Source organism: Cupressus sempervirens, chromosome 6, assembly GCF_028749045.1.
Source record: "Cupressus sempervirens isolate cs-2001-9-10 chromosome 6, ASM2874904v1, whole genome shotgun sequence".
In the NCBI taxonomy this organism is placed as follows: Eukaryota; Viridiplantae; Streptophyta; class Pinopsida; order Cupressales; family Cupressaceae; genus Cupressus; species Cupressus sempervirens.
In genome coordinates, this window is record NC_143123.1 from 1,207,484 (window position 1) to 1,330,000 (window position 122,517).

Sequence of the window (122,517 nt, forward strand, 5' to 3'; positions counted from 1 at the left end):
GCTAATGCATGCATGATAGCCAACATTTTCTTGTCATATGTGGAATATAGCCTCTCATTGTCCCACAACTTTCTACTCTCAGAGGCAATGGGGTGCCTGTTCTGCATTAAAACTGCTCCTATGCCCATGCCTGAAGCATCACACCCCAGCACAAATGGCTGTGAGAAATTGGGAAGTGCCAAAATTGGACAAGTACTCATAACCTCCTTGAGTTTGTCAAAGACCCCCTGTACCTATTCTGTCCATCTGAAAGCTCCTTTCTTTGTGAGGTCCGTTAGTGGTGCTGCCAACTAAGAGAAACCCCTCACAAATCTCCTATAATAAGCACACAGACCAAGGAATCCACACAACTCAGTAATGTTATGAGGGCAGGGCCAATCATGAATCGCTTGAATTTTCTCCTCATGCACCTTCACTTCATCAACACTGATCACATGTCCCAAATATAAAACCTCGCTAAGTCCAAACTCACATTTGGATAACTTAGCAAATAGAGACTGACTCTCCATGATGCTAAGTACCTCCTCCACATGTCTGAGATGGTCCTCCCAAGTACGGCTATAAATCAAGATATCATCAAAGAATACCAACATTGATTTCCTTAACTGCTTGTTGAAGATGTGGTTCATGCATGATTGGAAGGTGGCCGGTGCATTGGTAAGGCCAAAAGGCATCACCAAGAACTCATAATGTCCGTAGTGGCAGTGAAAAACAGTCTTTGTGTACATCCTCTGATTGTACACGAATCTAATGATAACTTGAATGAAGATCAATCTTAGAGAAATAGATAGCCCCATGAAGCTCATCTAACAACTCATCAGTGCGTGGGATTAGATATCTGTTCTTGATTGTCTTTTTGTTCAGTGCTCTGTAATCTATACACATCTGCAAGGTCCCATCCTTCTTCTTGACAAGTACCATAGAAGAAGCAAAGGGGCTAAAGCTAGGGCATATGAAGCCCATGTCCAGCAACTCATGAGCAGTCTTCTTAATCTCATCCTTGTATGCCCTAGGATGACGATATGGGGTGGTGATCACTAGTTTAGCTCCATCCTTCATTTCTATCCCATGCTCAAACCCTCTATCCGAAGGTACACCAGGAGGTATTTCATGAAAAACTCTACCATGTCGGTCCATTATTAACTGAATATCAACATGGAATGTTCTGCCATCCTGAGGAGTAGGTAATTTGGACTTCACAAAACAACGTGTAGCCCAAATTATATCATCATGTCTAATAATAGAGTCCATTCTGCGAGAAGTGACCTACTTAGGTCCACCGTCTAAAGCTACTCTTAAGATCACCTTCTTCTTACTAGATAAAAACTCTAACTGAATGCGGTGGTGATCAATAATATACCTTCCGATACCCTGTAGCCATTGCATACCTAAAATAACATCATAATCCTCCAAGGGTAGAATATAGAAGTCATCTGTCAAAGTAAAATCCCCATTTGAATACTAAGTTGTGAGATCCTCCTAGTGCAACCCAAAACTGCACCATTTGCAACCTTTACTCCAAAACCCTCAAATATCTTAGATTGCAACATACATTTCTCAACCAATTTTTGATCAATAAATTTATGTGTAGCTCTTGCATCGACCAAGCTCATGATTCGTTGGCCCTGTAATGTACCTTTCAACCGAAAGGCGTGGAATCTGGGATAACCAGATAAGGTATCCATAGTCACTTTGGCTACTGCCAATGACTCCGACATGTCCAACTCCAACTGTGATTGCTCTTGATGAGTCTCCTCGGGACTGTCCTCAGTGTCAGTGTCAGGTATCTCCTCATCACCATACTCAGATGTCACCTCAATCAAATGAACCTTGTCTTGCCCCATACAATGGTGCCCGGGCTCCCAAGGTTCTTTGCATGAGAAGCATAGTTTCTTCCTCAAATCATTTCGTGTCTCTGGGTCCATCCTAGGAGGTCAAGTTGATTGACCATCCCTTAGCTGTGAAGTGTTGGCCTTCTGTGGAGACCGTGAATCTCTGAATGGCCTTTTATTTGATGGATAAGTAGGAGTGTTGTCCAGCCTCAATGTCACATCAATAACATCCTTAAGAGTGGCCGCTTGGAAAGCGCAAACCAATCCCTTAAGCCTATCCTGCAATCCCTCAATGAATAGCATCACACTACGCTTCTGGGGCATATCAGGTACCATAACAGAAATGTGTTGGAACTCATTAACATATGCCTCTGCATGTCCAGTTTGTCTAAGATGCGCCAACTCCCTATAGTAGAGTTCGATGTCCTTCCGGTCAAACTGGGTAATTAGCCACTCAGTGAACTCAACATAGGAATGAATCAAGGCGTGATCCTGGGTAGCCAAACCATGGTGCCACCAGTCATAGGCAACCCCATCTAAAGGCAATATGACAAACTGTATAACCTCTCTCTCAAGCATGAGTTGTAACGATAAATAAATGTCCAACTTGTGTACCCAAGCTCATGCACTTGAATCACTAGTGCCATCATAAGTAGCCAATGAAATCTTCCTAGTAGCTCTACTAAGATCATTGTTTTACTATGGCCTATTGCCTCTGTCTCCTTTGAACTTGGTAGTATCCCTGCGATGTGAACAATACTGGGGAAGAAGGAAAACATCCCTAACTTCTGGGGGTAGAGCTCTCCACTCAACTGTGGCTGCTATGACGGATTCCTAGAATCCCATCTCGAGTGGATCAACTTGTGCTGGCCGCTCACCAAGTAAAAATTGTGGAAGCAAGGGTCTATCCGTAGCAGGTGTATGAGGTCATTCCTGTCTTTGGGAATGAAGGGAGCTCCCAACCGACACATGGGATCTATGACTTCCAACAACTGACACAAATCTGCTGCATCCCTGCCTATCTCTTCGCCTATTCAACTCCATCCGCTCCAAATTTCCCTATAACCTCTCAAGCATCTTTACTATTATAGGCTAAGTATTGATGAGAGTCCTCATTAATTCTCTTTCATCCTCATCAGTGGTGTTCTATTGTTTCCTCTTTGTTCATCTGCCATAATATTTCCCTGTTCAATTCGAAAACCTTGCTCAAGTTGAGCTCTCCTACGTGTGTAAAATTTGTTTATCTCAGCCCTTGGATGCATATATTTGTAATCAAATCCATAGGCTGGCAAGATCTAGCTCTGACACCACCGAAATATTCCAAATGGATATTTGCTTGTTGCTACTATAATGTTTAATTATATAAATTATATTTTCCTGTAGATTTTTCATTGATCTTATAGAGCTAGACAAAAGTTGTAGAAGAATGTTGTTTCTTTTTGTATTTTTTAGAATATAGGAACTACAATGAATAAATAACAGTAACTGATAAAGTAGAAGTGATAGAAATCATATGCAACAATACATACTAATATCGAAATGATTCTAAAATGATACCAACAGAATCTGATTTGTTTTAGAATCATACCAATATAGATGTGCTTCAAACAAAGTTGATGCCAGCTGAAAATGGGATCTAGGTGAGCTGCTATAAAGAACGCTAGGTTGAACCAAAGTGGTTGGCTTCCCTAAAAATCCACTGCCTGCAATACTAGAAATCGATCCCCTACCTTGATCAAACTATATGCATAAGAACCTTCGAATCTGATCTTGTTGAGGGCTACATCCCAACAAATCTACTCTCAACACTAGGGTTTGCGCCCTAGGTGAGGAATGCTCTTTTAGATCAATGACATCCAAAATAGGTTGACAAAATGATAAAAGATACTCACTTTAAGGTTACCATCTCCTTATATCCCCTCTGCAAGACAAATCAAACCCTAAAAGAACCCTAAAGTGGATTTCATTTGAACTTTATAATATAACATTATTTCTCAAATAAAGACGTCCAAATAGAGAGAAAACATTACTTTATTAATGACAAATAGGTCCAAGCATCAAATAAGTTCCGACAAACTTAGCCATTATTTAAATTATTAAAATGCTAACTTAGGAGAATATTTAAATATATTAAAATATTTTCCAAGTACCCAAGGAACAACCCAAACACCTCCAAAACATGAATACGAGTTTGTTACCCACTTGTGACTGATACTGGACAACCTGGGCCAACTAGCAGTCTCACCCTCAAATCTAGGGATACTCCTAAAAATTAGGGAACACACCCAAATCTCATGAAATTGAGATCAAGGGTAATCTCATAAAACCTCAACTTTGGAAAATGTCACAACCTCCTAAAAGGTAGGAATCTCCTCCAAAAATCAAGGAATTGCTCTCAACTGATCTACTACTACCTGAAATACCAAATCCAGACACTAAAAACCTTGACTGAGTCCCTGATCGCCACTGCTAGCCTACGAGACTCCATAATAGACTAACTCTCATGTCACTGCTATACAGAGCTAAAGAGGGGACATGACAAAACATGTTCTTTATTTCATGAAAGGAGCGCAATAATTTAGTGATATTCGAGACTTCAATTGCTTGGATTGGGCTGACTAGATGAGTATTAAATATTATTTTGGCATAAGATGGAATTCAAAAAGATTCTTTACTTTTTTTATGTCTTTTGTTTCTCGAAATCTTTTCATGAAATTATGTACTTTGGAATGCATTGTCTTCAAGGATTGGGTTTGGCTTGGTACTTTTTTTCCCAGCAAAGAAAAATTATTTGAAACTACTACCTGCCATGAAGTCAAATTGCAAACTTAAATATTGAATTGGGCTACAAGTTTAAAGAGACGAGGGCAAGGAGTTCAAACTCACAATTATGGAGGTCAAGAGTTGAGACTAATGCTTAGTTTTTGTCTTAGAATATATTGTTAGCATGAATGCTGATTATATTCGTATGGGGGAGTATCCTAGCACTGCTAGAGCACTTGAGAGATTGTTACAGTGGTTACATGTTGCATTCATGACTTTGTTTGTCATTGACGTCAACATACTAGTGATCCTGAGAAGACTGGTAGAGTAGTAGACAGAGATTGAGGCTACGTAGGTAGAAGGTAGCATATGAGGTTATGCGAGTTGAGGACGTGTTTTACAAAGTGTTATGATGATTTGGAAAAGAACACATACAATTATTCGTGATTTATTGAAGACTGTGTTATCACTGAGTTCTTAAGAAGCAATTTGTGATGTTTGGATTATATCTCCTAACAAAGATAGAATATGGATAAGTGCAGTTAGACAGAGGTAGAAGACATGTTGAAGATGGCGTGGTTGATCATGTTAAGTCAGATGTTGCACATGTGAAGAGATTGAGAAGATTGTGAGCCAACAATTTTGATAATTATGGAAATGTGATGTAACATGTATTAATGAGGTTCTATAATGTAATTATAACTTGAGAGAGGCTTAAGGTCGACTCAATAATGTAATCTAATACTTGGTATAAAAGAAGGTTTGTTTTGATTAAGTAAAAACAGGTTTTGAGAGGTCCCGAAATCTTGTACAATAAATCTAAAGATATTACAATATAAAGCCCAAATACAACAATGTGAGTCACCAAACAAAGATAGGGAGCAACCGACTAACTCCCACTACACTGGACAACCACAAAAAGGGAACTTAAGATTTAGGTTTAGATTTAGAACCTCCCTTGTGAGATCACAAATTCTTATCTAGGGGAGGGATGGGGAACTTAGATTTCTTTCCTTTTACCGTTGTACATCCATCCTCAAGCTTAGTCGCATCATTCTGCCAATCCCCAGAAGAAACAGAGGAAACCACATGGCAGACAGGAGAAGAAGAAACATCCAACAAAACACTCTCCCTAGGAGAGGCCAAAATGGGCAGACCCAAATCCAAAACATTCTAAGCAGCAGGTCTAGAGACAATAGCAGGTCCAGAAACAACAACCAAAAAAGGTTCAGCAATCGGGACATCAATACCCAATAGTCTAGGAAGCAAGAGCCTCCTCCAAAAAAGGTTGAACCAAAGCATTAGGAGTAGTGTCCCCAACACCATCAGAAGCAAGAGACCTTGTATCAACTTGCTCCAGGTCAAATGAAGATTTTGTAACTGTGTAATGCTTATCAAAGACACCCACCCACAAGGAAGGCTTACACTTTGATCTAGCTTTGTCAAAAGAACAACGAGCCGCCACATGGCTAGTCATGTGACATTTCCTGTATCGGAAGGGAAGACCTTCATAATCCAAAGTGAGTCCGGGTACCCCACGGAGAACCCAGACAAATTTGCTCAGGGAGACCCTTAGAGACATCCATCTCAACCAGGATGCGAGAAAACGTTGAATGAAGAACATCAGAAGTCGTCGTATCCACAATCTGAAAGTCCCCAAGAGCCGCCCCAATAGTCTCCAAAACAAAGTCCAACTAGAGATGCATGGGGAGATTTGGAAGCCTAACCCAAACATAGATCTTCAAGAAAGATTCTGTAAGTGGGTCAAAATCCTTATGCCAAGGTTTGGCCATCAAGGGGAAACAATCCTACCAAGAGAAGCTGTAATCGCACAAGATAGTCCTCCTATCTTTAGCATTATCAACGTTGACAATAAAAAAACCCTTAGCAACAGGAAAAATCTAAATATCTGTAGATAAAATGTACATCTAGAAATCGACAATCCAATCATGAAGGGTACGAAGAGAGGGCCAAAAGCCTCTAAATATGAAAATAGCAACATGAGAGGAAAAAGCCTCTACAATTTTGAAGATCTCATCAACTATATCAAAATGTAACAAAACCCATAAGGGTTTGATCACATTCACAGGAGTAGCCTCCCGAAGCTTTGAGGAACCTGAAAAGTGACCAATGGAAGGGACATATCGATGAAGGTCTGCCTCAAAAGCAGCAACATTTGCATAAGAGGCCGAACCAGTAGACCTTGGCCCCTTGGCCCCAGACACAACAGAGTCTGTAGAGACGAACCTAGCACCAACCTTCACCATAGGAGAAGCAACCAAAGACCCAACAAAGCCCTCCGAAGCAGAAACCCCCTCCGCAACCACCACAACCGGTGCAATAGCCACAGGAGAGGAGAGAGATAATCCAGGTTGAAAAAGCCCATGGGCGAGAACAAGAACGCAGGCAAGAACACGGGAATGAATGCGAGCGAGAGACATTTCTCAAATTTTTGTTTCCTAGAATGTAAGATGTGATTTTGTGTAATGATATGCGAAGTACAATTCGAGTAAGCAATCTAAGGGATTTGTTATGTGATGCGAGTAAGCGGATTTGGTATTGAGATCTAAGAAATATTTGGTGCAAAAGAGACAATAAGAGGACATAGAAAGAGTATAAGTTGTTGAAATCAATTGTATTTGGTATTATTCTGCAAGGGATAATACAAAGATCAGTTCGACAGTGGGTCCTTCAACCTTCTACAACTCCTAACAGGGTTGGAATCACCTCTCAGGGATTCAAAGTCTCATAATAGGGACTGATATGTACTAAATGTAACTCATTGACTTCTAACTAGGTCCATCATCTTACAAGGAACTTATATATTAGTACATCATTTTGTAGGTACCATCCCCATAGGGGTTTTCCATCTAATCAAGGGTTTCCCTAGTCAACATATCTAGTGTTATTGTGTATGGTTATCTTCTTATGGTTGTTGTTTATATTGATCACATGTTTGAGAATTAATAAGGTTAATAAAAGTTGTTTTGATTAGATAGCTGATTCACTCCCCCTCTCAGTCATTTTGGTGAACTTTACTTTCTAACAATTGGTATCAGAGCATCAGGTCCTTGAAGGAAAAGCTTAACAACTTAAGGAGATCGATGGTGGGTCATTTCAGAAAAGAATCTCCTAGGTTTGATGGAGTTAACCATCACAACTGGAAAGAGAAAATGAATACACATTTGTTATGCACGAGTCTAGGATATTGGATGATCACTAAGAATGAGAAGATCGTAGTTGAAGAAAACAAGCTCGAAGAATGTAGTGAAGTTGAAAGAGATTTGTTCATGTGCAACATACTTTCCATAGAAGCACTTTCGTTAGCTCTTTTTGAAAATAAGTACAATTAGGTAAAATCTTTGATGTTATCTTGTCAAATTTGGAAAGCTTTGAAATGTACTTTTGAAGGTGATAAACATGCTAAAAGGATTAGAATACAAAATTGGATATGTCTATTTCAAGAAGCTAAAATGATGGAAGATCAATTTGCAAGAAGTTATATCAGCAGGATCTTAGAAATTGTTGCAGGAATCAAGGCTTGTAAAGGAAGTAAAGAAGAAGTTGAGATCATATGGAAAATCTTGAAGACTTTGACACAATTCAAGCAGACAACATGAATGATTGAGCAAGTGATACCTTGTACTAAGAAGTTCACTAGAGAGACTCTTCTTGGAAGATTGGAAGTAAAAGAAATAAGTTTGGGATGGTCTGGAGATTTTCCTAGAGTGGAGATTGCCTTTAGTGCACTGAGTGTTCGACCTACCCTACCTAGGAGTGCAAGCACAAGTGGAGATTATGCTAGTAGCAGTAGATCAAGATTTGAAGAAGACGGAAAGATTGGAGAATAAATTGCCCCGTTTGTGAGAAGAGAACTAGATGGTAGGAAAATCTTTAAATGTTGGACTTATGATGAATTTTGTCATTATGCTTCTAAATGTCCTAAAAGAGTAAAGAAGTACAAAAAGAATTTCAAGTCTAGAAAGCCTAGAGAATGTTTGTATGCAAATGATGATGAACTAGATGAAAGAGTTACGAGTGAAAGTAATGATGAGTTAGGATTTGTTGTTATAAAAGAAGAAAGTCCTAAAAAAGAAGTTAGAGAAGAAATAGCCTTAGTGTCACAAGTTGAGAAGAAAGTTGATTGGATCATAGATGGTGGTTGTTCACATCACATAACTGGTGATATGAATAAATTTGTTGAGGTCAATAGTTATGATGGAGGAATTGTTAGAGTTGGAAACAGTGTAGCCTGTCACATAAAGGGAATATGATCCATTACTCTTGATTGAAAGACTAACACTAGTCATGTTTACTTTGTGGATGAATTGAAACATAATCTTTTGAGTGTTGGATAGCTTACAACCCCTAAAACACCTAAGCAAAATGGTATAGCCGAGAGAAGAAAGATGTTTGTAACAAAAGCAACAAGAGCTATGATGTTTGAAAATGATGTATCAAAGACATTATGGAGAGAAGCAGTAAATATAATAGTATATACAATGAACATAATATAGATAAGAAAAGATACAAACAAGACTCCTTATGAGTTATTGTTTGGACATCAACATCAGTGAAGTATTTTAGAATTTTGGGAAGCAAGTGTTACATTAAGAGAGATGATGATATTGGTAAGTATGATTCAAGAAGCAATGAAGGTATACTCCTTGGTTATTCATTGAAAAACAAAGTTTATAGATGTTTTAATTAGAGGACTAAGACTATTTTTGAGAGTGCAAATGTTAAGGTGGATGAGATGTTTGGAGTTTAAGAAAGAATACTTGATTACGATTCTTATGAAGAAGTTAATTGTAAGATTAACCAAGAAAATGTTGAATTATTTTATAAATTTGACAATTGTAGAATGAGATTCAAGTTGTGGAATAGAGAGAGGAGCCAAGCTCTGAACCTAGAGCATAAGCAAGAGTTGAAACAGTAACACTAAACAAGAATTTGACAAAGAATCACCTGGTTGAACAAATTATTGGAAGCAAAGAAAAGGAATTATGACAATAAACAAGGTACATGAAGAGTTGTATTTGATTTCTCAAGTTGAACCTAAAAGTACTAATGAAACTTGCAAGGATTATCATTGGACTCAAGCGGTGAAGGAAGAATTAGAGCAGATTGAGAAGAATAACACTTGGGAATTGGTTCCAAGTCCTAAAGACAAGAATATCATTGGAACTAAATGGGTTTTCAGGAATAAGATGAATGAACAAGGTGAAGTTGTGAGAAACAAAGCAAGACTGGTATGCAAAGGATATTCACAGCAAGAAGGTATAGATTATGAGGAGACATTTGCACCTATTGCCATAATTGGAGCAGTATGAATGCTTTTGGCTTATGTAGCTAATAAGAAATTCAAAGTGTATCGAATGGATGTGAAGTCAACATTTTTGAACAGTGAGTTAGAAGAAGTCTACATTGAGAAGCCTAAAAGTTTTCCTTTGACAGAAGGAGATATGGTATGTAAGTTTAAGAAAACATTGTATGGACTAAAACAAGCACCTAGAGCCTGGTATGCAAGATTAGACAAGCATCTTGTAAAGTTGGGATTTATTAAACATAATGCAGATAGTAACTTGTATTTGAGAAAAGATGATAATGGTTTATTCATTATTGTGGTATTTGTTGATGACATAATCTTTGGAGGTAATGATGAAGGAAGTGAAGCATTTGTAACAAATATGAATAAATAATTTGAGATGACCATGATTGGTGAGATGAAACATTTCTTGGGTTTACAAATTATGCAGAATGATGAAGGTATTTTCATTTCTCAGACTAAGTATTTGAAAGACTTGTTTAGAAGATTTGGTTTAGAGAGTTGTAAGCATGTTGGTACACCTATGGTAACTAGTCATGAGTTATCTAGCAAAAATGAGACACCTATAATTGAGCAAAATAAGTATAGATCTATGATTGAAGGTCTGCAATATTTGACACACACATAAGACTTGATATAGCTAATGCAGTTGGTATAGTAGCAAGATTTCAAGTTGATCCTAAGGAATCACATTGTGCAGTACTATAAAGAATTTTCAGATATTTGAAGCATAAACCTGATTTTAGACTGTGGTATGATAGGTTAAATGACTTTACTTTATGTGCATACACTGATGTGGATTGGGCAAGCAGCGTGGATGACATAAAGAGTACAAGCAGTGGAACATTTTTCCTTGGAGGAAGATTGGTTTCTTAGCTAAGAAAGAAACTGGATTTTATTTCACAGAGTACTGCAAAAGTAGAGTATGTTGCAGCAACAAACAATTACAATCAGATAATTTGGATGAAAAAAATGTTGAAGGATTTTGGGATAGAGTTTTCAAAACTTGTTATCATTCATTGTGATAACACAAGTATAGTGAGTATGTCAAAGAATCATGTGTTGCACTCGAAGACAAAACACATATCTATTAAGTATCACTTTTCAAAGAGAAAGTTGTAGAGAAGGAAATCATATTGGAGTATGTAAATCAAAAGAGCAGATTGTAGATATATTTACAAACCATTTACCTAAGGATACATTTGAGTATTTGAGAGGTAATCTTGGGGTTATGCCCTAGCCTACTTTTGAGTAATTGATGCAGAGAGTTGCATCATTCTAGTGATAATAGAGCACTACTTTATTATCTAGACTGACTTCTTGATGCTTCCTCTATGGGGTAGTATCTGTGTTTAAGCTGAGTCATGAAGGACTCTGGGAATTGGTATATCAACATTGTCTTTATCATTGACGTCAATGGGGGAGAGAATACATGAAAAACATCTCTTGTGAATGAGGGAGAGAATAAAGTCTTGAGTACGGGGGAGATGATGCATACATATTTGATGAGAAAGAGATATGTTAATGGGGAGATGCATTGATTGTAAGATTTGATTGATGAAGAGGATTTGAAAAGATGATAGAAGCAACAACAATGGAGTTGTATTTGGTATTCATGGAACTTAGATGTTTTTCATCTATGTTGTCATCAATACCAAAGGGGGAGATTGTTAGCATGAATGCTGATGATATTCTTATGGGGGAGTATCCTAGCATTGTTGGAGCACTTGAGAGATTGTTGCAATAGTTACATGTTTTTTATTAAGTAAAATAGGTTTTAATGGGTGCCTAAAATCCCACAGTAAACAAAATAATACCGAATTAAAGTTTAGAATATAAAGCATAACAACAAAAAACAAGAAGCCAAGAAAGGCTGCAAACTAGTCCTAAGACAAAACAACCTCTAAAAGAGTAGGCAAATCCAACTAAACTACAAAAAGAAGGGGAAAAATCACAAAAGCCAAGAGAACAAATCAGGGCACTGTATCTTTGACTAGCTCAGTTGTCTTGAGCTCCAACTTTTCCATGGTCTCTGTTGCTTTAGTCATCAGCTGTTTTTCATCGGGAGTATCCTCCCTGTCCCTCTTCCTCTTGTTTGAGCTCGCTTTATAGCTTGGGCTATCACCCAGGGGGTTGGCATCCAGTTTAGGAGCCCTGTTTTCCTCATTTACTATGTCAACTTTCCCGTCTGTAACAACCTTTATCATCTCTTGCATTTTTTTTATACTGTCATTTAATCCTTTGATAATATTAAGGCTCTGGTTAACCAAACTATGAAGAGTGCACTCCATCCTGTCCAATCTCTTATCCATCTCAGTAACCCTAGTTTCTAGAATGCTAATTCTATTAGACCCATCATCTCCTTCCTTCTCTTCCAACCTCGTAACCTTATTCTTTAGCTCTTTAGTTTCATGGAAAATCCATTTGATTGATCAAAAGTTATCCACCATGTTGTTGTTGGCATTTTTGAGGAGATTCATCCCCACCTCCCTAGCATTGTCCCTGAGAACCACCATTGTCGGATCAATCAGTTCCTCCAAATGGATTTTACCATCATCTCCCTCTACCTTAGGTTGTTTAGTCTCTCTAACAATGTCCATCTTCGCTGGTTTGAGACTTGAAGTTCCTCCAGACCATTTTCCTACCCTTGGAGCCAAAAGATACAGTGGTTTTCTCCTTGCCATAATCCTCATTCCTGACCTCCTAGGCACTGGGAGTTGTCTCCTGACCCTTGCCAGAATCTTGATCAGCTTCACTTTCAATTCCCCTTCTCCTCTTTGTCTGGCTTTCCACCTTCCTATGAGCTTGAACCTTGCTAGTACCCTCCTCTTTCACAATAGTCTCCTCTTCCGTATCCATCCCCTCATCCTCTTCACTATAATCCTCAACTGAATTAACCTCAGACTTGAAACTTTTACCCATCGAGCCTTTCCTAGTCTTTTTCTTCTTGTGTTTGCCCAAATCCTTAATTATCTTGGCCACCTCCTCATCATCGTTCAAGTGGAGCCCCGCACTATCCTCAGTCTCAGAAGGGAGATACAAGCTTTTCGTGTTATCTGAGGACTCCACTTTGTGGGCAATAGATCTACCACGGCTTTGAGCCTTGAAGTGCTCATAGATTAGTAACAATAGTCCCTCATGGAGATCCTGGTTAACACATGACTTCTTCTTGTAACCTATTATATTCTTATTAACTAAGGAGAAGATGTAGTAAGGTATGGAGATTTTCGTGCCATACCTGAAGTGGTTAAGGATGACAAAATGATGGGTATAGATTCTGTCATACCTTGTATCCAGTGTAATGTAAGAAATAATCACCCTCAGGACGAACCTCCAGAGTTTTTAATTGAATCTAGTTCATGGTACGCTCCTGTCTTCACCAGATCTTTCATCTCCTTGGCATCTTTAGAAAAATATTTCACTGCATTAAGGGAAACTTTCTTGTCCCTAAGGAATTTGATCCCCTTAGCAGGGGAACCAATGACCTCCGCTATGACACCTTCATTAACCTAGAAATCAACCCCGTCAATTTTAACTTTCCCATCTTTCCAGGACATAACCATAAGATCAATAACCTTAGGGTTCCAACCATGCAATTTCTCAAAGAAATTGGAAATACCACTATCCCTCAACTTCTCCCATACCTTCAATTGCCTTTTCCATTTTGCTGCCTCATCCTGTGACTCTCTGTGATGCCTTTTGCCCATCGTCTTGTTGCTTAGAGTATAAATTTTTTGCAACCTCTGATAACGAAGAACTAATTGCATATAAAACTCACCGAAACAAAGGTTGCCTTTGTTCTTAGGAATGCAATAGTAATTAAGCTTATCAATCACACATAAAGCATGCCAAAAAGCCTCCTATTTAAGATAACTCGTGTTTGGCCCATGCTTAGCTCTCAATAAAATTAATGTGATTCTAACAACATTACCTTTCATTATTACTCTTAATATTTCCTGTCCTCCTTTGGATTCTCTTAATCTCTAGCATGCTTTTTGCTACTGTCAAAATCTCATCACCATTAATACCCCTGTATGACATTTCCCTTTTGACCGCCTCATTGGCCATCCAGTTAGCAATCAATTTTGCCTCTCTATAATCATGTGACATGTGGACCCTGTCAAAAGTGAATAGGATTTGTTTGGTTTCTTCCACCAAATTCTTGATTGACCAGGACGGAGGATGCTCACCTTTTAGGCATTTTATGATGTTGTTCGAGTCCCCCTCAAGCCAAAGGCATTTAACACCGATATCCTTAGCTAGCATAGTAGTTTGAAGGGCAACACACGCCTGAACGAAGTGGTTGGTTTAGTGCCCCAGAGGGAAGGTAACCACAACTATGTCATAACTGTAGCAATTACAAATTACTCCACCACTGCCTACTTGCCTCGAGTTTCCTTTAGCTGCCCCATCAAAATTCGCTTTGTGCCAACCCATAGGGGGCAGTGTCCAGTGACATTTTTTTTCTTTTCTATGTGGCATTATTGCACTTGGTGTCTCCTACAAACGGGTTAGACCTTTGTAGAAAATGTAGTTTTCCAAAAGGGCATTAAGAATTTTACTCGACACAATCTTGGCGGGGAGGCTAGCTTCCCTAAATATTTGATTATTGCATTCTTTCCATATTCCTCAACCAAAGTGAGGCAGAGCCCATTTGCTGATGGCTTAAGGACCATAGCCCTTCCACAAGTTGTCCCATTGCCTAAGGAATTCAGTTTTTGTAGTAGGGGCACACTAGTCCAACCCAAAAACATGGCTAAAAAAAGACCAAACCTCTCTTGTGAAAGAGAAATGAATAAACAAGTGATCCCCAGTCTTGGCCTGATTTTTACAAAGGATGCATCTATTAGGAATGTAAAGACCCCTTTTGATGAGATTGTCAATAGTAAGGACCCTATTCTGGAGAAAAAACCAAAATGAAATATTGATTTTAGGAATAAGGCCAAGGTACCAAACTTTAACCCATATTGGTTTGGAATCCTATTTCAACTGAGCTTGGTACCCCAAGGCCATTGAGTAAATGCAAGAAGAAGTGTTCTCCCACACTAATGGGTCCTGATCCTCATTCAAAATCACAATGTGAAGGATAATCATCAAAGGTTTGAGCTCCTCAGAGATTAAGGAAAGGTCTCTCCATTCTTTGCCTAATCTGTAGTCACTAACTTTGCTGCGAAACCTCTAAATGCAAGTATTATCCCATCTGTCAAAAGCAGGAAGATTGAGGAGAGGCCCCTGGATTAGCTAGTTGTCCTACCAGAACATTATCTCTATACTCTTGTTCACTCTCCATTTCGCCTTGCTTTTGGTCATTTCTCTAGCTTTGAGCATACCATTCCAGATGTAAGAGAGCTTAGGATTGGTGTCTTCATTGAGCAGTTGTCTAATGGAAGATCTCCCAAGGTATTTATCTTCCATGATATCATGCCAATCCCCCTTGCTAGAAAAGATTCTCCAAATCTGTTTGGCTTGAAGAGCTTTATTGAAAGGTGTTAGTCTTCTGATTCCCAAGCCCCCTAAGTGTTTGGGGAGGCACACATTGTCCCAAGCAATGAGAGGAAATCTCGTGTTCCTTCAAACCAAACTAGAGAAAATTCCTCTGGATCTTCTCCAATAAGTCAACATGTTTATAGGGAATCCCAAATAGACTCGTCGCATAAGTAGGATGATTCTGAAGGGTGGGTTTAACCAACTAAATTTTGCCAGCTTGGCTAAGGGTTATACCCTCCCAACCAACCAATTTCTTATTAAACCATCAATAAGATTGGTCCAAAAAGAATCAAGGGTTTGAGGTCCATAGGGAGACCCAGATAGGTGAAGGGAAGGCTACCTATGCCACATCCCAGAATATCAACTATCTTCCTCTGTCTCACAACCAGAGTATTGATGAAGAAGACAAAGCTCTTATTCTAATTGATAAGCTATCCCAAACCCCTGGTGTATGAGCTCAAAATATTTTTGACCACCCTTGCTTCCCCAACCGAGGCTCCTCCCCCCCCCCAAGATTGTGCCATCCACAAATTGCTGGTGAGAGAACATTATGGGCCTAGAAGAAGGTCTAATACCTTTCAAAGCCCAAGATATCCCGTTGGTAGAAATCATCCTTCCCAAGCACTCAACTAGAATGATGAAGAGAATGAGCGAAAAGGGGTCACCTTGTCTTAACCCCCTTGAGGATTTGAATAACATAGAAGGAGAACCATTAACCAAAACAACCAAAGAGGAAGTCAAGATCAGCTGGTTGATAAGCTTGCAAACCTTTGAATCAAACCCAAAGGCTTTGAGGACCTTAAAGAGAAAAGACTAGTCTACCCGATCATAAGCCTTGGACAGGTCAAGCTTTAGGAGAAAGCCTTCTCTCTTGCCTTCTTCCAAAGAGTGGATGACTTAATGGATAGTCACAATAAAATCCAGGATTTGTCTCCCCGGAACAAAACCAAACTGTTGAGGAGCAATAATCAAAGGGAGGATCTTGATTATCCTATTAGCCAACACTTTAGAAATGATCTTATAGAAAGAATTGCAGACGCTGACGGGTCTAAAATGATCCATAGAGTCTGTCCTCGACATTTTAGGGACAAGCACTAAAAAGTTGGCATTCACCTTCTTGAGCAAACTTATAGATCTAAAAAACTCTTGAACCACTTTAATAACATCCTGATGGACCACTTCACAGAACAAGTGAAAGAAGAAAGTAGGGAAATGATCTGGACTTGGAGACTTGTTTGCAGGGAGAGAGAAAATAACCTGCTCAATTTCCAAAGGGGAAGGAATAACCTCTATCATGGAGTTATGATCTGGCTGGATCAATACTGGAATGTTGGTTATAATATCCTGCTAGTCCCCATCCTCAAGATTAAGGTCTTTGGTCGGAAGATTGGAGAAGAAAGAGATGGCCTCAGCCGCAATATCTTTTTCATCCTCCAAAACAACATGCCCCTTCTTGATGCTATTGATTTTGTTATGAACTATGTGCTGCAGAGTGGAGATATGGAAGAATCTAGTGTTTTGGTCCCCCTCTCTTAGCCAAACAACTCTTGATCTTTGTCTCCAACAAGCCTCCTCTTGTTGAATAATATTGTGAAGATCACTAAAGAATGATTTTTTCCTCCTCATGCCTCTCCTCATTATATCCCTCCTTCTAAATAGCACCCTAGATAATATTGAGGTCCTCTAAAATCTTGGCTTTGGATTGGAATATGTTACCAAAATCTAACTTATTCCACTTCTTGATATTGCATTTGACATTTTTCAACTTCTTGGCTACCCTAAACATGGTGGTGCCCTTTATGTGATGTTCCACCACTCTAAAATACAAAGCGAGATATCTGGGTGGGAAGTCCACATTCTTTTCAATCTGAAGGGGAAGTTACATTTAATAGCAATGTGATCCAAAGTGAGAGAATAAGAGAGTGATTTGAACTAGTTCAAGCCATTAGAGATAAATTTCAATAGTAGGAATTCATCCAGTCTAAAGATATGAGAGCCTTGTCTAGTTGCACTTGGATGCAATCCCTGCCCATTTTTCTATTAGACTAGGTAAAGGAGCCTCCCTAAAGCTCCACATCCATCAATGCCAGATCATTGATGAAGTCAGAAAGGTCTTGCCTACTCTCCAGATCCGGAGCCAGGCGCCCTATTTCTCATCATCCTTTAAGGGGGTGTTAAAGTCCCCCATAATGATACAATTGCCCACCTAGAATCTAGATAAAATATTTCTAATCTTAACACAATAGTTCCTACTACCATTCTTAGAATTACGAGCATAGGCATTCAAAAGATACCAGTACTCATTGTTTTTGATATTAAGAACTTGAATGAGTAGAATATTACCTTCACCATATAGGACTTGAGACTTGGAAATGTTGGAGTTATAGAGGGTAAGCAGACCCCCTGAAGTCCCACAAGAGTTTGTAGCAAACCTCTCCATACTACTGCTGAAAGAGTTTCTCTCCACACTCCTTTTTCATGTTGGTTTCTTGAATGAGCATAAAATAAGGTCTATGATCCCTAATCATATTTTTGAGAACCACTTGTTTGTGGGCTCCATTTAGCCCATGTATATTCTGGGATATGACCTTCATCTCTTCTTAGCGAGGCAGGCCTCATGGATGACCTTTTGACTCCCATCCGCTAAATTCCTTCTAGTTTCCTCTTGCCTGTTATGACTAAGATTGTTCCTTTTAGGGGTTCTAGGTTTTTCTCCAACATTAGCTTTCGTTCTACTCTTGGTAGCAGCTAGGGAAACTGGGGAAGGGTCTGTACTCTTCTTTTTCTTTCTCACCATCGTCCATTCCCCTATCGTTCATTTGCACAACTCACAAATAGAGCCTCCATTCTAGTTAATTGGCTTGGCGATGAAGCTCTAACCAGATCCAACAATCTTGAAACCTTCCCTGGAGAAGCTACCCCCAGGCCGAGGCTAATACTTGATTCCCTACGAGAGGGACCACACCATTGATCAGTATCCTCCCCTTCAACAAGAGCTTGGGAATCCAGGAACTGAGATATAACAAAAATCTCTTGCTCCCTAGATAAAAGATCCCTCATACAAGTAACCTCCATCGCATTCAGAGGGATAGCAGGATCCTCAGAATCTCTTCCCAAGGAACTTCCTTGGTGCTAACCTCATAAGTAGCCCGTTGCTCAGCTGCCAAAGGTTGCAATGTTTCAACTTCCTTAATGGAGATTCCTCTAGAATCTACCCTACAGACCACAACAATAACCGAAGGCAAGGCACCCACCTAGTCCTCCTGCTGTTGCTTGGGCCCTCCTTCCTGATTCACATTTCCTTATGTCACCATAACTTTTCTTCCTCACTAGAGTGCTTAATTTTATCTTTGGAAGTTGTCTTTGCTTTCTTCCTATTCTGCGCCTATTTCCTAGCTTTCTCCTCCATAAATCTGTGGCATAACTTAGCCACATGGCCTGCTTTATTACAATGAAAGCACGCAAAAGGGACTCTTTTGAAATCCAATTTATAAATGTGCATACCTAGTTTGGAGTGAAGATACACAACCTCCGACATATCTCTACAATAACTGACCCCAATGCAAATCCTTGCATAAGTTAACCGGCTTCTTGACACCATAATGGGATCAATGGATAACAGCTCCCCAAAAGATTTTGCTATGCCGTAAAAAACATCCTCATACAAAAACTCCATTGGAAGTTCAAGGAGGCAAACCCACACAGGAGCTTGAACAAAGAAAGAATCATTAAGATCCAATTGGGATTTCCATTTCTGTAAAACAAGCGTGGATCGATCGAAAGACCAAGACCTTACGCAAAGGATCCTTGTGAGATCTTCCAAGTAAGAGAACTCGAAGGAAAGGAATCCCTTGGCCATTGTCGCAATCTCAACATGACCTTTTAGGTCTCGTTTGTTTCTAGCATAGGCCCGCACAATATCTATATTCGGCCTTGGACCAATGAACTTCCCAACTAGAGAAGAGGCCATAGTAGCAATATTATGGTCTACTAGTTCGTCACGAATCTGTATAGCATATTGCCCCTTTTCCTTATCTGAAACATCCTTTATCTCCGAGAAGGAAGACTTACCTATGGGTTTGATACCAAAAAGAGAGGACCATCGACCAATCATAAACACATTGAGGACTTTCTTAGTAGAGTGTGGGCCCTGCGTAGTTTGTCTTGATCTCAAAGCATCCTTCTCGGGCTCCTGCCTTGAATTAGTGGGCCCTCATTCCCAGAGGTAGGTTTATCCCCCTATTCCTCCTCCCCTTGGCAGGCCCCAAAACGCTTCCTTGCTCCATCTTGTACAAAACTGCCTAATGCAAAATTCAAATTTCAGATCTCGCCAATTCTTGCTCCAACTCTTGCTTCCTCTCTAGTTGCCATAACATGATTTTTTTCTACAATGGTTACTTGTGGCATTCATGACTGTGTTTGTCATTGATGTCAACATACTGGGGATCCTAAGAAGACTAATAGAGTAGTAGACATAGATTGAGGCCACACAGTTAGAAGGTGACAAATGAGGTTATGCAGAGTTGTGGTAGTGTTAGTGTCATGATGATTTGGTTAAGAGTGCATGTGGAAAGTCGAAGATTGGTGACTTTTATTCATGATTTGTGGAAGATTGTGTTATTATAGTTCCTAACAAGCAGTTTGTGATGTTTGGATTATATCTCCTAACAGAGATATAATTTGGATAAGCGTAGTTAGAAAAAGTTAGAAGACATGCTGAGGATGACATGGTTGATTGCGCTAAGTTAGAAGTTGCACGTGTGAAGAGATTGAGAAGACTGTAAGCCGACAGTTTTGATAATCATGGAAATGTGATGTAACGTGTATTAATGAGGTCCTATATTGTAATTATAAATTGAGAGAGGCTCAAGGTCGACTCAATAATGTAATCTAGGATTTGGTATAAAGGACAACTTGTTTCCTTGATTGTAAGATGTGATTTTGTGTAATGATATGCAAAGTATAATTTGAGTAAGCGATCTAGGGGATTTGTAATGTGATGTGAGTAAGCAGATTTGGTGTTAAGATTTGAGAAGTATTTGGTGCAGAAGAGGCATAGTAAGAGGATAGAGAAAGAGTATGAGTTGCTAAGATCAATTGTATTTGGTATTATTTTGCAAGGGGTAATACAAAGATCAATTGGACAGTGAGTTCGGTGGTCTTGCCCTTGAAGCTATTTGGATAGTGGGTCCTTTTGCCTTCTACAACTCCTAACAATGTTGGTATCTCCTCTCAGGGATTCAAAGTCTCCTAACAGGGACTGGTATGTACTGAATGCAATTCATTGGCTCCCAACCGGGTCCATCCTCTTACAAGGAACATATATATTAGCACATCATTTTGTGGGTACCATCTCAATTATCCTGGTGGACTTTACTTTCTAACATATATTACATTTAAACTTTTTGGGATAGCCTAAATTTTTTAAAGATTGATTCAATCAAGTTTCATTTTGCCATCATGTTGAAAACATATGGCATATCTTTTGGGCGTGTTTTTGGGCAAAAGTGAAATGGAACATAGTAGTTGACCATATTGGTGTTATTTTTTTCAACATACTTTTAGATGGAAAGAGACTGCTTTAGGTTTTGATCTACACAAGAATGTAGTCGTTGATTTTTTGAGCCATACTATTTTGCTGCATATTTGGAAAATAGTTGCTTAGTTGTATTTTCTAATCATGTTTTGTATCAAGAAGTTGAAATGTTGCGATATTAATGTGAAATTATGCTATAATTGGCTTCTTCATTTTTTTAGTTGAAAGTGGATGCTACTTACACCAAGAATTTTGAAGAACTTAAGTACTTTTACATTTAATATGAGAAGGATCTCAATTCTTCCAAGGAGCCACAAAAGTGTTTTAAACTTCAGGCAAAACTTTGTTCAGGGGCATTGTATATGTTTTAGAGTATACTATTTGTTTGGTACGTGTATAGAAGTTTTGATTTTGCAATTCTTTTCTATTTCTTCTTGTGGTCCTTTATTGGTTGCTATTTATTATTCTAATTCCACATTTATCAATGCAAAAAAATTGAATAAAAATAAATAACAATTTGTATTGCATTACAATTATACATTCATGGTCTTCTAATGTTTTGAATTATTAGATTCATATATTTGGACTAATGAGATGTGGATTTGAATGTAGTTGGGAGAGAACTAAATAGGGCATTCATAAGTAGTTGTAGCGATAATATGTTTAAAACAAATAAACTCAAAAGGATTGGAGTCAAAAGAGTTTTCAATAAACAATATGTGGCATATATGGGTAAAAAGAAAATTACTATTATTATATGATCAAGTTGACCACTTTAGTAATGTATCTTAACAAATCATAGTAAATGTTAAATTTCATTTGATATTTGATAGGAATTGAATAATTTCGTGTTAGTTTCACTCCTAACATATGTTATAAAATTCTATAAGTCATATTTAAGATCTATTTGTAATAATTAATTATAACCACAATGCGATACATGTAATTTTTTATATATTAGATTTGATTCATAATATTCAAGGACTTATAGGCAAGAGCCTACAACACAACGGTAACTTGTGAGCCTCTTATGTGGGAGGTCTTGGGTTTGAATTCGCTTGAGTGTAACACATAAAAATAATTAATTATAACAAAAAATAATAACTAATTTAGGCTCAGTCGTTTATCGATGAAAAAAAATATTTGAGGACTTATGAATTGTGTGACTAATAGTATTTATAAAGTTAATTCACAAATGACTTATTATAATAAGCATACATCAAAATAATCAATTTTTTTATAAAGTAACATCTATTCTTATTAAAGGTAAAACAATTTGCAACTATCCCAAGTAAAATTCTACCAAAGGCCTCAAAGCATATCTAAAGTTATAAATGAATATTTTAATGTTTGCATTATGATGAGATAGAACATTTGAAGGAAGTAAGCCACATTGTTGTGTTTGCCTATGTAAATTGTATTTAGGTCTTACGAAAACCTATATTTACCCTTTATTAAACTAGAAAATGCATGTTTATGTACGTGCAACGATCAACCAATAGGAGTGAAAACCTTTTAAAGTTTTATAAACTTATTCTCTTATTCATGGAAATTTTAATATTTTTCTTTTTCAAATTTATATTCATATCAAATATTCTAATATCCATATATTCCAATATAAAGTAAAAACAAAGGCAAAACTACATCACAATAGCATGTAAAGATGGGAAAAATTAGCTATCTACAACCATGCATGTGTATCAAAGAAAATTGATAACTAAGAAGAAACATGGTGGCATTTTTTTGTTTGTTTAATGAGATCCGTTCAATTACAAGGCAATAAATTAACAATGTCATCTATAAAACCATTTATCTATTTAGTAAAACAACTTAATTGGTTCCTACTTTTAAGGCATGGTGATCGCACATAATCGTCTTAAAATAGCTACACATAGAGGCATCAAACAAGACTAATTACTTTGTAATTCAAGACTGTTATATATAATAAATATGCATGATGCAACATTCAAAAATATAGTTGAGCAAATAAGTTGGATGAATAATACTAACCTAACAAATAATAATTGTATCATACTGATTATATTTTATATATAGGAGAGAAATATTTCCCGTGTCAATGAAGCTCCTTATTTCTAGCTTAGGAGTAGTTGAAGATAATAGACTTGAGAATTACAAGACATTGCATCATAGATTGATGAATTGTCACATGATCAACATTAAATAAAGGAAGTGGCTATGTAATTGACTATTTGAACCAATTTTGACCATTTTTTAATGTTTGATAATTAAATAAAAAATGAAAAAAGTGTTTATATTATTTTTAATTTATTTAATAATCACCATTAAATAGTGAAATTGCCAGTTGTATAGTTGCTTCCTTAAATAAAAATCATGAGCAAAGCTTCCACAATAAGCCTATTGGCCTAATTAATTCTTTTAAACTTACAAAATTTGTTACAAAATGAATCACCGCATTTTGAAAATAATTGAGATTTGTAAATTGTTGTGTGATTTGGATTTGGCCGTGAAAAAATAAATGTGATTTTGGTAAGAAAGTAAGATTATCTTATTTTCAAAACTTCTTTAGTTTAGTATTCAATCTTTAGAAAACTTCTTCAAATTTATCATTTAATATTTAGCCAACATCTTTAAATTTATCATTAAATCTTTAGCCATCATTAAAATAGTTATTAATTTTGTAATCAACCAATACCAAATCTACCAATCACAAAAATTGCAACAAGAATAATCAGTTTAAACCATAATGTTAAAGGAAACATAAATTAATTTTTTCATTTTTCTGATTAATTTTTCATATAACTCTAAGATAATACTTTTTACACATCAATCAGATTGTCTAAAAAATTATTATTTAAATTATAGTGTAATTATAATAATTTAACAAACACAAAATGAATAGATTCGAGGACAATCTTTAAATCATATAGACTCAAAATTAATAAAATATTAAAACAATCATTTGATAAATTATTGTATTGTTTTGATAATAGTAATAAAATAAGATACAAGAAAAATAACCACAACAACATATTAACATATAAAGCAATATGATAATATGATAGTAATATTAATTTGATTAGACGAAAAGCCAACCAGATATAAACTTAAATGAACAAGATATGAAAATCAATATCTAGGCATATTTATTATTATTTCCTCTTTTTAGTTTTTTAATTTACTTTTCGTTTTTATTATTTTTACTTTCCAATTTCTAAATCTAAAACTCTAAATAAATATGTTTGAACATCTATCAATTATAATATAGAAACAATATCCAAAAACATAAATGCAAAAAATTGTAAATGATTTACATACACTTTATAATTAATTTATTAAAATTTAAATTGTATTAAGTCAGAAACTTTTTAAAAATAATATACTATCTTTAATTCTTAAAAACTTGCTAAATTATATAACTTTTAAACTTGAAATTCAATTGCTTAACATTAAAAAAAAAAAAAAACAAATATAATTAAATAATTTTTAAAAAGTCATGAAATGTTGACGTAATTTTATATAGGTATAAAAAAAAAATTTAATTTAAAACTATTTGATAATTGTATTGAAGATAAAATAAAAATTTAAAAAAGTTCTAAATAATCTAAAAGTATAAAAAAAATTCTAAAATAATATAAATCTCTATTGCAAAATAATAAATATTTTGAAATCATATGTAAAAAATGAAATTTGTATATGAGTAATGGAAAGATTAAAATCAAAATAGATGTATAAATGACACGATTTAATTTTTTATTATAAAAATAATATATATATGTATATATCTTATTGAACAACTAAAATGAAAAATTACAATCAAAGCACATACTTGCAAAAAATTCAATTTAAAAAGTATTCAATCCATAGCATAAGATATGAAAGCGAATTTTACTTCTTTGACAACAACTTTTAGTTCATATCTTAAAATGGTGATTCTATTTTTAAGTCCACATTTGAAAAATCAGCCATCGTGTCTAAAATTGAAATTGGAAACTTTCAATTCAAATTTAGTACGAACTAAATCAATGAAATTCAAGAATATTCATCTCTTTGATGATTGTCATTAAACCTCAAAATATATTAGGATCATAAAATAAAATCACATTTTTTTTACAATCATAAGATCAAATGACCAAAATCTAATAAAACTTTCAAATTAGCAATCAAATGCATACATGTGTATAATATACTATAGGAAAAAATTGTGAACAGGGTAATGATTAATGACCAAAATCTAATAAAAAAATTTAAATGAGCAATCAAATGCATATAGATACATAACATATTGAAGGAATAATTGTCCACAATAGCAACAAGAATTAAAATAGAGCAATCATTGAATAGTGCACACAATCTGACCAAGCACTAGCCATCAATACTTTCATAGCCTGCATAGATTTCCAAACAACACTACTACACTTCATTCCCTTCTAAAAAAGATCTACCAAATATGATTTCCTTTATGCAATCTATTTTTCATTCAGCCTTTGGCTTTGATATATGCAAGTGTGTATGAGATACAAGAAGAAAAACAATGAAAAACAAAGGGAAACATGACTTACAAGAATTCTTATATATCTCTATTGCTTGATGATTAATCTAACTCCCAAAAAACTCTTAGAAATTATAGAGAGTTTGCCAAAATGATAAGATAATTGATATGATATCCATATGGTTGTATTTATATTTTTTATTTACTTAAAATTGTGATATTTGATTAAAAAGTTTCAATTTTTTCTAATTATCAACAAGATGAAAACCATAAAATAAAATAAATATTAAAAAAGAAAGGTAACTTATATTTCAAAATAGTTTTTTTCCTAATTTTCATTCAAAAAATGGAGAAGACAAACTTAAGTATTTTCCACTATCTGAAAAGAACTATTGAAAAAAGGTCTTAGAACATTTCCGTCAAAAAATATAATATCCGAGAGCAAAGCTTCCACATAAAGCCTACCATCTTAATTACAATGAAAAATAATTATAAATATTGTCATAAATTACTTTAAAAAAATTACAATATGGTATCAGTCCTTTAAATCATAGGATTTGTGTGCAATCACTAACAAAAATATTATGAATAAAATCAATAAAAATGTATGTCAATATTTAGGTAATAAAAAATGCCAAAGCTATGTGGAAATGTCAATGAGACAATTGCTTTGAAAATCATGAAATGTTTGACCTACACAAACATCACAAACCTTGATTAGTTTTGTCTCAATAAATTCAACATGGGAGGTTGTGGTTTTCATCTTTTCCTTGACATCGAAAGACTATATAGGATTAATCCCATTTGATGCCATGTAACTTGCACCTCTACTTTAATTTCTCCTTGCTTAGGTCAAGTGTCCTAATATGAAACTTTACCAATGAATATGGGGAATTCAACACTAATGATTGTCATTAGGTTCCTCATTACTTTGCTTATTACAACATATTACAATAGAGGCTACTATTTCTAGGTAAACCATCATACATGATGATAGTGTCTTGTGGACCTATTGTGATTGTCCTTATTACCATATCTTTAGTGTAGAGAATTAAGGTCATAAGGAGGCATCTTGATCATTGCTTATGTTTGCAGCTCTAATATGTGAGGAAGTCTACAAATCTTGCAAGTTAGGCCATCTTGAATCTTTGATGTCGTAATAATGAGTGGATATCCAAAATTACATCACAATTGTTCAATTACAACAAAATAATGATAATGCTTTTACTTGTCGCAAAATACTATAAAAACTTTTATGTCTATATATATAAAAGTTATCTTGAAAACATGTTTAAATCCAACTCACAAGTTGACTATGAAATAAAGCTAGAATTAAAAAATGTTTATTCTAATTTTATTATATTTTAATATGTAATTCATTAAACAATTCAAAGTTCAACAACTCTTTATTAGAAGAGTGCAATAACAAAACTAGAAACTAACTAAACCATATAACTTAAGTTTTACTATGCTTTTAACACATCATCAAACTTTAGAATCATCCAACCTAAAGCATGAGATCTATCTAATATTGATTGTGTATTCTATCAATTAAAAACTTTTGTGTATCTTAAATGAAAATTGTATATTTTAATTTTTGAGGTTATTTACGAACAACAAATGTTAAATATTCTTAGAATCTTCATATGCTTTACAACCAATCCTAAGTGTAACTTGACTTGGATTATAAGGGGCTTATCATAGATTTGTTCTTATGTTTTATTACATTTTCTTCATTTTATTTTATGTCTTTTTGTTATATATTTCAATTGCACCAAGTATAGCTGATTAAACTAATGGTTAATAGTTGTGTCACTTTATATCTATTTGTATTCATGTAAATTATTTACAATATCAACAATTTGTTTAATTTGTGCATTTGTGCCTATTTCTCTTCTTATTTACTTAATTTGTTTGTGCATATTTCTATTTCTATTTTCTTAATTTGTTGATCTTGAAATATCCTTACAAGGATTAGGAGTTTGGATATAAATGTTTGAATAATTTGATTCAATGCATGATATAAATAATCATATTTTAATTTTGTTCTTAATTTTATCCTATTTAATGTCAATATGTTCATATTATGTGTTTTGATCACATGTTGCATGTGATGTGGAGGACAATCGATCTTAGTTAACATGTACTTTAATCTAGAATCGATTCCTTTTCTTTGTAAATCATTAAAAGAGGGGTGAATGCATTTGAACCGAGTCCTCGAGGGAGAGCCAATGTGTGGTAGTCTAGACTTGATTTTCTTATGAATGTTGTTGTGTGATTCATAAACATGTACAATGAACTAGGCCAAATAAGGCTAAATCGAACAAGTTTCCCTCTTATCTCAAAAATGTTGGACAAATGTGCAAAAGAGAGAGGAAAGCATGGAAATTCAACACATAGAAGTATATGTGACTAGAATTGGAACTAGGCTAGGTCAGAAAAAGGTGTTGGGTGTTGAGATCTAGAAGCAAGCTGATGTAAAAAACTAATGTTGAAAATTGGTATATGTGGTTGTTAGGTAGTTCAAAATTTATCAAAGATATACAAGGCCTATGTCACAAACAACTTAGAATGAGGAAACATATGAGCTATAATGAAACCATGTACACAAACTTCAAGGTGATACTAAAGTTAAAATTAAATATGGAACCCATTTACCTATTGAAGATAATCTTCCTAAATATGGGGTCTTGACCATAATTTTAACTTTACCTACAACTCATCACTTGAGCAAGACATCAAAGAAAACAAACATAGTGCTTATACCTCCTAGACACTCAACTATGCAACATTGTAGTGATAGCTAGCATTATTAAGAGTGATATAAATGACATCATGCTTACCAATAAAAATGTTGTGACCAACTCACAAGTACATTCCCAAGATGCTTCAATATTCAAAGCAATCCATTTGTCAAAATAGGTACAATTATTACCATGTATGTAAAGGGAACTATAAGGTCTTTACAAATAAAAATTTAGTCAATTGAAAAGGTTAAAAACCTTATATCATGTTTGAGTCCTCTCCAAGGTCTAGGAAGATGGTTGTACAAAACTACAATAGTTTCCTAATCAACCCCTTGGAATTCATCTTCCAAATACAAATATTGAAATTCATTTGAGAAATTTAACGAGATGACCAAGCACTCTTTTGTATGACTTCCCAATCTCCATTTTAGGCAAGTTACTTTTGAAAAGACATTCATAAATAACATATAATCACTTTCTATAGAAAATATCCTACCTTTTTTGAAGTGGCCATCTCCACTTCTATTAAGAAGAACCAATAGGTGATAGCGGTACCAATACATATTATAATAGGTGGATAAAATATTTTGCAATGGTCCACTAAAAATGACATATCAATATTTATCTCCAAAAAATGTCTTCTAAATTAAAAAAAATACCTAATCATGTGATGTAGTATCAACACACCTATAGACGTGACTTAGTGTAAACCTATTGTTCTTATCATCTTTTAAGATCATTTTGAACACCTCCTCAAAAAAACATGTTGATGTGTCATTATATTTAACCATGTGAACTTGAAAATAATATTACAAGTATAAAACTTTACTATAAATTGCTATACAAATGTAAGAATAATTTAAAATATTTATATAAGATTTTTAAAGGTGGGAAGTGTAGATTTTTTAGCTCTACCCCTACTATAACTTCCTACTTTACCTCATTATTGATTTTGACAATAAAGAAATACAAAATTATTCTGGAACTCCTTTGGAATAAAACTTGCCCCTACACTCTCTAAGACACCCTATCAATGTTAGTTTCCTCAAATTATCTCCCATTCATTTAGATAGACTTATTTTGCACATTAAAAAATACTTTAATCTAAAATATCAATGTGAGCAAAAGACAACTAATGAAAAACAACACACCTATAGTCGAGTCTATAGAATTAAAGAATATTTGTCCATGGGCTTTAGAGAGTCAAGAGTGGAGCCCTTGCTTTTAGTTCCATAGTCAATGTTGCACAACAAAACAATAATAACAAAGTGATTTCCATTGAAATTTATTTATAATGAGAAATCCTTGCAATTTTCACACCGATTGCTCTGAAAGAGATGAAGACTTGAAATGTTCATGATAATGATATTACTAATGATCAATGTAATGAAGGAAAGCTCTTGTTGGCATTTGAGAATCTCAAATGGGGACGTGGAATAAAACAAAGAGTGCTTCTAAAACATACGGACTTTTTGACTTGTATATGTCGAATTGCTCCTCGTTTGCCGTATTCTTTCTTTTTTGTATAATTTAATATTGCCGAGCTTTCTATTCTTTTCAGTACGTATTATCCTAATTGAAAAATAATATTAAATGGATATTGTCTCCTTTTGGAAATCTATGCTTATATAAATTATAAAATAGATGCTTAAGGGATCATGCACGTAGGTCTTTGTCTTTGTCCTTTTATTTTCGAAGACTCTCTTACATCATGTTATTAGAATAATTTATTCCTCAACTTCATCTAGGATGTGGTTCCAATAGAGAGAATTTTCTTAATTCCAAAGGAATTTGATTTTTTAAAATTATATTTTAATAGATTAGGTTTCTTAGTTTTACAAAAACTTATCATAGTTGAATTTTATAAAATTTATAAAATCGGATTGGCAATAAATGATGAATAATTTTAAAAAAAGTTTCAAATCTATAGATATAACATAAGCTCTTGTTAATTTAAAAGTTATATAGGTTGTTAGTGAGAGAGTTCACGTTTGTCTTTATGTTAGAAATATATAACTATTGATGTAAGAGTTGCTATGATATTATGTAAGAATTTACATATAACAATGTGTGTGTGTGAGAGAGAGAGAGAGAGAGAGAGAGAGAGAGAGAGAGAGAGAGAGAGTTGATAATTTGGTAATGAACAACAATGGACAGAAAAATATTAGACGAATTAATAGAATTCATTGATATAAAGTGTTTACTTATATAGGCACGGTAATAAGAGAACATGGTAAGGAGAAGATAGCTTATCACCCATATGAGGTGGAATCACATGTCCACCAAAAGATGGATCATCCTCCATTGTGCAATGAAGTATGAACAACACATGGAGGATGATAATGTGATAAGAGCACTAAAGGTGGAGACAACACATAAGTAGAAATGTTATATCGACTACCACCACCTCAAGTAGAATTTATCCTACACCATGTACAAATAAAGGTGCAAACACCTAAATATCTCAAGTACGAACTACTATTTATGTATTATCCTTAGTAAGCTTAAGTAAAGGATAATTAGTGAGTATTTAATTACATCAAACTTAAAGCAAATAAAAACAATAATGTAAGCCATGGGGATATAAATAAGAAGAATATCATAAGAAGAAACACACTAACAATAAGTAAGAATATAAGAAAATGTTGTAGTTAACATTTACAAGAGTGGTAAAGTATTTTCTCATGTTTCACATAGGTTAATCTTGATTATTGAATTCTAACCTTGACATCGTTCTAGTTAGAAGTTGATTTAGCTAATAAATTATAAACCTTTTTCCTCCCTTCCAGTATGGTTTCTCCTAACAACATTAAAACCACAAATGAGGATGTTGATGTCTTTCTTACACTAATTTAACTACCTTTGGCGAAAGTGAGAGGAAAACTAGCTTTTGAAGTGATTAGACAAGACTTTGGAACTCTCTTTCAGATTAATATTGTTAAGAAGACTTAGCTTTCCACTAAAAGGGCTATGGCCATAGCCTTAACAAATCATTACAATTAACAGTAATACTTCTAACAAATAAAGAACTAATCCTAAAACTTTGGCCACATCAAACACCCCTCATGTTAATATTTCTAGGATTTCCATGAAAATTAATGTTAACAAACTTAGAGGTGAATATTTTGATTCAGTAAGTGAATCTTCCAAATGTTTCTTAAGGGTAACAATAGAGAAGGAAGAAATCACAAGAAAACCAACTCCAATAGGAACTCTAAAACATCATTAAAAACTTTTTTGATATTTTAAAATTCCATTTTGATGTGTTGATTTCATATTAATTATTATTCTACTCTAAAAAACTAATATATATGCCTAGTAGTATAATAAACAAATCATTTATTTGTGTTATCACCAAATATTCTAGTATATCAAACGATGATGCAATCATGCAACATACTAAGGTATTTTAGCTTTAAGCAGGGTTACAACTAATTCATGAGAGAATCTTGGATATAATCATAACTATTCCATGAAACTCCTATCTAGTTACTCTTCGTTTTAATTAAACGAAGTAATAAATGGGTGAGATAAAAGTCCATTTTTTGTTTGTTCTTGTCACCTTGAAGAGAAAATATACAAATCTATTTAGGTTAGCAACCCATATCTCTAGAAGTTATTATAATGTATAAAACTGTACAAATTTGTTAGTCTCATGAGAGCATAACATATTAGGTAACGTTTAGAATGTTGAGTTGTTTTTAAATCCTAGAGTTCTTAAGTTCAAGATGTTCTATGAACAAGTTTAATATTTGATAAACCTCCAAATAAACCTCCTAGGAAGCTTAAATATGAGCTAGTTGATTAATGCAAAGAGAAAATTACCACCTTGAACAAAAATCCTTAGGTTTCCATTTTCAAATTCTCACACCATCTTACCTAACTTAATAGCAAAACTTAAAAACATAATTCCAACTAACTTCAACACATTAGTTAACATGTCATGTTTCTTACTAAATTCAACATCAAAATATCGAGGTGAATAGATTTCTATTAGTACATTCCAATATGTATGAGCTCATGTTTGTATGCTATTTTTCACAACCATGGGTCTAAACTAAAATTAAGTATAGGACTAATTTGCTATTCTAAAGTAGTGATTTCATTTGTTTATGAGTACTCTGCAATGTATTATCTTTATCAAATTTTGATTTAATTTCATTAAATTTAAAAACTAACTTTATTATTTATTAAATTTATTTGAATATTATTGTCCCAACTTTCTTAAATATACTCTTGTTGTTTATTTAGTTACTTTATTGTTTAACTTTACTTAAATATTTATAAAGTGAAATGTGAGTTATTCCCTTGTAGTAACTAAGGTTGTTTGATATTTAGTTATATCAAATAAGAAATATTTTAAGACCTAATATGAACAAACCACAAAACTAGCCTTATAAAAAAAACCTAACCTTGGTAATATTGAATGCAACTGATAAACATTTAATTGAGATCACACGAACACATCCCAACCTTAGAAGTCCTTTATTAAAACAACCAAACATGATTTAAGACCCCATATGAATGAATCACTATAATAGTTAAAACTAAGCTTGGCAATCCTTGATGCACTCAATGACAAATTAAACTTTGGAGGTGTCAAGATAGATAAAGAGGACAAATGTGAAAAAACTACATTCTTTAACAATCTTATGGAATAACCTAGTCATAACCATTGAAAATAGTTCTTTCTCTTTAAAGGCAAATCTTGTTTATTTGTTCTTTTTTGAGTGTTTGAGGGGGACTATTGAAATATATAGGAAGAGAGACAAGTAATGTGGCAAATTCAAGTGTGAGTTGAAGAAAACCTAAATCTTTTCTAGAATGTCTAATGGCATTCACCAAAACTGAATTAAGCTCAATTATTTTTATAATGAGTGCAAATAAAAAAGAAAATGTTAAAAGAAGAAAACTTATTCTAGTTCCAATTCTAAGAAAGATGACGGACACATTTGTCATAAATTTGGTCACTTATGTAGGTGAGAATCCATGGCCGATTGATTTGAGTACATATATTCATATAACCTCGAAACATTAATTTTATGAGTATAAATAATATGGAGATAAGGTATATTTTGATGATTGTTCATATTCAGATGTTGTTGCTTGTGATAAAAAGATATTGATAAAATTGAATTTTTGATTGTATATTTCATATTATTATTAATCTTTAAAAAACTTTAATCTTAATATAAAATAAACATAATTAATTTAAATAACAAGAGCTCGGGTAGAGCTAGAGTCCCTGCCTATTGCTTGAGGAAAAGATGCTACATGGGCTATATACTTTTGTGAAGGTTGTATACTTGTTAGTTGATAATATTGTTTAAAAAATTATAGTTTCAGAGTTCAATTTGCAGTAGATCTAAAGGGGTTAAATTTTTAATGAGGAAAAAAAAGCTAACTTCGTTCATAGTCCAATCCAATTCACAAGAAGTTTTTGGTGCGTATTGACAATGTAAAAGTCATAAATATTCACATATGCCCAAATAATGGTTGAAGGAGAAGAAAAACTTGTTTATGAAAAAACTGGTAAAATAAATGAAGAGATTTTCTTACAAAGTAGATGATTAGGTGCAAGATTTACTTAGGGATATTAGTTAGAATAGTTTAGAAAGAGTTAAACATGTAAAATTAGAGAATATATAAGAACATTCCCAAAAAAAATAATTTTATAAATTATTGTAAGTATTTCATATTATTAATTTTATAAATTATTATAAGTATTTCATATTATTAATTTTATATAAGTATTTCATATTATGAAAATATAAGTATACTTAAAATAAATAATGTCATAATTTCTAGGCATGGAGGAAAAATAATTTGATTGTCTAAGTTATATATTTTTAGACTTATAATATAACAAATAATATAATATTTGAGAAGCCTTTTTAAGAAATTAAATATATCATTTCTAAATAAAACACATTAACTAATTCTTGAAAAACCTTAAATCAATAAAATAATGTTTTAACAAATGTAAAATGAATCTGGCTTGGGAGGTGGGATTAAGGAGAAGAAGGAGATGACGCATGTGTTTGACCACCATTGGGTTGGGGTATGTGGAGTTAATTCGGGACCAGTTCCCAGAAACTATAGCTAGAGTGCCCTCTCTTATAAAGATATCCTCTCCTGTTAGGGTTTCTTCCAAGGATAATGCTAACCCCCTGATTGTGCAAGATGTTACTAAGATGTAGGCGGATGACTATCTTTGCAACAGGCAAGAGGTCATCGTGGAGACCAAGAAGACAGTTGACAATGATTTGTGGGAAAGAATCCATGCTTTGGAAGAAGGAATGCACCTCTTGAGAAAATTTTCTGTCGAGGTGACACATGCAACTACAATCACGCTACGCCTGCTTAAAGACCAGGAGGGTGATCTGACAAAGGAGGACTCCATAATGTTATTTGACTTCCTTGCAGAATATTGGGCTAATATCCTCCTAGGGAGAAAGGAGGCCAAGAAGCTTTAAAGGCTCTCTCCTTCTGGTTTTTCATGTTGTTTTTCTACTGGTTGTTGAACTTGGCTGGGTTTAAGGCGGTTATGCCTTTGTTTTTATATTTCCTTAGCTTTATTAGTTCTAATATAGACAACATTTATGTTATGCTTGTTGAAACTCTTTTAGTTAAGTTCCCGAACCATGGTTTTGTGTTTTAAGTGGTAGGGGGTAATTTTGGATGGTGGTAATCTACTGGTGGTTCACCAGTTTGACTGTTTAATGGGCCAACCCCCTAGTTTTTGGTTGCTTTTAATTCAAAAACAAATGTAAAATGAAATTGAAAAATAAACTTAACAAGAAAATAATAAATCTAAAGTAAAAGTAAATAAAAAATTAAATTAATAATATTTCTTCGAATCAAAAATTTATAATTACTTAAAATATTTAAATTAAAAATTCTCATAAAAACTATTTTTTTAATATGGAGTATTAATTGACAATTTTATAAAAAGGATAAAATTTAGTTTATTTGAAAAATTTATAATGAGTTGAATATTTTTTAATATTTTATTACCAATAATCAAATTGTTTACAATAATTTGCATTTTTAAAATATAATTTTTGCTTAAAATTTTAAGTATTCTTTTTAAATGTCTTGCTTGAAATAATCCCTACTACATTAATCCACCTAATTTTTTTACATTCATTTTCTATTATTTTATCTCATTTATGATTTATTTCAAAATATAAATTTAAATGTTTAATTACTAGATCTCACAAATAAAAGCTTCTTAAAAATATATATTTCCAAGAACTATTTCTAAGACGGTGTAGTTGATTTTTTACACTTCCAACAAGATTTGCTTGAAAGTTTTAGACATTTGATTTCTAGAAAATTCAATAGAGACATTTTTATTGATTCGTCTTATTATAATTTAAAGTCTTTTTTAGACATGGCACATGGAGACTATGTAGAGGCTTTCCCTTTCCCCTCTTTTCCATACTATCTTCTACCTTTGGCTTTGGGAAAAAGTTTGTTCTGGCTTGGAGACTATGTAGAGGCTTTCCCTTTCCCCTCTTTTCCATACTATCTTCTACCTTTGGCTTTGGAAAAAGTTTGTTCTTTCCCTCTACCATGTTTACTAATTTTCCCTATGATTTGCATAGAGAAGACAATAGACCAAGCATGTCTTCTTCAAAGAACGAAAACAATTCTTAGCCATATGTGCTCTTGCTCAAAATAAAATAAATTGAAGTGGTGAACAGATTTGTACCAGGTGATCGCGGGCACATCATGAATGTGAGCAACTCGCTTCTAAAGACTATGAAGCCCGACTATGGAGGCTATGCCACCACTAATTTTGTTGTTGAGACTATGACAAGAATTTTGTGTGACCAAATAGTTGAAGTAACTATATCGAATTAGCCATATCGAAATATGCAAGATCAACAATCAAGGTAAAAATGGATGAATAAAAGTGGCACAACCTTTTATTCTTTCACAAGAGTTGGTGGGGCTATGATTACTACCAATTTGCATTGCAACCTTTAAGATTGCAACAGAGTTGTTTTTAGAGGGGAAGAGCGAGGAGTTGATTCGTGGTATTGCAATGGAGTCTTCCATCTCCGTTGCAACATCAAACCACTCCAAATGTCCACAGAAGAAATCTTAAACTTCCCGACACTCTCTTCTCTCTTTCTGTTGATTTTGTTGGCTGGTTTAGCGACTTGAATAGGGAGCCAGGAGAGCTAACTGTTGTGCAATCCAATTTTTCAAGCTTCATCTTATTCAGAAACTTCCAGATATTATCTAGAAACTTCTGGATAAGATTTTATTTGTTATTTTTTAGTCCAAAAATACTAATGCTCCTAGCAAAATTAGGGGCAACCAATCAAAAAATAATAATTGTTGATTAAAAATTAATTTAAAAATAAAACAATAGAAATGTACTCTTAAACTTTAGAGCTAGAATAATTTTCATTTATAAACTAATTAAGAATGAGCAACTAGTTCCCTGCCTATAAATAGATAGAGACTAATAATCACACCCATCTCATAGTTTTATTATGAAGAAGGTGTATTATAGTCACATGCATAAAGCATAAAGAAAATAAAAACTATTTAATTATTATCTTATTAATTTTATAATAAGATTCATATTTATTCTTAATAAATAAAAATAAAAATAATTTAATTCTTACATTCTAATTTAATAAAAATATAATAAGACATAAAAATATTATCCTAAGTAAAAGAATATTTTGACTACACTGTTGCTTTTATTCAAGGGTCAATCTTCCACAATAAAAAGAATGGTCTCGACTCCCCATAGAAATTTCTTTCCAATTGAAAAAGGCAAACTCAGTATAAGTTCCACGTTATTTCTTGGTAAAGAGCTCGAGGCCCACTGTAATATTAACACCTACTCCAATGACATGTACTTGGAGTTGAATTGAACAAATATGACATACCTACGTACTTTTCAATTGAACATGTCAAACTGCCACACTTATTCTTTAGAAGTAGTTTTATCATTTATGGTTGACTGGTTGGTAAATTGACTACGGTAGAGTCTAAGAGTTTAATATTAATGAGTACTCATTATCTTAAATTAAAAAATGTACATTATAGTTGTTTAGGAGTAGCTGTGAGGATTTTATTTCCAAACACTTTTATCATGGGATTGTAAAGGAGCAAATTTTAAAAACAAAGTTGATGTAAAATATATATTGAAGATATGGTAGTATAAGTGAATGGAATTGTAGAATGAGAAATAAGGAATTTTTTAATAATGTTTTTCTCATTTTAAATTAGAATAAAAAATTATAACAAATAATAATATATTATAAAGTATTAAAAATAAATTTGCAATATGACAAGAGCTTACAATATAATAGTAAATTGCGAGCCTCTTAAATAAGAGGTCTTGGGTTTGAATCTATTCGATTTAAATAAATAAACAATAATCAATTTTGGCTCAGCGCCTCTCATGTTGTGATATTACTTTTGATCCTTATGCCTTTCCTCCTTATCGTTTCAAATTCTCCTTATATATATATATATATATATATATATATATATATCCCTTGGTGATATCACACCCTCCATATAGCTCCTACATCAAGACCACCTTTGCTACTCTATCCATCCTTATTTCTCCAATCGTTGACCATCCCTCATGCCTTTCTTCTTATTTCTCCCTTGCCAATGAACCCACCTTCTTATGCCTCCCATCAAATCTCTTAATGACGCATGCATGTACATCATCGATGAGCATGTCCTTTGTTATGTCAGCCCTATGGAGACCATTGTGAGTGCTTGGTTCAAATTACATCGCCTTGCGATCGATAACTTGTCGAGCCGACCTGGAACCATCAATAGTGTACAATGTCGATCCCATCTCACTATTTGTACGTTGTCCACAAATGTTATCTTTTTCATTTTTTGTGTTGATTTTGAACCATTTGAAAACCTACAATGATTCAAACACTACACAACCATTTTAGCACGATTTGCAATAACTATTGCATACTGGGTGAACCCCCAAATTTAAGCTAAGAATATACTTTATAGACGGAATGCAAATGCCCACTCCACATCCTATAGGTAGATCAAGATATAAGATCTTGGGGGGCCTCTCATATTAACACTAAAATTGATAAAACATTTATAAGTACAAGCTTACAACACAACTACAAGAAAGAAACAATTGACTCAAATTTGTTTTTCAAACTACCTAATAAACATACTTCATGTTTTGTCTATGAAACATAATTCATAACATTTATTTTACCATTAATAAATACCAAACTAAATTAAATTACCAATTTCACATGCTCAAACGGGACATTTATTTTACCATTAATAACACCAAACTAAATTAAATTACTCTGCAATTCAGTCGGAAAAGTATCACCCTTTCATGACCACCTCAAGCGTTCCCTTTTTAAAATGTTTTGGCATGGATTGAAGGGGTCGCATGAAAATCGTGCTTCGTGGAAAAATGGGAGGATTAAATTATGTAAAAACGAACCTTCTCGTCTGTGATGATCATTGACCATTCACCATTGACAGCTATGAGTTGTGAGGTAGTTATGAAGTAGTGGTATTTGGGCATTAATTAATATAAAATTTGGCTGAAATGGCGCGTCTTTTCGAAAGGTGTAAGGCACTGATTCGTTACAAAGAGCTTGGACTTCATATACACCGTTCATAATAAAATTTTATTACAGGAAAATCGCATCATTTTAGTGAACGACAGTGGTGTATGGTTATACCAGACAACCTACAAATTTATATAAAAGGTTTTCTGCCATTCAATTTCCTGGAAAAAATTAATACGTTTTTAAATGACTTGTCTCCTCATGAAAGCAATGGATGTTGTCACTGAAATCCCCATATAGAATCTGTCAACGACGTACTGTAAGGACCTGCCCTCTTATTTCAATCATCTTCTCCCTGTTCAGTAGGGCCAGCCAAATTATTTCCTATTTCCATCAGATATTACCATCCTGAAAACCAAGTAGAGAGTGCATCCTGCTAAAAAATGGGGACCCTGTTTTCTACTCAGAAGAAGGATAACCACGAAACAAAACTCCATGTTGAAGAGATAGACGCAGCAGGTTTGAGAGAGAGTAAAATGGAGCGCTCAAGTAGCATGCAAGAAAATTGTGAAGAAGATTGTGAAATAGAGGGTTCAAGCAGCATCCAAACAGACACAACTGTAAAAAAGAAAGAAATAGACAAGCAACCAGAAGTCCAAACAGAAATTAGATCACTAGTGGAAGCAGCTGCTGTAGACAGAGCACCGACAGTGGAAGCGGAAAATGATGAGGAATATGTAGAGAAAGAGAAAGAAGGAGAGACCGAGAAAGAAACAGAATCTGGAACAAGTAGGTCATCCTTGGAAGAAGACGCTGCAGTTAAATTGCAGAAAGTATACAGGAGCTACCGGACGAGGCGTAACCTTGCAGATTGTGCAGTTGTTGCAGAGGAACTTTGGTTTGTGTTTCTCTGGTCCTCTTGGATCTTTATTTTTAAATTTTTTTTCAAATATTTATTTATTGAAAGTTTAGTACTGGGTAATTGCAATGTCACATCTCTCGTGCACAGGGATGCGCACTAAACCAGTCTCTGGATTAACTTCTCATTCTATTTAACGATCATTTCACGACGACCCATCTCTTACGAGTGGGAATCATTACAATCCTTACTCTCGATTAACAGCTTAGAGAATTTAATAAGCAATTCATATCGACCCATTTGTGTTGAGTAGGGATTTACAACTATCCATCACTAGATTAACTGCTGTGATTATTTACTAAGTAACTCAATGTAACCCATTTCTCGTAGGTAGGGATTTCGTAAAATCCATCTTTGAATTAACTGCATGTAGTATTTATGACCGATTCACATTGTTCCGTCTCGCGGGGATAGGGATTTGCAAAAACCCTTGTCTGGATTATTTCCTCAGGATAATTAATTAGAAATTCATATTGACCATCTCTTATGAGTAGGATGTTGCAATAAACTCTCTCTGGATTAACTATTCCGTGTATTTATTTAATAATTTATATTATCCATCTCGTCTTTTCTGAGCTGGGTTTCACAATAATCCATATCTGGACTATCTGATGGAAGTATTCAATAATTTATTCACGATGAGATGTCAAATGAGTAATTAATCACAATAACCAATGCCGGCATTAACTATGGGGTATATAGACTCCATCTTTCTTGATTCATAATAACCTTTATCTCGTTACAAATAATTTGTAGTAAATCATCTTCATTGACTTAATTATTGACAGCAATTTTCTCTGTTTCGGATATAGAGTTTTTTGGTTTGTGTTATCTTGTCCACAAGGCCAATTGCAGCATTGACTCCTCATTGAATAATACGTCATGAGGCTTAGAACACCTTTGAGCTTAGAAACCATGTTTGAGGGGTTTCTATCCGCTGACTATAACTTTGATCATTGCCATTGGGCTTGTCAGTTAATATTTCAATTTCTTTAAATGAGTTGTGTTTGAGAAGCATGTTATCTTTTACCGTTAAATTGTAACGCTTACACTCACTATCCAGAAGCAACACCCTTTGCTTTATAAGTCATGTGTAATTGGTTTTTTTAGCCCTCTCTAACATGTGAACCATTTCAATTGAGCTCATTTTTTTTCATCATTGTCTACACTGTATACCCCTTAACATGGGAGAGTGTCACCTTGGGCTTGAATGCATCAAGAACATGCACCTTTGGGTTTTTAGAAGCTATGTATGAGGCGTTTCTATTCAATCCTTTCTGACATGGAAGCACATTAGGTTTGGCATGAACCTTGTCGTCAACAACATCATTTCACATTTTAACTAGATCATGTTCTGGTGGATTTCAGAGGGTGTTACAATTGAGTGTTGTTCGTGTCTTATTTGGTTCAATAGCTTATGTGAAAATTGTAATTCTAATAACCTTACCCAGCGCTCAAAATGACATGGATTAAGGATTCCCAAGCTTGTGCCCCTTGGTTTTTGGGATTTGTCATAAATTTAATTCTTTTATTTTTCTGGGAACATGGGGGTGTTAATTTTGCGAATACCTGTCATTTTTCTTTATTGGTAGATTGTGACTTTTACCTTGACTGTGCATTTATGTAAACAAAATTTGTCTTAAAGACCAGTTCTACAGTTTTTTTCCTCTCTTCTTCTGTCATGTTGTCTTTGTTCTTGTAAAAGTTCCAACAATCAAGCTTGGACCACTTTTATCTGATAGCTAAAGTATTAATGTCAACCTTTTAACCAGAGAAGGGAATTTCATTTTTAAGCTTGTAACACCATTCTGCTAGCAAGCCAGCGTGAAGGATGTCTATTCTATCTAAGTTTGCTTAGAATTTGCACATGCAAACTTGCCTTCAAATTTGTTATAAAACTTAGAACACTGCCATAAAACTTAGAACACCATTTCTTTTACAGTTAGGCTGTCAGGAAGTCTGCAATTACTTGGTTGACCCATTTTGCCTTAGAACACTGCCCTAAATCTAATAACACCTTCTCTTTGAAAGTTAAGCTGTCATAAAAATTCAATCTGCAATTACTTGGTTGACCAGTTTTTTCCTGACAATTCAGGTCAGTGCCAAAAAAAGGGAAATACTTAGAAGAAACCTGGCAAATTTATTGAATATTAAAATAATATGTTAATCTTAAAGATATTTTTCAAATTTAGGCATAATACTGAAATTTGTGGAATATTACTACTGATTTCCTTCATATATAGATAAAATTGAGAATTCAATACAGTATGAAGTGTAAATTATAGGTGGTGTTGACTGGTATTCGAGAATTTAAATATAGAGAAACCTTATCATTTTCACTTATTCTGCATAGATTAATGATTTTATTATTATAGAATCTGGCATATGTGATTATATCACTTCAAATGCCTTAGTCACTCAAATTTCATGCTTAAACTGATTAAAAAAAATGTTAGAATCGAGTAAAAATTTCAAGCTCCAGTTTTTTATGTTTAAAATATAAAAGAATTATTAAATTCTTTAAAAGTTTTAAACATTAACAAGTTGGTGGTGTTTTGGGAGTGTATAAATTATGTGATATTTTGGCAAATTCAATTGTATAGTTTTTGTACCATAGCACTGATCCATGTTTCATAAGTAGTAGTTCACAAAATTCTCTCTCATGGGCATGATTTGCCCACTAAGCATTCACTGCATCTAGGTGACATTCATAGGGGTTGGGACTTTTTGGGAAGTCACCCATCCTAGTACTAATTTGACTCAACCATGCTTAATCAAGGAGTATCCCCCAAGGTGAAGATCACTAAGTTTAAGGGGTTTTAGCCACAATCAAATTCACTTAGTCTAAGGAGTTTTCCCTACCATAAAATTTACCAAGTTTAAGAAGTTTACCCTTAGATCAAACCTGCTAAGCTGCAAAGTGTGCTTGAGTTGGATATTGAGATTGGTGACCTCCCAAGAATTCCCGATTTTGCACTTGCAATAATCTAGATGCAATGAGTTCTAAGTAGCCCATTCATGTGCACAAGAGATGGGTAAATCACTGCTCATGGAATATGGTCAATGGATTTGTCTTAATAGTCAAATTCTGGGCAATGAAATCTTAATAATATATAACATGATTTGGTTCACTGTGAAAAATCAAAATGCCGCTGCATTATAAATGAATGAGTTAATGAGTTCTATGATGAATTGTTCATAAGGCAAAATGACTGCTGGAGGCTTCGCTGACAGAATAGCAAGTTTAGTTGGCTTAATCTTGAGTGTAAAAATGCCACTGTCTTGTTAATAAATGATTAAGGAGCTCTATGATGAACAGTTTATAAGACACATCACTTGTAGAAGGTTTTGCTAATGGGATATCAAGCTCAATTGTCTCGACCTTGGGAAATATCCTTGGTTAAGTCTGCTTGAGTTGATGTAGTATTGAGTCTCAATGATCAATCCTTGTGAGCATCATCTAGGTGCAATGAGTAATATTCAGACCATTCATGCTCATGAGAGATGGGTACTTGTGAACTGCTACTAATGATAAAACATCTCAGAATTTTAAGTATTGCAACAAATGCATTGTGCATACCTGCAATTATAGTTTGGCCATGTATAAATGATAATGATTTTTATTGCGATGTGGATGCAGGTGGCAAGCAATAGAGTATGCAACACTTCAGAGAAATACAGAATCATTTTATGAGGGTCAACAATCAGAAACAGCTGGTGCGCGGTGGTTACGTGCAAGAGTGAAGGCTGCAAAAGTATTATGCTATGTTTTGTTTTTTCTTCAAGCTTTGTTTTGTCTCCCTCAATTACAAATGCTGATAATTGGTACAAAGGACCAATTGAAAATTGTCTGCAAATGTGTTTTTGGAGCCTTTATAAGAACATCTAGAAAATTTGCCTTCATCTTTACACTACTTAACTTTTCTCCAATAAGTAATTTAATTCTTTGGGAGTAATTACAATGGGAACTTTTCTACAGGTGGGCAAGGGATTATCGAAGGATGAAAAAGCTCGGCAATTGGCCTTCCAGCACTGGCTTGAGGCTGTAAGATTTTGCTAGTCTTAAATATTAGTTTTTTGACAGGATAAGTTTCCAGGGGAAACGGTCTTTCCAGGAGTAGTCTGAAACACATTTTCATCTTACTATGCGTGCATGCAGATTGATCCACGCCATCGTTATGGGCATAATCTGCATTACTATTATGATGACTGGTTTGAAAAAAAAACCTCACAACCATTTTTTTATTGGTGAGCTTTCCGACTTTTATCAGAAGAAATGTTGCATAATTGCAACTGTGCTGCATCTAAAGTTGAAATCTGAATTTGACATATCTCTTTACACATAATGAATAACGTATGCAATTACAAATGCTCTAACTTAATTCGTTTTTTAAATTGATAACTTCATTTCAGGCTTGATGTTGGAGAAGGCAGGAACTTGAGTCTCGAGGACTGTCCAAGGTCAAGATTACAAAAGCAACGGATAAAATACCTTGGCCCTGTTAGATTCTTGTGCCACCTTCTCATTCCTTTAGTGTCTTCCATACAAGCAACATAAGGGATTTTATGCTGCTTCCGGTCCATTGTTCCATTAGGAGTTTAAAAGACTCTGGTATTTGTTTTGCAAATTGTGCAGGGGTCGACATTCTTGTTAGAAGAAGCATATCCCCATATCTTTTTTTTTTGACTTAACCTTCTCTCTTTTCTATCTGATTCTGAATTGCAGAAAGAAAGGGAACAATATGAAGTCATAATGCAAAATGGTAAACTTTTTCACAAGAATAGTGGCCAGCCAGTTGACACTTCTGAAGGACAAAAATGGATTTTTGTAATGAGCCCAGCAAAACAAATTTACATTTCAAAGGTATTTGAAGCATCATCTAACCATTTTTATAATCCACAATGCGACCTTAAACTTTTCTACTTTCTATGCTGTGAATAAATGAACTAGTTTGTGCGATTCTTAGATGGCATGTGTTGGCATGAGTTATAATACAAATATGCATTGAAGTTGGGTGAGTTACCTATGGGTCAATTGTTTCTAACTTTCCCTTTTGTTTATGTTTTTCTCAGAAGATGAAAGGGACATTTCAACATTCTAGCTTCTTAGCAGGAGGAGCTACTTCAGCAGCTGGAAGATTGACAGTAAATAATGGCATTCTTAAGGTGACATGAAGAGCTTTGCAGATTTGATTGGTACAAATTTGTCTTGTTGCCTGATTTTTTAGATTTAGATTCTTTTAAAATCTGTTATGATTACATAATTTATATTTAAAATAAATAAATAAGTTAAATTTTGCTAAAAATGAGAAGAAATGGGAACCATAAGATACAAATGCCTAATGGAGCAGATCAGTGCTTGCATTAGAACATTTAAAACTTTTGATAAAAATTCATGTAGCTGAATACAAAAAACTCACAAATAATTATTTGATAGGTAATGGGCCGAAGCCTAGATTAATTATTATTATTTTTTGAGATTAATTATTATTATGTGTTGAGCTCGAGTAGACTTGAACTCAAGACCTCCCATATGAAAGTCTCACAAGTTACCATTGTGTTGTAGGCTTGTGCCTAACTCTCACAATTTGTTATTCTTCAAACAATCATTAAAAAAATGGTTATGAAATCATCTTCGGGATTTAAATACTTTTACCTCTCAGAATCCTTTGCAGAACTATTTCTCAACTTTTCCTTACACTATATTTTACTTTAACCTTAGAGGAAGTGTTTTCAGGCCTCCTCATTTCCTAGTATGACATTCTTGAGAGGCAACTTTTAGGGTGCCAACCTCGCTGATTACTGGTATTAGAGTAGATGCCACTCAGTTTTGTTGACTTATGAAACAAGTGGTATCAAATTTGCATTTTCTTGTAAAATTCGGTAACACAATCAGAATTTTTAATTCTTGACAAATGCATGTAAAAAGCAGTGAAATGAAGGGGCAGTACCTAGTTCTCATTTGGATTAAATGCCAATGCAAGAGTAAGATGATTGACTTCTAGAAGAAACCTTTCAATGCCTTTGTAGGTATCTAGCAATCCATCAAAGATCCTCTTGAGGAGTTTCATTGTACTCTTTGCCAAGTGCTACTAACTCTTGATATAGTTGGGTACCTTTATCATGTCACATCCTTCTATTACATCACATCTTCTATCTCATATTTTAATGTGCCTTTTCAACATTAATGACCTTCAAGGTGCAAAGTTTAGTTCTTAACTGGACTACCTAGATGAACGCCAATGCAAGAGTAAGAAGATTTGACTCCTAGAAGAAACCTTATGATGCCTCCCTAGGTACGCAACAACTCATCAAGGATTCTCTTGAGGAGTTGCACTGGACTTTTTACACTTTTGATCCTCGTTGGGTGTGCATATCCTTGTACCTGTATTGGATACAAATACAGATATGACAGAAATACATGTTCGATACCTATGATGACTCCTCTAGGATAGCTTGGCAATATGGGACAATTACGTTAAATTCACTATTGCTACTTATGAATTACATTGCATGATTTCACTTATATAATTTATAGATAAAGACAATGATGCTAATTTAAGATATATATATATTTCTTATCTGTGTATGTGTGCACACACTTGTAAGAAAGTTATTCTTATCAATACCACTGCTGTCTTTTATTGAATAATTAGAAATACGCTAAGTAAATTGATTCTATATACTTGCACTTGGTGCAATATCACTGCTATATCTGATATCAATGATTGAACATACAAGATGATCTCGATAGTTTTCTTTGATTTGACAATAGTAGATATCCTATAATATTGTTTTATAATCGCTTATAGTGATTGAATTGCTGTCTCTAATACAATCTTCTAAATCATGCAACTGATTCTACTCATTGCTTATAGTAATATGTGATCTCCCTTTTTTGAAATAAGATTAAATACTAAACAATAATAAAACTAAAATATAAAAGAACAAAAATAAAATTCAAATAAAAAAATAAAAATAAAAGGAGTTTAAGTTTATTTAAGATAATGAAGGGTCAAAAGGCATGAAATGAAAAGTTGTGACTCTCTCAAACACAGGATATAAAAAGGGAGGAGAACTTCATTTGAAAGGGGGAGAGGGAGGAAGGAAGAGAAATGGGAAGGTGTGAAGCAAGGACAAATGAATAGAAGAGGAAAACCAAATTATAAGAAAATACATGACTCCGTCAAAGGATAAAGGCTATGAAGGGTTGTGGCTCTTTGAAAGGGGGTAATAATGTTGTGATTGAGGTGCAAAGGTCCACAAGGTTCAGTCCAAATAAGTTGAAAGTACATGTGTGTTATCCTTAGTTATACTTGTATATTGTGCCTAATTACTTAGGAGCCAATGATGCCTTCACCATGCATATTGTCAAATCTCTTTGGGGAGACTTTTCGACATCATTGTTACATAAAGCCATGAAGTTAGTGGAAAAGTACGACTCTTGGTTCATCCAATTCTTGACATTCTAATATATTAGGATTCAAGGATTCTCTTATTACCTTACAAATTTTTGAGACATTTGACAAATAAAATTGTGTTGTTGGAAGTCATGAGACAATTGACAACATATGACAAAATCTAGAAAAGCAAGATGAAAGGTGGAATTGAGTTTTCGATTATCATGGGTACTGCAAATGAAGTATGTCCATGTCTGCCAGTAATTGAAAGATCAACATAGGAGATGCAGTTCTATTATTTATCAGTTCATACAGAAAGGCCAACTTTGAGGATTTTTGGGCTAATGCTAAGGATTAACACAAAGTTAGGAAAAGGATGTTTTCTAGGTTACCATTTTGAATTATCAGAATATGTGGATTCATCTAGTGCTAGATTAGGTGGAGGAAGATGCAAATATGATTCAACTTGACTTTGAGAAAGAGAAAAATAAGATTATCTAACCACACAATTGGATAGAGACGAAAAAAATACATCTTGACATGCAATTTAGACTAATCATGAAATTCACAAGGCGGTGGATTGAACTTTAGGTCGGCAAATTGCAAGCGAAGAATGTTCTCTTGACTTACGACTAGATGGGAGATCTAGAGCCACATGATAGTAAGGTTGATCAATCATATGAAGTTGGAATAGAAGGAGAAGCTCCACCAAAGAGAGGCTAGAAGAAAGATCAAATGAGCCACATTAAAGGCCTCCATAGAAGAGATAGAGGTTAGAGATAGCACTGTAATCGCTTGCTAGTTCCTCCACTGTGCAAGCATTTGATATCATTTTAGATCATAGAATTGGAACAAGCAAAAGAAAATGGACTAAGTAGCTCTACCTGTGCATGATAATTTGAGTATCAATGATTTCTAGGAGGCTAGCCAATTGAGGAATAAAGAACAAGGACCTCTAACAGAGACTGATTGGTTCTCTCAAGGAAGTGTTAGTTGAAGTAATAGAGCCAAAGATTCCCATTTTCGAGGGATAATGTCACAAAGAAACAATGCTAGAGTATGAGCATATACTGGTGCATGGGCAACATTCAATTGCTCTAGTATGGTTGAAGGAAAGGATGCAAAAAGATCCAAAATAAGAGATTGATCTTGCACAAGAGTTGCATAAAATTTTGAGCTGGATCAACAAACTAGCAAGAAGGGTAGAGTGCAAAAGTTTTCCACGGTCACCTGGAATGAATTAGGATTTGAGAACTATGCTTGTAGTGGTGCCAAAGGTGGACAAGGCCAAAGTTAAAATCACCCCAGAATATGATGTAACAACAATTAACATAGGGCATGCAACCAAAGCACAAGTGATTGAGGAATTTGAGTATTCCACCCAGGTACTTGAGGAACAATAAAGATGGAGGAGAAATACAAGAAATTGAAAATTGAGAACAAGGCTCTATGTGGATACTTGCAACGCCTAGGATATCTGTTGAAGCAAGAAGGTTAAGCATTTGCTCCACCTATAACTTTTCTAAAATGATTAGTGAACGACATTGAAAGAATAAGTTTTCAAGGCACTAAAACGTGGGAAAGTAATGTTCATGTTATTGCATGCAGGTTTGTTGAGGACCTAACTCAAATATATAGGACTTTAGCTTATGCTTTATTGAATATAATGTGTGGATGAAGTGTGTGAAGACACCCATATTTACCATAACAAAACCATCTCACTCTTGAAGGCTTTGATGTAGATTCCTAGACAAACATTAATACATGGTAGAGAGAGAACTTTGCTCAATGGTATGGTGCACTAATGACAGGGAAGAAATTGTTCAAGGAATCAAATGAAGAATTAGCTCGATTGAGGAAGAAAATCAAACAATATTCAAGAATGAGTCCTTAATGAAGTTGAAGTGATGTTTGGAAAGAAATGAATCAATAAGGAAATGGCAATAGGAAGATTGAAGAGAGGATTGGAAAAACCCTTTGGCACTAATTTTGTCTTAGCATAAGACCTGGAGAGTATTTCCATATTCTCAAACATCATATACATCATTCAAGGTTTGACTTTGCATTGGGAGATGAACTTTAACAAGTATGAAAAGGATGTAGCTATTATGGAGTTTAAATAGATCGTGCCAAGTGTTTGTGTGAACGAACTAAAATAGTAATGTCCAGATTCTCAATATTCAAAGAAACAAATCAAACGTAGTCTATCTTGGGCAAAAGATCATTAAATGCATAGTGGGAATCTTATTTCATTAATGGTTGCTTTAACCACTTTTCCAGTGAGGGGGCAACCCATTTGTTATTGGTTCATATGAACCCACGTATTTATGCCAAACTCTCTCTCCATGACCTAACCCTTAGTACGATTGAGGTGGCAAAATTTGGGCTGCCTATTGTTATTTGGAAACCTATGTAATGGGCTTGCCTCCACATTTGTATTGAACTTTGGAGATTGTCTCTAAGAACTAGCAAAATCTCTAAGAACTAGCAAAATAAAAGAGTGTTCATCGGAGTCGGGTGACTTCTTGTATTGTTTTAGAGCTGGCATAGTTCCTTCTCTCATGTAGATTAGATTTGCTCCAAATAAAACCCCAATGTAGGATCGTTTGCTGCAAGAATTCTTTTCATCTTCCCTCGTATGCTGTCAATAGTCTCATATATGTCTCCCAAACTAAGAGTGTCTCTATCAGCATATCTAATGACATCTACAATGGGTGCTATAACAGAGCAAATATATCTGTAAGATGCAAAAAAAAACTTAAAATCAGAATTAGAAATGTAAAATTTCTAAGATGCAAAAAAAACTTAAAAATCAACAGCTTACCTCATTGTGGACCACCAGCTCTCATCAAGGATCCTTTGCTTCACCACTTTTCCTTTAGAGGACTTAGAATTGGACCATCTTCCCCATTCCAGATTCGCCACCATCAATTGGAGGGCCTCATACACCTCAATCATCCTCTCCATCAAGATGAAGTATGTGCAATACCTATAGAGACATTTATAAATTAAAATAAAGTTAAACATTAATGATTAAAAACATCACATGTAAGTTTGTAGCAATTAGTAATAAAAATAAAATTAAAGTAGACTATAAGTAAATTGTAATTAAAATTGACATACCTTGTCTCGGCTGGTTTGAGGTACTTCTTAGAGAAGAATTTGAATAGAACAAGTGAAGTGTGGTGGTTGCATATAAACATTTGCACTTCTCTAGCTTCTAACACCGCCTATTTCACCCATTCCATCTTCCCTATGTCCTTCAATGCATTATTTAAGGCATGAACACGAGGGGTCCAAAAGATGTGCCTATAAGCACCCTCTATCATCAAATCGGTTGATTTGCTTACAGGTGCATAATTTGTGATAACTTGTACTACACTAGCCAACCCAACCTCCTCTATGGAATCTCTCAAAGTGGTGAACTAGAATTTGGATCCTTCTTTCTTGAGAAATCTATGGCTTTAAAAAAAAAAAGCCAATAGAGGATGTGACAATGATATTGATGAGTGGCCGAGTTCTAACATTGGTCCACCCATCCATTACAATAGAGTAGCCTGTCCTAACCCAAGTGCATTTCATATCCTCAAAGAACAAAGCATCCTTTGAGTACTCTTCATCTAGGATGGTGGTTCGTAGGTTATGCTCACTAGGGGGTGCAAATGAGGGATTCATATTCAATGTATCTTTCACCATTTGTTTAAAATAAGTGAAACAAACTGCATGATATGGGATACCATTAGCAACAAAGAATCTACCAATGGATGCTTCACACTTTTCCTTTGCCTGTGCATTAAACATACTTTCCACCAAGCCTTTCTCACCACCACTCATCTTTTTCTTCCCTCTAGAGTCAGTAGGACTGTGACTAGTACTAATGGTAGATGACATATGCCTAGATGATTGTGACTGAATAGATGGTGATGTCACTATCAAATTTTGCCTCTCCATTTCAGCCTCTAAGTGCAATCTTTGGCATTCTAATCTTTGTTCATTAGTCAAGTTAGGACATGCTTTGACTCCATGGCATTTAACACCTAAAAAGTGTGACTTCACCCTTGTGTAGCTGCTCCTAAAATCATCAAGACAAACATGACAATCCCACAGCGTAGTCTCTCATGAATTCTTTTTATCTTTTGGCCTAGGTGTGACATATTGGAGAAGAGGTTTTTTCCTATTGAAAGGACCCTTTGCAAAAAAAAATCATGATGGTGGAAGGGCATTTAAACAAATCAGATTTAGGATCAGTTCTTTTCCTAGTCCCACTACTAGCAACATCACCCTCAACCACATTTTCTTCCTCATCATTACTACTACTAGTACTCCGAATGCTGCTCATTGTGCTTTGTTTTTGAGATTTAAATATGCAATGAAAATATGAGCTGAAACAATGATTAAAAAAAAAAAAAAAAAGTCTTTTCAAGCTGCAAATCTATTTAAAAAATGAAAATGGAAGCATAAAGAGTTTTTTATTTGGTGCGCAAAAAGGAAGCATAAAGAGTTGCATACTTGGTACACAAAATGGAAGCTCAAACCCCTGCTCAAGCTCTTGGAAGTAAAAAAGGTCACTTCCTCTTCTAGTAAAATGAAAATCCCAGCCAGCTGCAACACTCTCCAACTCCACTAACAAAACCCAACAAATGAAAAATAACCAAAATTTGGTTTCTTTTAACCTTTAGGGCATTTGGAGGGGTGGGCCCCACTTGGGTGACCAAGTAGGAAGCATAGTTTTTATGTTTTTTTTCATGTTATGGTCGAGGGATGTCTGGACGTCCCCTTTCTGTACTGGGGATGACAAGCTGTCCTTTTGTTGCCCAGGCGTACCTGAGTACTTTTAACGTCCCTTGTGATTTTTGGCATTTTGGGGACGGCGAGGGATGTCTCATACTTGTCCCCCCGTCCCGGGGATGTCCTCATCTTGGAAATTTGGGGGTTTTTAGGTAGCTTTTAATGTAAAATGTTTGTTAGTCCAATCAGTATCCTTTAAATATTCTTATCCCACTCCAAAATCTGTATGTCAATCTCTAACCTAGAATAGCTCGCTAAATAATGGTATTGCAGCCTAGAGTAATGATATGGCACCATACATAAGGCCGTGATTTACATCTTTGGAGAGTTGCTGCATGACTGGGTACCACCCAGCTGAATTTATGAAATTTTATTTGCTTTCACACTTGCACACACCCAGTATGAATTCATTATTTGTGTTTTCACATGCACACACAACACACAGATTTATATTTGCATGCAAAAGTTAAATAAATATGTACCTGTTAATATGTGTCTTTTGAAAAGAGATATCTCCTTACCCCAAAAAAAAAGCTTTAAAAAAAAAACATCCAGCACAATTGTGAATCTGCCAAGATACACCTCTGACTCTCTTTCTGCACAAAAATGTGACCCTCAATGAATCACATTGAATTGGTTAGGGAGGAATCTTTCAACATCAAACCAATCTAACCTCAGGGTTTTGTTAAAGCTGGGAGAGATGAACAATGTTTATCTTTAGAAAGAAAATAGAGTTTTATAAAATATTTAGAATTTATTTTTCCTCCTCAAATTCCTTTTTGTAAGCAATTTCAAAACTTCTTCTAAATTATTATTTTAAATTACTTTTTAAGAAAAAGCTTTAAGCACCATTTTTTTTTTGCTCTTTACTAACTTAAAATTTGTTATGATAAATCGATGTTATTATGTTAAACAAAGGAGATGAAAGTTCCTTGTATAAGTTTACAAGGACGATGTTTCTAAAAGAAACAATTGTGAATTGGAGTCAGAAATAAAAATACTCAAAAAGCTAAGACTAACTAAGATGACCATTAAGAAATTTTAGCATTTTCTAATACCCTCCCTCAATAGTCACTATCTAACTACCTTTTCTTTGGTCACAAAATCTTTATAACATTTTGCAAGTGCTAAAACCTCCTTGGATTTGCAAAATGTTAATGGCCAAGAATCTATCCAATTAGACGTCGGGTAACAAAGGTATAACTCTCAGTAGGGAGAGACTTAGATGAAATTGAAACCACGATTTTGAGGAAAAACCCCAAACCCATTTTACAGATGAGCACTACGGCCCAAAAAAATCCGCAAGATGATTTACTGAGAACTTATTGTAGATGAGCTCTATGCCTCAAAACGAATTGTAAAAACCCACATTTCTTAGGAAAAAATTGGAAAAACTAGACACAATTTTTAAGGTAAAAAGTTGATCAAAACCAAACAATAGAATCCGAGACACGGATTAGAGAATACAAAGCTTTGTTTTATAGGAAAAAAAAGGTAAAGTGCAACACATAATTTGTTAGGAAAAAAATATTAAAACCCAACAAATTATTGAACAAAAACATTTAAAAAATCCATCAATTTTTTGAAGGGAAATCCCATCAAAAAATTTGAAGGGAAAATTCAAAAAATTATGAAAACCCATTAGGAAAACCTTTGTGTGGAAAAACATGAGACTTTGTGTTGTAAACCACATATGCGAACATCATGCAACTCTCAAAAAGAACATGCAAGCAACATTCAAATACATGCAACCTTATAAAATCAAAGACTTTTGCTCAAACTAGGAAATCATGCAATTAAAACCCTCAACTGGACTTGCCATTTTCAGCAAAAATCCTCGAAGGCGAACCACAATTTTTTCATAAAATACTTCCAATGATTTTTATTTATAAAAAAATTGAAAAATAAATTTCAAGAGAAATTTATTTTTCAATTGAGGCTTGAATTTTTAAAATTTGTCAAATTTTTTGAAATCCCATCGACCCACTCTAATACCATATTATGATAAATCATTGTTATTATGTTAACAAAGGAGATGAAAGCTCCATAGATAGATTTACAAAGACGATGTTTCTAAAATAAACAATCTTGAACTGAAGATGAAAATAGAAACTGCCTAAAAAAATAAAGACTAATTAAGATGACAATTAAAGAAACATTACAATATTCTAATAAAATTTATCTTAATAAATAATTAATATAATTTATCTTTTATTTGGCCTTTTGGAAAGTTAAACACTATTTATTTAATTTTTAAAATTATTTCTCATATATCTATCTAAATAAAGTTTTATAAAATACAAATTTAGTCTGAAAGTGAAATTTGAATATGATTGTATGCTTAGAAGCTTATAGGATATTTGACTTAATGAAATTTGATATTTTCCAAAAATAAAATATTCCTCCAAGAAGTTTGCAGTGCACTTGAAATGAAGAAATTGCCTCCAAAAAGAATCTACAGACTCATCTTGATCATTTGAACCCAATGCCATTATCAAAAATCCATTTTGAGATGTTGACACTGTCCAAGAAAGGTGGAGCTTTCAAAGATGTTGGAAAGGCTGTAAAAAGGGGACATCCCACAATATTTCAAGGATTTGGCGAGTAGTTTCATGTAAAAGGTGATCTTTTCTAGACAATGAGAAAGACACAAATGTATATTGAGGAACACATTTTTACTTTTGTAGAACTTTATGCTTATGTTGTAGGAAATAAAGTTGATCTTTGAAGGAAAGTGTGGGGAATATGCACTGCAATAAGAATGGAAGTTATAGAGGATTGTGGTCTTGGATCTTCTTGTAGATTGCAAAATTTGATTAGTGGTTTTCCATCTATGGATGCCATGATGTCTTCACATCCTTGACCATTAGTGACTTACTTCCATCTTTTTAGCAGCTTTAGTGAAATTTGGATTGGGCATTGGCATCCTAAACAATTGCGTCTTTTGGTTGATTTCTTCTTTGTCTCTGGGAGTATGATCTTTGCCACCTTTGATGTTATTTCAAATCGATATTGCCATTACAAAACTGTGCCCCAACATGAATATTTTTTTCTTGCAAAAGTTGTTGAAGGAGAAGACCACGAGAAGACAAGCTTTTTCAAACAGCTTGACAAAACTAGTTAATGTAAGGAGAGGATGCTTTATAGATGTTGTTGGAGTGCATTTCCTCAAAGGCCAAGTTACAATAGGGTCACGGTTCATTTGTTGGAAACGATATAGTGCCAAAAAATTACTAACTTTACTTTTTTTGAAGTTATTGATTCCAGTTCTTTTTTTGTAAAAGTGACTTGTGTCACTATAATTAAAAGTGAGAAAATGAATCTTTTTTTCGGATCGGTAATAGACCAAAGCCAAGATTAATTATTATTAAGTGTTGTTATTAATTATTATTATTTTTTAATCTCTAGTACATTTGAACCCAAGACCTCCCATATAAGAGGCTCACAATTTTACCATTGTGTTGTAGGCTCTTGCCTATGAGAAAATGAATCTTACTTGTATAAAAATAACAAACTAAGATTTATTGTTTTGAAAGCTGTTATACTAAAAAAAGTAATTAGGAAGTGGTTCCTTGGTAGTTACAAGAGAAGAATCATATAGCTACTGGCTATATTGTATTCTAAAAGTGGGTCTTTTAGAGGGAAGCTTTTAAAAGAACTTTTTGGAGACCTTTGGGCTCACATTTTATATAGAAGGATATTTGGAGTTGTACAATTGTACAAAAATAATAAAGAGAGCATTTAGATTGTATGTTGTGAAATTGTGAATGTAATTTTGAATTATTATTACTACTCTTTTTGTATGTCAAGTTCTTTATCTCTTTTTTCTTCTTGGAAACCATTGGTCGACCTTGCAATTGATTTAAAGAAATATAATCATTTCTTATTGTCTTGATTTTGAGCATTGTGGTACATCATTCTTCATCATATGTTGAGATTTTTGTATTCTTCTTTCATTAATGCTGCATACAAAATACATATTGTTGTAGAACTCATCATATATGTCTGGGAATGTAGTTTCTAATTATTTTTGTGAGCTCCTTTATTTAATAAATTTGGAAAATCCAAACCAATAGTTGTATGTTTGCTGCTAAGGTTTCTACAAACCAATCTTTCTTGTCACTTTTCACATCTCTTTTATGTACTTTTAAGTCAAAAGTACACAAAAATATTAAAACACCATCGTACAAGGAAGCTACACCTCTAAAATGCAAAGTATAGTTGTTAGTCAAATAGGATTATCTAGCTGTTGGGACATTTTTCATTGCCCATTAGGCGAGTCATAGTAAAATCAAAGACAAATTTGTTTACTAACACAATAAGAATATCCTGATGGGACTCTCAAAGATGTGCTCTTTACATTTGTCTTTGCTAATTTTTCAATTATATTTAGCAGGGAGAGACTAGAAATCAATAGTAATACAATGGGCACTAGAATCTCCAAGTGATATAGTGAACTGATTCTCTTAATAGGATTTCTTTTTCTAGAAACATTTAACAAATAGCTCTACAAATCAGCAGCAATGACATAAAATAAAAGGGGCTAAATACATCCGTTCTAGAAAGAACTTCATAGTTTTTACAGAGGAAAATTAACTTCCATCCTTGGAAGAAGCATTAAAATAAAGTATCTTGTGAGTAGATCTTACGTTGCACTATAGCTTATCAGAAAACAATGTATCAAGATTAATTTTTCATGCAATCCTATTGTATGCCCTAAATTTTCTTATAAATTAGTTTTCTACCCTTGCACTTATAGTTTTGATTCAAAGTAACTGTATACCCAGAAATAAGATTGTATGAAAAGAATCAAACCTTTGAAGCTTGGGATGATTTTTGCAAATGTTTTTTCGGTAAATTTTAGCTTGTCTATTAGCACATATATTGCTAAGAAGATTTTGTCTTCTGACTCACATATCATCTGGGCTTTTATAGTGATAATTCTTGCAAGGATTATTATTGTAGGAATTCTATAATGCTATAGTATTGTACAAGTTACTCTTATTTGTCTTTCTGGTCGTCTATGTACATTTATAATGATAGATTCTATTCTTCTTGACACCTACTGTGCCAAAAACCATGTGCTAGGTAGTGTTTGCATCACTATTTTTGTTGGAATCACACTTCTACTGTACTCATTTCAATTGCTCCAAATCTCCAGTAATATATCCAGAGGTTTTATTGGGTTGCTGTCAGGTTTACAGTTACTTCCATTCAAGTTCTCTGTTAATGTTTCTTTTCATCTTAATTGCTTTTGATCATGCTGGTTGCTCGATTGGTCTTGAATATAGTGAATTTACGGTAATTTTTTTGTGATGCAGTCTATATCACCTTACAGTGGGCATTACCAACCAACTGAAGAAAATTTAGACAAGTTCACTAGTTTCCTTGTTGAAAATGGTGTTGACATGAGTTATGTGGAGGTTTGTGTTATGATCAAGGAAATTTTATTTTTATCTTGATGCTTAATGTTCTATCAATGTGGCATAACTGGCATGATATTTATTCATCCTATGCTTCTAACAAGCTTTTCTTTTATTCTTATGCATCTTTGGTTGCTTCTATAAAAGCCTTATTTTAATTCATTTTACCTTTTCTGTTATTGGAAGATCATGAGGTGGGACTTTGAAGACCTCATCCTCTTTGGTAGATCCTTTTTTGTGCAAATAAATTATTTATTACCCAATTTTTTGTGGGCTATGAATGAGGCTTAGTGAGCAGTTATGAATTGAAATATCTAAAACAATATTGGCAGAAATTAAATTTGGTTAAGGTTTCTGTTATCTCTATCTGTGCTTTCAACTTTTATATTTGTATTCTTTTACTGTCCCCTTTTGGTGATAGAAACTAGATCACAGATGTTTGGTTGGATTTAAAAAAGGCATACTTGTCCTAAGCTTGCTTTGTCTTTCTTGCATCTGAGGTGCATTTTTTTTGTGGGCTTATTCTAACTGTAGATGGATGTTTTCACTTCACAAAATGTGGTTGGTGATAAATAAATTTGTATTGATGGTGGCTTCAGATTGAATATGGCAGAAAAACAAAAACAAAATCTGTTTCTTATAATTGTTTGGTTATAGTTTTGGCAGATGATCTTTTTAATTGTATTCTTTCCTATTCTTTCTCTGTCAAAGACCATTAGAATTTAAGCTTTTCTGGTTTGATTTGGGGTAGCAGCATGTCAGATCAGAAATGGAGGCAGGTGGAAGAATCTAGATGCACCGAATCATAAACAATCTCAAAATTAGAGTGTTGTTCCTTTTGAGATCTTATAGTCTGAAAATAGGTACTTTCCCATTGGAGGCATCAGTTATAGTCTGACTGGTAGTTCAAGTATAGTAGTTTCAAAATATGGAGAATTTTGCTGCCTTAGTTGATTATGGAGAAGAGCTAACTAGAGGAAATAACGCATAGATGAAGCAGGCGTGGGATGTTAATATGCACAAATGTCCAAATACTAAATGACTCAATGAGGAAACAAAATAGTATGTGGGAGAAAATTTAGGAACACAAAATGGACAAAACAAACAGTACAAAACAATTGTGATATTTCTATCAAGATTCTGCTTTGTAGTTTTTGAGTTAAACTCATTGAATCATGTTTCATGAGTAGTGGTTCACGAGAACCCATAACTCATTCCCAAGAGGTCACCTATCCCAGTACTACAACTCAAGTGCACTTTAGTAACTACTGTAGCTATACATCAATAAGCATAATAAACTAATTTATCGGGTTCATCTGTTTTAGATGTCATTGTTATAGTATACGAGTCCATGTACAAGCATGAATATGGCATTCCTAATTCACAAAAACCTGTAACTAATATTGTGCCTTATGAACCTTTCAATATAGAGCCCTTTAGCTTATCAGTTGATAAGGAGGAGATATTTTCCACAACAAATCAAATTGTGATATCACTATTACGATTCTACTGTATAGTTTTTGAGTTCAACTCATTGATCCATCTCTCATGAGAATGGATGGAATACTTATCACATCTAGGTGATGCTCGCTAAGGTGCAGCATTGGACCTTCGTGGGAGGTCACCTATCTAAGTACTACTCCTACTCAAGTGTGTTGACTAATCTCCATCATGTTGACCAAGGAGCTCAATTTTTTGAAGTCTCTAAAGAGACATAATTGCAATAAAGATCCTACATAAAGGAGTCAGGTATATTATCAGTTACATCTACAAGCAATTTCATCGACTAAGGTCCACACAAGACTCATAGCCATTGATACATATCACGACCATCATCACCAAGAGAACATAATGTCAAAGAATATGAGGAGCAATGACATTCATATGATGTCTTTGAGAAATAATGACATCAATATTGAGCATTGCCATGCCAAACTCTTTGCAAACCAGTGGAATCAATTGGTCAGTAGTTTATCAATAGCATCGATTGTTTTTATCTAATATCATAACCAACATCGACTAAAGCTAAGATATTGATGATGAATCCAAGGCTCAATGATCAGACATAATCAGTAGAGCCGTATTAGGAAAAAATGCTATTCTATTGCCACAAGACAATTTGTGTAGAATATCATGAAATGATATTTATGTTGATGAAGGTTATGTAGTTGGTGATGCTTAGGATATCTCAATATGTGAAGTGTGTTGTCCTACATTTTGTAACCACAAAATGCAGGTAACAGCATGAAACTTTTTTCAACTTAGTTTTGTTTTTCTTTGAGTTAGTTTATTATTTAATTGGATAACATTGCTCAATCAATCGACCACAATTGATATAATGAATCCTCTTATTAAAGGCTTTCTTCAAGACTTTCTAGTTTTTCTGTTTGTTGAGCCTATGCTTGATTTTTGAACCCTTCAAAGTCCCGTTTCTCATTTTTTAGTGCATGTTTGTTAGCTTTTGGTTTTTCCTTCGATTTGATTTATCTTAGGGCTTAATCAAAGTTGGCAATTGTAAGATATTATCATTTTAGTGCCCAAAAAGTGGACTCTTCTATTGCAATTTATATTTTAATATTGACATTCACTTTTTGAAAAATATAACATAAATCCACTTTATGTTATGTTTTTAAGTTACTTTATCACTTGAGTGATTATAGTGCACTTTATGTTATATTTTCATGTTGAGTTGTTTTTTAAATTTTTCACTTAAGTGACTTTATTAATTATATAGTTTGATTTAAAATTTTGAGTTACTTTATGTTTTAATATTAAAACATCTAAGTAAATATTACTTTTTGAATAATATTTGTACATATTTATAAAACTATATAGTGTAAGTATTATTTTTGACCCATTTAAGTGATATTTCCTCAAAAATCAATTAGATGTGTGCTTAATTCATCACTTAAGTTGTGCATTACATGTCTTTCAACCCAATTACATGTAACTATGCATATGCAACTAGAGACCACACTTTGCACTAGAAAGACATTCTACACATTTTTCAAATGTGTAATGGTTATCCTAGAATGAGTTTTGCATGTTTTTAAAATATGCAATGACCTCCAGAGAGTGCGTTTATCACCCTCTTAGAGTGTGTTTTGCATCTTGAGGGAAAATAGCCTATTTTTAAAACATGTCATTGCACTTGGAGAGTGCGTTTTGCATAGGCAATGCATATTCATGTTTTTAAAATATGCAATGAGACTTGGAGAATGAGTTTTGCCTTAATGCATGTTTTTTTAAAAAAATATGCAATTGCACTCCTAGAGTGCATTTTGCATGAAAAGATCAAATACAGGTATTTGAAAACATATAATCTCACTTGAAGAGTGCGGTTTGCATGTATTTCATGTACTTGAAAAAACTGAACCCGAATTCGAAGATTCAAGGGCAAAAAACTTCATGTTTCCCTCCAAGAACACATTTTTCATTAAAAATGTTTAGATCTGCCCATGCAATGGCTTGAAAACTCCAAGATCAAGGTTGTTTTTGTATATTTATGCATTCCCATGCATTAGGCGTTGAAATCCATGCAAGAAACAATGCAGATTTTGAGGTTTTGAAGCCACGTTTTGGAGAAAAATGACTAGATTTTGGGCTTTTGGGCTTTTTGATCACTTTTTTTTTCCTCCAATACAAGTTGTTTTGGCCTTGTGATCCTTGTGTTTGCTATTGAAGAACATGTTTTTGCCTTTAGATGTCAAAAACGCTTCATTTCATGCCGTTTATGAATCACGTTTTTGCTAAAAACGCCCAAAATATTTCATCCACAATTTTGCTTTTGGATCCATGTTTTATCATTTGGGGAAGTCGTTTTTGCATTCACAAGTAAAAAAGACCAATATATATGCATTTGTGAGCCACGTTTTTGCAAAAACGACCCAGATTTTTGCATGAAAAGAGCATGTTTTTGTTTAAAAACACTCAAAAAATGGCATTTCCAGTGCATACGTTGGATCAATAAGGGTCATTTTTGAGTTTTAATGCATGCTATTACCTTTGGAGATCACGTTTTTGCATTCCCATGCTAAAAACTTTTCATGTTCTTGCATCTTGAAACCATTTTCTTTTGATAAAAATATGGGTTTTTCTTGGAGTTTTTGACAAAAACGTCTCATGTATTGTTGATCTTTGACCATGTTTTTGGCATTCTCATGCCAAATCCAACCATTGAATGCTCATTACTTGCAAGTGTGGAAGAAGTCAAATAGTTGTTTGTAAATCCGGATTTGGAGGATAATTGGTCTTCAAGTCTATAATTCTTGTTATTTTGGGTCTTTAATCTCCAAGTGGATAAATTCAACCTTGCATATTAATTCATGCTTATCTTGCTATTTTGTTGCATATTTTAGCTTGGTGTTGTACACTTGTCCAAAATCATGCCATGAATAGTGCATTTTTCCTTTAAATATGATGAAAACTCTCATTTTCACACATTTGGATTTTCCCCAAACTCCAAATTCGAAATTGCACTTGAGAGCAACTTGCTTTTTGACATGTTTGAGACTAAGACTAAAGGTATGCGTTTTCTTTGCGCTTGTTTTCATTGGTAGTTTGTTTTCTTTTTCGCTTTTCTTCTTGTTGAAGAAATTGTAAGTTCTTTCCCAAGAACTTAAGAGTTTTTCACTTCACTCCACTTTTCACCTTTTCATGCAAGTGCATCGTTTCATTCCACCTCCATCATTACATGCTATAGCACATTGCATCTCATTCTCCACATGCAATTACCTATAATCTCACCCTACATCCGCATTTACGTGCATTCTCATCCTTCATTCCCATTTACATGCATCTGCATCTTCCGAACCTAAATGCATGTTCGTTTTACATGTAATTCGCTTTATGTGTAATGACATCCAGAGAACCCGTATTTGACTAAAGGTCACACTTTTAAAGTCAAAAGTTATCATTTGCATGCATTCCCATGCACCTAACCTTCATTCCTCAAGTCATCTTTAGAATAACTCATCATTTTCCCATATGCATTTACGTGCCATCCATCTTCCTAAGTCCCATTTAGCCCTCGGCATGTACTTTCCATATCACATCCAATTCATTGCATATGTTCCATGACTATCTAATCAATACTCTGAATAAATTGTTCCTCAAAGATCCATTTTGCCAATATTCTCATGGAGTTAGAATCCATATCTTCCAATGATGGATTCAATCCCATTGAGACTTTCATGTTGCAGTGAGTCAAGATATGCTAGAATTTCTATAAAGAGTGAAGACATCCAGTAATGAAGGCGTGCTTCGAATCAAAAAAGCGGTAATTCATTTGGTCTGCATTTTCCCAATGGTTGTTTGAGAACCTGAGTTCATATGGGAATGCGCCAAAAACTTTGCTTTAAAAAAAAGGGTTAAAGGTGATGGTGGAAAGTTGTTTTGAGTTTACATCTGGACACTATCGAGAAGGTCTTTAAAGTGTTAGAGACTCCATAATGTGCCAATCTACAAAGGAGAGTTCACGACAATTGGCAAACAAGGAAAAGCTTGATCACATCAAGTTTTCAAAATAACAACTAGAAACTCATCAAAGAGAATGCAGTAGTGCAAAATACAAGAATTCCCAATCCCATGATCATCATGGAGTGCAAGGCTTTTGTTGATAGTCTACAGGATTGATTCATTCGGATTAAATGGTTTCAACATTCTCTTCAAGTGTTTTCCAACTTTGTAGATGCAGAAGATGGATTGCATGTAATCTAATCATATGTAACTCAAATGCATGTAATCACATGTAATTCAATTGCATGTCCTCATGACATGTAATCCAATAATTTCTCACCTAGTTTGATCGGGTCAAAGTTAGTTGAGTTGCTCCCACTTTTTCCTCCACTTTTTTCTCAACTCCTTTGCCTATATAAAGGAATACCCCTCATTGTAAAAATCATCTTTTGTTGTATGCAAAAAAGCTTTGCCAAACTTGTGCAAGCATAACTTTGATTATGTAATACGAATTTGGGAGAAAAGTGAATAAAAGAAGCAATTGGATTCGAAGCTTTGACTAGAAGCAATTGTGATAGAGCAAATTAGAAGCTTTGAGTGTAGCTTGTGCCTATTGTCTTTGATTTATGTTATTATTGTATGTTCAATAATAGAGCATAGTTAGTTAAAAAACAATTGGAGCCGAAGCTTTGATTGAGAGTGGTTGTGGTAATACATAGACTAGAAGCTTTGATTGTAGCTTGCGTTACCATCTCAAATTCAGAAAAAATAGTTAGAATTTCCCTACTTTTGGAAGTCTTTGTGCCCCAATGGTAGAGGTTTTTCTTATAGAATAGATTAAAACTAAAAATAAGTTATAGAATAGAGATCATCTACTTTTGAAAGTCTTTGTGCCCTAGTGGTAGTGATTTTTCTTATATATTAGACAAACAAGACTTAGAGCCAAATTGGTAGGCTTTCAGCTAGTCTTTGAGTTAATGTTGGTTTATTGGAATCACTGTTTACAACTTTAGATAGAAGTGTAGTTCGAGCTTTCATCTTGGCCATTACCCGCTCCGTGGGTAAGTGGATTTTTTTCTAAAGGTTAAGAGGAAAGAATATTGGTGATACCCTTTCAAAATCTCTCAACTTCTTGCTTACCTTGAGTTGATCCAAGGAATGGTGAGAAGGGGGAGCCTTCCCTTTAAGGTAGGAGAGATTGTGTCTCACATGTTGTGGCTGGTCTACCTATTTTGCAACTGGATTTCACAAAACTGCCAGTTGCAAAATATCCACCCAACAAAGTCTTTGAAACAAAACCACAATAATAATACAATTAGAGGATACAATGCTTAGAGGTAAAAGTATATGATTGGAAGTAATTGTATTCCATACAATCGTATAAGTCAATAGGGATAGCAACCACATGGAGACAAACCGTTGATTGGCACGATTAAAGACTCTGTGAATACAGACCAGCATATTCAAGTGATCAATTTTTGAACTTTGAAGACTGGCACTACCCAGATTGCAAACAATGAATATTAAAGATTAGCAAATGGCATCATGGAGCATACTATAGAGAAGCATAATAAATTATTGAATCTGCTATTTCAATAATAGTTAGCTGTGAATACACAAATTATAAGATATTGTGATTAATAAAGAATCAATATTAAGAGAAGAGTGATTAACTATGTTACCTTGAGTTTCTCAGATGGAGGGACAGGGAAACAGGTTTCTGGGACATTTTTTTTCCCGGAGCAAGGGCTATATATATATATATATATATGGGGAAATCTGAAATTTCAAATGTATTTAGGAATTATATAAACTATAACATTCATCATAGCAACATAGTAGCATTTATAAATCCAAAACCATTATCAATGATCATTTATCAAATCATCATAGAACATAGCATCAAATGAGTCAAATTGAGTCATCATAGAATAGAACATAGGATAGTATCAAATGAATCAAATGAGAGTTCAAAGTTTAATTTTATACTTTCATAGATATAATTCGTTGAAACAATGGAAAACATCATATCATATATCAAAATGTGCAAAGGCTGCAAGTTTCGACAAAATAAAAACATAAAAGTATCATATCATTTATCAAGATTCAATTGTCATTGCATCAATGTATCATGTAAAGTAAGAAGACTCAAAAGTCTCAAACTTGAAAGTCAAAATGATAACAAAGATAGTATGTTGCTGCCCCTAAAATTTGGTCTGAGAATACTAAATATTGCTCAGATATACACTCTCAATCTGTAGATTTTCACCAAAGACTACTAGAATTCATAGATAACTCTGTTCACATTCCAACAGCAGCAAGAGCAAATGATTATTCACTGGGGCATAGCTCTGTTCACTCAGGTCCATCTATTTCGGCAGCTTGCAGGGAATACACGATTTGATGATATAGATCACATGCTTAAGATTTGATATTAGAAATAATGTATTTTAATATTTAGGGTTGCCTTGAGGTGTGGGACCCACAAAAGATATTAAAAAATGCAGATATTTTATAAAATTATCTTACTTTTTGCTTCCTGCTGCCGGAAATGACCATCAGTTCTTAGGACATTAGAGGACGACTTGACTGTCACTAGGTATCCTAGGGAAGGTCAATTTCTGAAACCTCTCTCGACCATTTCCGAGTTTCTGGGATGGTTTTCAAAATGTTTGCTTCTTTGAGGATGGCTTTGAAACATTTCCATCTGTCCCCCCACCCCCATAACCGTTTCTGTTTCTGAAATGGTTGCATTTAGGGTGGATCCACATTTCCAGGTAACATTTCCAATTAAGGATGGTAAAAACGGCAATCACCATATTGGTAATTAATTAAGGAAGAGCTAACAATGTGATTAATTTCTAAAGGGTGTGACCAGTCTGAAGGAAAGAGAAGTGAATATGAAGTAATATGGGAGGTGTCTTTGGAAATGCAACTCATCATATCCACAATCAAGGCATTTTAACTATTTAAGCAAATTATGAAGTTAATTACCTCTTTTATCAATTAATTGGGGTTTTTCTTCTCAAGCTCCTGCCCTATCAGGAATGAACTGTGCACTTACATTGACATCAGACACAAAACCATTTATTGCATGCAATAATAGCAGATATATCCAACACGACATCAGAATGATGTTACTAAGGTCATATATCTTTCATTGAGACAACAACTGTATTGCTGTTAAGCAATATTGATATCATACATTTCAAGTATTTAACTCCATATCCGAGATGGCAATAACATCACTACAAGCAACAAATCAATCATCATTGCTTATACTATAAAGATCAGATCAAATATAGCAATTAGTTGCTATAGGCAATATCATCTTATTGCATTCAATTAAGGAATATCATTGAAACAGCAATTTTGATTGCCATAAGTGATTTCAGAATAAATTGACAAGCATATTCTCTACTGTTATATCAGACAGGGCTCATACTCTTAAATAATCCTCCATATTATATCAGATATAGCAGTGATCTCTATTTAAATATTGTTATATTCATATTATCAATTGCACCAGTTCATGATCTATAGCAGTAAATAAGGATATTAAGGAAAAAGTTCCTTGTGATTTGGATTTCTAGATGGTTTTGCCTATTTTTTGACTCAGCCAAAAACGGGACATCATAAGTGGTATTGAAGCTAACAAACTCTACTAGTCAGTGGAGGAACATATTTCAGAATTAATAAAGATAGAAACATTGGAGCAACTCAAGAAGCTTCTTATATGGAAGAAGATGAAGAACTCAATAAGCACATGTATCAGTGCATGGTAGAGCAAAGAAATGCGTAGAAGATCACCCACGTGTTGGGGATGTGAACACAATCCATGACAAACAATGGAGGCAATGTTAATGTAAAACAATTTATCATAACCAAACTCTAAATCAGCAAGTGGCTCCACCTAGTTCAAGACTGACATTCCCATCCAAAGTTGATTTGCAACAAAGCAATGAGCCTACATCAATGAATCTACATGAGAAAATTAGACTAAATTGGGTAAAAAGTGGATTACATCATGACGTGACAGTAGGAGACAACATAGAACTAAGAGAGTATTCACCTAAGGAACAAAGAAGTCATCAGTTGGACCTAAGAAGGGAAAATGGATAGCACAAACACTTTAGAGTAAAAAAAATTGAATGATTGCCAGACAACAATTGCATCGCGATTCTCACACAATCACTCTTCAAGGCAAATGTTATCTCAAAGGCATTGTAGGTGATTGCGCCAAAAGAAGAAAGTGAAAGTGTAATACATGAACCACTAGAAAATGTCAATGCAAGAGATGACCATCAAGCACCACATGGGCATTTCTAGAAACTACTAGTGCAAGGAAAAGAGAAAGAGGCTAGTGACTCTTCAATGCTTCATGCATCACAAATGAGTTAAGCATGTGGATCCATGAGTCTGATGAGGATGACCTTGCATCATTATAATGATCATGCATAGAGGATGACGTTATAAAGGTTGAAGTGAGGGATCATAGTTCAGGCTATGAGATTGTTCAAGGATATCAATTGTAACTCACCTTTATCCATAGTTATGAATAAGATGAATAATACAAATAAACCAAAGGTCACTTTGTGTATCTCACTTCATCATCTCGAAGTTAATAAACTAAAGAAGTTGACTATAAATATATGGAAAGATGAAATACAAATGGGAGGTAAAGGTAGAAGAACACCTACAAATCATGGAACCTTAAATCATTACAAAAGAGATGAAGGTGACTTGAAAGTTTACCTAATGAAATTAGATAGAGAAGAGTTGGAAGGAGTAAAGCTTCGTCCTAAGAACAAGGATAAATTTTAACTTATTCATAATGCCTTGTTTGAAATTGATTAGTACCAAAACTATGATAACCCACTCTTTGAAGTAAATGAAGAGGCCATTTGAAATCCCACAAAGGCAAAGATGGAAACAAATTTTGGGATCTAAGCACAGCTTCAATCAAAGAAATATTTAGATCAGCTTAGTATGATATGACGAGTTCCAATGCCATCATTAAACATTCTCCATTCAATCTACCAAAGGATGAAGTTTAGGAAAGAATTCCTTCTATAGAGTGAAATTCGAGAAATGAGGGTTTGAGTTGGATAAGAAGGAGAAATGGAACTCCTTACATATATCCTATAGAAGATCAATTGGACATCATGACATCTCTAAAACAATGGATATCAATAGTTCAAACTTCTACTTTTATTACAAGGGATAGTGATATCAATCAAATTCCAAGTCATTAATGAGTAGAAGTTGGAACAAAGGTGATTTTTCTCTTGAATTCTTGGTGAAAGGAGTGAAGAGCTTGAGTCTACGGTTAAACCAAATCTATACATTAGTTAATCATAACATCCATTTTAGGTGGAGGGTAGACAATGGACACTCATTAGATTGTTGAAAGAGGCAATTCCAAGTTGGGGGGGTGAATCTGATTACAAATTCAGTGTAGCACAATACTGGCATGATCATTTGTTCCCAAGATTAATTTGGAAACTAATAATCAAGATGGCCAATGAAGAAGATAGTATAAGTTCTCTTCTAAGGCTTGAGGTATTTGAAGGACAAACTTCTAAAGGATGGATATAACATGACCTAATGGTGGAGACTACTCAACAAAACTATATTATGCATAGAGGGCACTACCAAGTTTGGGATTTGGGAATCATTATGGCAATGTAAGAATGCTTGTGGGCAAGCATTTTTGAAGAGGGGTAGACTGTAATGTTTGACAAGGAGCTCAATTTTGTGTAGTCTTTGAAGAGACAAAATTGCAATAAAGATCCTACATAAAGGAGTTAGGTATGTTATTAAATACATCCAACAAGCAAATTAATTGACTAAGGTCTGCAGAATAGTCATAATCTTAATACGTATCACTACCGTCAAAGAATATGAAGAGTGACAAAACTGCAATAAAGATCCTAAATAAAGGAGTTAGGTATGTTATTAAATACATCCAACAAGCAAATTGATTGACTAAGGTCTGCAGAATAGTCATAACCTTAATACGTATCACTACCGTCAAAGAATATGAAGAGTGATGACATTAATTGATGCAGGAGCATCCTTGGGCTATTGGCAATCTTGCATCACCCATAGAGATATTTTTCTTTATTTCTATTTTCTAGTTATCTGTCTGACATTTTGATTTGGTGAACACTTGTTTGTCCTTTCCAGATTCCGCAATCTTGGCTTCTTGTCTTGGACTTATCATGGATCATTATCCTATGATTGTAGAATTTAATGTTACAATTGGTTGAAGTTATACTTCATCTTCTCGGGTGCTGATTTCCTATGTTCTTCATATGATGCTTGATACTTGTTTGGGTGAGGTTATATATTTAAGAGTTAGCTTACACGCTCTTGGATCAAGATAGATGGATGATGTATGGACCTATATCTAAGGCCATCAAAGGTTATATAATGTTTTATGTATTTGGTCATTAATTCATTTAATGTTAGTCCTATATTGTATAACACTTGCCTTGTACTGCATCAGATGGTATCAAAGCGAAGGTTGATCTTGTTGGTGACTTTTCAAGGTCTACACTTCTTGGTTGTGAGGTGGCAGATTGTGGTTTGGGATCACAATTGCAGAGGACTTGTTCAAGTTTTGTTGGTGACCTGATTGCAGACCTATTGACTTCTTGTTTGGTGGACAGATCATCGAAGTTGAGGCAGTTGCACTTTGATTTGATTCAGTATGCTGCTTAGAAGGATGAGTCCTAGGAGGATAGAACATTTGTTTGATGAATTCAGAGGAGAGATGAGGAAGGAGATCCAGAATGTTTTGAATGGCTTAAGAAGGACTCTTCAAACAAAAGATGAATATTTGGAAGTTGTTGAAGATCTTGAAGTACTTGGAGTTGAGATCGTTGCAAAAGAAGAAAGATTGTTGAAAGCCTTGGCACAAGTTGGTAAGAATCATAGCCATAGAGGTATCAAATTATTTTGGTTCTCTAGATCTTGAGGAATTGATAGATTGGATTAATGAACTTGAGGATTATTTTGAGCTTGAGAATATTGTAGATCCATATAGGGTTAGGATGGCACTAGCTAAGTTGAAAAGTCATGTCGTCTTGTGGTGGAAAGAATTACAGAAGGATAGAGAAGATAATGATGAACCTAAAATTAGCAGATGGAAATGTATGATTTCTAGATTGAAGGCCAAATTCATTCCTAAAGATTATGATCTTGAATTGTTTAAGAAGTTGCAGAATTTGAGACAAAAGGATATGTCTATGAAGGAATATATTAAAGAATTTTACAAGATACCGATCAGATCTGGACATCATGAACCTTTTCAAGAAAAGGTTGCAAGTTGTGTTAATGGCTTGAAATTTAACATTTAGGATTAATTGAGTATGCTGAAACTAGTTCAATTGAAGATGCTTATCAATATGATTGAAGGCAGAAGATAAGTTAGGAAGAAAACAAGGTAAACAATTTACAAAAGTGGATAAGGGTAAGCAAGTGATTTCTGATAAGAAATTTGTGTTTAAAGGTATTTGTTTTAATTGTGGTAAAAATGGACACCAAGCTTTTGAATGTCCTGGTATGAAGATTGACAAACAAAACTTGGTAGTACAGGAAGATTGAAAAGAGGAAACTTTTGATGTTGATTTGCTTCACTTGAAGTTGGAGAATCTCTTTTGATGAGAAGAAACATGTTGGCTAAGCATGATGAGGAACTAGTGCAAAGAAAAAACTTGGTTAGAACCGTTTGCAAGTTTGGAGGTAAATGTTGTAAGGCTATTATGAATGGAGGTAGTACTGATAATCTTGTTTATGAGGAAATGGTTAGGAAACTTGGGTTACAAAGATTGAAACATCGTACTCCTTATGGTATCAGTTGGTTTCAAGATGATCAGTGGGTGCAAGTTAGAGAACAATGCTTGGTTAATTTCAGTATTGGACCTTTTAAGGATAAGTTTTATGCGATGTGGTTAACATGAGTGTTTATCATGTTTTACCTTGGCAATTCGATAGAGTAGCTATACATGATTGTGGAAAGAATACTGTTACAGTTGAGAAGGATGGCAGGAAGTTTGTTTTGATTCCTTTAAAGGATAAGGAAGAAGGAAAAGCAAAGAACCTAAGTGTATTCAAAACTTTTAGTTTGAGAACAACAGAACCTGTTGTTAAGGTTAAGTTACCTGATCCTGTGATTAAGAAAAGAGGTGAAGGAAAGAAGGTTTCTAATCAGATGAAGGCGTGAAACAATTATGATTCATTTGATTCTGGAAGTAGCAGCAGTAGTGGATCTGAGATATTTGATGGAATAGTTGGTTGCAACAGTAAGCTTGGGCAGACTTCTGTATTGATTGATGAAGAGGATTTATGGGTTAAGAATGAGCATGGGATTTATGTGCTGAATTCTTTTAGATGAATTCCTTATGGAACATCTTTTGTCACCTTGGGTGTTTGACGTAGGAGCATCCTTGGGCTGTTGGCAATCTTACATCACCCAAAAAGATATTTTGTTTTATTTCTGTTTTCTAGTTATCTATCTGATAGTTTGATTTGGCAAACACGTGTTTGTCCTTTCCAGATTCTGTGAGCTTGGCTTCTTATTGTGGACCTATCATGGATCATTATTCTATGATCGTAGAATTTAATGTTACAATTGGTTGAATATATGCTTCATCTTCTCAGGTGCTGAATTCCTATGTTGTTCTTCATACAATGCTTGGTATTTATTTCGGCGAGGTTCTATATTTAAGAGTTAGCTTACGTGCTCTTGGACCTAGATAGATGGATGATGTGTGGACCTATATCCAAGGCCACTGAAGGTTTTATAATATTTTATATATTTAGTCATTAATTCATAAAGGGTCAGTCCTATATTGTATAACACGTTTCCTATTGATAAGTAGGAGATAATTCCACAGCAAGTCAAATTGTGATATTGTTATCAGGATTTAATTGTGTGATTTTTGAGTCAAACTCATTGATCCATGTTTCATGAGTAGTGATTCAGCATGAATCCATCTCTCATGAGAATAAATGGAACACTTAGCACTCATTGGATCTAGGTGATGCTCACAGGGGTGAAGCACCGAGACTTCTTGGGAGGTCATCCATCCTAGTACTACTCCAGCTTGAGCGCGCTTAACTACAAAGATCCAATTAGTGCTAAGTGTTCCATTTATTCTCATGAGAGATGGATTCATGCTGAATCGCTACTCTGGGTCAATGAGTTTGACTCAAAAATCACACAGTTAAATCCTGATAGCAATATAACAATTTGACTTGCTATAAAAATTATCTCCTACTTATCAATTGATGAGCTTAAGGGGCTTTCTAATGAGTGGTTCATAAGGCACAACACTTGGTGAAGGTTTTGCAAATGGGGTTGCAAGCTTTGGGTTTAACCACAGAGGAAATTTCGTAGTTAAGTGCACTTAGGTTGGAGTAGTACTGGGATGAGTGACCTCCTAAGAAGTCCCGATGCTTCACCCCTGTGAGCATCACCTAGATCCAATGAGTGCTAAGTGTTCCATTTATTCTCATGAGAGATGGATTCATGCTGAATCACTACTCATGAAACATGGGTCAATGAGTTTGACTCAAAAATCACACAGTTAAATTCTTATAGCAATATCACAATGTTTCCTATTATTGGAGATTGTGAACTCAAAGCCGACTTGTGTGTCTAGATGGCTATATATGTAACGCAATTGAGTCTTGTAGAGGCATCAAAGGCAAAAAGAGCAAGATAGAAGCTTGCAAGTTGAGTTTAGTTTGTAATCTGAAATGTATTGGTCATAACTGGGAAGGCCTTGAACCCGGCATGTATATGGTTCATTTGATGTAATTCAAAATTTATGGTTAATAATAGAATTGTTTTCAATTGTAACTTGTTGTACTTTTGTTGTGTTGTTATTTGCTGGGGGCTTGATCATCTTCTTTGGTGATACACTTGCCTTGTACTGCATCATCAATATGATGCTTTCGACAAATAACGACCCTAGTTGTGAGCATTGCCATATTAGACTATTTGCAAAGTGTTGGAGTCGGTCAACAATCTATCAATGTCATGATTATGGCTATCAAATATCTTAACCAACGTTGACAAAAAAAAAGATATTGATAGTGAATCCAATGGTAGCTATCAAACATAACCATCAAAGCCATGTCAAAAATAATTGCTATTATATTTGTGAAGAATATCATTATATGACATTTTTGTCGATGAAGTTTGTGTAGTGGACAATGCTTAGGACATCTTCATATGTGAACTGTTCGAAGGAAACCGCAATAATGATACAATTAGAGTATATGATGGTTAAAGGTAAAAGTGTATGATTGGAAGTTTTCGTACTTCATGCAATCATATTGATCAACAAGGATAGCGTCCATATGGAGAAAAAATGATGGCTGGCATGATTAAAGACTCTGCTGATACAAACCATCATATAATCAAGCGATCGATATCTGAAGAGTGATGCTACACAAATTGCAAACAATGAATACTAGACAATAGCCAATGGCATAGTCAAGCATATTATCGAGAAGCATAATAAATTAATAATTATTATTGAATCTGCTAATCCAATGATAGTTAGCAGCAGATGCACAAATTATAAGATATTGTGATTAATTAATAATCAATATTATGAGAAGCAATTAAGGATAGTAAAACCGGCAATCATCATATTATTAATTAATTTAGGAGGAGCTAACACTTGAGCAATAATTAAAGGCTGTGATTAGTCTAAATGAAAGAGAAGTGATTATAAAGTGATATGGGAGGTGTGTTTTGGAAACATAGCCCATCATATCCACAATCAAGATATATGAAAGCATTTTAACTATTGAAGGAAATCATGAAGTCTACCTCTTTTGTCAATCCATTTGGATTTACTCTTATTGAACTCCTGGCTTATCAGGCACAAATTGGTTGCAAGAATTTTGATTGACATGAGATACAGCACCATCGATTGCAAACAGTAATAGCAGATATATCAGAGAGTGTAGACACAGTTGGACACATTCATAATCAAACACATCATCAGAATAATATTGCAAGGTCATGTATCTCCCTCTGAGGCAGCAATTCTATCGTTGTTAAGCGAGACTAATATCAGACAATGCAAATATTTAATTTCACATCTGAGATGGAAATAACATTACTATATGTGACAGATCAATCATCATTGCATATACTATAAAGGTCAAATCAGATATATAAATTGTCATAGGTGATATTACCTTATTGCATACACTCAAGGAATATAATTGAAACAGCAATCTGATTGCTATAAGTGATGATAGAATAAGTTGACAAGCACATTCTCTATTGTTATATCAGAGAAGGCTCATACTCTTGAACAATCCTCCATATTATATCAGATATTCCATTAATCTCTATTTAAATATTGTTGTTCCCGTGTTATCATTTGCACCATTTCCATTTTCAGAAGTCCTGATTTATAGCAGTAAATAAGGATTTTAAGGAAAAATGTCCTTGGGATTTGGATTTCATAATTCCCTATTTCCTTATCTTAGCCAAGAAGGGCATAGATGAGTTTCCTCCAAGGTTAAACCTGCTTAACTTGCTACCCCATTTGCAAAACCATCAGAAAGTGTTGTTTTGCCTTATGAACCATTCATCATAGAGCCCCTTTAGCTCATGAGTTGATAAGTAGGGGATATTATCCACAAGAAGTCAGATTGTGATATTGCTTCCATGCACAAAGGACAAAAAAAGCTTAATATAACAAAGAATTTAATTCCATGTGGGACCATGAGGAAAAACCCTATGTAGGAGCAAATGTTAAATGTATGATACTTAAAGATACTTCTGGACTGCAAATGCAACTGCAATCAACGTGTCATGGTTGACTAGATTAAAAAACCCTTCCAAATCAAAGGTGTCAGTGAAGCTCAGGCCCATACGCAAAATATAGAGCTTCTCTATGTTTCATCTACTACATTGCTTGAATTTCAGGTAAGCACAATTGGGTTGCAAAAGCTATCAGAAGAATGGTCAATTGTTCTTTATAGGGCTTTCGTACTAGGAGATAGTGTACTGTCCCTACATCCAATAGGTTGCTTTGGTCTTGTGGACTCTATTTTAAAATCTTTCATTCATTTATTCATTAATATTTCAAACTTATAGCATTTTGTGAGGGAAATGCACTTTCTTTTCTTCTGATTCAACCAATGAGGGAAATATTATCCCCTGATCTTGGAAACCCTCATATGGATCTAATGACCTCAATAATAAATGCATTTTGTTGAATTTAGATTTACCATTCCTCTATATTGTAGCCTATACATTGGCTGGCTTAATTGTACCTGCAGTTCAAAAACTTGCACTATGCAAAAACTCGGCGAGGCCTGGAATATGACTCAACAAAGCTTAGTAAGAAAAAAATATGCTTAAATTTTATTAGAAATGTATTCTAATTGTAAAATTAAATGAGGAGATGCATCCAGTGATCTAATAACCACGTACATTAAAGAAACAAGCTGAGTATAGTTATATTTGATTGTTTTAAAGTCGGTACAAAATAGCATTTCCATGTAGAATGTTGATGGCTGATAGTCTGAAACAAAATTAAAATAATAGCAATTTTTTTTGTAAAAGAGGAAATTGGCCAACCACCTAGTGACCCACCTTATGTTAATAATAATGATGATGTGTATTATTATTTAATATTAACATATTTATACAATGATGTAATATTAATAATGATGTACCATTAATACATATACGTATTATTAGTCCCTGCCAAAGGCATGATACTATTTGTTACATCCCAAATTTTTGCGCTAAATTTTAAATTGAACATAGCCGTTGGTTAAAACAAATTATGATCATGTGAAGCAAGTTAGTTAATTATAGCCGTTGTATCAATTTATATCTCCTGATCATGTGAAGCGAGTTAGTTAATTATAACCGTTGTATCAATTTATTTCTTCTTGATCGTGTGAAGTGAGTGAGTTAATTATAGTCGTATCAATTTATTTCTTCCTGATCATTCGAAGCGAGTTAGTTAATTATAGCCATTGTATCAATTTATATCTCCTGATCATGTGAAGCGAGTTAGTTAATAATAACCGTTGTATCAATTTATTTCTTCTTGATCGTGTGAAGTGAGTGAGTTAATTATAGTCATCGTATCAATTTATTTCTCCTTGATCATGTGAAGCGAGTTAGTTAATTATAGCCGTTGTATCAATTTATTTCTTCTTGATCATGTGAAGCATATATGTGGTATTAACTGATAACAAGATATTTTCATGATCATGTGAAATGAGTTAGTTATTTAGACATTGATGAAATGATCGGCAATGGTTTGAAATTAACAATTAATATATATCTTGAATTAATGTCTTGGCAAGAATGTATGTTTGAGTGATTGCAGGAAGAAGACTGAAGAGAGGGGAAGCATTGCTAAACGGGGTCATCGGAAGGGGATGCTCGAATGTTCCAGTCATCAGAATAGACAGTTTTGACCTAAGACTATCTTGGCAAGGTTACTAGGACTTGACAACATGTTACATGGTGGAACCGCATGAGCTATAAAAGGAACATTATAATAAATAATATAAAATAAACATAAATTCTTACCTTTAAACAAGGTCACCGAGAGACGGGGAGACTTCGAGGTCTCTGGTACTGGTACTGGTACTGGTACCGGTATGACAATTTTTCAAATAGGAGACGGGGGTACTTGGAGACGGAAATTTTTGTTTAATAGTTTAAAGAGTCTAATACTAAAAGTAAATACAAAATTTGAAAATAGTAATAGTGTAAGACTAAAGTAAATAATAATAGTAATGTCACATTAAAAATTAAAATAAACTCATAGAGTCAAAGATTTCAAAACTCACATGATCAGAATATTGTATCTCATAGACATATTTGTTTTTCGAATATTGCATATGATCACTATCATATCATATTGATAATCGTTGAGATTATCGTTACATATTCAAATTTTAAATTCAAAAAAGTATAGTTTGATGCTGAATTGCCAATATGCAAACAAAAAGGAACACTTTGTACAATAAACAAAAAACAGAAATATATCTAGTATTAGTATATCGATGGTACTATCATCTACTCCACAAGGTTGTGATCATCCATCTCAAGGTCTTCAACTATCATGCTCTCCAAAAAATCATCACTCTCCCAAAATATTTTAAATGATTTAATCATTTAAATTATCGAATAAAAATAATTTTTTAAAAGTGTTTCTAATGTTTTTAAAGTTATTAATTTATTAAATAAAATATTTTAAATGATTTAATCATTTAAATTGTCGGTGGTTTTAATTTTTGCATTAAAAACATTAAAATGAGGGCTAAAATATATAAAATTATTTAATATTATATTTTACATTTATATTTTATCATGAGACTTCACTTTTTGGTTTAGGAAATGGGGAGACTTCAGGAGACTTCGTCATGAAGTCTCCAACCTTTTTTGAGGTCTCCGGAGACGTGAAAAGTCTCCGAGATGCGTCTCGGTCTCCGAGACGCCACTTTTAGGGGGGAGATGGGTCTCCCGGTAACCATGCCTTTAAATAATTATCAAAGAATTTATTATTTAATCATTATTATACATTCTTAAATACAAACATATGTATATAAAAATAAGGTGACACCAATACATTATAAATAATAATCTAATGATGCCACCTTATCAATACGTACACACGAACGTAGATAAGAATATGTAATAATAATAACCCTTTAACTTCTTATTTTTATTTCTTTTTTTCCCCCTCCTTTTCTTTCCTTTTTTATCGATTTGAATGGTTTTGAATGAATTCTGTAACTGAAGGGAGCCGTAGAGTCAAGCATCTTCTTTTTAATAGAATCCCATAATCGTATCAAACATATTCATTCTTCCTTCCAACTCTCTACTACCGGTGTGTCTCAAACAACAGAGCTCAATTTCTGATTGATATACTGCCCATACCATTCTTTCTTTCATACCTTGCCGCGGGTTTCAGAACAGGAATTGAAGTCCTTCCTTCCGAGCACAAAGCATTTCGGATTTCATTAGAGGAGTCACGTAAGGCATCTGCCATAACATGAACTTAATTTTTATGTTCTTTTTATGCTAAGTTTGATGCATTTCAAATAGAATATAACTCATATACCGTGGGCTCTTTCTGCATTTTCTTTCCTTAGTATAGCACCAGTAGTATAGCAATTGTGCCATCGAATCATAAAATCCATAACTTTGTCTATTGTTCCAAACTGAATTCTAGGGATAATAAATATATTTATTCTGAAATATATAATATTGATGTTTTCTTTGCCATGAAGGTATATCAATCATGTAAAATCAATCATCTTAGCTCAGATTTAATTACATCCATTTATATCTCATAGAGGTGAAAATGATATCATGAAATCAGAACATCGAGGAATTCACTAGGCAATGATGCCAGTATAGGTGAAGAATGTGTAAAGCAATGCTGTGAATATAAACTTGAAAGCACCTAGGAATCACCGGTTTGGTAGCCTGAAAAAGGTGAGGTGTAGAGAATCTGCACAATAAGAATGGCATCAGATTTAATAAATAATAAGTTAAAAACTACAATAGCTCATGCATGTTTCCAGTTATGTAAAAAGTTGTCAAGTGGAGTGGTGGAGATTGGGTTTGTTGACCCAATTTGAAATCCTTGGCCAGGGTAGAATTAGGCAGATATGCTGAACATGTGATCTTTGTTGAATCTCCAGACGCTTAAGTTATTTTGGAGAATAACTGTTGGGACTTCAACCCACCCGATTACTCTAATGGCTGGGCTTATGAACATCCCAAGTCTGATCTCGAGGTAGGGAGGGCCGTTCTAATAAATTAGAATATGTGGGGATAAGTAATGGTCTGCGGTTGAGAGGTTAAGCCTATGTCAATGCTTCTCCTCTCACCAATGCCAAGGCTTGGACAACGAGTCAAAGAAATTCTTTCATTTATATTGTATGTTTCTTTCACTTCTAACTCCTGAATGAATAGATGGTTATTTTCATTTCAAGATAGAGGAAACATTTATTTTATGTTAATAAGCTTTTCAATTGATATAATTAGCCGTTACTTTATTTTCAGTTGAATATTTAGAAGTAGTTAAAATGTTAGCAATACTTAAATATCTCTTTTGGTTCTCGTAAATATGTAAGATAGATTGAAAAGAGTTTTTTTCAGTTATAATCAGATGGTATAAATCAATGTTAGGTGAAATGAATTCAGTTACTTGTGAAATTAGTTTAATTTGAGATTGTATAATTTGGTTAAGAAAATTGGTATGTTACACTATTGCTTTCATTCAATTCAATTGACCAATCAATTTATAGAATTTAAAAGATTAAAAGAAATTTCAAAATGTTTGTTATCTTTTTCTAATTTTTCATTATTTTATAAATCACATTTTTTCGTTCATTCTATTGGACCATACTTTTTTTGGTAGGGAGAAAATTCAGTTTTCTTAAAAAAAAATGCAAATATTTTATAGCAACTCTATTATTCATTAATGAATGCATTAACTACAACTTTATATTTTTCATATTTGTGACAAGTTGATTAGATTTTTAAAAAAATAATCATTTTTATCATCCACCTCATACCATTTTGGACAAAAATGAATGTCTAATCAATATTAATTATCACAATCTATTTTAATTACAAGTTCAAATATAGAGTTAAATGTTTTATCTTTATTATTTCAAATATATTTATTAGTTTTACATTATTTTTGTCAATTGTAAAATGTTATTTCTTTAAATTTACACTATGTTTTTGTAGCTTTTTACAATTGTGCTCTAATTGTTTACCATACTGGGGTAAAGAAATTAATGCATACAGACAATACATAAAAACAACAGACTCCTTGTATTAATCGCATATGCCACAGATATTACATTATGCTTGTGATGATGATTACAATGATCCCAAAAGATATATATATACTTTCTGAAGGAGTTCGTCGGCTACATACAACATGTTGGCTACATAACAAGAACCTTCTCGAAGGGGCATATACTGACGACATACATCTTGACACACACTCTATTGGCTACAGAATATTTACCGATGACATCATCCCCCCCCCAAAAGAAAACGTCGTCTTCAGACGACAATTACAAAATATCTGAGACAAATTAACAACCGAAATACATTAACTAGCTAACTACAACAAGATAGATCTGTTTTTGTCATCTAACTCTCATAGTCGTCCCGTGCTTGCACCAAACTAGTCTCCAAACCGCATTGCATCTGTAGCCTCTGCTAACACAATACTGTTTCTTCAAGCTGACCTTGATAGCCTCTTGTGCCGCTTTCTCTGCTTCCAACTCCTAGGGACACTGAGCCAAGTGTTGTTGTACTTCCTTTAGCTAGATGATTCGCTCCGCCCAAGCTCTCTATGCATCCACCAAGACAATTTCACATCCAACACCTACTCCAAGTGCCTCAAGCATATCACCCTTCTCGAAAGGCTTGCTCTGATGTTCAACTGCTCCATGCTTGCAGTAGCTCTAGGTCTCATCAACTGGTCACACTTCCCATGATTGATAACCGCATCAACTAGGGGTCTAGGGGGCATCGTTCCCAACAGGGTCGAGGGGCAGCGCAAGACCAAATTAGCACTCCAAAACCCACACAAAACTGCATGGAACACACTATTTTTGTGATTTTCTGCTAATCCCACACTCTTTCTGGCAACTAGTTATGTTTCCCCTTCCTTGTGGCATCATGCGTTACTCATTCTGAACTATTTCAATCTGTCATTTTTTTATTTTTATTGGTGTACTCCTTACAAATTCTCTTCTTGACTTCTGACCATATGGATCCTCGGCTACCTATATATTTATTATCTTTCTTTCCTTGTACGCCATACGGCCGTACGGTTGCCCTGTGATTGCTTCGAGGAAGACTGCGTTCTCATCAGCTTGGCGTCACCATAAAAATGCCCCTGTCGTGCATATCTTCTATCGTACGGCGATATGCCTTTGCTGCTGTACTTTGTCTTAAAAAACCTCTATCATCGTACGCTGGCGAGTGACAACATGAAGCCGTACGGTACCAAGAGTTTAGAATGTCGTACGGTGCCAGGACTTAGAATGTTTGTGCCGTACGGTGCCTCCAGGAACTGCTTGTATGCCATACGTAGCCTTTTTATATTCCCTTATGCCTCCATACGGTGCTGTCTTGTGTCGTACAATGTCTCTGGATGTCCATATGGTGCCAAAGCTTACAATGCTTTCATACGGCTGATGTTTGGCTCCCTTTATGTAGTACGGCGTTACACAAGGTCGTACGGTAAAGGCATACTTTGGTCATCGTATGGTACTTTTCCCCTTTTAAATTTTTTTTAAATGTTTGATTAACTCTGTCCTTATCTTACATATATACAATATTTACATATATACAATATTTACAGTCGTTCTTGTCTCAGTTGTTCATCCACGGAGGTGCGTTATTTCTTTCATGGAAGACATTCAACTTCAACCTATTCACTGCGTTGGCCACTTCCTTTTCGTCTAGCATCCATAGTTTTATTGCTCCATTATCACCCACTCCCCGAATCTGGTACGATCCGACACATTTCACTTGAAACTTGCCTAGTTTGATCTCGTTCCGTCTGTCATACTTCAACACCAACTGCCCCGGTTGGAACTTGTTCAATTTCAAGTGTCTATCATGCCATGCTTTGCGCTTGTTCTATGTCACCTCTGTGCCCCTTGTGCTTGCAATCGTCGCTCATCAAGTTTATTTAAGGTACACGATCTCTCCATCCGGTTTTCCATATCGCCCAGTTTGTTCCCAAAGCTCGATACCATGGACTCCGTCAGTTGCCCCTTCTTGCTGTCAATAACACCTCCACTCTGTACAGCTGCAACTTTTATTAAACCCTTCCTCTTTGTTTCCTGTGCAGACCATATGATGTGGTACCCTCCGTATTGGTGTTCCCGCTCCCTCTTGACACGGAAGCTTCTTGTGTGAGGAACACTTGCTGAGGTCCTCTTGTTTTTAGATTGAAAGGGCATTCCTTTGTGGAATGACCCATGATTTGGCAAGTCTCGCAAAATTGGTCCTTCGGATAGGATCCCTTTGTATGGCCTTCTTTCTTGCACTCAGTGCACCATAGCTCATCTCCCTTAGTCTCCTTCTGCATGTTCTTGAATTCTTTCATCATCCGAATCATATCCTTTTGGAGGGCACGGACCTTCTTGCTGCCCTTTTCATCATCGTTGCTTTCTTTTTCTAAAGATGCGTCATCATCGGACTTGGATGAACTACTCTTCTTTTTCCTTTTCATCTTCTGCTCGCTTTCTAAATTCATTGCTCGATTGTATGCTTCAGTGCACGACGATGGTGGCACAATCTTCATCTTCTTCCGCAACTTCGGGTGTAGACCTTCAATGAACCATCTTTTTTGCAGTCCGTCCACCGGCTTATTTTCCATTTTATTTATCAAATCTTTTAATTTCCTTGGGTAGACTTGGACCATTTCATTTTTCCCTTGTTTTGTATTGTATATCTCCGCTACAATTTCGTTGTCGTCGCGTAATAGTTGAAATTCCGTAATGAATTTCTTTTTGATGTTGTCCCAATTGTTTAGCTTTTGGGGATCTGTATCGGTAAACCAATCAATTGCAACACCCCGTGGGGTGGCGAGGAATTGTCGGACCCATTCGTTTGTATCTGTTATGCCATTTTCTCTCCAAATTGTTTCGCATGTTTTACAATGTCAGATCGGATCGGTTGTTCCATCACCATCAAATTTTGACAATTTTTCTTTTGGTCCTGCCATTATTACTGGATGTGTAGGGACACTGACATTTTGCATTTCGGCACCAACGCTTTGTATCCCGACACCAACGCTTTGTATCCTGGCAACTGTGCTTTTTGGTGAAGAAAGGTCTTCATTAAGCAAATTTGTTCGTTCGGGAAGTTTATTGTGGACGAAGAGTTCACTCCACGCTCGTGCTCCCTTGGCACTCCGAGCCGTGCAAGTCGATTCCCTTCCGTTTGGATTCTCTTCCCTTGGCGAATACAGGCTCAAAAACTCCTCCCTTGCTTCTTCCACCAATTCCACCGGTTGTCGAGTCTCCCCCAACAATTCTTTAGCGCTCTGGTGTTTGTCGGCAATCTTCTGAAATCTCCTTTTGCATTTGGCTTGTTGTGCCAAGATTAAATTTTCCTGCGCAGTACGTATTCCATCTTTTCCCTTTATCTTATTTCAATCCTTGTTAAGCTGATTTGGCATTAATCTTCATTCCTCCCTTCTTCCAGGTTCATGGGCAATGTCGCCAAATGTTTACCGTACTGGGTTAAAGAAATTAATGCATACAGACAATAGATAAGAATAGCAGACTCCTTGTATTAATCGCATATGCCACAGATATTACATTATGCTTCTGATGATGATTACAATGATCTCGGAGGATATATATATACTTCTCGAAGGAGTCCGTCGACTACATACAACATGTCGGCTACATAACAAGAACCTTCTCAAAGGGGCATATACCGACGACATACATCCTGACACACACCTTGTCGGCTACAGAATATTTACCGACGACATTAATTTTTTTAATACCATTTTACAAATTGTAAAACTAATAGTACCCTTCAAACTTACTAGATATTTTGGTAGTTTGAATTAAGTAATCAACAATTTATTTTTGAAAATTAAATATTTCAACTTACAATCGAATTGGTAGAAATGATTAATTCATTCATATAATACACTTTCAATTGTTACTTATATATTTCTTAAAATAATATAATTATTAATATATTTTAAATTCCCTCAACTATCTCTATCATTATACATTTACTTGTCCTTATAATAACATATCATTCTCTATTTCAGCTCTCTCTTCATATCCTTCTTAGCTATCTATAAATCTCTATTTTCCTTCTTGTCCAATTATTGGCAGGGACTTTGACGCATTGCATCTCTTGTTATATTATAGCATTCCAACAACACTGCAACGGTCCCCTTGGTACATTATTTTCTAAAGAGGATAAATTAAGGAAGTTTGAAATGTTTTGAACCTTGCTACAATAAGAGATTTGGTAATGATGTTTGGTAATGATGTTAGCATGTTGCTCTAGTGTAACGATATTGGAGCTGAATATTTTGTTGGAGGTCTTTGCAAATGCAGCATTGAACTTTAACGTGTATAATGTGTTCATAAAAAAATTGATTTCTAATAAATTTTCAACACTTCTTGATTATTGTATAACAAAACTATAGGATGTGTTTCGGGAGCACCCATGTTGTTCAGTTTGTTTGACATAACCATATTACTTCACACAAAATTCCATGTGTGATATTGTGTGCTAGTGGAAGAACAAGCAACAATGGTTTGTTTTTTCATCTCCATGATATTTGGAGAAGATCCCAAAAAGAAAACAAACTTTGAAGTAACTTCCTTTCATCCAAGTAACTTGCATAGTTTGCATTCATGTATCATTGTGAAGATAAATCTTCAATCTATTTGTAGACTAATATTACTTCACACAAAATTGCACAATGTGATATTGTGTGCCAGTGGAAGAACAAGCAACAATGGTTTGTTTTTTTCGTCTCCGTGATATTTGGAGAAGATCCCAAAAAGAAAACAGACTTTGAAGTAACTTGCTTTCATCCAAATAACTTGCATAGTTTGCATTCCTTGTATCGCTGTGAAGATAAATATTCAATCTATTTTTAGACTAGGCTATATGCAGTTGCACCACAAATGTATCTGAAAATGTACTCTGTTGCTTGCCAATCTGAAATCTTAGGTTTGTACATAATGCTGAACGATAATTGACAACATAGGTGATATCTAGTATGGTGAAGGTTAGCTAAATAAGACTCCCAATCAGTTGATGATAAAGGGTAGCATACACCCAAGAAGTGATTATGCCAGGAAAATTTGTAATCCTTATCTCTATGGGCATCAATAGGGGCTTCTAATGTACCATCATAAAATTTTTGAGTAATGTCTTGGTATATTTCTTTTGAGATACAAAATTTTGACTTTCCTTTTGATAAAGGGTAGCATACACCCAAGAAGTGATTATGCCAGGAAAATTTGTAATCCTTATCTCTATGGGCATCAATAGGGGCTTCTAATGTACCATCATAAAATTTTCAAGTAATGTCTTGGTATATTTCTTTTGAGATACAAATTTTTGACTTTCCTTTTAATAAAGGGTTTGATAAAGGGTAGCATACACCCAAGAAGGGATTATGCCAGGAAAATTTGTAATCCTTATCTCTATGGGCATCAATAGGGGCTTCTAATGTACCGTCATAAATTTTTTGAGTAATGTCTTGGTATATTTCTTTTGAGATACAAAATTTTGACTTTCCTTTTGCCACATTTCAAGTCCAAGACATAATGTAGAGCCCAAGATTTGTCATGTTGAACAATTGTTTGAGATCAATCTTTTTTATTGCAATCATATGTAGAGCACTCCTTTTATTGACCAAAATGTTAACATATGGACACTAGGTGAATTATATTAGAGGAAATGCTTATTGATCTTGAAATACCAAACTTGAAGAGCCTACATCAGACCATAGAAGGATTTCGTAAGTCTGCACACTTTTTTCTTGCTATCTCAGTGTCTAGATATACCATACTTCTTGAATTGATTCCTATTAAGTTCTTGTTAAGATCATCATTGTGAAAGGCACTCGACACCTAGATTTTTTTACTAGTCTTGATCTTTGTAGCAAGGGAGAAAGCTCCATGCCTTATATTTGAGCATATTCCTAAATAAACCTCAAACGATAATTGACAACATAGGTGATATCTAGTATGGTGTAGGCTAGCTAAATGAGAATCCTAGTTAGTTGATGATAAAGTGTAGCATTCACGTGAGAAGTGGTCATACCTAGAAATTTGTAATCCTTTCTCCATGGGCATCGACAGGGGCTTCCAATGTACCATCATAATTTTTTCGAGCAATGTCATGGCATACTTCGTTTGGGATCAGTCTTTTTTGTTGCAATCATATGTAGACCACTCTTTTCAATTGACCAAATTGTTAACATATTGTACTTGGTGATCCATATCAGAGGAGATGCTTATTGATCTTGATATACCACTTGAAGAGCCTACTTCAGACAATAGAAGGATTTCACTAGTCTACACACTTTTTCCTTGCTATCTCACTGTCTAGATGTACCATACTCCTTGAATTGATTCTTGTCAATTTCTTGTTGATATCTCCATTGTGAAAGGCACTCAACACCTATGTAATGTACTTGTTAACCAAACTACACTACCATGGTCAAAACATTTTGGTAGTTCTGATCTTTGTAGCGAGGGCAGAGGTTTTGATGCATTATTTCTTAGCGTAGCCTATAGGGACAAGCTAGACTTTTTACTTGTCTCAGTTTTTGCCTTGTATTTGATCTTGAAGGCCCATCTACATCCAATAGCCTTCTTCCTTGGTGGAATTTCAAGTTCTTAACTGTTTTTGATAAATAATGCAGCAAAGCAAGGGTGCTGACCCTATACAACCAGCTACTAGGGCTTGGAATCACACAAACAGACTATCAGCAGAGTAACATTGTCAGCACAAAAAGATAACCTCGGCAGAATAATAAGACCAACGTATAATCCATCCAGAGGTGATTAAAAGTAAGCACCGTAACATCACTCATAAAAAACCAGCAGAAATACCAAGCAACATAATTGAAACTAAAACTGGTGTAGTGCATATTAACCAGAGTAGTTGCAAACATAACAACATTGATCAAGAAATTAACATAGTCCATCATAGTGTCAAGCACATGATATAATAAAGTTTTTAACATAGGCTTTGTTGGATCATAACAACCATTAAACAGGATTAGTCCAGCTGAAGAACAGTAGCTTGGCCAAGAAGGCTGAAATTACCAATTAGCCAAAAACCAAAAAACAGAGGGACACAGCCCTACAATTCGTCTTCCTCCATTCACTGGTCAGAATCATGGAAACTCAATCTTCTGTAAGCAATTTGAAGTGGTTCTTCCTCTCTTCAGCATCTTTGAGGTCCTTGTCACTGTCAGCCTTCATCGTGTACAGCATAGTAGATGAGCTGTGCATGACCTTTATCACAAACCTGCAACATTGTAAAGATTTTCATCCACCTCCCCCGGTCTCCCGTCCAGTTGCTGGAATTTCTTCAGCACCTTTGCCAGTCTCTTCTTCAGCACCTCGGTCTCCTTGACATTGGCTTTGTCCTACTTTTCATTCACAGGGACCAGATGGGAGTCAATCTTAACTATTATTCCTTAATGATGCTTGATATTTTGCAACCATGACGCCTTTCTAAGCTGGCGATTGAAGAACTTGCTCCATTGTTTCTACTTTGGAGTTTTGAATGATTGTGCACGTAAGAGCCAAATTTACTGCCTTACTAGACTTAATGCGTGTCTTTGGTGCCAATGAGTTGCACTTATTTGCATCTGGATTTTGCTTCCTTCATTGTGGTAATAATACTGTTACAAGATTCAAGAAGAGTTGGCAGATTAATGGATTTCCGGATGATTGATTAATTAACAGAGGAACAAATGTGTTCCTTATAAAGAATTACAAGGACGTTGTTTCTAAAAGAAACAACGTAGACTGAAGACGGAATTAGAAACAAAACTAGAGACAGAATAGGAAACATTCCTATCTGGACTAAAGACAAAAGAGACGGGATAGGAAACATTCCTATCTAGACTGAAAGACGGACTACAGACAAGTAGTTGACTATTATAGAAAGTATAAGATATTAGCTTAATACCCTCCCTTAATGGTCAACGTACGGATGTTGGAACCTTCTGTGATAACTGAGACCCTCCTTGGATCTACAGAATGCTGAAACCAAGAAGCTTTGCCAGAAGAGTGCTATGACTCAAAATAAGTTGCAATTACAAAACTTCGTTTTTGTGGAAAAAACGGTAAAACTCAGAATCTCACGCAACCTTGCGTATTACAGACAACTTGAAATGATTTTTGAGGAGTGTAAGAAATGATAATATTGAGCAAGGAACGAGAAACAATCCAAGTAAGTTAAGTGTGAAACAATGTTACCATAAGATAAGCAAACTCCAAGAGCATACACCAAGATGGTTCAACAATGGAGACAAGGATTTATAAGGGGAAAGCAAAGAAAACCCCTTGTGAGTATTATGAATGAAGGCAAATGCCTAGAGAAGAGAGAGAGAGAGTGTTGGAGCAAAAGTAGCTCAATACAATAACATCAAGTGCTAAGAGTGAAGAAGAAAGAAGGAGGAGCATCTCTTATATAGAGATGAGAAAGGATTTGCATTTGTAACTCCCATTTTTATGAATGCCACATTCATAATAGGTGTGTGCAAAGTGTCACAATCCTCTTAAGGAGGATAAACTAAATAAAGAAATAAACAAGAGTTGTCCTTACATGTGGAATAAAAGACAAACAATGACATGTCCTCCACATGTGTACAAGAGGACAAACTATATTTAGGGACCCTTGGAATATCCCAATTAATATATCCAAGGAAAGATTAACCTTTCTAACAAGGAGAAAATCAACAAATCCAGAATCTCACGCAACCTTGCGTATTACAGACAACTTGAAATGATTTTTGAGGAGAAAATCAACAAACCCAGAATCTCACGCAACCTTGTGTATTACAGACAACTTGAAATGATTTTTGAGGAGAAAATCAACAAACCTAGAATCTCACGCAACCTTGCGTATTACAGACAACTTGAAATGATTTTTGAGGAGAAAATCAACAAACCCATAAAAACAGAAACAAATTCAGAAGGCGAAAAATGCAGCTTCGCCTTGATCAGGAAGCTCGACAACTTGTGTAGTTGGCTGGGAAGCATTTTGCCTCTTGATTGTTCAGATCCCATGTATCTTGATCAGGACCCGGAGAAGTCGGACGCTGCGTAACACCCAGAACAAGTTGATCGGTGTTTCGATATTCGAAGATTCCGATGATGCGCTGCTTCCAGGTTCCATAATTGCGACCATTGAATTTAGAATTATGTTCGAGCAAAATATTTGTTAGAGATGCCATGGCACGTTTTTCAATGGAAAACTGTGAAAATTTGTGAAGGCACGTTCTTCGAGACAAAAATACAAAAGACCCAGAAGAATCAGAGAATGACCCAGAAGAGAGCTCGAAAAACCCAAAAAGAATTTGTTGTCGTTTTTTGGATCTTCTGGCTCGAAAATTGAGGCACAAAAATCGAGGCACCCAGAAAAAACGGACAACCCAGTTGAGTTCTCGAAAAACCCACCAAGAATCTGCAAACAAAATATTTTTTCGACCCCAAAAACTAGGGTTTCGAAAAAAAACGGCCCTAGCTGAAAAAAGCTTGAAAAAACTTCAGATTTCTTGATAAAAAATGGCAGATTTTTCTTTAAGGATCAATGTGCATGGACGAATGGGGCTAGAGTGTGCTGAACAAACACAGGCAGACCCGAGTTCGGGAATTTCTCTAGGCCGAAAACCCTAAGCGGGTTTTAGAGAAATTCAACAGAAATAATTTTGAAAAAATTTAAACAAATAATTTCACGAAGAAATTATAATTTTTTTTGAAAAAATTAAGTAATAGCTCTGATACCATGTTACAAGATTCAAGAAGAGTTGGCAGATTAATAGATTTCCGGATGATTGATTAATTAACAGAGGAACAAATGTGTTCCTTATAAAGAATTACAAGGACTGAAGAGGGAATTAGAAACAAAACTAGAGACAGGATAGGAAACATTCCTATCTGGACTGAAGACAAAAGAGACGGGATAGGAAACATTCCTATCTAGACTGAAAGACGGACTACAGACAAGTAGTTGACTATTATAGAAAGTATAAGATATTATCTTAATGAATACCACTAAGGGATTTTAATTTTTTTAATTTTTTTTAGTTTTAAGACTTCATTGTTGCTTACTGTATTTTGACTTGGGAGATGATCTGATGACCCCAGGATGTCAGATGATCATTGGGGGTGTTAAAATCATTTCCAAGTATCAGTCTACAAAGAGGATGCCTTTGAGAACGCCCTTCAAACTGGAGGATGTTAAATTTGTTCATAAAATAAATTGGCATGGGAATGACATTATGTTTTGGTCTCCTTGTTCCAAAGACATTCTCAATGGGGGACGTAATTACTCTCTCCAGGGATGTGTGTCTGTACATATTACTTTCTAGTTACATGCTTATCTGAGCTCGACAGCCCTCAACACCTTAAGAAATCTATATAGCATAATTATCTTACACCTTGTTTGTAGAGGCATGGGAGATACATCAGGAGCAGTTATGCAGCAGTAGGGTATGCAAGTGTTGATGTTAATACTAAGTAGTACTTTGTACATAGTGAATTAGCATGGATCTTGAAAACTTTGTAATTTGGGTCTTGGCGCATGGATAGTAATGATTCAAGTGTTCTGAAAGATCCTTCCCAGCCTCCCTGTGTTTTTGTTTACCAAGATTGGGCTAATGAATTTGCTTCGCTCTTAAAATATGAACATCTACTTAAGAAAAAGTGCACATTGATGCAGCAGAGAGTCAAGAACCCATTGAAGGGCAATGACCAGTGACAACCACAGCTATGATTCCTAAAATTGATGATAATGACACTCCCACAGACTCAATAGAGTCAATAGATGTCCAACAACAGGAATTTGATTTTCACTAAGCTCAGAAGCAGGAACTTTTTTTAATCCCCACTCCTGACCAAGTGAAAACCACCCGTACCACCCCATGCAACAGGAATTTCTTTCAACTTTTTCCCAATGCTTGGTGATCCTCTACATACCATATTCAAAACTCTCCTTTCAAAAAAGAAAAAAGATCGGCCCGCTACAAAAAGAAAATGCTTCCCAGATGTTAAATTCCCACCACCATCAAAATATCAGAAATGCATAAAAGAACATAAATTTTGTGATGTTTATTCCACCAGGAACTTCCAAAACAGGCGAAAACCAGGGGATGAAGAGTAAAGGTTGCCACCCAAAATAAAGGTGAATCCCAAAATAAGACTAGATTTAAATGTTTATTCCCCTACATCACAGACATGCTTGGGGTAAAGAGTGCATATAATAACTAAGTACTATTTTCAGTTTATCTCGTTTGCAGAACGCTAAATCACCCAAGCTATCCAGAGTGCTTTTTCGGTTCATCTTGTTTGCAGAGTGCTTATATACCTGTATATCCAGAACACATGTAATAATTATGTTCTATTTTCCAGACTATCTTGTATGCAGAGTGCTAGCATCCCTGAAGATGTCTTAAATTAGGATTCAAAACATAGGGCAATAACTTCTTTCATATGCAGATAATTTTAGAAGCTTCTGATGAATGATTACCTTACAGATATTAGATTTCCACAATACATTGTAATTAGTGTGTGCACTTCTGGATTTAACTAGGAAGATTTTATTTGTATGAACATTTCGGATCATACTCAATGATCCTTCACCAGGACAATAGAGCTATAGAAAGAGATTAATGGATCATTGAGTATGATCTGAAATGTTGATGCAAATAAAATCTACATAGTTGATTTTGGAAGCACACATACCAATAATGTGTGGAGAGATAAAATTGTTTGTTGGTCTTCAAGTTCATCCAATGAAGGATGACATATATACATCACTCAATCAAAGTACATCAGGGAAACATTGAAATACTTGGTATGGAATATTCCAAACCAGTTGGAACACCTATGTCTATTGGACATCAAATTTCAAAGAATGATGATTCAAAGGAGGTAAATCAGACTACTTACAGATCAATGATTGGGAAACTTTAGTATGTGGTACACACCAGACTTGACATTGCATTGACAATTGACATAGTTGCAAGGTTTTTTGCTAATCCAAAAGAAAATCACATGATGATAGTAAAAATAATTTTGAGGTACCTAAAAGGAATTGAAGAATATGGTTTATGGTATAAGAAAGGAGGAAATCTTGAGTTAAGAGCCTTTACTGATGCAGATTGGGCAGGAAGAATTCATGATAGAAAAAACACTAGTGGAGGAGAATTCTTTCTTGGAAAGAGATTAGTATCTTGGACAAGCAAAAAGCAGAATTGTATTTTTCAATCAACAGTAGAGGCAAAGTATGTTTCTACAACAGTCAATTGTTCTAACATAATATGGATCAAACAGTTAATGTTAGAAATGAAGGAGGAAATCAAGGAACCAGTAGTTATCTACTATGATAATACAAGTGCAATCAATATATCCAATAATCCTGTAATGCACACAAAGATAAAACACATTGCAATAAAATATCATTTTTTAAGGGAATTGGTTCAAAAGAGAGGTGAGCTTGGAATATGTGAATACCAAGGAGCATATAGCAAATATATTTACTATGGCTTTATCTAAATATGCATTTTTTATGTATCTAAGAGGTAAACTAGGGGTTATTCCCCATCTGATGCTCACTAAAGAAAAAGACAGTGAGGCATCAACCAAGTTCCATTGAAGATCTATCAAGTTTGTGCAGCTTGTCACGCTTCATGTGTGAAATTCAGAGCATATTGCATAAAATCAGTACATGAGGTGCATAGTAACTTCAAAGTTCATATCCTTAAGCATTTGATGTCAAAGAGGGAGAGTTTAGTGCCAACAAGGATGAGTAAGGGAGAGTTATAAGGATGAGTAAGGGAGAGTTAATCAAGGAAGAGCAAGGGAGAGTGAGTCCAAGATATGCCTCTTGAACTTCCTGTAGTCAAAGAACACTGTTCATTTTCTTGTCTAAGACATCTCAGTGTACTTTGCTTTTACTAAAACATACATGGGGATGTGTCACCTGTGCTGGAAGCAGACCTTCCCATCTCCTAGGTGCGATGTCCCCCTATTGCCCCCTCATCTGGGAATTTGCAGGAAATGGGGGAAACATTCCCATGCCCTTTGGGGATGTCTAGGCATCTCCTGCTGCTGGGGTATGTTGTAGCTGCTGTCCCATTTTTATTATTGATTTATAGTGTTTCGGATTTTGGACTGTTGTTATCAATATTATATGACTGTTGTTATCAATATTATATATCCACTGGTTGGTAGATTTTAAGAGATTTTCCTTTTGCATGTTTCTAAGGGATTCAGCCATTAGAACTACTGAAAACAATTGTTCCTGCTACCATATTATTGTTCTGAATGAGGTTTTACATGATCTATGCCTGCTGCAACTTCATTTCTGCTTGCATACAATTTGATTTACAACAATTAATGACAGTTTCTGCCTAAAGTAGAATTCTACAATTTATTGGAAATTGAGAAATTTATTGTATGAAAATTGCTCAATTAGTTTAATAATGTTTAACGCAAAATGAAAATTGTATGGTGCAGCAAAAACATGTTGTAGGTTCATAAGATAGCCTTTAGTATTGCAATAGATTGAGGATATCTTTGAGCATTAGAGAGAACACACAATTTGCTAACAAATCAATAAGAAGCATAATGTACTTGGTTGAATTCTTTCCCTAAAAATGTCCTTTGGACTCTTGTTCGTGCATTATGTCCTTGGCCACCCCCCGTCCCTGTGCTCTTCGCTGAAATGCTCACCATGGGACATAGCTTTATTTGTGTAACATGATTGCTGTTTTATCAGTTCATATTATTTGCAGAAGGTAATATGTTCATTAGGTGCTGGAGAAAAAGATAATTTTCTTGTCCAATTCTACTCTCTTCAATCTCATGGAGTTGAAAATCTGTAGTCTGGTGTGTGCAATAATATTTCCTTTTGCCCAGTATTTTTACTATGTTATTCAAATGCAAGTCATTGTCTTTTGCAATTATTCTGAAGCTGAAGTGGTGCCCATTTTTTCAGACGACAAGTTACGAGGAACAGTCAAGTGAACTGGAAAACTTTTCAAGAAATGGGCGTGCAACAAACTCGGAAATATATTTGGAAGAGCAGGCGCGCGAGAACGGGCAAGAAAATTCTGAAGAGACACATGCAGTCGGTAATGGTCAGCAAACTGATGTTAGTTTCATACTCCATAATTGGGTGGATGTAAGTGGAACATCTAAAAGCAATAAAAACAAGAGACTACAAGATTATACAGTGAGCCCAGCAGCTGAGGGTAAGGAAGAAATGGTAAAATGTCCAGATATGGAGAAGAGTCAAGACAATGTTTATTATAAAAGAAGCCTTTCAAGCAAGGAAATTGAAAATCAACTCACAGAAATCCCGCCTATAAAGTTACTTAAAACGCTTAGTTCTCAGAAGTCATCAAAGTCATATCAGCTTGGAAAACGGTTATCTCGTAAGTGGTCAACTGGAACTGGTCCTCGAATAGGATGCATTGCAGATCTTCCCCCAGAACTTCGACTCCAGGCATTACAGCAAGTAAATTTATCACCTAGAGTCATGCGTCTAACTTCCCCAAAAGATCAGTCCTCAGATTTGCACACGTGTGTATTGTCTCCTAGAGATTAATTTAGGAACTTCTGCTTTTTCCTCTTTTCAAGGAAGCGAACTATTTATCAGCCTGGCAACTTCTGCCAATTATTTTCGGTTGGATTGATGATACATAACTTTAGTATGATATAAGTACAATTTTTAGCATAAATCAAAATCAGGGCGAGTTTTAGTAAACCTTTCTCTTGCTAGATTCATATGGGTTGTTGATTGATTGACATGATATAGATAAAGATTGTTTAATAGTTTTTATATTAATAATTTAGATCACATTTAGTAATTCTGCAATTCCTCTCTTCAAGGAAATGAACTATTTATCAGCTCAGCAACTTCTGGGGTATGATATAAGTATAAATTTTAGAGTAATTTAATATTAAGATGAGTTTGGTAAGTTTTTTTTCTTGCTAGATTCATATGGGTTGATTGATTGGTACAATCTAGATAAAGATTATTTAGAAGTTTTTACATCAATGATTTGGATCACACTTAGTAATTCTGTAATACTGGGAATCAGATCACAATCTTTGATCTTCCAAAATTGGAGGAGTGTGATCTAAAGTGTCAATATAAAAATTTGTACATAATCTTATATAGAAATTTTGTAGTACAAAATCATGAATTGTGAAAATCTGATATCTATAATGTTTTAAAATCATGTATAAACTTACATTATTGAATTATAGTATATAATTGTTTAAACTAAGTTTACCTCTAAGAAAAACAACTGATCTCTTTATCTATTAAAATTTATTATTAATAAAAATAAATATTATTTTAATGATAATTTAAAAATACTTTAATATAACACATGGCATTTCATATTAAAAAAGTTATTTTTAGTATAGATTTTTTTAAAATAATAAATTTAAATTAATATTTAATTGATTGGCGCTTATAATGTTCAGCCAGTTTTCAAGAGTATAACCTTTTTTTTTTTGTTTTGTTTTGGCATGTAATGTTCAATAGAAAACTTTATATGATATAATTTCTCAATGTGATGGTTTTCATGGTATAGAAATTTTATTGCCAGTCGTGATGATTATTTATATTATTTAATCAGCGTATGGAAAAATATATAAATTTGTTTGATTTCATATTTTTCTAAATCAATTTAGTCTTATCTAAACTTGTAATATTGGAAAAGTAATTTTAATTAATTAATATTTTAAATAAAAGTAACCTTAATTTTTAAAATAAGGTTTTATGAAATAATAAAGAATTATAATAATTAGTAATATTAAGACTGAAAAATAATTTGTCAATAGGCATCTAGTTTACTAGTAAAGTCATGTTGTAGGTACCTAAAGGATGCCAAGTTCAAATCCTCTTTAATAAAAAAAAAATTAGAAAACAAGATAAACAAAGTCATTTGAAAATTGTTTCATTTTTTCCTATGAATTTCTCTAGAGATGCAAGAGTTAATTTGGTCAATGATTTTCAATATTGTAGTGGCTAAGTCAAGATTTGGTATTACGATCCCACATTTTTAAAATGGGGAGTCAACTATGTTGCTTTTTATATCTAGTTTAATCATAGAATTATATTGAGGTAATAATTATATTGAGGTAATGTACAATTTGTTTAGATAGTATTACAATTTATTTGAAGTAATTTTGGATATAACCAACATCACCCAAATAGTACGTGAAACAATATTTCAGTGACATGAGACCAAAGCCACGAACCACCACTGAAACTTGATCATCGTGAAAGACCACCACCCTAACTTCGCAAAACCACCTTGCAGCCTCCTTGCAATGAAGTTGAAGTTGGGAAAAACATCCCCACCACTAGATATTGCCACCACCTCCCTACTTCTACCAACAACACCAACACAGGCGGATGGTGAAAACATTTAAACGAGTTCACCTCCTAATAGATATGTTGTATGGAAACATTGTTCGTCTTGTGACATTTCAATTAGGATTCAAGTGTGTAGTTTTTAAGTCAACCTCATTGACCCATCTTTCATGAGTAGTGGTTCACAAGAAACAATCAATCATTTGAATGAATGGAACTCTTAAGACTCATTTCGTCTAGGTGATGCTCAGTGGTGAAGCATTGAGGCTTCCTAAGAGGTCACCCATCCCAATATTACTCCACTCAAGCAGACATAACCATGGAGTTTCCTCCAAGGTTAAGCCCACTTTGCTTGAACCCCATTTGCAAAACCTTCAAGTGTTATCCCTTATGCACCATTCATTATAAGGCTCCTTATGCTCATCAATTGATAAGTAGGAGATATTCTCTACAAGAAGTCAAATTGTGATATTGTTATCAAGATTTAACCCTCTAGTTTTTGAGTTAAATTCATTGACCCATATTTTATGATAGCAATGCCACAATTTGACTTACTGTGGAAAATATCTCCTACTTATTAATTATTCAAATCTTGTCAAGAATTGTAAAAAGAAATATACAGTTTTGAACATGCTCTTGGTCACATTTGCATGTATTCATTTCAAATTTACAAAATGCCAAGATAACATTAAGCTCTCTTAAATTTCTAACCATGTAATTTCCTACATGTTTTGGGTATGTTAAGCTTTTCTTCTTTTATTTCCATTTGTTGGTGTATCCTTTTTTGTCAAAAGCCAATATGGGTCATTTTTGGTATCATTGTTTGCTAGTTCATTGATTTTTTTCTTAAAAAATACATTTTTAGAAAATAGACTCTATTCTACATTCATCAAAAAAAGGATTTCCAATTAGCTTTAATTATGTGGGGCATATTCAATATTATTTTCTTTTTTAAGATGTGTCAACTAATTTTTTTAGTAAAAACTTATATATTGATTAAAAAAGTACAAAAAGTATATGATATTAGCTATTATAGACTTAGCAACTCTCCAAATTGTATAAACCAATGGAAATATGTTATTATAGACAAGGAGAATAAATATTTTGGTCCCAAATTGGAAACACTAGATGACAATGAATATTTGGTCCAAGTCTTAACATCTCGACCTCGGATGTCGGTGTGGTGCGCATTAATATTGTACAAGTTGCGATAGAAAACACTCATACTATGACAAAAGCTCAGGTTTATGCTTCAAATAACCTGTAAAATACATAATTAGAAATATGACGATAAATACTATATATAAAAAAGATAAAATAAATGTATAATATATTTAAATACAAGAAACCTTTGTGGGGTTGAAAACTTTCAATAAACATGTACACATGCAGAAGTGGGAAAATTGTTTGTGGTTGTTTGGAGACTTGCCTTAGTCAAGTTCTTACTTTTTGAAAGATAAATAAATGATAATGTAATAGAACTAAACTCCACTAAATGGAGGAGAATCCCTATTACATGAGATATGCAAATAGAAATAAACCCATTGGAGGAAAATCCCTATCACATGAGAAACAAATAATATGGATAGAAAGGGATGTAATGAATCCCAAGATGCTCAAAGACACAATAGAGACAAACATTATTGTATGTGCTTGAGAAAGTCAAGATTGCTATTGAGATCACTTTAAGAGAACACAAGAGCAAGAGCGCTGCAAGAGCCAAGATTGTGTGTGTGTGTGTGTGTGTGTGTGTGTGTGTGTGTGTGAGAGAGAGAGAGAGAGAGAGAGAGAGAGATTAAATTCCAAAGCACTTCAATTTTAAGAGAAAATAAGAGCAAAAAAGAGATTTGGGAAGTTCTAGAAGATTCCAATGGACAAAAGAAAGTGACAAGTGGAAAACATACAAAAGACCAACATCTAAATGTTGAGATGTTGGTGGACGAGTGCATGGTGCATGGATGTCCACATGACATGCTAGTGTCCAAACAAATCATTGCTCAAATACAACGAGTAGCAAGGATAACATGCGATTACTAGAAAATTGATGCCAAAAGATAATTGTTGACAAGGACTTTGAGCATCTTGAGAGAGAAAAGGGTGATGTAGGGCTAAACTGGACCTACTTTGATGCTAGGGGAATCAACTCTAAAGTGGTTACAAAATTGTAGCCTAAATTGCAAATGGGTGTCTGCTATTTTTGAATCTATACATGGTATGGTATTTTTTTTGTAAAAACCATGTCTACCATGTGTGGCCCTATTTTTTAACCCCTTAATCTCCACCATTTAAAAAAATACTAATTTAGAAAGTAGATCTTGAGCAATACAAATCTTATTTTTGTCTCATTCAAGATTTAGACTTTTATGATTTTAGGAAAAAACATGACCACTTAAAAATACCTTTTGGTCCCCAACTATTTGCAATTGCCAATTATACTAAGGACATTCATGTGGTTGATGAATGATATATTGAAAGAATTAATGAGTTAGTGTATCATTATTTACATGATGATATTATTTTCTAAATGATATTGTGTGAAGAGAAGTTATTGATAAACATAAGGAAATATAGTTTATATGGGATATAATTGACCTATATTTTAGTTTAATTATTTCTAAGAAAAGTTTGAAGATGGACTAGAGAAAGTTAGGGAAATTGTTGAATTGTTTACACAATCAAATATCAATGGGGATATTTTTAAACATTTGAAAAATTATACATAAATTTGATTGAGACTTTTAGTGCCATCTATAAATTGTTTACAAAAATAGTGGGGTGAAATTGATAGGAGTTCAAGTTGAAGTAATTGTTAGGAGTAGTGTTAAGAAGGGATACCAATGATATATTTTAGTAAATGTTGAATGATGCAATAAATAGATACTCAAGCCATAATTACATGTGTAAAGATTATGTTGTACATTGGTCATCAAGTATCGCAATATTTGAACAATCAAGGAAACTTGAATAAAAAATACATATGGGTAAAATTCATGTAGAGTTTTACATTTTTGTTGATGTATAGGAGTGAAAAATCTAACAAGGTTATACAGGTGTTGAGTAGGAGAAACTTATTGACATAAATGATAGTAGTACAATAATGGATTTTTTAGAGCTCAAAGATATTTATGAAAATATTTTTTGAAAGGAAGTTGGGAGCCAATAAAAATAAAAATGAGTAATTGGATTGTTTCATTAAGGATGGTTTTCTATTCAAAGGAAATCAATTGTGTATTCTTGTAAGCTCAATGAGGAAAAAATTGATCCAGGAGAAACATAGTGGTGAATTAGCAAGAAATTTTGATATTGATAAAATTATGGATTTGGTAAGTGAGTCTCAAATACATAAGGATGTAAGGAGGTTTGTTCAAAAGTGTAATAGTTGTGAAGTTGTAAAGGGAACTGGACAAAATATCTCATTGTATCAATCTTTAATAATACTAGAGAAATGAGCCAACTTTTTTAAATATTGTCTGCTACCTTCTCCTACCTAGCATGTCCAACCACTGGAGAAGACTTGCATCTAGGCCTCTTATGGGGGAGTAGGTTGCTAGGGCTTCCTGCGGTGAAGGAAATCCAATATTCTCTACAATAGCTCTTGCTCCAATGGGTTGTGCAATACAAAGAATGCTATGGTTATGTGCAACAACTGACATTGTTGTTGTGATTTCCATTCCTAGTGCTATGGTGATGTTTGACATTCTTGATAATGCTAGTGCTGATGGGATTATTTTTGTTGTTGTTTCTAGCGAATCTGGCTTATGCTCCTACTGCAAACTTGGTTGATGCCCTTACAATAAACTATGTGGACACCACTCCTGCTACTATTGGTGTAGCTCCCTCTAGCCATGTGGACCTTTCTTTTATTCCTGCTTCAACTCTATTCCAAGATTCAATTGACAATGTACAACTTCCTCAACACTCTAACCATTGTTTTGACATAAGTCCAAATGGTGCTTCATTAGTAGCCCCGCCACCCCCCCCCCCACTAGGGAGATCTTGATGACAACATTGTCCAGACATTTGTCTGATCATACATGGAAAATAATTCTACAAACTCACACTCTTATTCACACATTGTGAATGAGCAATCCTCCCCCTCTTGAGGAGGGCTAAGTTTTCCTTTGTGCTTGTGTACTTTTTTTGGGACAACACTTGTTTTGTTTGAGTACTATTAATAAGTCATTGATGACCTGTAAAAGACAACTCCCATGTTTCAGTTTTGTTGCTCTCTTTAACGGCTTGAATTGTGATTGTGTAAGGGTCAATCTCCTTGTTAGGCTATTGATTATAATAAGAAATAGTACTAGAAAGACCTTAATAGGACATCATCATGGATTGCATATTAGGCTTTCAAAGAACACAAAGAGGACATGATTATGTATTTGTAGTAGTAGAATTTTGTGCATTTCATTCCCTGTGAGAAGACACATGATGTTGTACATATTTTTGACATTCAAGTTCATTTTCTTCTACTCATGTTTTAATGTGTTTTTCGTCAATATCTATTTCTTCCTCGTCATTTTTCTTGTATCCTCTGCATGCCCATCCTATACAATTCCCTTTTTGCCTTTTCTCTCTCTAATGGACTATCTCTCCACCCTTCTTTTCATCCTCTCACTTTAACCTACACACCCTCTCCAAAAACAATGCATCAATATGCTCTCTCATGATTTTATCGTTGTCCATGTCCTATTAGTTCTCATTGTGGTTTGTGAGCTGGAAGACATAGCCCGAGAATAAGGAATATATTTCTTTTATATCTACTCCTTACATTGGCTAGGAAGTTTGTTAGGCCTTTAATGAATAAGGGATGACCATGTTGCCTTTTGTCACCAGTCTCATCTAGCCGATGGATTCCCATACCTTCACATGGTGCCCATATTGGCAACATAGCTTCTGTCCCTACCCATTGCTGTCTTTGCAATATTTTATTTATAGTTATTTTAACACTTGCATTGTTCAACAACGTTGTTACTATGGGCAATGTTAAAAATCCTTTCCTTCACTCTTCATTCATGATTGCATTAAATATATTGTAGGTACATATAAAGAAACAAGAAAAAATAATGCAAGGCTTAAGATTGATAACTCATAGACAGAAGATGCAATTGGTCATACATGATGAATAGGAGAATAATTTCATGATTAATCATTTGAAATTTCCTAAAGATGGGCAAAGATTAACTATTAGTCTCAATTCTCTACACTGTTCCTTTAATTTAGGGTCCGTTTGGTTCTTGGAAGATGATAGGAATTGGCTTTTTCAAAATCCTGATTTGAAAATATGTGCATTTGTTTCAAAATTTGCAAAATGGAATTAGCATATGAGACTTCCAATTTTGTCTCAAAACCAGGTTTTCCGACTTCCTAAAAAAAGTAGGAATTGAAAATCAAAACCTGGTTTTGTTTTTTAATGAGTGTAAAAATAATAGATTGAACTATTTTTTGAAATTTGCCTTCAACTCCAAGCTTACGCATAAAAATATGTCTTCACACGCATCTTCCAAGTGAAACAAAACGGTTTCAGGAAAATCCCAAAATCGGAATGAAGATATACAAAACCTTGATTTGACTAAACCAAGATTTGTACAAATCCGAGTTTTTTAAATTCCACGAACCAAACGGACTAAAGTATATACACTCTTGATTAAGCCAAAGTAAAAAATAAAATACATCAACATACGCACTCAAGATACACCCTCCTATACCACGAACGAACAGTCAATTATAAAAAATATACTATAGAAAAAGAAAGCCAACATTAATAAAAGCCGAGGATATATAAAAATCAAAATTAACTACTAACAAGTCACCTAAATATATCAATCCAGATAGATCATTCTGTAATAGTCAAGTGAGTTATTCCTTCATCTTTTCTCTAGTGAAATGTGTAGATCTCAAGAAAGAATATTGCTTCGCTAGAATAGACTGAAAAGATGTTTATGCTGTGAGCAGTATTCATTTAACTTCTCCTTGTCTGATAAGCCTGTGAATTGCCTCTTTTCCACTCACTGGGTAACTGTACGGAGGGCCATTTTCCCACAAAAGATCAACCATCTGTTTGAACATTTTCTCTGTGGGATGATAGGCATCCCAAAACAAATAGTCTCCTTCATTGCCGCACACTGGGTATTCTCGGGTACATATTAAAAACCCACCAAATCTTCCAATGCCACAACAAGCCTGATTGACATACTTGAAACCTTGCACAACATTCAAAGCAACAATCAATCTTTAAATTACAAATTGACCGTGAGGTCGTGGGTTATCTCTATGGTCTCGGGTTCAACTGTCTCAAGTTTATTCCATGCACATGTGCACATGCTCTAAGGGGAACTAGTTTAGCTTCGCTGACCCCAAAATAGATTGCTAGACAGATACCTGAAACACCCCCTTTACTTAAAAAAGAAAAAACTCTAAATTACAAATCACAAATTCTAGCTTACAGTTTTCTGTGCTTACCAAAAGCTGCAGGATTATGAAAGGCATCATAGATTGGGATATACATATTGTTGAAGAGTAGAGTGGAATTAGCAAGATGGTTGTTGAGTTCCCTTAACTTTTGTCTTAAGACCTTATTATAGTCTATGGCAACCTTGTTAAGAAAATCAATGCAGGAACCATTGCTATTATATTTATTCAGCTGTGAAGGAATGCATCCCACTGCACTCAGTCCGGCCACCACAATATTTCTTGCCCCATTAGAATGAAGCCTCTGCTAAGAAAAACCACAAAACCCAATAAACATTTACCTTTATTACATGACCATTTGAGAAACATTATACAAAATTATGTTAATATCTAATTTCAAATGGCTAAGAAGTTATAAACAATACAAAGAGTTTATCATTGCTAATTACCTCCACTTGTTGGAGAAGCTTACTAATCAGACTGTCTCTGTATTCGTACTCATTGTACAGCTCAGGAAGAGGAGAGAGCCGAAAATAATATGTATTTAGCCAATCATTGTGTGCAGTAATAATGTAGAAGATTGCCTTTGATAGTAATCGGTGTGCGGCTTGTTTGTCTATGGATTGAACGATCTCCTCTTTAGTATTTATAAAATTCTGGATCTGATCTTCCAAAGGGATAATTTCACCCTACACATAGCATTCAAACAGGTGAGAAATACATTTCTAATATCAAATAAAAGGATATATTAGTACACAATGAGCAAAGTAAACTAATGGGATTGGAAATGAGTAATAAACGAAAGGACATGTATTGAAAGATTAAAGACCCAAAACATAGATATTTAAATTCCTTAAACCTATAAGGTGTACACAATTTAAAAGGCCTTTAGCCCATAAGGTTTATACAATTTGAAAGGCCTTAAACCAATAAATTCTACACAATTTAAGAGGTCTTAAATTCATTAGCACTGTATAATTTGAAAGTGTTACTCTTTTATTAAAAGATCTACTGTCAATGTCTAATATAATCAATAGAAGTATGGAACAAGTTCTGATATCACTTGTTCTAAGCTAGGGTTGCTATTGTACCAAAAAATCGACCTGTCAATGTCTGATATAAGCCCTAGACTTATAGAACACTAGAAATGATTTAGCCATGTTACGAATCCCAAAGAAAAATATTAGTAATTAGTCCAACAAAAAATATTAGTAATTAGTCCAACAAAAAGACCTAAAACCCGTAAGTTGTATACAATTTGAAAGGCCTATTGGTACTTACAAAAGTCCTTCCAGAGTAGTTTTCAATTCCTGAAGCACCAGATGCATAATTCACTCCTTTGAGAAGATTTTCTCCCTTGGTGTTGGGATCAGCATGAATGGGTATGAGGGGAAGTCCTAGCTTGAAACCTGAAACACGAATGGTGGTAAGAACTCTAAATAAAACAACACACTTCAACACCCATTACAACTATGATATTGAATTCTATCTTCTTAAAGAAACTACTCATGAAACTATTAGTGATTGTGCTTACTGAGAAAATCCATGGCATTGTATCCATTAGAAAATCTTCCAGTGGGAATTCTTCCAGGGAAGTCCCTGCCATAAGGCAAATAGTTGGCTTTAGCAAGTGTAGTAAGATTATTGTTGTTTCCCGCATCCGCAAGAGAGTCTCCAAAGATAAACAATGCTGGCACAAGAGGCTCAGTAGTTTTTCCTTCAGATATTACACCCATACTAGTCATTACTATTATGAGAACAACAACTATGGAAGCCATAGAGAATCAATGTAGGCAGAAGAGTAATAAACAGAACAGCAAAATCCACTTCCTGGTGTAATGAAATGTCGTTGTGATGATGGGTGTTTTTCAGACATGATAAATGTTTGAGGGAAACGTCAAATTAGCTGAGTGGATAAAAAAGTATCTTAAGAGATTTGGAATCCTTCTAATTTGTTGCGGAGTAATTCATGCCTCGAATCTCATTTAGCATATCTTTGTAATCACATCAGAGAAAATTAGCACGGTGGTGGAGTGTTGGGGATCCATTTGTTGCGCAATTGAATGCAAAGAATACCCATCTCACACGTTGAACAATCAAACAGAGTAAATACACAATACAGTAGATTAAGAATTAATGTACTAATGGTAGTGATATAAATGTTTAAATTTAAAATCTGATGAAGATTTGGAAAATTTTTAGTTCAATTTGTTGTCCATGGATTTGAACTCCAATGTTATAAATAGTAATATATTTAAAAATCATATGTACAGACATAATGTTTAGAACTTAATCACCTTTCTCCCTTGGGTATGCGTCTCAGAGCTGGTGTTAGAAAACATGATTCAAGAGTTTGCAAGGCATGAAATATTCTCTTTTGATCAAATTCCTATAGCCAATTCAATAGTTTTGTAGGAAGAGAAGAATAAAATGTGGAGTGATGGTTGAGATAATGATGTACATTAAAGATGCAATGTGTTGACTTTTATTTGAGATCATCTTAATATGGCTATATATTTTGTTGTACTTTATTAATTTGTTTCCTACCTTATGTTTTGGCTCCATGTTTATTATTTTGTTAAGAATAATTTAGTAAAGTCTAATGTGTTCACATGTGACTATGCTTTTACTTGTTATTTACGAAAATTTTCACTGGTTACAAATTACCAAAGGAGGTAAATGAAACATTGTATAAATCAATGATAGGCAAGTTGCATTATGTTGTTCATAGAAGACTAGACATAGCTTATATAGTTGGAATAGTGAGTATATTATCATCAAATCCAAAGGACACACATGACTGTTGTGAAGAGGATATTTAGATATCTAAAAAGAATTGAAGATTTTGGTTTATGGTATGAAGAACAAGGAGATTCTAATTTATACAAATACTGATTGGGCTGACAATGTTGATGACATAAAAAGTACAAGTGGAGGAGCTTTCTATTTTAAAAATAGATTGGTTTCATGGACAAGCAAGAAACACAAGTGTATTTCACAATCCATAGCTGAAGCTGAATATGTTGTTGCAATTAACTATCATAAAGTAATTTGGATCAAGCAAATACTTGAAGGAATACATGAGAAGGTAACTGAACTAGTTGCACAATAGATTGTGATAATACTAGTGCTATAAAAATTTCAAAGAATCTTGTAATGCACTTAAAGAAAAAACATATAGTTATAAAGTATCACTTTCTAGGAGAGCAAGAAAAAGAGAAAAGAGTTAGATTGGAATACATCCCTACAAAGGGGTGAATTGCAGACATTCTTACTAAACCACTACCTAAGAAAAGCTTTGAATATCTTAGAGATAGACTAGGGGTCATACCCCTATCTATTGTTAACTAAAAAGAAAGATGTTGATTGCATCAGTTCATGACATAAAACAAAAAATTATAAGCATGAATTGATTTACAAATGGATTATTGCATAGAGGGAGGAGTCTAAACAAGTTCAAGCAAAACATGAGAGATATCAGAAGAAAGGCAATAATAAGAGGTATATGCTAAAACATAATAACCTTTGGCATTGTTGACAAAGGGGGAGAAGAGGTCCTATCGATAAAATTAAAAATATTAAAGAGGGAGAATAGTAATTATAGACAAAAGTAGTCATAGATGTTGTTAAAAGGGGACAAAATGTTCTATAGATAGAAATGAAATTAAAATATCAAAGGGGGAGAATGAGGAGTAAAAAAAGTAGTCACAAAAGATATGATAGGAACATAAATGAAGTCAGAAAAGGTATAATACTTACATAGGGAGTATTGGATCACGTAGGATGTGATTAATTAGTGGATGGAAGTGAAGGATGAAGATGGAGCTTAGGTAGAATGTAGAGGAAAAAATTTCCACTTCTATTTATATCTACTCTATAATGTTGTCATCAATGTCAAAGGGGGAGATTGTTGGCATCATTGATTTAATGATGCTAATTGTCAGAATTACTTGATGAGGATAATGTTGATGATGAGTTGGTAAAGACTAGAAGATGATTTGATGACATGATAATCAATTATATTATTGTCATTGATGTCAAGCTATTTGACTAAGTATTTTAACAGGTTACCATGTATTCATTTGAGAAAAGAGTGAGTTTACGAATGAGTTAAGTGTTTCTATCGTACAAGATTGTTAAGAAATGTGTTTGGATGCTAAGTCTATGATAACACCCATTTGTTGGAATCTATAATTGGAACAATTGTTATGTTGTCATTGATGTCAAACCTACTAGAGAGACATTTACTAACAATGTAGAGTGTCATATCATTTGATTGATGAAGAGGATTTGAAAAGAGGAGATAACAATGTGAGCTAGTCAATTTGTTGAGGAAGAGAAGTTAAGTATCATGGAATTACAATGGGAACTTGATAAGTTTTTGATTGACAAGATAATGTGTTGTTTAACTAGTACATGAAGTTAAAAAGATAAGTGAGTTGATGTATGAGTGAAATAAGAAGAAGTTGAGTTAAACTCTAAGCTTGACCAAGTATCAATGTTGATCGATGAATGAAGCAAGTGAAGTAGAAGATAGAGGAACTTAAGAAGAAGTTGAACAAATATAATAATTTGAGTCATAGTTACTTTTGAGCAAGTTGATGAAGGAAATGTTAGTATTGACCGAGCGTCAGTAACAACTAAACATGATAATGAATGTTGAGAGAGACAGAACAATATATGTCAAGCTACACAATGATGGCCGAGTAGACGAACTTAGTGATATTTGAGTGACAACAAAAGTTACTATTTGTGAAAGAATCAAGTTTGAGGCCGACATAGTTGAAATTTTGGATTAATCAAAATACGTGGATGATAAAGATTGATGAGCTGATGTATTTAATGCATGATGAGATTTTGTTATGTAATCAAAGGCAAGGAATTGATAAGAAGTTTCTAGAAGGAGAACACAATGATGGAAGGATTCGATGAATCTGACCTAATCCTACGGTGATGTTTAAGCGGAAAAAGATCAAAATTATCTATTTAAAGAGACATAAGAGATATTTTCTAAGGTTGGTTTGTTGTTGATTGAAGATCTTAAGGAGAACCTGTGAAGAGTAGAGTAGCAGAGGAGAAGAGGAATAGATTAGTTAAGTGTGATTGCTTGAAGGGATGACAAGCAAATCAGTGATGGAGATGATAATGGAGGCCAATCGATGAATCAACAAACAAGCGAATGGAGATCCAAATTTGAAAATTGAGTTGTAGTTTACAGATCAAACCTACTATTACATCCTAACCATTGTGGTAGTTAAAATCCTTTAATCAAGGTGACATTCTAATGGAAAGATCCAAAGTCCTCTAACAAAGTCACTCAGGTAATAGGGTGATTAAATCCTTTAAAAGAGTCACACTTAAACATTTTGTTATGTAACCTTTAACAAGGTTGGCTCTTAACCAAGCTCACTTCATAAGAGTGGAAAATTGATAGTATGTTACTTGGTGGCTTTTATTAAATTGGGTTTCCATAGTAAATCTTGATGTCAAAGTTTCATTTACTTGTGTGAATGTTATTTTATGCATGCTATTTTAATAGACATTTATTTTACTATTAGTCCACACATACATAGACCATAGAGTCAAAGAATGTTAAATTGCTAATAAGTTGCTATATAGACAAAGCTATTTAATGAATTGGATTAAGTTGTTTGAAGTTGTTAAAGGTTGAATTGGTACATCTGGACCTGAGAATAACTGATTCACCCCTCCCCCCTCCCCCCCTCTTACTCTAAATCATTCTAACACCATTTATTTGAAGATTTGAGTTAGTTATAAAGACAAAAACTAAATCAAGTAACTCTTGAGACAGTCAATGATGAACAATTGAATGATTTGAATGTTTCCTTAAATCTATAAAAAAATAAGTTGAATTGAGTATTGGATATGCTTCATGATGATGTTAAGATGACACAATTAGGATAACATCCTATAATGATTAAAGGTAAAGGTGATTTGATTAGTTGAAAGTGACGCAAATAGGTAAGCATGGTCTTATTGGTAAACTAAATTATATCTGTAAATTGGAAAGTGAGTAGGTAAATTAGATGAAAAGGTACAAAGGAATAATAGGTAAACAGAGAAGGATTATCGATTGGTGAATAAAGAACAATTAGTGAAGATTCATAATGCAAATGATTTGGATTGGACAACTAGAATGTTGATGTGTGGTTTATGGAAGCAATTGATGACATAAAGATCAAGGTAATACATTTAAGGAAGATTCTTCAAGAAGTTTATACAAGGTCAAAATGACTTATGGAGTTGGAACAATTTTCAAAATAAAGATCAAGTGCAAGCCGACATGGAAAGAGGAAAGAAAGAAAGAAAGAATGATTAGATTCATTGTGCTAAATCTAAATTGTTGGATTTTAGGCTTAAGGTTTGTAATTGAATCTATTCTACTTAAGGATGAAGAAAGAATGAGTAGTTATCGTGGCAGAGGAAATTGAAGGTTGTGATCATAGAGGAAGACATAGTGTTGATTGTGATTGAGACAGAGGATCAAGTATGGTGTGTTGACATGTTAGAGAAATTTATTGCATCCAATCTTGCATAGGTAGTGAAAATTAAACATCATTCTTATTTCTTACAGTCTAACCATTGTAGCAAAAAAATCCCTTAGTTGGGTGATCTTAATAGATCTTTGTAAAATCCTATCATTGTGTAACATTCTCAAAAGAGTGTTCAAAATCCTCTGACAACATTACTCATAATGGGGTTTAAGACTCCAAGGTTTTTAGGGAAATCCCTTAGCTAGGTAGCACCTAACAGTGTTGCTTGTAACCCTTAACCATGCATGCTCTTAGAAAAGAATATTCTAGAAGAGTACAAATATTGTGAGCATCATTATCACACCTTGATTTTCACCCTAATCAAGTTTCCATGAGATATATATGGTTTTATACTTGTTTGAATGTTTTTCACATTACTTTAAAGTTTATTTTGCCTATTGTGTTGATAAGAAGTTTAAAAGGTTAAAGGTTAATCAGATTGATAAGTTTAATTGGCCCTGAATTTATATTGGTTGGTGATTACTAATTCACCCCTCTCCCCCCACTTCCCTTCATTGTCGCCTTCAGTAATCAATCTTATACTTACATCCCAAGATCATGTTAATCCCCCAAATACATAAAAACGAGATGGACTTCTCTCAAGCCAAACAATTCCTCCTATTCTTCTTTTGCAAGAATGTCACAGTGGATTCATGAAGCCTAGAAAACAAAGAAAGCACTGAGCATGCAAAAAATAATCTAGGAATTGACTCATATTTGTTTTGAGGGAGACCTTGGAGACAAGACATCAATAGATCTGGTAATATGAAAATAATAAGTTTGAGGAAGCTATACCTTTTTTAGTTTTCAAGGTTGTACATAGGCCTCCTCCAAAAGATGCTATTAGTTATCCATCGTCTCTAAATTGCACTAAGAAATCATTTATTAAATCTATTTCAAATATTGATCTAGGATTATGGGAAAAGAAGTCAAATACCTATAATGAATGATGTGTAGTATTGATTCTGCTAGCAAGAAATGTTATCTCGTATCCTTTTCTTCCCACAATGAATCTTAAATATGAAAGGGTGACAATTGGTGGTCTGTTGTGAAAAAAAGAAATTAGAGCACTGATTTTAGCATGAACATAGGTGTTATGTAATGTCATTTTGAACTCACTCCAAATTAGGTGCTAAGATGCCAACGTAATTTAAGTAGAATTAATAATTAAAATACATGACCTTTTGATTTCTCAAGATCCTAAAGTTTAATGTAATGTACCCATACTTTAAGGTATCTATGCTCACAACTAAGATGTGATGATGATCTAATATGTGAAAACTTTTGTAACATTTAAGAGAACAAGTTTTAGGTTCTATATAAATATTTATTTGGTGATACAAATGGATCAACCTAACTAACTAAATACTGAAGCAAAATATAACATTTTTTTTTTCACTTTTCCCTTACCTTAGGTGAAATTAAGGTTGTCCTTAACTTTGAGGTTCTTTTCTAACTCATATGAATTTGAAGAAGTCACATAAAGGGTCACCACTCCTCTTATCAAATGTGACATTAACTTGAATTGACTTAATTGCCAACTACACAACTTGTATTCCTTTTAGTACACACTAGTTTTAAAATTGATTGATTTCATACAATTCATGTTATTTTTAGTTCAAAGTCATCTATAAATAAGAAGTTTTAGTCAAGTATTGTACATTTCTTTTTAAGTATTAGTTTAAAATTTTCAAATTGGTATAAAAGTTTAAATTTTAGTAAAAACACATGCTAAATGAGATATTTAAGTTGTTTTGGATACATATGTGTGTGAGATATATAATTATCTTGTTTTTATATTAAATTTTCCTAAAAACTATCTTTATGATGGTTTTTTTTCTTTAATATTATATCTAAGTCTTTCCTTTCAATTAACATTTAAGTAATAAGAACTAAAGGAAGCTATGATGGCACCTAGAATAAACAGTATATAAGATCGTTTCAAAAGTATTTCATAAGATGAATTCAAATTCTTTTAGATATTAAAACAACTTGCTTCTTATTAATATTGTTAAGATCACATGTAGGTTTAATTGTACATTATTTGAGACTTTTATGAGAGGTTTTTTATATGCTAAATTGCAGACGCTATCTATACAAATGTTAGCCTTCAACACTTACATGTTGGTACTCAATTTTCAAATGTTAGCCTTGAACACCCACGTTTTGGTACTCAATTTTCTAATGTGAATGTATTGTTTAGGTCTTTTTCGTTTTTGTATCTTGATTTTACTTTGTCATTTATATCATAAATTTAAGAAAATGTAATAAGAGAGAATATTTAGTAGGGGAACATCTTAATTTCAGAGCTCTCAAAATCATATGAGAATATTTCAAGTCAATTTCTATTTTCTACAACAATTTACCTGACAATCTATTTCTTATAACCAAGGTTTGAAGACCACATAATCATTTATACAATATTGTGTTGATTAACATGCATTTTGTCAAGCTGTCAAAAACAACATAAACAACATAAAGGCTTCACTGACAGGACAACAATTATCACATTTATTCTTATTGGAGAGTTCCACATGGGCAAATAATAGAGCTATATGTTGTCTATATCGAGTGGGACAATGTGAGGTTTAGCGTAGTAGATTACCAAGTCTTTATATAAAGCAATACTGGTGTAGGTAATATTGGAGAGGTAACAAAAAGAGAGTTTGAAGAACAATTTTTTTAAGCAAATTTATTCTTTACTATGTTTCATGACCCAAGTTCACTAAATGAAATTCATATTGCCAAATAAAAAAGAAAGACTCATAGTCATGCAAACATTGACACTAATACTATTGCAACTGTTTTTAACATTTAAAAATATATTTTGATTAATTATTATAAGTAATCACAATTACTGAAAATTAAATTGAAGATTAAGTCAACAAATACAAATATTACATCATCATTAACAATTACTATCACAACTATCAAAATACATTCACATAATAAATCCTTCCCTAACGCTAAAAAAATCTTATTTATTTAAATGGGATATTCTATGCAAAGAACCATTTGGCAATGGGAATACAAGCAGAATAAACATATGTAAATTCTTAAAATTTTGAATTCTTCATTTGGATGCCCCAAATTGGAATTGGAATACAAAGTAAAATAAGAATACATATTCCAATTTTGGCTCGAAAATGAGGTTTTGCGATTCCACCCAAATAGGTATTATTGGAATACATATTCCTATTCCATTTTTATTTATTTTAGAAAACATAAATTTTAGGATCCACAAATTCCTCATCAAATATTGGCTGAACCAAACAAAGAACATGAATACGTAGCCCCATTTTCTATTCCAGAATAAATATTCCAAAATAGCTATTCCTATTCCCCTATTCCTATTCCCGGAGCCAAACGAGCCCTAATAAGAAAACTTTATTTGAGAAAAAACTCTAGAAAATATTTTAGTACATTCGAGGGAAATGGATATCCTTTCCTGTCATTTCATAAAGTTATATACACAAATGTAAACACGTATACATTGTTCTGGTGATACGAATGTACACACGTATACATTATTCTAGTGAACAAAAGTATATTTACATTACACTTTGGAAAAGACATATATACATTGTATTCTCACTACAGAAGGACACATATACATCATATTCTTCTGATGTTCTCCTGCTTATCAATTACATTCTCTCCTCAAACATATGAGATATAGACATATCCATCCATATGAAGAAACCCAAACATACATAGCTATTGACATATCCATTCATATGAAAAAACCCATTTCAAAGACAAGTACGATTCCAATCTCATCATGTTTCTTCTCCAACTGCTCTCAGAGTTTCTCTACTTAGAACCTTCTCTCTGCAAAACACAATGGTCAAACCCTCAGCAACTAGAAAAGTACCGATGAAATGAATTCTTTCATGATGGCCTAAAGATTAGATGAACAGAGGGAAAAGTTCTATTTCTTGAAGAATTAAGAAAAATATCTCCTTTGGAAGAGCTATTTCACATCATCATTTATTATAGCACTCAGATCATTTAATAATAGGTCGTTGAATATGATTTGAATAATTCAAAGAAAACCACCACGTAATCTAAGCTAGAAATAGCTTTTTCTCCAAACCCCTCACACAATCTGATCTTAAAACAACTCTTTGCCAAATATGACTTAAATTATTTGATACAAACCACTACACAATCAAATCTTAAAAAACAACTCTCCAAGCATATATATATTGCATTTCAAGATGAATTCAAAAGCTCTATGTGATTCATGCAAATAAATCCTACTTTGAAGAAAAGAAAACAATGGGCACCCACCTTGGTCAGAGGAAAATAAGCCTGAAGACATTCTCCTCCTCACCTCTTCAAAAGATCCTGAAATATGAGCCAATCTCCTGAATAAGCCGCTACTTACAAATGCCTCAGACTTATGAAGAACATATTCAGGCTCTTCTACTTCAGGAATCTCTTTTCTCTTCTGTTTGCTGACCATCACATTTGGAGCAGTAACCAGTTCTCGCATGCCAATGTAGACTCCCAAAGAAGTAGACATCAAAATGGCTCCACAAGTCATATAAACAGGAATATAATCTCCTTTCAAATACCTGCAAAACCCAACAATAGTATCAATTGATCTCATCACTGCAAAACTCTAAGACAATTCAAATTGATCTCATCACTAACCCAAAAACAATACAAATTGATTTTATCAGTACCAAAGTTCAAGTATGACATTCCCGAGAGATGGACTAATTTGTAATTAGAACAACACACCTTTGATATTTGGTTAATATTGAAGCCATGGCGTCTTTCTTTTATGTTTTTCTCTAGTCAGTGATGGTTTTGATAATATATGTATTTTGTCTATCTTTACACAATCGAATCCAGAAATATATCGGTTTATATATATAGACAGTTATTGAAACCCTCGAACTTGCTCAGAGAATTCTAGATTTACTATTAAAGAAAACACTCGTGTCTAGTACAGATCAATCCACGCACTCCTAACTCTTTGGAATGAATGTACACCCTACATTACCCTTTTCACGAGACTTTGGTTTTCCAGCCAGCATGTTCTTTTCTTTTATAAGGGTTTTGATATCTAGTGGAAGGTGCTAGAATTCATAAGAGCTTATCTGATGTGATTTAGACGTGAAAAGGAATCAAATGCTTCTTATCAATTTATAAGGGTGCTTGTGTTACTATTTCATTGGCGTAGTTAAAATATCAATAGACTATATTTTCTCTTCAGATAACTATGTTGTGAAAAAAAGGGAAAGATATATAGAGACTACTTTTTTAAGGCTGATAATTATTTCAAATTAGACAGATTATCTTAACCTAAAGTTTAAGCATGGAATATTTAAAAAATCTTTTTCTAAAATTAAATTCTAATTTTCTATTAGTTGAACTGATTTTTCCCATGGGTAAATTTGGTTTTTAATTGTTAAAAAATGGTACAAAAAATCTCCAATCGATAAGCTCGTATTAATTATGACAACCAATGATATCAGAAACTATAGCCGGAGGTCATTTATTACATTTGATTGATGAGGCAAACTTATATTATTGCGCAAATCAGAGGGATTTACAACTATTTCTATTGGTGTAAATATGTATTTACTATTTTCACTTTACTTAAGTTTACTTGAGTTAATACTTAAGTTAATGCATTATTATATTGCATTATTTTATTATTTATTTGGTGAGACACTTAAGAGTTTGTGTACTTTTATGAGTTGTCATGTTGACAACACAGAAGTAAGCAACTCTAATTCAACACATGGTGCCTACAACACTGGAGTTTGCATAATTAACTAAATTGTCATATAGATAATACAATTATTCACACTCCTAATTTAGCATATGGTGTCTACAACATTATTTTGCGTGCTACATCTTTGTAGGCTTATCCTCTCATCATCGCACTTACTCATGTGCTTAATGGAGAATAATCCACACCTGGTGGACATGTGCTTGGTTGTATGACTTATCATGTTGTTGATTCCTATGCATTCTAGAAGCATTCCAAAGGCCTTTATATATAGGCACTCCTAGTGTACCTTCACATTGAATTGAATACATATTGTTATTTTGATCATACTCTTTCTAGTCTATTGTTGTGCTTGTGCTTGAGTTCTTTGATCTTGGGTGGATTTTTCCCTAAGACAAATTCTTACATGGTATCAGAGCTTGGAGAATTTCTCTTCACATAGTCGTTTGAGACCATTATTGCTTCAGCACCTCGACCCAAATCTGGAGTATCACAGTCATTGGGAGCATCTAAAGCTAGAACAGACCTCACCATTGCATCCAGAATGTCAATTAAGTGAAAATCAACTATAATTTTTTCTACCCTAGGCCAAAGTCGATTTTGAGGCAAATTTTTTTTGCAAATCGGCACTCGAAGGCTCGATTTGCAAGTTCGGTATGATCTTTTATTAGATCTACAATTTAATTTTCTATACAATTTGATAACATTATTTTTCTATTTTCGAAAGATTTTTTTGAATATATTTTTTGCCCTTTAGGCAGCAAAGAATTTTTTTTGTATAGGTATCGGGGAGTGACACCTTGGCCTTGCACCTGCAGAATATTTTATTTAGTATTGTAGAGCATATTCCTTTCACGACGACATCTACAAGTACAAGCGAGCAAATCATATTACTCGACATTCAACAAGACTGAAACTCGACCGTGCTTCAAACCCCGACATTTCTACTTTACGGCGAAGTCTCCTAAACTACTGGCGGCAAGCTTTTGTTTTTCATATTGTGCGGGGTTCTTTTTAAATAGTGAACCCTTCGCTATTCCCACTAATGTGGGACTAATTCTTATAACTCCTGGTCATTTTCCTTTCTTAGCCACCACAAATCACCCTCCCAGTGGACTAGAAACCCTCCCCGACGGCCAAAACTTATTTTCGGCACTCGTGCATTTGAAGATTTTAGCTCTACGAAGTTTCTATCCGTTGTTTTAAGAGCTCCGGTGCTGTCCTTGTACACTCGACCACCACAAAAAGGGTCTCTAGCAACCACAGACAAGCCCAACACTGGCAATCCTCCTCAACATCCGTGAACTCCATTTCTCGATGACATTGCTAAGTTTCCAGCAACATTGTCCACGTGGACCCAACCTGCACACACAGTTCCACGCACACCTGACACTTGGATCGCAGAACCCTCTCCACCTCAGATTTGAGTGTTGCACAGTCACCAACACGTAGGAGAGACATCTGCATTTGCTAGCAAGGATTTGTACACTAACATGTGTTAGTTTAGTACGGTCCAGTCAGCCTACCACGTTAGCAAGGGAGGTTAATTTTTTGCTTGCGTCAGCATTTCATGGTGTTAAATTTGATGACTATCTGACCATCATTCCCAGGCACTTTTGAACTACAACGATGACCGTTTGACCATCAAATTTAAACTCACAATTTTTTGCCTAGACTCGTCTCTAGATGTAGTTTTGATTTGACAGTTTGACTTTGGGAGGCCATAACTCAATCATTCAGACTCCAAATTAGGTGCAATTTTTTTAAATTTTGGGTAGAATTTCCTAAACTTTTCAGTGGTGGTTTTCTTTTTTGGTTTTGGTACAAGTATTTGTCAAAAATTGTATTTTTTGGTGACTGTACTTGTCCGATCCTGCATTTTGCAACTTGAAACGCTCTGTATGGGCTCATCTGGACACATTTTTGGGTTATATTTTTTTTGAAAGTGCATTATTTTTTGTCTACTTTCTAGATCTACATTTAGATTATAGGCTTGTGTGGAAAAAAATCTCACTTTCAGACTTAGGGCCTTTTCTACATTGTAATGCTTTGATTATTTTTCAAAATTGTTGTACATCTGAGATACAATACTTAGTAATATATTTGAGCCTCAAAAGGTAGTTGTAAATAGCAAAATTAGAAGTCCACTTTGTACATTTTGACAAGTGGCCTATTGTACATGTACTACATATAAAGTGTCAAAAGCATTTTTTTTCGCGGGGGGGGGGGTGTTATTTGATTAAGTGAAAAGGGGGGGTGTGTATTGTGTTCTTGTGTCTCTCTTTTGTACTCTTTTTAATTTTTTGCATCATGGGTTCACCTAAAGGTCCACTCCTAACTTCACATAATTATTCTACATGGAAAGATATTGCATGGGGTAGACTAATGGAAAAAGGTCTAAGTCTTTATGTTGATGGTATAATTCCCAAACCCACTAATGCTACAACACTCATTGATTGGAAAATTAAAGACCAACAGGCTTTAGGAATTATCCGGAGTTGTGTACATAGAGATCTCTTCTTCCACATTTCCAGTTTCAAGGAAGCCAAACCTGCATGGGACAAACTTGAAGCATTGTATGGTAAGGTAGATGAGGAAAATGGATTCCAGATTGAGGACGTTTTACTTCTATTGGATCCAAAGAACTTTGATACAATTCAAGATTACATCAACAAAGCCAATGAGTTTAGGGCACTACTTAAAGATTGTGGTAATCTCATGAAGGATGAAAAGTTGATTCATCATATCTTGAAGAGGCTACCTTCAGAGTATGCTTCCTTTGTTTCGAGTTATAATACTCACAGGTTGACCATGGGAAGTGCTTTCGAGAAGCCTACATTTGATGCCTTTATAGAGATGTTGATTCTTGAACAATCTCACTTGATAGATATGGGATTTCTCATGACATCAAAGACCAAAGCATTGGTGGCTAGTGATGAGAACCAATCAAGTCAAGGAGGAAAAAGTTCTAACAATAGCAAGAAGAAGTGGTGGAAGAAAAAATCATAATCTGAGACACAAAAATCCTCCTCACAACAAGGCAGTTCTTCTTCCAACAAGAAAGGAAACAATGAAAAGAAGGATAAACTTTTTTGTGCATATTGCAAAAATCCAAATCATGATGATCGATGAGTTGGAAAACCTACTCAGGAAGAACAAAATTCAAGTGCCAAGTCTAAGTCTTCAAAGGGAGACTTTTCTTCATTGGAGCAGCCACAAGTACTGCACATCTTTGTGGGAAATGATACAAAAATGGAAGTTGAAGGAAAAGGACATGTGGAGATGGAAAATGGGGAATTCAAAGACGTTCTCTATGTTCCAAACATTAGCTCTAATCTCCTCTCAATTTACCAAATCACTCACCTTGGAGATTGCAACAAAGTCGAGTTCCTTCTAGATTCAGTGATGGTGCGTAGTCTTAAAGATGATTTATTAGTTACAGTGGGGAAAACCAATCATGAAAAGAGGCTTTACTCCTTCTCCCACTTTGTGTCTAAGTCTCCTTCACATGCCTTTTTGACTCAATCACATTCACAAGTGAAATTATGGCATGAGTAGTATGGTCATCTTGCCTTCTGCTATCTTTAGCAACTTTTCTCAAAAAACATGGTCAAAGGTCTACCTATAATCAACTTTTCTAAGGGTGAATATTCATCATCTTCAGTGGATATGCATCTAGAGGATAAATTTGATAAAGGAAAAACTTCAAGAGCAGCAGTTGTTCTTCAGTCGGCTCACATGGTTTTAGCAGGTCCTTTTGTAGTGACATCAGTCAACTAAGGTCGCTACATCCTTACTTTCATTTATGACTATTCACGCTACACATGGATCTACTTTCTTCATCACAAGAATGAAGTGGTTAATAAGCTTCAAGCCTTCAAGATTTATGTTGAACAACAAACAAAGAAAGCCATCAAGGTTCTACGGATGGACAATGAAAGCAGATATGTGGACAGAAGATTTAATGACTTTTGAAAACTTGAGGGAATTGATCTTTAGAATCCACCAGCATTTAGTCCACACAAGACAGATGTTGTAGCTATGAGGATTAGAACTCTTAAGTCCATCGCAAGTTGCATGATACAAGCCAAGTCTCTTGATCCTTCACTAGAAGTCGAAGCTATTAGCAGTGCCACTCACATACTTAACAAGTCTCCCCATAATGGCTTAGATGGCAAAACTCCTTTTGAGGCATGGTGTGGCAAAAAACCAGTTGTGAGTCACTTTAGAGTCTTCAGTTGTCCAGCATGGGAAAACCTATCTTCCAAGGGATGCAAAGTACGGACGCCTAGGCCTTGTACTATCATCGAATATGAAGATGGTTTTAAGGCATATAGACTTATGGATCTTGAGACTCATGAGATCTTTGTGGAGAAGGATGTACACTTTGAGGAAAGTTTGCCTAACTTATCCTCTAATCCTCTCCGCACTTCATATAATGTGGAAACTAATAGTGACATTAGCGATAGTGCTTCAACAGATTTAGATACATGGGGTTCTATCAATAGTTGTAGCAAGAGGTCACGATATCAACATAGTCCACATGCATACATTGCCATAGTTATAGGTCCAACACAGTAGCGTACACCTTGTCTTCTAGCTCTAGCATCAATGATAACTTCTTGGTAGACATTTCAGGATTGTTTGTGGAGTCACACATAGTAGACTTGGGAGACATCCTTGATGATTTACATCTTCTCTTTGATGATGATGATCCTTCTTCAGTTGTTGCAAGGGCTTACTCTAACCCTCATATCCATTCTCTACATGATCAATCTTCATAGGTTGATATGATTGTGGATCCGTATGTACAACAGTTGCAGGAGGTCTCTTTATCATTTGAGGAGATAGTAGGTTCTTTGGGATAGGTTCTACATCCATCCTTGCTAGATTTGCACTTGTTCTTTTCAGCAGTCTTGGAAGGGGAAACCATCAGCATCGACACAGGGACAGTTGACCAGGTTCCAGAGGCATCATTCATCATTAGGATTTTTTCTACACACAGCCCGAAAGCATCTCACTAGTACCTTTGACATTGTTTCTTCCAATGGAGAGGAACATTATTCAGCATTCATGGACTACCTTCTACCTTGGAGCAACTATCATTGATTGACACTCTTCATTGGGGGGGGGACTACCTTTTCTCTCTTCTTCTTCTCTTCTTTCTTATGGGGGGGACTTTTCCTCTTATGAGCTTTTGTTCTTCTCATATTTCTCTATTGTATATACTTGATGTATGTCGTAATGGGGGGGTCTTGATTACTCCATCCATCCATGCATCTTGTCTTTTCATCTCTCTTTTTGGGGGAGGGTTTTTCCCATGAGGTTTTCCCTCTTTCTCTACTTTATGAGAGATTGCATTTCATTATGTACATGGTACCTAACATGGCCTAGTAGTTGGGATCCATTATGCATTCTACATCCTAGCTTTCGTAAACTTAAGTGCATTCCCCTAAGTTGCACGTATGGGGGGGTGTTGGTGTAAATATATATTTACTATTTATACTTTACTTAAGTTTACTTAGGTTAATTTATTATTATATTGTATTATTTTATTATTTATTTCATGAGACACTTAGGAGTTCACGTACTTTTATGAGTTGTCATGTTGACAACACAAAAGTGAGCAACTCTAATTCAACACATGGTGTCTACAACACTAGAGTTTGCATAATTAAATGAGTTGTCATGTAGACAACACAATTATTCACACTCCTAATTTAGCACATGGTGTCTACAACATTATTTTGCATGCTACACCTTTGTAGGCTTACCCTCTCATCATCACACTTACTCTTGTGCTTAATGGAGGATAATTCACACCTAGTGGACATGCACCTTGTTGTATGACTTATCATTTTGCTGATTCCTATGCATTCTATAAGCATTCCAGAGGCCTTTATATACAGGCACTCCTAGTGTACTTTCACATTGAATTGAATGCATATTGTTATTCTAATCATATTGTTTCTGGTCGACTATTGTGCTTGTGCTTGAGTTCTTTGATCTTGGGTGAATTTTTCCCTAAGGCAAATTCTTACAGTTTTTGATTTGGCATTTGAAGTTGTGTCTAGCAACAACAACGAGACTAGAAACATGATCTTTCAACCCACACCATAGAGAAATGTAAGTTCTAGTTGGTGTCTATTTTTTTTAAAGGTATTTGGCAGCTGTCAATTTCTTCTACATAGTATGATTCCTATACTTATGACATACCCATATGACATATTTTTTGTTTGAATGGGACACCTGGTTCTTGGATTTATTTCATGATGTCCTTTCCAAATCACTTGGGAATACAATAGTTTCCTAGTAGTATAAGGCCAAGTGGAGGATTATTCCTTCTCAACTCCCAAACCACGACATCTGTAAATTTTTGCATTTGTAAATCCTCTAGTTTTTTTTGCTAGGGCTTAAACATGGCATGCCTAGAAGCCCTACATTGATGTTGTTTGATAATGAGCGCCTGCAAATAGAGTACAACATTTAATTGAAAGCATATTGGGAAAAGTTGTGACTGATCCACAGGAATATGTATTTTTGGGTTTTATTGTATTATGTGCAGAGGAAAAAGCCTCTTATAAATCAACCCAAAAAAAATTAAATTCGCCCAAGCAAATAAGTCAAAATCACTATAAGACATAAACCCTCAATTTATAAGTTGTTTTCAGTCGAAACAAATAGACAATTAGCAACATAAATTGATTCCAATATTTCAAGTTTAATTGTTACAAAAATGCCCTTGTTATTGATGCTGGAAATATTTAGAAACGTATAGCTATGATTGAATGAACGATTAAGATAACTACTTGTTGTCAATGGTGCACAGAAAAAATAAAATTATCAATAGGAAATGGCAACTGTTTGATAAAATGCCTCAAAAAACTGATGTTGTCCTTAGGTAGGTTGATCAACATAACAAAAAACTCATTTTTTAAGCGGGCACGTTATTTTACATTTACAATCAAAGTCTGGTAGCAACATGTTTTAGAATTTTGACCTCTTTATAATACAAGGTTGAACTTGTCTATAATATCACTATTTCCTACTCCAATTGCACACTTATGCTCTCAGTATACACCTCCTTATTACAGTTACTGCTACACATGGATTTGAGACTGTATCAGAATAAGAAACATTTCAAGTTTATTGTATTAATCCCTTTACAACATATGTTATGTTGTATCTGTGCATTTATATTTTGAAGCTGCATTTCTTTTCTTTTTTCTATGCATAACCTGGGCTCTGTTTTACGTGCTCTTTGGGTTGTAATATTTTAAAACATGAGTTTCTAACATTTGATGTTGTGGAGATGTTGTATATGGATTGTATATGGACTATTGAACATTGAGCATTTTATTGTTTAGAATGAGGGCCCTCATCTTCTCTTTGTTGAACACCAACAAAATCATTGCTCAGGATAAAACATCATTTACCACACACACCTACATACCCCCCGTAGAAGGCAGGGACTCAAGTTCGAATAGAGCTCTTGTTATGAATCAAAAAATTAGATCTTGATATTTTTAATGTCAAGAGGCATTCTACAATGGGAGAAAGGGTGGAGTGGGGTGATTTGAGTGTGTTAATGTTAAAATTTATATTTTTAAGTTAAATTTGACAACTATTTATATGTCAAAAGTTTAATATTTATTATAAAAATAATATACTTTTTAAAATAATTAATTATAGGCCATAAAACCATAAAATTATAGGTGGCTAGGCCTCCCATAAAATGATAGACCATCCTATTATTTATAGGCCAGACTTATATAATTTTAGGCTAGGGGGCTAGGGGGCCTATGCCCGCCCCACAATAATAGGCGAAGGACCATGTAAAATATAAATAATCAATCTTCTTAGAAATCAACATAAAAACTTAAGTTATTGAAAAAAAATGGATATACAAGGAAA

At 34.4% G+C, this 122,517-nt stretch overlaps 3 protein-coding genes across 3 annotated transcripts; 1 reads left to right on the forward strand and 2 right to left on the reverse strand.

The window, feature by feature from the left end:
• Nucleotides 1-38,765: 38,765 nt before the first annotated feature.
• Nucleotides 38,766-94,266, forward strand: LOC149550669 (IQ domain-containing protein IQM3-like). The gene is made up of 9 exons (XM_089786228.1): nucleotides 38,766-39,610; nucleotides 43,272-43,386; nucleotides 43,611-43,676; nucleotides 43,791-43,879; nucleotides 44,045-44,132; nucleotides 44,358-44,495; nucleotides 44,705-44,797; nucleotides 57,141-57,242; nucleotides 93,496-94,266. Exons 1-9 carry the CDS (start codon nucleotides 39,156-39,158, stop codon nucleotides 94,105-94,107), a joined length of 1,758 nt encoding a protein of 585 aa, XP_089642354.1. The 5' UTR covers nucleotides 38,766-39,155; the 3' UTR covers nucleotides 94,108-94,266.
• Nucleotides 94,267-101,605: 7,339 nt separating this feature from the next.
• LOC149550670 (GDSL esterase/lipase 7-like) lies at nucleotides 101,606-104,045 on the reverse strand. Its single transcript, XM_089789565.1, has 5 exons — nucleotides 103,835-104,045; nucleotides 103,582-103,709; nucleotides 102,750-102,989; nucleotides 102,352-102,604; nucleotides 101,606-102,092 (listed from the first exon to the last, which is right to left on the reverse strand). Exons 1-5 carry the CDS (start codon nucleotides 104,043-104,045, stop codon nucleotides 101,848-101,850), a joined length of 1,077 nt encoding a protein of 358 aa, XP_089645691.1. The 3' UTR covers nucleotides 101,606-101,847.
• Nucleotides 104,046-112,278: 8,233 nt separating this feature from the next.
• LOC149550671 (uncharacterized) lies at nucleotides 112,279-113,758 on the reverse strand. The gene is made up of 3 exons (XM_089786229.1): nucleotides 113,604-113,758; nucleotides 113,148-113,434; nucleotides 112,279-112,685 (listed from the first exon to the last, which is right to left on the reverse strand). Exons 1-3 carry the CDS (start codon nucleotides 113,630-113,632, stop codon nucleotides 112,672-112,674), a joined length of 330 nt encoding a protein of 109 aa, XP_089642355.1. The 5' UTR covers nucleotides 113,633-113,758; the 3' UTR covers nucleotides 112,279-112,671.
• Nucleotides 113,759-122,517: the final 8,759 nt, after the last annotated feature.

What these genes read in the sequence shown, in the direction of transcription:
- LOC149550669 (XM_089786228.1), top strand. Translation starts at nt 39,156, where the DNA reads ATGGGGACCCTGTTTTCTACTCAGAAGAAGGATAACCACGAAACAAAA. An exon ending in TCCAGCACTGGCTTGAGGCT is followed by an intron (nt 43,677 to 43,790) that starts GTAAGATTTTGC and finishes GCGTGCATGCAG; the next exon opens with ATTGATCCACGCCATCGTTA. An exon ending in TTGACATGAGTTATGTGGAG is followed by an intron (nt 57,243 to 93,495) that starts GTTTGTGTTATG and finishes CCATTTTTTCAG; the next exon opens with ACGACAAGTTACGAGGAACA.
- LOC149550670 (XM_089789565.1), bottom strand. Translation starts at nt 104,045, where the DNA reads ATGACTAGTATGGGTGTAATATCTGAAGGAAAAACTACTGAGCCTCTT. An exon ending in ACTACTCTGGAAGGACTTTT is followed by an intron (nt 102,990 to 103,581) that starts GTAAGTACCAAT and finishes TGCTATGTGTAG; the next exon opens with GGTGAAATTATCCCTTTGGA. An exon ending in TCATAATCCTGCAGCTTTTG is followed by an intron (nt 102,093 to 102,351) that starts GTAAGCACAGAA and finishes ATGTTGTGCAAG; the next exon opens with GTTTCAAGTATGTCAATCAG.
- LOC149550671 (XM_089786229.1), bottom strand. Translation starts at nt 113,632, where the DNA reads ATGGCTTCAATATTAACCAAATATCAAAG. An exon ending in ATATTAACCAAATATCAAAG is followed by an intron (nt 113,435 to 113,603) that starts GTGTGTTGTTCT and finishes TGGGTTTTGCAG; the next exon opens with GTATTTGAAAGGAGATTATA.